This window comes from Syzygium oleosum, unplaced genomic scaffold (assembly GCF_021117445.2).
Source record: "Syzygium oleosum isolate NSW1041296 unplaced genomic scaffold, Sole_v2.1 Sole_v2.15, whole genome shotgun sequence".
Taxonomy (NCBI): Eukaryota; Viridiplantae; Streptophyta; class Magnoliopsida; order Myrtales; family Myrtaceae; genus Syzygium; species Syzygium oleosum.
Window position 1 is genome coordinate 2344232 of NW_026607499.1, and position 140473 is coordinate 2484704.

Consider the following 140473-nt stretch of genomic DNA (forward strand, 5'->3'; position numbering starts at 1 on the left):
GGCCTATTATGGAGAAAGAAGCCTAGAAATAGAACCGAAGGTGATACTTGACAGAGAACTGCATCCACAGAATTTTGCGTTTATAGGTCAAAAAGGGAACAATCGTGGGGGACGTATCTATGGTAGAGGTCGTCCATTTGACAATCGAGTTCGTAGTTATGGATATCAAGGAAGAAGCCCGAATTATAGACCATTTAATCTGAGCCAAGTTCAGGAGGTTCAATCTTTTAGTCCACGGACTAATTTCTCTGGTTCAAATCATGGCTTTCGACCTTTTGCTAGTTCATCACAGCGGTATCAAGACACTAAATCCTATCCATCTCCCAACTTAGTAGTTCACAAGAACTTGCAGGATGAAAAGGCCATAGATGGAGTTCGAGTAACTTGCCAAATCTGCAAACGTCCAGGGCATGATGCTCTTCGATGCTGGTATAGATTTGATAACTCTTATCAAGGTACATCTATTCCACAAGCTCTAACAGCAATGCATCTTGAGGATTCAACAGGCAATGAATGGTATCCTGATACAGGAGCCACAGCTCACATCACAGCCAATACGGGTATAATTCATAACCCCTCCAAGTACACTGGAACTGATTCTGTAATGATAGGAAATGGTTCATGTCTTCCTATTACTCATACTGGTGATGCATTGTTACTTACTGAAATTGATGCATTACCGCTCAATGATATATTGGTAGTACCTGAAATCAAGAAAAATCTTCTTTCAGTTTCAAAACTAACTGATGACTTTCCCTGCTCCTTTGTGTTTGATAAATATGGTGTCTATGTTAAGGACAATCGAACCAACTCCACAGTGCAGCTCGGGCTGAAAATTGGGGGACTTTATCGAGTGGATCAGATGGCAACAAAAGCTCTGTTTACACAACGACATAAAGCTGTTGGAGAGGACATATGGCATCAACGACTTGCTCATACTAACACAAAGATCTTGAAGTATCTTCAACAACAGCAGTGGATTAGCAATAATAAGAAAGCTTCCTCTGTATGTGGCAGTTGTCAACTTGTCAAGAGTACAAATTTACCATTTTCTTTGTCTCATTCTGTAACTGAACTTCCTCTAGAAAGGATACACTGTGACATTTGGGGTCCTTCACCAGTAACCTCTATTCAGGGCTTCCGATTTTATGTCATTTTTGTGGACAACTTCTCTCGCTACATGTTGACACCTAAATTTTAACTAGTCATTTAGGAAAAATTGCATAGAAAATTAGGGATTATATTTTAACCCCTAAACAAAAATATTAAAATTGCATAGCATATAGTTTAAGTTCATATAGGTTAGTTGCATTCCGCATTGGACCGGCGGTGGCGAGAAAGCTGAAAATTCATCGCGTAAACCGAGCTCGAGCACTCGGCTCAAGGGATTGGGGGCCAAAATTCACAAGTCTAAAAGGCTTTGGTTGTTTTAATTTGAGCTTAAATCAGCCCGAATTAATTTAGCCCATTTGGAATTAAAATAAAATTAAATGATAAAGCCTAAATCTAAGCCCATTAGGACTAGGAAGCCGGTTAATTAACCTAGGGTTGCGATATAAATATGTCGATATGCGTCATAATCAAGGGAGCTCTCATAATTTTCAAGAAGACAATCTTTGAGAGCACGAGAGACACACGTGAGATTGAAAGGGTGAGAGAGAGATTCCCGGCAAAAAAGAAGAGAAGTCCTCTACTCCCGCGGTGGTTCCTCCGGTGTTAGGCAATTATCTATCATCACCACCACCATCCTTCCACCATCATTCCTTCAAGTTCTTTACGCCACAATTGACAAAGCAGGAAGGTCAGATCTTCGATCAAAGGAAAAAGTCCAAGCGGTGGTCAAAGAGCTTTGGTGGAAATTTCGAAACAAGAAGAGAGGGACTGAAGCGGTGGTGATTTTTCTTCGGCAGTCGAAGGGAGAATTCAACTAGAATTTCTCTGTTCAACGCACATCGAGAGAAGGAGAATCTTTGGTCTATTCTCGCGGGATTTAGGGAACCATCGAAGAGAGTCCACCGACCCCAAAGTTTTGTTTTTGCCCGTGCTTTGCAGTCCACGTTGGTTCTTTCTTGCAGATTTACCGACATTCATCAAGCGGACCACAAATCTCAGGGTGTGGACTTCATAAAGGTGAGGTACCACGCCGTGGAGCCTAACTGCGAGTCATTCCCCTAGCCGCAAGCATCCATCCAACGACGAAGCAAACTGAACCAAGCCGAGACTCGTTCCACTTTTGACCGTGATCTACGCTCAACAATCAGTACCAGTCCGCCGCCATCGCCGCCACCTCTCATCGTCGCCGCCGCGTCTGCCGTCGATCACCCACCGTCGGTCACCGTCCCGAGTCCAATCCCGAGACGATTCAAATTTGGAAAGAAATTCGCAAATCAGGTAAAAATCTCTATCCGGTATATTTTCAAAATATTTAAATCCTTAATTTGAATATTTTGAATATTCCGTGAATATTACGTGATTGATTAGATACCTTAGGATAATGTTTGCTTTATCCGCAATATTCGAAAATACCCAAAATTAGGAATCATTCCTAATTTAGCAACGTATCTGGACGACTATCCGACCTTATCCCTAAGGTACGATACGCGGTGATACGGAAAATCGTTATCTTATCCATAATCACTTGGATACGATAATAGATTTTATTTGCTTTCCAAATTTAAACAATCAACTTTCTGTCGATATCTATAACCCTATAGATATGACCGTTAGTTTGATTTCTTTGCCTTATCTAAATTTGAAGAATCTTGCGGGTTGCGTAAATTGTTTGAATGTGATTGTTATCTTTGTTTGATTGCTTTCCTTTTAAATAAGGAAAATGCAAAAATTTGCTAGTTAGGATTTAAATTAGAAATTTCGCATGCTTAGGGGATCTTAAATATATCCAAAAGAATAAGATAATTATTTGATTTAAATTGGGATTTAGGGTAGCATATTTCCTAGTTTAAATTAGAAATTGTTTTAATCTTTGTGGATTATTTAGGATATTTAGATTTCGAATTTTCGTGAAAATCCCAAAAAAAAATGAGCCACTTTAGGACAGATTAAGATAGATTGCATGTTAATTTAGACATTTTTTTTATTTCGAATTTCATTGGAAAAATACCAAAAATAAATCATTTGCCCGTCATTAGAATTAGGTCACGTCGTCGCATGACATATAATTTGCATGTTAGGCTGCATTAATCGCATGTTAATTTTTGCACGTCATTACATATAGGTTAGGTTTCATTTAAATAAGTGAAAATCCTAAAAAATATTGAGTGAACTGCTTGTTAATTAGAAATCATATGAGGATTGTTGATGTGATTTTTTAGCTAACAATGCAGATGCTTACGTTGCTTCGAGATAAGTAATTCTCCCAATCTTGCAATTTATTTAATGTTTTGATTATTGTGTGTTACTTTGATGGTTTTCGCACCCGCATGATCACCTCACATGCTAGTGACTAAGTTAAAATGGATCCAGACTGCATGCATAAATATTTTTGAAAAGAAAAGGTACCGAAAGGGCGTTAGACTAGATCTAGCGTAACCAAGTCCCCGAGCTTAGAATCTCTGGTTCGTAGGAATAAAACATATCTCCCTATGTTTTATTTAGGTTTCTAATCGACCTACCATAAATAGATTAGTGGCGACTCCAAGCATGAAAACTTTTGCATGTTAAAAACTTAAACCCTAAGTTGCGAATTAGTAGGGCTCGGGTGGGCCCGAGTTAGGCTTAGTCTTAATAATCCATTAGCCTGAGAGAAATTTTAGGTCGCGACACTACAGTTGGATTTATCCAATGAAATACAAATCTGAGTTCTATAATATTTTCATTATGTTTCAGCAATATGTACAGACTCAGTTTGACCGCAAAATCAAAGTCTTCCAATGTGATGGTGGTGGTGAATTCACTAGTACAAGGTTTCAGGCTCATCTAGACACTTGTGGTATTAAACAATATATTTCCTGTCCTTATACTCCCGAACAGAGTGGGATTTCTGAAAGGAAGCATCGTCATGTAGTCGAATTGGGTCTCACTATGCTATATCATGCTCGAACACCATTACACTACTGGGTTGATTCATTCTTAACTGCCAATTATATTATTAATCTGCTTCTAAACTCCTAAGCTGCAGATGGACTCACCTCACAGCAAACTTTTTCAACAAGTGCCCAAGTATGATCATCTCAGGGTCTTTGGCTGTGCTTGTTATCCTTGTCTCAGACCATATGCTAAACATAAATTTGACCCTCGATCTCTCACTTGTGTATTCTTGGGGTATAGTGAGAAATATAAAGGGTATCACTGTCTGGTACCTACTGATGGTAGAGTGTATATCAGTCGACATGTGACATTTGATGAAAATTTCTTCCCATTTGCCAAGCAATTATCTGCAGATTATCCTCACTATACATCTCTGTACCGAAAGTGGGTTGATGAGGTTGCTTTTCTGGATTCTACCAGGGCAAATACAGTTAGACAACCTAACACTTTTCACACTGGCCATCTACAAGACAGTGCTGTTCTGGAGGTAGGCCAAATTTCTATACCATACAATTCTTCACAAGCTGTTGCTATTCCTGGACCATCAGCTTCTTCTGTTTCGCCTACTGCAATAACCAATATGCCTGTTCAAGAACATCAGTCTTCTGTTGTTGCTTCTGAACATCAGTCTTCCTCTTCTCCACATTGTGATATTTCTGTTCATCCTATGCAAACTCGACTTAAGTCTGGCATAGTGAAACCAAATCCTAAATATGTCTGCTTAGCTGAATCTACTATCCCTTCTGAACCAAAATCAATTAAGTCAGCCTTAGCTCATGAAGGCTGGACTCGTGCAATGCAAGAAGAAATGGCTGCCTTGTATGAAAATCAAACTTGGGTATTAGTTCCACGCACCGCTCAGATGAATGTTATAGGCTGTAAATGGGTGTTTAAGACCAAGTTAGCATCTTATGGGAGTCTTGAAAGGTTAAAGGCTCGTCTGGTGGCTAAAGGTTTTCATCAAGAAGAAGGAGTAGACTATCTTGAAACTTTTAGCCCTGTTGTCAAACAAGCAACCATACGTATTGTCTTGTCAGTAGCTATGGTGCAGCATTGGCCTATTCACCAACTCGACGTCAAAAATGCATTCTTACATGGCACATTGACTGAATCTGTTTATATGGAGCAGCCTCCTGGTTTCATTGATCCTACATTACCTCATCATGTTTGTTTCCTACAAAAGTCTTTATATGGACTTCGACAGGCTCCGTGTGCATGGTTTGAGAAATTCAACAATTTTTTACTTGAATCAGGCTTCTTCTGCAGCACCACAGATCCCTCTCTCTTTGTGTACCACAGAGGTACAGACACAATTGTCTTGCTACTTTATGTTGATGATATTGTCCTGACTGGCAATTCCTCTCAGCTTCTTGCTGACTTAATCAAGTCTCTGAGTCTTACTTTTCACATGAAAGACCTGGGTTCTCTTCATTACTTTCTAGGTATTGAAGCCACACGTAGTTCTGCTGACCTTTTTCTCTGCCAGACTAAATATGCTTTTGACCTTCTTACACGAGCTCACATGCAAGATTGCAAGCCCATCTCCACTCCTCTATGTGTCAAGTCTCTTCCTACGTCAAATGACACCATTCCTTTTGACAATCCCCTTGAATATAGAAGTCTGGTAGAAGGTCTTCAATATCTCACTATTACTAGACCTGATCTTGCATATGCCACTAATCTTTTATGTTAGAAAATGCAGCATCCTACCATTGCTGATTTTCTTAAACTAAAGTGAGTACTTCGGTATGTAAAGGGCACACTTCATCTGGGTATCTTTCTTCACTCGAACAGTACTCTAAACTTGTATGGCTTCTCAGATGCTGACTGGGCAGGATGTCTTGATACTAGACGCTCTACTACTGGTTTTTGCCTATTTCTTGGTTCCAATCTCATTTCCTGGACAGCCAAGAAACAATCCACTGTTTCTCGATCCTCCACTGAAGCAGAGTATCGTGCACTTGCTTCTGCTACTGCTGATCTTACTTGGATCAGCTTTGTTCTGCGTGATATTGGCATTTCTTTAACATCACCTACAGTCCTTTTTTGCGATAATCAGTCTGCCATTTCACTTACTGCAAATCCTATTTTACATGCTCGAACCAAACATATCGAAGTTGATTTTCATTTTGTCAGAGAAAATGTTTCCTTGGGATCATTATCTGTCCAGTATGTTCCTAGTCATCGCCAGCTTGCTGACATTTTCACCAAGGCCTTGTCACGACTTGATCACTCCACTCTCAGAACCAAACTGGGCTTGGGGTTTAAACCTGCACCCAGTTTGCGAGGGGATGTTGAGACTATAGGAAAGAACGAAGGTGAAGTGGAAAGATGAAGAAAGATCAAGACTTCTATACATATCAAGTATTGGTTAATGTTCTGTAACTGATTCTGTTCCTTCAGCTAAGAGAAAAACAGAGTAGTTAACATTCTGTTAGTTCAGTTGCATAAGTTTGTTTCTTCTGGTAGTTCAGTTGTATAGAAGCAGTTTCTGGTATATGAGTTGTGCGTGATATAAAGCAGTAAGAAATACAAGAGAGAAAGTATGCTCTCAGATGGAATTCAGTGTGTAGTTCTGAGTTCTTCAATTGTGAATTTCCTTTCTTCTTCTTCAAGTTCTTCACAAGCTTGAGATGTTGGTAAGAAAACATATAAAAATTGATATTTTATGAACTATGGAAAAAGTTGGTAATTTCATAAAAACATGGATAAGTTGCAGACGAATGACTAGGATATCAAGTCATCGGCGACTTTTTTATTAATAGCATAGTTTTTTTTTAACGGAACAGGGGAACGGTTCTGGCATAGAATGGAACACTACTTAACCAAAGATAACTACAACACAGATAATTACAAAGTTGTGATCCAAATGACGGCAACGATTAGGCAGAGCAATCACTGCCACAGGCTGATTTGGGCAAAATGCTCGACAGTCACCATTGCTTAGGTGCGCTGCTTGAACAGCAGTAGTGGCTCACGACAGGTAAAATGATTCAGCTTAGCCTTTGCGCATGCTCTCGACATCCTTCGAATGCGTAAAAAGGATAGGACATTGTTGAACAACTCCAGATCGCACGACCCGTCGAAGATAGGATGTGAAAGGGTTTCTTCTTATCGTATTCTATGCAAAACCCCGAGCAGCCAAAGCCAGCCTAAGTAGGTACCTCGTTTGATGAGTCCAAGTGAATAGGAAGATTATGCAGAGAGTTGGCAATGGCATAATCTATGTTCATCGCATACCTTCAGAAAACACACAGAAAAGGTTTCCATTGTCAACAAGATGGTTGGAATGAACGTGACACAAAAACACACAAAAGAACATGTTGCAAGATAGGAAAGAATGCAGATCGAAAGAGAGGGAGACCCTGTCAACTTCTTTATGTGACAGTCATGAAGAACATCAACAAGATACACTGCTACGGGAACAGGAGGAAAATTCGTAATCAACTATACAAGTAACCTGCTTGGTTTTGTTTATATCGAACGATCTTCGTCTACATAATCCTATAAGAGAAGCCATACTTAGGACCAACTTTCAGCTCCTTCGGGTCCTCCTTGCCGCGTCCACTCATCCTGAACCTCTTCCACATTTTCTTCCTCACGATTTCTCGCCAGGACGAAACTTTACACGCCTTGTTTGTGTCCTCGGCACAAGATACTGATGTGACACGAGCACAGTTGTTTTGCCAATTCGATTTTCTGTTACAAGGGAAAACCAAGAGATGCCTCTCTATGACATGACTGAGTGACACCAATTCAAAGGCATCATACAAAGGGCTTCCACGGTCCCATACTTCCAATGCATCCCCATCTTCGACTTCAGCTTCTTCTGTTTTTGCTCTTATCATCTCTTTGCCTTCCATGAAAAATTGCTACAAGCTTTTGCATCACAAAGAAGTGGATTTCATGCTATCATGAGACATGTAGTGGAACAAGTTTCTCTGCCCTTCACGATGGGGCCAGGTAAGTGTCTCAGAGTTGTTGAAGAAAACGACAGATCCGCTCGCTAAAATTAGTAGCCCACTATCCTTGTCATTGGGTTCTAGACAGGCTTACCAACATTAAACAATTGACTAAATGACAACATAGAGTCCATTAATTCACATCACTTAGAACATGAACTCACCCTTGCTCATGTGAAGAGTTGGGCTAATGTATTGTGAATATGTTATTAAGCTGATATGAGAGCTTCCAGAACCGAAAGCTTGTACTCTATCATGAAATTTTTTTCCTTGAGAATTTAAATTGTGTGAATAGAGAGATTGGGATCTGCAGATCAGGATTACTAATGATAGGATATATTACACTTCGCCATTGTGTAACATTGTAGAGCATAGCAAGCTTCCGAAGCAAAGAAACAGAATTGGGATTGGCAATTTCATGGACAGCGCCGCACGCACTTCTAATACTAAGAAAGGGATCAGATGAATGACCTTAGACTTGAGAGGACTTAAAAGTAGTCACGGTTAATTCTAAGACATTGAAGAGAAGACTAAAAAAGTCAAAAGAGGGACAAACGCAGAATCGTTGGTTTTGGACTTGTTCATTTGTTTTCGGCATGAAAATGAGTAACGCAGTGATGGACAATTTCAACTAGGTGTCTGTTCCATGCCGAACCATAAAAAAAAACCAATTATTATGCAATGTACTGCACTTTGAAAAATTAATATGCATTCAATATGATTAGAACTTGCATTTGGGAAGGAGAATCAAATCACATTTTATGCCATATACGAGTCCGATTAATCCAGAAACAAAATATGAAATCAAATCTTAAGGATTTTACTTAATTAAAAAGCAGAACTAAAGTAGCTCTTGATGACATTTTCAGACAAGATCCGCAAGACAGCATCGTTTGAAGGCCCTACACATCTTGGGGTTTTGAATTGGCTGACAGCAGCTCCTAGTCCTAAGTAATGGTCCAGGATCTTTTGGAAGGTCCCTCTCCTTAGGACTCTCAGCTCAAGCGGCGCTATCGTGTTGACCTTGCGTGAACTCACATAGCCCGCGTCGACAAATGACCGGTCCAAGCAATTGCAACATTCCTTTAAGGTGTCGTCACTTGCTTCTCCATTAATTTCCCAGAATATCACATAGTGGCCAGGTTCCTTTGATAGATCCACATGGCTGGTGAAATCCACGACTTCGCGTTTATCTTCTGCCAGCAGATTGGCCGCTGCTTCAACCGCGAGCTGCAAGTCCTTCTCTGTGTTCTTGTCGATGTTGATGGTGAGCAAGAGATTTCTCCTGCATATGAATTGGAGTTCCGGGGTCGAGTTGTGAAAGCCCACCACCTTCACCATATCTCCGAGCCTATATCTGTAAAATCCTGCATGCATCAAATTAAAAAAACAGAAGATTTAACTTATTGAACTTCAGGACAGAAACAAACGCCAAGCATTGGTTGCAAGTGCATATGAATGAACTGAAAGGGCAGTTCTTTGAAGCAGCTTCTTCACAACTTAAAACCATATCGAGTGACAGACAACATGCCTGTTGCGGATGTGTATTACAGCATGAGAAGCACATCTTAGCTACAACTTTTCATATTTAGCAACGAAGAGGCGGTTCATAACTAAAGGCTTCCACTTATATCTACCGCACATTTAAAAAAAACGTAGTAGCAGGGAAAAGTAAAGTAGAAGGAAACAATTAAGAACTTTAAGTACCTGCAGAATTGGTAACGAGTATCTCATACTCTTGACCAACCTTCACTTCAGTTAGACCCACTGGCTTCGGCTCGAGCGTATTGATACACTCTTTTAAGGGGATAAATTCGAAATATCCAATATTAGGGAGTACAGCGAAAGTAGCCAATTCAGGAGGCAACTTTGGATTAACATTTGCTCCGACCCACCCTTCAGATGCACCATAGTCAGCACTTAACAGAGGTAGTTCCCCTGCATAGTGCCTCAACTTTTTCAAGTAAGGCTGCATTGATCCCGTCATGATCCCATAAATGTACTTAGCATTTGGGAAAAGCTCCTGTATCAATCCATACCAGTTAATCAATCCTGAGCACTTCTCTTGTATCAGATCAGCCAAGGCGGGGTCCGGCTTGAGCAGCTTCGACATAGCTGCCCGGATGCACGGACCAGTAATTCTGCTGGTGAGCACCCCGTAACGTATATCGGTGCATAGTTCCTCCCAGACTTGTTCAAATGTTCGAAAAGCATGGACAATGCTATGAGCAAACGTGGACGACACAGATTGTACCTCATCGCGATAAAGAAGCCCGCACAAGAGATGGCAGTACAGGGATTGCTGGAAATCGGGACCAAATATCACTTCATCAGGGCTGCAACAATGTGATTGCATTGCCTTCATCGTACTTTTGTATTGCGAGCTACGGAACAGGTTGGTGGTAGCAGTGCCCGCGGCAAGACCACCTTTTGTTTTGAATTGCTTGCTGCCATATATGAACTGTAAGACCTTCCCACCTTCGATTGGGTAGTCCCTGCGGCAAAGACATCTTTAAGGTAATGCAACTAAACCACGAGATTTATATGCGTTGTTGCCATAATGGATTCGAGCAAGGTTCCAAAACAGGATGATCGATGACAATAGTGGTGAATGAACAGTTTGAAGAATTAAACAATAAACCGAATGGTTCACTTAAAGAACTAAACAAGAGTTCAGCTTTAGTACATTTACTAAAAGAACATCTGCATTATTCTACAGACAAATACTAGCTTGGAAGGATATCCAAGGACTAATCAAACATAGTTGACGAGTCCTGTCCGAAAGTATACCTGTTTCTAAAGGCAAAAGAGGTCTGATAAATCTGCATGGTAGTATCGAACAACTCGTCATTGAAAGGGACGTATTTGGGCTTTCCTTGTGTAGTACCAGAACTGTAAAAGCATTACGTATAACTTCATCAGACCGCTATGGACTAATTATTTAACTAGACTTCAGGTGAGTTTAAGGAAAAGTGTTTTATTACCTTAATGAAATAGTGGTAATGGGTCTTCCTGTGAGTATAGGGGAAGAGTCACCATCAGCAATTCTCTGCATATAATGCTCCAAGTCCTTGTGAGTAACAATGGGAACACAAGCCCTGAAGCTCTCGAGGTCTGTTCTGCCATCAAGACCTAGATTCTGCAAATACTCAGAATTGCCGTTTTCGTCTAGGATCCTCTTCAAGGTTTCTTTCTGGACTCTCCCAGCATCTCTGGTCATCGCCTCAAATTCTTCTATTACTCTGTCGAGGTTGATTTCTTCCATCTTCTCCAACATGTTCACCGACCTTGGACTGTAACATGAAGCAGAACTTGAGAAACTTAATAAGAAAAGCCAATCTCTAATCTGGCACAACAATAATTGGGCTCATAGATTTAAAAAAGGAAAAAGACAAGCAGGTAAATGTATCGAAACCATTTTTTTCAAAACAAAAGTCAGAACAAGGAGTTGTTGCAGATTAATCATACAAAAGAAATTCAGAACTTCAAGTAGACAACAACAGCTGGTGACCCAGTTAAACAAAGCTTCACAGAAGAATGAGAAAACATGGGCATGGTTCGAGGGTGCTAAAAAGCTGGCATACTTGGACTTCTTGCTACTTCTCAAATTAAAGCAAACACAGAAAGAAACCAAACGATTAACATCAAAATCCTAACGACTTTTTCCCTGTTACTTAAGCTTTCCAGGCAAACAGATAACATCACAATCATCTTACATGTGTACCTGTACTACCTCTGCCTAAAAGTAGTACAGCGAAACAATGAATGTGGACGGATACCTTTCTTTTCGAAAAGTAGAAGGCGAAAGAGAGCTATAGAGGACAGGATGGATAGCAGACTGCAAGTAGAGGAACAAAGTGAAGAAGAAAGATCGAAAGAAATTCGAGTAAGATGATTGAACCAGCGTGCTTTGAGCCATAAGTAATCAGCTTTAAGTGTGAGGTTCTAGGAAGAAGGTTCGGGCGGTAGCCACGCTTTTGACGCTAGTCAACTAAGACGACTCCTCGAGAAGTTTCCAAGAAATGAAAAGCCATGACGACCCTGTCTCGTTTGAAGCAAATTTGAAGTTGAGAGCCAATTAAGAACAGCCATACTAGCGCGAGGTTTCAGGCAAATTGATTTGCCCAGAAATCACCTCGAGATTAGACTTGGGACGCTGAAATCAACGATGATAATGACAAGAGGGGCACAGTAAAAGACGACCAACGAACTTTCAAAGAAAGGCTTGGAAAAAGTCTTTGGGCAGGGATGATCAAGTCTCAATACACAGGCACGGACGCCAAATTAAAAACAAAAACGAATAAAAAAGAAAAGAGAGCCACGAAAGAGAAAAGCGTATCTGCGACACGACAGAAGAAATCAAGATCAAGAATTGCGGAGCGGCAGCGGAAAAAGTTGCGAACTTGAGACAAGCCCATCACACGAAATGGCTCCAAGACTCAAACAAGCAAAGCGGGGTGAGACTGAATCAGAGAGAGGGAGGGAGAGAGAGACAGTGGGAGAAGCACACACCTGCAAATGCGGTATCGCTTTGCACCGTGAGGCCGTGCTGGGGTGAGGAAGATGGAGGAGGGAGAGACGCTTTTTTTATAGAGGGAGGGAGAGACAGAGAGAGAGGGAAGTCCCAGAGTGGCAAGAGCGTTTCGTGTTGACCGCGAAAACACGGGGTTGTCTCTTTCCAACTCCTCCGAGTCAAGAAGGGAGGTGCAAGTAGTGGGCAGCCGTTACAGTCTCACCGACTTCTACGCTTTTCGTTCGTCTCTCTCCCTCGCTGTCTCCAGCCTCTGGCCACGAGGAAGCTCGAGCACTCTCTGTGACAAAAGCCACTTCATCTCATTTCGGAGAGAGAGAGAGAGAGAGCAGAGAGAGCCTGATCGCAAACCCAAAAGTAATTTCACACGTAATTCCATACCTTAAATCGGTACACCCGTGACAAATATAAACAAATTAATTTTGTGATCACTAAAAATCCTAAACCGATACGCATGTAACAAATTTATCCTAAACTAAGTTTTCGACCGTCAAAAACTCACAAACTAGTAGGTTTGTGACAAATTTACCATCAAATTGGATTAATACCACGAAAAGCCACAAACCGATATACATGTGATAAACGGAAGGTAAAACCCTAAATTGATACATCCGGTACCAGTTTGAGATTTTTAATAAAAAAATTAATTATGAATAAATTTATCACATGTGTACCAGTTTAAAATTTTTCGTAGTATTAATCCATCTTTCAATTAATAACTTTCACCAACTGCCGCCGACCCCCATCCCCCCCCCGCCTCATAATTTTCAAGGCATATCGTGACGTACAATGTCAAATGGGAGATAAGATTATAATAAACAATATTCACTAAACACACAGAATAATTTCCCCTCTCAAACTTCTCGTGTTTAGACTTGGTTTTCCTTTAATTTCAAAAGAGTTGAAGTGTTCAATGTTCCTAAAGAGACAGATATTTGAAACCAGCAAATTTTCGCGATTCCTAAATAGACAGGTTTGCCAATCGTTTGTCTTTTCCTTCTCGAAATATTTTAAGTCCATTTTTCCCTTTCATGGAACTGTTATGCATATACATAAGTGGGGCATCAACCTGCCATTAAAATAGACATTTCCTAAGTGCCCTGTAGTCGCTGTAAATGATACTGAAAAGTTGTACTAGACAGGCTCAATGTCAATCTAAACTCTACTACGGTATATTAGTTAGACCTCGTCAAGTAAGACTTTCGGCATTGTGGCTGGACTCAATTTCGCAAAACAACATGATTTTCATAGGATTATCATTAAAATTGACTCTAAAGACATCAATAATCTTCTTAGTGTAGAGCTTATGTATGATAATGCTGGCTCTGCTTTGCTTGAAGATATCAAAAGACTATTGAGTTCTCACTTGAGACTTTAACATTAGGTTCTTTTTATTGCCTCCTAGAAAGTTACTTCATGTTTTATTATGATGATAAAATAGGGATATTAAATTTACGACGTTAAACTTTCGTATTCAGCTTTAACCCTTTTTCATTAAAATAAAAAAAAAACCTCCTCTCTTTGTCAATTCATAACATTACCAATTTCCTTGCCCTGTAATTATTTAGATGATTTTTGTGATGAAATGCAATAATTTTCATAAGCGGCCTCGAGATCTTGAGGTGTGTGCACTGTTACAGTAATTAACTGACTCAATGCATGCACCTTGTGATCTCGAAACTGCTCGTGAAAATGAAAATTTTTCACTGCAATAAAAGACAAAGGATGATTTGACCTCGGTTTTGCTGCTACAAGGTCAGGGACAGCTCTAATAATGCTTTGTACAAAGGAATCCGCATTGGATTGCAACAACGGCGGAAGTGGAAAATGATGCTGCCAAGCCGGAATCACTTTGGGACCTCCATTGATGAAAAGGGGAAAAAGTATAAGTCGGAAGTGAATCGTACGTGTAAGTGGGCCGACACTCATTTTAATAATTTTAATATGAAATACTCGAATTTAGAAGAGTTGATACTATCGAGACTCTCAGGTTAGCACCCATATAAATCGTTTATCCTAAATCAAACTTATTCCGTCATCATTCATTTACTTTCAAACTAAATTTTCGTTTTACGGAAAATCCCAAAATGATATCACATGACCTAAGCCTAACCTCCGCGTCTGATCCCTAATTGCTAATGGAGGGTACATTTTTTTTTTTTTGGACATATGGAGGGTACATTTGAGTCAGCTACTAGTTGAAAATTTTTCGTGAGACGAAAATGAAATTGAGGTAAATGTGTCATAAGGTACTAGTCTGCGATTTTCTATGAGACGGGATTAGTTTGGGACAAATGTACCATAAGAGAATCCAGGTTGGGACTTTCAACAGTATTAACCCAATTTAAAGAAGTCATTACATAGAACAACACAAGTTTTTATTCATTTAACAAGTATCCAGAAAACCACACTCGAGTCTTTGACGAAATTCTTTTATCGTAATTATATATACCACCTAGATCAATGATTTCATGTTTTTTTTAATCCCGATCACGACAGCCAAAAAGAAAAGAGTCACAAAACAAAAAAAGATCTTTGCTCACCTAACTTGTTAGGTGTACACACCGGCAGCATACCTTTGATGTTATTTTCTTTCTTTTGCTATGCCTGATTTCGTCAAATTTTTCTTCTTCTTTTTTTTTTGTTTGCTAGGAAATAACTCTTCGTCGTCATATGATGTTGGGTCGTCAAGCATGTATCTGAAAACCTAACATCTCATTCGATTTTTGTGTGTAACGTGAATTCAACGTAACAAAACCACGAAGTGGGTATCCGACTAAGCAGAGATTGGCTGTGATGCATCTCTGCACGATCAACAAATTCGACGTCTTGGAATGTGTTGTCTCTTGTTTTCTTTCCAGAAGGAGCTGGTGCTCGGGAGCATATAAATATGCATAGAACCCAATGATGTCACGTACCTCGAGACCCTTTGTCGTATTGCATCGACAACGACGATTCAACTTAAGCTAATCTTAGTCACTAATCACATGGCTTCTCTTAAGACAGTTGGGTTACGTTACCAACTCCTTTTGAAAACGTAAAAAGTTTGAATATCGTGCAGTTGAGTCAAGCTTAGGGTTTTTAGGATCTCCACCCCAAAAATGCTTTGACCTAATGTTTGGGCATCATGTGACTGCGTTTTGTTAAAAAAAATTACCCAATCGATTATAAATACATTATACATATGCCAATCCAATTCCAACTTTATAATTTTGCTAATATAGTCCTAAACCTTTGTGTAAAATTTCAATATAATTATTCTGGTTAATTTTCCCTAAAAATCGCTGATGTGATGATACAGTCATCATCGACAATGAATTGGCATCGGTACAATAAGTTTATGGCTGATTAGATAATTTCCGCGTATTTTATTGGGTCATCTATATAGATATATAAATATACATAAAGATGCACTATTATTTATTAACAATGGCATGCGAGCTGGATTTGATAGATGCCGCAAATAATATTAGCAACATGCATGGTGGTGCTAAGGCATCATGCAACTTGGACGTACAATACTAATTACCTATTGCATGTGATTTTATGTCTATCCCATGTTCCCATCAAATAATTTTTTTTTGTAACCCACGCGGTAATTTTTATCTGTTGCGTTAGAACAAATGTAAATAATAAGGACGCAACATGCCACGTGGATTAAGACTGACATTACAAATTTGGGGTTAACCTGAGAGGAGTTGGATTGTTCATTTTTTGGCTAAAAAAAAGAGTTGTCATATCTCGGTAATGAGGTCTTTGTTGTAGATATATTATCTAAGAAAGAAACCAACGCAACCGTCCAAGTTCGAGATGATGCCAAATGATCATCAAACTAACATGAAAGTTAATATAGAATATCAATATATAAGGATGCAACGAGTGATCGTTTGGCATCATCTTGAACTGGGTCGGTTGCGTTGGTTTCTTTCTAAGATAATATATCTACACAGCAATCCAACTCCTCTTACGTTAACCCCAAATCTGTAATGCCAGTTTTAATCTTAGTCACTAATCACATGGCTTCTCTTAAGACAATTGTGTTATGCCACGTGGATTAAAACTGGCATCACATATTTGGGGTTAACCTAAGAGGAGTTGGATTGTTGTGTACACATATTAACTTAGAAAGAAACCAATACAACTGTCCAAGTTCAAAATGATGCCAAATGATCATTCAAACTAACACGAAAAATATCAAATATAATAGTATTGTTTATAACTACCCTATTGCTTGAGCCAGCCAATATGGTCATATACATGTAATCACGTACTTTCTTGAGAACATGGTATTTAATTGATCGATGGTCATATCATTTCTGGGGGGTTATCTTCCAATTCCATGCGCAGATGGGCAAAACGTTGATGCTGAGCAAGATGCTGCTTACACAGATCTTTGCTTGTAGGAACCGCAAAGAGACAAAGACAACTGATACGTTCCACCTGTCTTTCTACATGTTCCATCCTAATTTTATATCCTCTCCCTTTTCGCATATTCATTTGTCGTGTCGGGTCGAGAAGAGTAGGGACAACACCTTGTGTATTTGCCTTTTTCGAGTCTGATCGAGGGTCACTGTACTTTTTGATCCGAGCCAGATGTTTGTCTCCTTCACGCTAATTAGAGTTGGTAGAGTAAGAATTACTAGCTTTTCTTGTTTATGGGTGTCATATAGGTTCAAGAATAGTGATTAACCTAAAAAATTAGAGCATGCGGCGTAAGCATTCAGAAAAATTTAACACATGCAATTTCATCCGCCCCATGAATTACCCTTTATGAAAACACGGTTTCTACTCGAGATTCTACTCTCTATCTGCTTTTTACGTGACCACGTGAGTGGTAACCTGTGATTTGCCTTCAGAAAAATTGTCCAAAAAATTTTAAACCTATTGCAATTTTGTCAATTCAGTCATAAACCTTTCAATTTTGCCAATTGAGTCATAAACCCTTTGCCAATTTACCAATTTAGTCTGTCCGGTCAATTTTGATCGGAATTCTCTGACGTGGATGCCGGCCGTCCTATGTGATATGGCTGATACTGGCGTGGATAATATTTTAATAATTTTTGAATTTTTTTATTAATTTTTTCGTTTTTTTTCCTTTTCTTCTCTTTTTCTTCCTTTTCTCTTATTTTATTTTTTTTCTTTTCCTTTTCTTTTCGTTTTTCCCTTCTTCCTTCCGCCGGCCACCGTCAGGCCCTATCTCGCCAGCCTCGAGCGAGTGTTGACTACGCTCACTTGGCCGAGCAAGGGCAGTCCAGAGCGCTGCCCTCACCTAAGGCTAGCGAATTGACAAGGCTTAGCGGTAGGTGGTGGAGGGAAGTAAGGAAAAAGCAAAAGAAAAGAAGAGAAAAGGGAAAAAGAAGGAAAAAGAGTATAAAAGAAAAAAAAAACGGTAAAAAATAAAAAAATCGAAAAAATATTAATACGTTATTATAAATTATCCACATTAGTGCCAACTATGCTATGTAGGATGGCCAGCGTCCATTTCAGTGAATTCTGGTCAAAATTGGCCGAATAAGCTCAATTGGCAAAACGAGAAAAGGTTTATAACTCAATTAGCAAAATGGGAAAAAGTTTATGATTCAATTGGCAAAATTGAAAGGTTTATGACTAAATTGACAAAAGTGTAATAGGTTTAAGACTTTTTGAGCAATTTTACCTTTGCCTTCTTCAAGAAGCCAAAATTGCAATTTTTTAAAACGTGATATCTGCTCAAAGTTTGTACTCTCTACTTATTTTTCACGTGACTGTGTGAGTGACAACCTATACTTAAAACATGATATCTATTCGAGATTCTAGTCTCTACTTGCTTTTCACGTGACCGCTTGAGTGACAACATATTATTTGCCTCCTTCATGAAAGTCAAAATTACAAATTTTTAGTTTTTACAAGTCCTTACTTCTTGTTTCTTTTGTCCTCTCCTCATATGTATTTTTCATAGTCTGAGTCAATGCACGAGAAACCGAGTACGCACTTTATTTTATGGAAGGACCACAAGGGTGCGGGAAGAAGATTTGGCAGAGTCCTATCGTTCCGTGCTAAAAAATATTGATTTTTTTTCTTTATGTTGGCATATTTTAACAAGTGTTTGAAAAATATTCATGAAAAAATTATCGATGACTTTTTTCTAAAAACTTATTGGTAACCTACCGATATTTTTATGAAATCAAGACCTTTGGTGGTTGGCAAATTAGCAATTTTCGAGTGACTTTCGAACTTATAATTACATAACTTGCCAACACTTTAAATTTACTAAATTTTTATATAAAATTACTAACCTAAATGAGAGTGATTTACCAACTTAAGTCATGCTAGATTACTGATTAGTTTTTTAATTATCAACTAATTTACCAACGTTTTAATTTTTTAAAAATTTACCAACTTTTCTATTGAGTCCAATTTTTGTTTGCCTTGGTTGGCAACCTCTTACATTTTCAGAGATTATGAATCAAAATTAGCGTGACTCACTAACTTTGTCATTAAATACCACCAAATAGCGTTACCAACTTCCATTCGACTTACTTACCGACATTATTTGGCTTTTCCTAATTTGCCAACTTTTTCGTATTGTTTCCAAGATTTTATTCTTATCAACTTTTTTTAGAAATTACCAACCTCAATTAGATTGACTATCAATTTTTCTCTGATCAAATTACCAATTATTCAGGTACTCTCCAAGTTTATTTTTCTTCAACTACTCGTTCCTTATCTTTTACCAACTTTTATATACCTTTCTTCATCACGTCTTAAATTTACCACATATAAATCTCCGATTAAGTTATCAACCTAGTTATGGGTTGCTAACTCTTGTTTGAGTTAGTTGCCAACGTTTATTTGGTTCATCTTAATTCATCAACTTTTCTATTGGGTAACACAATAGAGAACAGAATTTGTAAGTCACCAAATAAAGATAACATAAACTTAATCAAGATTGAGTTCTTTTCCAAACCTTGACTAAGCGAAGGGTTTTTATGACACAGAGATGCGTTTGGCTCGTGAGTCAGACATGACTCGAAAGACTGACGCTCATCATAGTCGTTGATGATCAAGACACTCGTACTAATGTTGCTCCAATTAACATTATTAGACCAGAAAAGGTGGGACTCTAGTAACATCAAGAAAGCTGAAGAGTGAGGAAATTTTTTAATTATCATATGGTCTTCATTCTACTTTAAAAGGTCTATATAATTGCGGCCATCATCATGATGTGAAATTACCCAGTAATAACGACGGACCCGCCACTTGACCAGACATTTGATAAGAGCGGAAAGAAAAAAGTGAAGAATCTATCTATAGTAACGCTGAGTGGAGAGGGGCAATGGAATATATTTATTCTGGTTAATCAATTCTTCCCGTCGAGCCATTTTTATGTCCCATCAATATTACAATAAAACGTTAAAAAATACTTACTGTTATAGAGATCCCATGCCGTTCGTTTACAAAACATATATGCTTTTTAATAGACATATAGTTTCAGTCTATTTTGTTAATGAAAGTTTTTTGAGTTGAACTTTCTAATCTATTTTGCATATGCGCCTTCCTATTCGTGAAATTGCACCAAATCTATTATGATAATAAAATGGAAAATAATGAGAATTACATATTCATGACAAGAATCACTGCATATGTGCATAAAAAAGATTAAAAAAATCTGCTAAGTTTGTTCTTTCTAGCACAGAAAAAGAAATTTCGTAGGAACACTAACATTTATAATTCCGTGAATGATAGAATCTCAGCGGCATTAGAAGAAACACATAGAAGTGGTCGGTCCACTGAAAAGTCCCCATCGTGAAAATTTGACGGATGAATGTCGGTAGAGCGGAATATCTTTGAGGCTCCTTTTTCATTCTTGTTTTGTCAATATCATTGGTACCTTTTTGAAAAGCCAATATCTTGAATATTCACATCCAAAGAGTCATTTCCCAAAAATTATATTTTGCAAATTTGAAGAAATAAAGAGAATTAAACTAATTTAAATAGCAAAATAATATTCAATAATCTCATGTTAAACGATGATGGGCTCATGATCAAGCCAACCATACTATTTCAAATTTTAGAATGCTAATAGTTGAGAAACATGGCCGTGTTCTAGAGACGCGTGGAAGTAAAATTAGAAATAATTGCCCTCCTTGGTAGTTTTATTTGTAAACAAATATAAATATTTATCCCAGACTAAACGTACATATCTTTATGGTACTTAGCCCCACCAAGAAGCAATGTCTACATGATGTGCATGGCATGAAAACTTAGTCAACTATAGTAGACATGTGCTCCAAAAGGGAGGGGCCAAGTCCAATTAATCAACTCACTGCGTGCGCTCATTTCAGAGTTTTCGGCTCTAAAAGGCACGTACTTTGGCCATATCTATTGTATTGCGAGTAGAGGTGAGCAAAAGAAACGGATATAATTGGCCGATCTAGACGGTTCTTAAAATTTGAAACCGGTGATAATCGGTCCGATTTCTAGTTCCATGGTGGACCAAATCACCCGGACCAAATCACCCGGACCTAATTGATATTTTTTTTTTAATTCTTATTATTGCAAAACTAAAAAATCCTAATTAGTAATTGCCCATTTTTCACTCTCTATCATGTTAAGAACCCTAGTTGCCCATTCTTCACTCTCGGTCACGATCACGCCTCTTGCTCACGACGCTCACTCTCGGTCCCTCTCACTCAACGCCTCTCTCTTGTTGTTACCAAAACGTATAGTAGGGAAAATACGTAATACTATTTGTTGTAACCAGAAATGATAACTCTAAGAAAGCGATAACAACTTTAATAATGACCAAGTCAATGAGTAAAAGAGAATACAATTACAAACCAAATTTGAACTTGCATGGTTGCTATGAAATTATAATAGAATTAAATAGGAGGTGGGGAACGACAAATCGAATCTCCTTAAGGTGATTAGTTCCTGTCAACAGTGCTGAGTAGCTTCATAAACTATACCTCCCGAGATATAATATCTCGAACCCATTTGTATTAGTACTATACAAACATGACTCTGTCGAACACTTCTTAAAATCGACACACCTAGAGGACTGACCCTATATGAACTAAAGAGACGTATTTTTAAATACAATGAAAACTCCTATAATGAAAGGGCATGAACTAAATAGCCATGTCGGTTATGCTCACATTTATTGACCAATTAACCCATAATAACAACAATATTAAAGACAGAACATGAATAGAAGAGTCATAAGTTTAAAGACACTTATGTTGAGCCATTAACTCATAATTACAACAATCCCCCACATTAGTGGATCAACAAAACATTTTTCACTCGAAGAATTATAAGTGTGCCTGTGGAGGTACACTGCATCAAGATAGGTAGCTTTCATTTTGAACTTTCTTTAGTGAAAGCCTATCAAACTTAGTTAACTAGTCGATGGACTAAATCTTGAATTGCCAGTCGTCTGTGTAAGCCTAGATAATAGACCTCGCACAGAAAATCTTTGAATCAAGATTGGTTCTTGGTTGTGTTCATTCTTCGGCCCTAAACCTCTCGGGATTCATGCATGCTTTAGAAAATCCACCCTTTAAAGATTTCATAGAATTGGTCATCTCCACAAATACAGGTGTATTTCTATCAAAGGTATCCTACCATACCTTACTAGGATGTTGAATTCCAAGTTATAGGAATCATTAAACACATAGCATACCCTTAAAATGTTATAGGAAGCACTATTGCATCATAGGAATGAAAGACATTTTTCACACTAGAGTTTCCAAAATTTGCATTATCCTATTGAACCTAGTCCATGGGATCTCCAATCGCTAGGTTAGGTTTCCACCTTGGAACCTCTTTATCAAGTTAAGGCTTTTAACTCATTCCCCTTGATTTGGAATTTACCCAATCTCTCGACAAACTTTTTGTTAGCGGATCCGCAATGTCTTCCTTTGACTTCAAAAAGTCCAAAGAAATTATTCCATTCGAGAGCAACTATCTGACGGAGTTATGTCTACGACGGATGTGTCTAGACTTACCATTATATCACATTATGTGCCTTTGCAATCGCTGCTTGATTATCACCATGACTGCATACGCAGACACAGATTTCGGCCACAGTGGAACATCCTCTAAAAATTGTCAAAGTCACTATGCTTCTTCAGCAGCTTTATCTAAAGCACCAAACTCTATTTCCATCATGGAACATGCTATTAAAGTTTTCTTTGAGGATTTCTACAATACTGCAGCACCTCCTAAGTGTGAGCACATATCCGCTAATTGATTTCGATTCATTAGAATGCAAAATCCAATTGACATCACTATAGCCTTCCAAAACAGTAGGATATTTGCCATATTGTAGGAACACAGTATTTGGTTCTATGCAAATAACCTAACAATCTTAACAGAACAGTCCAATACTCGTAACTAGGATTACTTGTATATCTGTTCAATTTTCTTATTGAGTATGCAATATCCGGTCTAGTGCATTTCCTTAGTGACTATTATTTGAGAGTACTCCAACCGTTTACTATTTCTGGTATTCTTTTTTAAAGTTAGGTGTGGAAGAAAAGGATTATCTATATCTTCAATGCCAAATTTTTTAAACCTCTCAATTACCTTTGCAATGTAATGAGATTGTGTTAAACCTAGACCATCAAAATCTCTTAGAATTGTGATGATGAGTATAACATTCGCAACACCTAAGTCTTTCCTCTCGAAGTTCTTCTTGAGAACATTCTAAGGAATTACATGGAAACAATTACTATAAAATTATAACAAAATTACTTAGGAGGTGAGCTACGGCTAACCTAATCTTCTTAAGGCGATTAGTTTCTGCTAACGGTGTTAAGCTGCTTTACGAACTATGCTTCCCAAGATACAATACCTCGAACCCGTTTGACTTTGTTGAACACTTTTCGAAACCGGCACACCTCAAGGACTGTCCTATATGAACTAAAGAGACACATCATTTTAAAGACAGAGAAAATTATTTCAGAAAATTGAAAGGACATGAACTAAATAGTCATGCAAGTTAGGCTCCCATTTGTTGAGCCGTTAACCCATAATTACAATAATATTAAAGACAAAGGAAACTGCAACAGAAAACTGAAAGGACATGAACGAAAGAGTGATAAGTTTAAAGACACTTATGTTGAGCCATTAACTCATAATTACAACATCTCTCGCTCACTCTTAGTCCTTCCCTCTCGCTCGAAGTGAATTATCGTCTCTCCGTCCAATCTATGTCAATGAGAACTCTCTTACCTCCTTCTCTACAAGTGTATGAATCCGATGCGAGTGAGGGGACGAATTGAGGAGTCCAAAAAACAGGAGAGATACCACCGGTTCCCGAACAAGTAGGCCAATTCCTTATTCCACTATTTGGGAACCGACCCTTCTGATTCAGTTCCTAGTTTCAAGGTTCTAGGGTGGGAACCAACCCATCCTGAAACCGATCACCCCTAACTTAGGGGCCCGCTTCAAATTTATCTTTTTAATTAAACTACTTTAGTAGTCTCCATCTTCTGTTCTATTCATATTAATATGTTCTCGCAGCTAGATCAACCTTTTCAATATCATGAAATAATCTAATATTAAACAATGATGAGCTCATGATTAAGCCAACCATACTACTTCAAATTTTAGAATGCTAATAATTGAGAAACATGGCCGTGTTCTAGAGACGTGTGAAATAGAAATAATTTCCCTCCTTTGTAGTTTATTGATAAAAAAAAATATAAATTATTTATCCTAGAGTAAATGTACATAACTTTTTGCCACTTAGGCCCACCTAGAAGCAATGTCTAAGTAAATGAAATTCAATCACATGATTTGCATGGCATAGAAACTTAGTCAATTATAATTGACATGCGCTCCAAAAAGGGAGGGGCCTAGTCCAATTAATTAACTCAATGCGTGAATTAATTCTAGAGTTTCCAGCTCCAAAAGGCACGTACAATGGGCCATACCTATCGTAACTTGGGGGTCCGCTTCAAATTGATCTTTGTTAATTAAACTACTTTGGTTGTCTCCATCTTGTATTCTCTTATATTGAGATGTTCTCGAAGCTAAACCAACCTTTTTAAATGCCATGACATGATCTCGACAAAAATGTCAATTGGGGTTATCTCAATCAATTAATTTAGCTACCGGGAAAGACAATAAGATCGAGACCTCCATCTTATTTGCCATGCGATAAAAGCCGATATTTAGTAGTGCGTTTGTTTTGTGGAAAATGAGTGATTCGGATAACATTTTCTTAAAATGAATTATTTCATCATCCACAAAAATGTTTAGACATACAATTTTGTCAATAATGAAAAAAATTTCATTGACTAATTATTCAAGCGATATAAACGATAATTTTTAGGAATATATATATTCAAAATCATTCATTTGCCATGAAATAAACGGGACCTAAGAGCTGCTTTACTCGGCATTGTATTACACACTGAATTGGTTCATTGAACCACGTGTACGCGTGCTACATAGAGACATTGAGTCTGAGTGCATAGAGCCTCATTCTAGTCGGCTGTTGACTCGACGAGCAGATATGCACGGTATCTCTTGAAAGCTCCTATTCTTGTGCCACTTTTTCCGATATGCGGTTGGAAATTCTGACCTAATTTGCTCCTCAATCGACCAAAAACTAAAAAGAACATATGTCTAGCCAGCATGTAAGAATGTTTCGGCGATAATACAGTAACCCCAGACCACGGCTCTTGATTTCGACCCATCATCCAATTTCGACTTTCGTGCTAGTCGATTATGAATTGCGGCCAATCGTATTCATGCTCGGTGCAAATCAGAGGACCACCAGAGCATTAGAGGAGGTCGTAGTCATCATGCAATCGAAAAGACCTAAACGATGTTTGGTTTTCAAATATTTAGATTGTCCAACCCACTTTTGGCCTGAAATAGTGAACCATGCATGTTAGAACGCTACCACGGGGTTGCTTCTTATCCCGTCACGTGGGAATATGCGAGCCATTTTTTTATGAATTGTTCCCACTAAGCCTGTTCGTGCAATAGAAAGAGTGCAATGTCATGTGACCATGCATTGTCTAATCGGGCCATCCTCAATCATCTGTCAGCAAGAAAAGGGGGAGATACGAATAATTAACCATTTTGCGGTTGTGTGGGCACGAGCCAGCTAACACTTCGCTCGAGAGGTCGGCATCACGCTATAAGACGAAAGCTAAGAAAGGAAATCAAGAATCAAGGAATTTCAAAATCACAGCATATCGCGAGAGAGAGAGAGAGAGAGAGAGAGAGAGAGGCTGCGCTCTATTGCTGCTTTATTTCCATCTTGGTCCCATTCTTTTTGAATCTATAAGATATCGACAAATTCTTACATAGGACTGAATCTGCGAAGCATGCATCAGAGATCTCAAACAAGAATAAGGTATCGCAAGAGCTAATGAAAAACCTGTCCATCAATGATGTCTAGATACATTCTTCCAAGTCAAGTGAATCGCATATGAATAGAATTTCACCGAGTCCACATCCGGAGAAGGTAAAATAGTCTGCATCCTTTCTAGCTCATTACTTCCCTATTGGTCACGCCTAACTATGTAGACAACTTAAGGATGAATTCATGTAATGTTGATTTTGATGTCAATTAAATATTATTGGGATCTTTTCAATCTAGGGTGAAATTTGATTTAATCAATTTTCTCTCTTAGGAGGTCCCCACATCAATAGAACCAAAATATTTTATTTATTTTAGTGATTCGAATCCCTCAATTTTATCCGCCAGCATCCAAACAAAACCCTGACTACCCTCTCTCTCTCTCTCTCTCTCTCTCTCTCTCTCTCTCTCTCTCTCTCTCTCTCTCTCTCTCTCTCTCTCTCTCTCTCTCTCTCTCTCTCTCAGCTTTCAAGATCCACATCTACAAGATAATATGCTAAACAAAAACGTGGGAAATACAACCCCAATTGGTAAGCATCGCGACACTGACATTTTCCCACTATTATAACACTTTCCATAGTCCTTTCCTATGCATGCGGTGTTGTCTCAATGGATGGCCCTACTACAAATGTTCACGAGGAAAACATAATCGCACATCGCCTTCGCTTTGCAAATTAACTTTGGTTTTTGGTTTAAATGGATGTCGATAGAGCTGGTGCATGGGCTCTCTAAAAGGACATTGTCCATATTTAAGTGGAAAACGACGAGCTTTCATGGCCTTGGCCACTCGTCGTGGAGTTGGGTTTTTCCTTTTCCAAAGTCGGGATGCGATGTCGTATTATCAGGTCACTATTCTTTCTTTTCTCTCTTTTGCCCACCTCGATGTCGATAACTGGTGTGGCAGGCACATCGTTTGGTTCTTACTGGTGCAATTCCCTTTTTGGCCACTACCTTTGTGCCCACTTAGAAGAAAAAGAAGGTCATTCGATTTTATCGAAATCTCTCATGGTGGATATAATGCTCGGTAGCTTTCGTCGACATGGTGGATATAATGCTCGGTAGCTTCTAAAGAGAAAATGTTAGAGTGGTTTTATAATAACACATCAACTGACTGTGGCAAGTATTTATGTACTCAGATTCAATTGCAAATTGATGCATATACATGATGTGGAATAAAATAAATAAAAAAATCTGCCAAGACCATTCACCTTTCTCTCTCTCTTCCTCCTTCTCCATCCGCAACCATCTATGAACCCGACCTCCGCGCCTCCCCCTACCGTTACCTCTGGCGGAGTCGCCAACACCGCGTCCAGGCCGACACCACTACTTGTCCAAGTTGAGCCACCCCTTCTGTTGTCATGTGGTTGACTTTGTCTTCCTCTATATTTCTTTTTACTATTGAACTTGAATATATTGCGGCTCATCCATGGCTGTCGGTCAGTATCTGGACTTCGCCATCAAGGCTTGTGCCTGGGATGAGTCGCGGTCGCCAAGGCTCCAGATCTGGAAGTTTGGTTAGGCCAGATTGATGCACCTAGGGGACCAGCAGACCTGTTATACGACTAGACGAAACGACGAGCTCGAAGTCAACCATCTCGGATTGAGCTCAAATTTGGTCTGCTGAAGCGAAACGGCGTGTTGATCAATACTCACTGCTGTTAGCTATGACTAACGATGGATTTTTGCGATTCGGGGTCGTTTAGATGAGTTTTTCTATTATTTTAGTATTTTTATGAGTTAATTTAGTAAATGGCAGTTTCCTAATTTTGCATTTTGATGTTTATTAATCCTAGTAGGGTTAGGTTTGGGGATATATAAGCTTATTTTAGGGTTTCGTTGAAGGAGACTTTAGATATTTTGATTGTTAATTGATTGAGAGAACAGTTTGTTCCTCGTTATCGTTTCGATTCTTCTGTTTAGCCTAATTTCTTTCGCGCTTCGGCATCAATTGGTATCAGAGCATAGGTTACCTGAATCAATGGCTGAACAGAATCGAGGTGGTCGAAGACAGCATGCTCGTGGAGGCCGGGGGCGTGGAGTCGTTCCTGATGCAGAAGAACAGCCGCGTCTGAGAGACCTGCGAGATATAGAAATTCAGGAACAGAGAAAGCGAATCCAGGATTTGGAGCGACGTCTTGCGGAGGCAGGGCTTGACGCTCAATCCGAAGAAGAAGCAGAATTTGAGGATCCATCCGATGATGAAGAGGAGGATGTAAACCCTTTCGGGGTTCTGAACCAGGGGCGAAATCGAGGAGTACGACCTGGAAATCAACGCTCTTCTCAAAATTTCGGGATGAAGATCGAGATTCCCGAGTTTAATGGTAAGGCTCATCCTGATAAGTTCATTGATTGGTTACATACGGTAGAACGGATTTTTTATCTTAAAGACCTAATTGAGGGGCAAAAAGTGAAGTTAGTGGCTATTAGGTTGCGAAAACATGCTTCGATTTGGTGGGAACACGTAAAAAAGCAACGCGCTAGAGAGAGGAAGCCGAAGGTGGATCACTTGGAGAAGATGAAAAAGTTGTTGCAAAAAAAATTTTTGCCTACCCATTATAGGCAAGAGGCGTTTATCGAGTATCATAACGTCAAGCAAGGTGATAAAACAGTTGATGAATTTACAGAGGAATTTGATCGCTTGCGGATGCATTGTGATGTGGCGGAGGAAGATGAGCAGACGATTGCTCGATATCTGGTAGGGCTGCGATATGAGATCTCTGATGTTGTCCAATTACAGCAGTATTGGACATATGAGGATGTGTGTAGACTAGCCCTAAAGGTGGAGGGGCAGTTTAAAAGAAAGAGCAGTAAGTCCAAGTGGTCTAGCAGTGGTTCCAAGTGGTCAGGCAGCAGTTCCAAGTGGTCAGATAAAGAGTCCCGAGGGAAAGCAGGGAGTTCTTCAGCCCCGGCGGCAGTTAAGGACTCTGGTTCAAAATCTGCAACAAAAGGAGAGCAGGGTAGTGCTGGATCTAGCAGGGGAGGAGCTGCAGGCAAGCGATGTTTCAAGTGTCAAGGACTCGGGCATTTTGCTGCTGATTGTTCGAACCGACAGTTTGTGACACTTGTAGATAATCCAACTTTTGATGAAGACCCAACTTATAATGAATCTGATGGAGAGCAAGAAGATGCGGATCCAGATCAGGAGGACATTGTCTATGTCGATTCTGGTGAGTCTTTAGTTGTGTGTCGGGTTTTAAATATTGCTGAGGTAGATGATGAATCGTGGCTCAGGCATAATATCTTTCATACTAAGTGCACTAGTGGGGGAAAGGTGCGTAGTATGATAATTGACGGGGGAAGTTGCAAGAATGTGATATTTACCACTATGGTAGAAAAGTTGGGGTTGATAACTGTCGAACATCCTCAACCATATAAACTGTCATGGCTTAGGAAGGGGAATGAGGTAAAAGTGAGCAAGAGGTGTTTAGTGCAATTCTCGATTGGGAAGAAATATATTGATGAAGTGTAGGGTGACGTAGTTCCAATGGATGCTTGTCATATTCTGTTAGGAAGACCTTGGCAATTTGACAGGAAAACACAGCATGACAGATTCAAAAATACGTACACCTTCAAGAAGGATGGTCGGACCATTACTCTGGGTCCTTCAGATTTGAGAAAAGAAGGGAAAAGTAATCTGCTTTCCAAATCAGAGTTCCAAGAGGAGGCGGTGAATGCCCCAGAGCTTTTTGCTGTTGTAGTCATGGAGCAGAATCTTGATAGTCCAGAAATTTCAACTCAAGTTCTGCCTATACTTGAGGAGTTTGCTGATGTCGTACCAGAGGAATTGCCACCTGGATTGCCACCCATGAGGGACATTCAGCATTGTATAGATCTCATTTCAGGAGCTGCTATTCCTAATAAGGCAGCTTACAGAATGAATCATAAGGAGCATGAAGAGATGCAGAGGCAAGTGCAGGAACTATTAGAAAAGCGTGCAATTCGGGAGAGCATGAGCCCTTGTGCAGTGCCAGCTTTGTTGGTTCCTAAGAAAGACGGGTAGTGGAGAATGTGCGTGGATAGCAGAGCTGTCAACAAGATCACGATCAGGTATCGCTTTCCTATCCCGAGATTTGATGATTTAATTAATCAGCTGTATGGAGCGACTATCTTTTCAAAGATAGACTTGAGGAGTGGATATCATCAGATTAGGGTGTGTCTTGGAGATAAGTGGAAGACCGCTTTTAAAACTCGAGATGGTCTGTATGAGTGGATGGTGATGCCTTTCGGGTTATCTAACGCACCGAGCACCTTTATGAGACTGATGAATCAGGTGTTTCGTCCTTTTATTGGCCAGTTTGTCGTCGTATATTTCAATGATATTTTGGTTTATAGTGCATCGACTGATCAACACTTGCAGCATTTGAGAAGGGTGTTCGAGACACTGAGGGAGCAGAAATTATATGCTAATACCAAGAAGTGTCACTTTCTGACTGATCGTGTGACCTTTTTGGGATATATAGTAACCAAGGAGGGCATTCAGATGGACCCAGCTAAGGTTGAGGCTATTACAAATTGGGAGATTCCGAAAAATATTCATGAGATACGTAGTTTTCATGGGCTTGCGTCTTTTTATCGGAGATTTGTTCGGGATTTCAGTACTATTATTGCACCTCTGACGGATTGTCTGAAAGAAAGTGAATTTATGTGGACTAAGGAGGCAGAAGCTGCCTTTCAATTATTAAAGAAGAAGGTGACTGAAGCACCTGTTCTCGTGCTTCCTGACTTTAATGAGATTTTTGAGGTGCATTGTGATGCTTCAGGTGTTGGTATTGGGGGTGTCCTGAGTCAAAAATATAAACCTGTAGCATTCTTTAGTGAAAAGTTGAATGAGGCGAAAAGGAAGTATTCAACTTATGATAAAGAATTTTATATTATTGTGAGGAGTTTAGAGCATTGGAGGCACTATCTTATTTTGAAAGAGTTTATCTTATTTTTTGATCATGAAGCCTTGAAATACATCAATCGGCAACACAAATTGAACGCAAGGCATGCGAAGTGGGTAGAGTTCCTTTAAGTTTTCAGTTTTTCCATCAAGCATAAAGCGGGAGTGCTAAATAGTGTGGCAGATGGATTGAGCAGAAAACACTCTTTGCTGTCTACAATGCAGGTAAAAGTTCTAGGCTTTGATACTTTTAAAGATTTATATGTTGATGATCCTCATTTTGGGGATATCTGGAGGAAGAGCAAAACAGAGCCTTTTCAGAAATTTCATATCGTGGAGGGTTACCTATTTAAAGGTAACAGATTGTGCGTTCCTCAATGTTCTTTGAGGGAATCTATTATTATTAAGAGACATGCAGGCGATTTAGCTGGGCACTTTGGCGTGGATAAGACGAAGGCCTTATTGAGTGAACATTTTTATTGGCCTCGGATGGATTATGACGTGACGCGTTTTATAGAGAGGTGCAAGGTATGTCATGTGGCAAAGATCAAGAGTACTAATGTTGGACTGTATATGCCTCTACCTGTTCCAGTTGCACCGTGGGAGGATGTCAGTCTTGACTTTGTCTTGGGTTTGCCAAGAACGCAGCGGAGTAAAGATTCAATAATGGTGGTTGTCGATAGGTTCTCGAAGATGGTCCACTTTGTCCCGTGTAACAAGTCCTATGATGCTTCACAGGTTGCTCGATTGTTTCTGCAATAGATTGTTAAGCTGCATGGAATTCCTAAGTCCACAACCTCAAATCGTGATGTGAAGTTTGTGAGTCACTTCTGGCGCACTCTTTAGAGGTACATGGGCACAAGTTTGAAGTTTAGTTCCTCTCATCATCGTCAGACTGATGGTCAGATAGAAGTTGTCAATCGAAGCTTAGGAAATTTGCTGCGGAGTTTGATTGGAGATAATCCGCGACAGTGGGACTTGGCATTGCCTCAGGCAGAATTTGCATATAACAGATCTGAGAACCGAACTACAGGCAAGACTCCTTTTGAGGTGGTTTATGGGCGTAATCCAATTACTCCATTGGATCTCACATCGATACCAGTTCTCAAGCAATTTAGTTCGGAAGCTGAAGAACATGCAAAGCATATCAAAGAGCTGCATTCCCAGGTCCATAATCAGATCAACAGGCAGAACATGAAGTATAAGCAGCACGTGGATATACGCAGGAAAAGTGTCGTCTTCAAGGAAGGTGACCTAGTTTGGATTCACCTTAGGAAAGAACGATTTCCAGCGGGTAGGTTTGGCAAGCTTCAACCTAGAGCTGATGGACCCTTCAGAGTTTTGGAGCGAATTAGTGACAATGCTTACAAGATCGATTTACCGGGTAAGTATAATGTATCCGGAACTTTTAATGTAGCAGATTTGTCACCTTACTACGCTAAAGAGAAAGAAGATCCTGAAGAGATTGACGACAATGAAGACGAAGCAGATTCGAGGATGAATCTTTCTCTAGCAGGGGAGGATGATGCACCTAGGGGACTAGTGGACCCGTTATGCGACTAGACGAAACGACGGGCTCGAAGTCAACGATATGGGATTGAGCTCAAATTTGGTCGGCTGAAGCGAAACAGCGTGCTGATCAATACTCACTGCTGTTGGCTGTGACTAACGATGGATTTTCGCGATTTGAGATCGTTTAGATGGGTTTTTCTATTATTTTAGTATTTTTTATGGGTTAATTTAGTAAAGGGCAGTTTCGTAATTTTGTGTTTTGATGTTTATTAATCCTAGTAGGGTTAGGTTTGGGGATATATAAGCTTGTTTTAGGGTTTCGTTGGAGGAGACTTTGGATATTTTGATTGTTAATCGATTGAGAGAACAGTTTGTTCCTCGTTATCGTTTCGATTCTTTTGTTTAGCATAATTTCTTTCGCGCTTCGACATCACAAATTAGGAGGCATTTCTTCGGATTTGGACTAGCAATGTCACTGGCAATGGACAAGCAAGGCTTGCAAATGTGGATGAGCTGCTTTGTCGGTTATGCTCCAGCGACATCATTGGCCATGGTTTAGCGACCTCGCGAGCCGGATCTAGTTGGCTTCATCCTCCCATTGTCAATATGGCTCCAGATATGGTAGACTAGATCAAAATGAAGATGGAGGGAGGGCTGTTAGACTCGATGGTCATAGCGAGGTAGTGGGCTCGAGGATGGAGGTTGTTTGACTTGGCTAGTGGAGTGGCCGAGCAAGATTTTGAAGTCAATAGATGGCCCAACTATTATGGCTAGTGTATGACTTAGAGGAGGATGAATAGGTCATAAAATGAAACTTAATAGACTTTCACGAAATAAGTAAAATCAAGTTGATATATGCAGCATCCATTTGATATATGCAAGAATAAGCTCCTAATATCAGGTGCGATGCTTCTATCAAATAGTATAAAAATAAATAGAGAGATAAAAGATTGTGCACGCAGATCTTTATAGTGGTTCAACTTAGATTAAACCTAAGTTCACTCTCCCAGGCTAACAACCACCAAAAGCTGGATTTCACCAGTAATCCTTAAGTAGATACAAGAGTAGCCTACTTTTACTTCTACTCGAAACTTGGTAGATCACACCACGGATCTTAAGCACTACTACAACACTTGTACTCTTCTTAAAAGTGATTACAATCAATCTAATCAATTTCTGTAACTTTCTCACAATATGTATCACAAGATAAAGATTTTTTTATTTCGTAGTTGTTATATCTTCTTTGTTGTAGGTTGATCTTCTTATATAGTCTTCAATCTCCATATTAGCCATTGGATAATCTTTAAAAAGATCAATTTAGCCATTGAAGAGAAGCAATTAAATCGCTGTAGATCCGGTTGCCCATAAAATCAAATCTTTCAGTAATATTGTAGCTTCCATATTTAGAGTCGCATAAATTATGAAATAATTCGTCATCAAATGATTGATAATTGATTGAATTATTCCTTGAATAATCTTATGGATTTCCAAACCTGTGACTAGCTGTCAAATCTTTTGACCTTTAAATTAAGTCAAAGAAATATCTAGATCTTCTTATCCAAATCACATAAACACGTTATAAACATGTTCTTCGTAGGTGATAGAAGCAGCTCCACTTCTATTATCAATAGAAGCAGCCACTTCTATTAGCAATCTTTGAGTATCCAAGTTGCTCGCTTCTACTGAACTTACGAACTGCCATCCATTGGTCTTCCTTAGCATCTTAATGATCCAAAACTATATAAATTGTTGACCTTATTTGGTACCTTCAAGTCTCTACGACCTTCATATTCTTATTTGTTGGAGAAACATCTCCAATTGAATTTTGATGATACCCAAATTATCCTTGATATAATATCTACATTGTCTAAAAGAGCAGATATATTTAAAGGACTAAATGATACTCATAATGTTATTCATTGAAGAAAAGATCACAATATTGTCCTTGAAGGATCAGATAAATAACACTATCGATCTCAAAGATCAGCTAAATGACGATGTCTTAATTCAAGCTGAAGAGATCTAGTAATTGATAATGTTTACGTAACGGTTCATTTAATATGACTCGTTATGTTACTATTGTAGCCGTTGGGATTGGACAAGCACAACAGAAGACCCGGCTAAAAGGAGAACAGTTAGTCTGACATGTAGTCAGAATCGCAGCTACAATGCAACAGTAGAAGCTATTTCAGGAAAATCTGCAGAAGTTCAAGAATAGGCTGTATGGGCGATCAGTTTCGAGGACAGCAGCACCAACGACTCTAGTGGCTATTTTTGCCTCTCCAGGACATCAGCAATGACTATTTTGAAGATGCCTATAAAAGAGAAGGTTTTTGAAACCAACAAGTTAGAGAGAGATAGAGATGTGCTTATAATATTCTCGAAATCTCTTACTTGCTGTGTACTGAGCAAAAAGCTCATGCTTGTCGATAACACTCGTTGTATTGTAATTGTGTTGAAATTTCAAGTGTATCAAATGATAGCAGCATCTACCTCCCGGTAGTATGATCTACAAACTGATAGGAGTGGTGCTTGCTGAGTGTAACTTGATCAGCAAATTACTAGTGCAATCCAGCCAACCTTATGGCTGTTAGTGGTGAGAGTGGACGTAGGCTTGGAATCAAAGCCGAACTACTATATATCCTTGTGTGCAGTTGCTTATTCTTCTATTTATTATCACTAGCATACAAGTGATACATTATCTCTCATACAACTGGTGAATTGTGATATTTCTTTGTTACACACTATTTTCCGCAAAAGTTTTAAAATCTTCCAAAGCAACCTATTCACCCCCTTTAAGTTATATAGTTAGTTCCAACATTTATGACTAGTTCGCATCTATAAAGGTACATCCAGTCATCATCAATCTTACTTTATACTTCGGATACCTTCAATATTGCCAAAGGATATCAACTGCACTCGAGCTTCTATCTTCTAGTCCTTAATCATGGCTCTACCTCCAAGCTTCACCGAAGTCCCTGTTTTAGGCTGTTCACCTTCTACTTGAGTACCTTCAGCTTGTAGACACATCTACGCCTAATGTCCTGTCACCATGATAAAGAAATCATAACCTTTAGACATCCTGTGAGGCCATCATCTGCCTAACGGCCTGTGCATCTTTCATCTAGTTTACTCAATCATTAAACATATTAGTAGCCTTTGATTATTTTATCATCTTCAAAATATCATTAGAGATTTTCCCAATACCTACTATGGATGGGGGAGGAAGAGAGAGAGAAATCAACTTTGTAATTCCAAGTCAATATTCATGTGTCAAGCTGTAATTGGATATGAGTAAATAAACACTTGTCAAATCAGTTGCTGACTTGGTATTATAATGCACCGAATATTTTCCCGCTTCAAACGAAGCTTGTCTTAGTGTCATCAAACCTATCTAAGCTAAAACTCTTGTCCTACAAAAAATTTAATCTTTGAGACTTTGGGTTTGGGATGTGAATGAGTCCAGTTATGCACAAGTTATTCATACTCACTCTTAAACTCCTCAAGCTGGATTCTTTTCTTTTTAATTGTTAAAAGATTCTTTTAGATGTTATGAAGATTTCACCGATACATTATTCATTCTTCAAATTATCTAGGTATTTAGCATATTATGTGTCTCTTATACACGGTCAGATTTGTATCTAGATTTGTGGTGTGGTATTTTAGACTGGATTTTTTTCTAATTTGGTTTGAGGCCTATAAAATAGGCCATGGTTTGTAATATCAAAGTTAAGCAATTCAATCTTTTCACTAGCTTTCTCATCTTCTATGTTAGTAACAGAGCTGGTTGATCTTGGAAAAATTTGAGTGCACCAAGTATACATCACACCTGGTGCACACCTAAGTTACTCATGCCAGCTCAAAACACCCATTCACAACCATGCATCTTTCATAAGTTCTCTCTACCACATCACTTTTCCCAAGCACCAACACGGGAACTTCCAAATGAGTTCACCGTGTCCTTTATTAACCTTGTCGTGTTGGCCCCAACACAACCAACCGTGCGCCCTTATCATGCAATTATCGTCATAAGATGCCTTTCATTACATGCGTTTCAAACAGTATTTCACAATTTCGAACCGTCTACTCAAGGCTAATGCAAACTGTGCTCGCTTTCAAACAGAAAAGTACCAAAAAAAAAGTCCTAAACTTATTTCTTTAGTTTCAATTTACTCATAAATCTTTCAATTGGACAAATTTAGTCTTAAACATTTTCACATTTGTACCAATTGAGTGCATCGGACCACTTTAGTTCGGAAATTACTGACGCGAACACCGGTTGTCTTACGTGACACGACAAGTGCTGACATAAACATTTTTTTTATTTTTAAATACTTTTTAATCATTTTTTTCCTTTTCTTCTTTTTTCCTTCTTTTCTTTTTTTCTTATTTCCATTTGCCAGTCGTAGCCTCCATGATGGCCGGCGGAGGTGGCCGGCTGCCAGAGAGGGCGAGGGTCGGAATGCCCTCCCAGGCTACAAGCGAGGTCAGCCCTCGCTGGCCTTTAGCAAGGGCTGGGCGAAAGCCGCCCCTCGCCAGATCCGGCAAGGGGACCCTCCCCCAGTCCTCGCTAGAGGCCAAGGAGGGCCAGGGATGCCATCGCTAGCCTCTAGCGAGGGCTAGGGACGCCATCGCCAGCCTCTCGCGAGGGGACCCTCACTAGAGGCTAGCAAGGGGTGGCCACACCCAGATGGCAAGAGGAAGCCACATCCAGCCCTTCCCGGTTCTCGCCGACAGCCAGCAACCTCTATCGGCCATCACAGAGGTTGGTGACCTGTGGAGGGAAATAAGGAAAAAAGAAAAAAGAGAAAGGAAAGAAAAAAAAGGAAGGACAAGAGAAAAAAAAAGAAATTAAAAAGAAAATAAAAGGTTAATAAAAAATCGAAAAAATATTTAAAAATTTAAAAATATTCACGTCAGTACCAGCCATGCCACATAAGACGGTCAACATCCACGTCAGCAATTTACTGCTTAAATTGGCCGGATGGACACCATTGATACCACTAACATAAAAAATTTTAGGACTAAATTGGTCTTATTGAAATATTTAGGACTGAATCGGTACCAATGGAATAGATTTAGAACTTTTTTGGTACTTTTCCCCTCTTTCAGGCAATGTAGTCATCTTTTAGCACAGTCTACTCAAAGGCAAAATTTACATGCGCCAACTTTCAAATTGTGTTAATTATCACATATTTGCATGCTCATTTAGATAGTAATTGCTTTTCAAATGGTTTTTAATGTTGACAGCACCAATTTTCAAACGGGTTCGTGGCAATGATTTCGTGAAAGTATTGTGAATTTGGGTGTTTCTTTAATGTTAGTTACAAACTCAGGTTAATCTACACTAACAACTTGAGTTAACTTGAGATTAAGGAGACGTGTTAAAAGATACTTCTATATAATAGATGTATCGCCAATACATCATCTATTCTGCAAATAATTCAAATTAGCATATAATGTGTATCTTGTACGTGGTTAAACTTGTGTCTAGATTCGTGATATAGTTTATTAGATCGAATTTTCTCTGGTTCAATTTCGGCCTCATATATTAACCATATTTGTAACATCAAAATTAAGCAAATCCAATCGTACCATCATTCCAGTCTCTTTCTCAGTTTAATAGCAAAAGCAAAGGATCTACTTTTCTTTTCATTAAGATCGAGGTGGTTTCGGACTGCGATAGTGCTTGACGAGTATTAATAATGAACACGACTTAGTACTTTTTCAGGGGCGACTTGCAAGCTTAATGAAGTGAATGAATCATTACATTGCTAAATCATAACACAACTCGAGCTCAAGTCCATACGAGTTCAAAAGTTACAAATTTCGCCTTTGAAAGCTAGCATAGTCGACCTTAATATAAAGCTATAAAATTGATTGTCGAGTTGGCATTTTTGAAATACTCAATAAGTTCCGATATTCGAGCTCGACAAAATATTGCATACTCGGTGAAAAAGTGGATCCCACTTGGACACATGGCAGTCGACTAATAGACTAGAGTATGGTCTACGTGGCACAACTAGAGTATGCAATATTTTCTCGTCGGCTAGTAAATTGGCAAACAATTTGGCCCAAACCTAATGTGATCGGATCTCAGGTCTATTCAGCCAATCGCTTCGGCCCCATTTCCCTTTACAAAACCAACCCGCTGAGCAAGTCATTTGGGCTAAGACCCATTTGACTATTCGGACCGGAAATGTTCAACGCATTTGGATGGCGAACTGTTGCACGACAACCTTGTGCGCCATCACAAAATTGTCACGTGCATGCATAGGCGCACACACGACTATCAGATCTTGGAGTTGCGATGGCAACGCTGTTCATGGTCCAACCGTTCCATCTATCAGATTTTGGCACGGTTGTATCGAATTTTGTCCAACAGAATTGCGGATCGATAAAAAAAGGATTAGGACTAATTCGATTGATTGAAAGAGAGAGATATCGATTAGATTTCTATCCTGGGGCTAGCGGCCCTGCCGGCTCTGTGAAGAAAAAATAAAAAATAAAATAAAATAAAAATCTTTACAAAAATTCAAAAATTATTCACTTTAGCGCCAGCAGCGTCACGTAGGATGACTGATACTTACTAGATCGCCATGTCAGCGATTTTCGGCCAAAATTAATTGGAATGACTACATTGACAATTCATTAAAAGGTTCAGAATTAAATTGACAAATCCTTAAAAGATTTAGGACTAAATAGGTTTAGGACTGAATTGACAAGTTGTCAATAGGTTTAGGATTAAATTGTCACAAATAAAAGGTTTATGAATGAATTGACTGCCACATAATAGATTTATGACTTTTTGGACAATTTTCCCATATGTGCACCACTCATTATAATTCACAACACATCATTTTGTTTTATGCTAGGACACAACAACAATAAAGACAAACAAAATAGGCTATGTGACCATTTGTCCGTGGGATGAAACGAAGGACGTCTCTTATGGACCAATGGCATCACCAGTCATATTCGGTTGGCTTCGTCTTCTTGCTATTGTCATAGCTCTAGATCTGGTCTGCGAGATTTGAACGAAGGCAGAGGAAAGGAACTCACGGTTGGCTGCTGCAGCCATGGTGGGGCAGTGGGCTCGAGGATAGAGGTTGTGATTACTTGGGCTACGGAGACAACCAAGCTAGATTCTCGAGTCAATGGATGGCCGGATGGGGCGATAGTTGTGAAAGGAGGAGGAGGAAGAGAGAAAAGCCAAAATTTTAATTTCTTTCATTCCAAGTCAATATCCATAAACCAAGTTGTAATGCAACACGAGTAAAGAAGCACTTGTCACATTAGCTTCTGACGTGGTACTATGAAACATGAGATATTTTCGCACTTCGGAAAGGGTTGCCTTAATATCATCAAACCTATTTAAGCTGAGGAGAATCGGTTATTATATTCATAAATCATAGCACTACTTGTGCTCGAAGTTAATATGTGTTTGAGAAGTACAGATTTTTCATTTGAAATCTAGTAGAGTCGAGCTGAATATGAACCTACAAAATGAATCGTGAAGATAGACAAGGACAACGACCGATGTGTGCCGAACTTAATGTGATCGGATCGGGTCGATTCAGCAACATTCGGCCCCATTTCCCTTACAAAAGCAGCCTGCTGGGCAAGTCATTCGGGCTAGACCCATTTGACTATTCGGACCGGAAATCTTCAACGCAATTTGCTGTCTCATCATTGGTACTCGGCTAGCCCATCATTACTTTAGTCGAAAATTGACTGGCAAACTATTGTACGACAACTTTGACCCAAAAAAAAAGGAAAAATATCAAAAAAACCTCAAACTATGTCACTTGTGACAAATTTGCCATAAATTTTTTTTTGTGACACGAAAAAATTCAAACTATGCCACTTGTGACACATTTACCCTATAATACTTTGCCCATGGGTATTTTCGTCATTTTCCTTTTTCTTTTTTTTTCTTTTCTTCTCCAGCGAGGGCAGCCCTCGCTGGCGAGGGTCGCCCTCGCCTAAGTTAGACGAAGTCACCCGACGTCGGATCTAGCGAGGGAGACCCTCGCTGGCGTCGGGCGAGGGCTGCCCTCGCCCGCCCTCACCGGCGTCGAGCGAGGGTCGCCCTCGCCTGGGCGGGCGAGGGCAGCCTTGACCGACGCCGGCGAGAGTCGCCCTCGCCAGATCCCACGAGAGCAGCCCTCGCGCGACGCCGGCGAGGGTCGCCCTTGCCAGATCCGGCGTCGGGCGACTTCGCCGGCGTCGGGAGAAGGCTACCCTCGCCGGAGAAGAAAAGAAAAGAAAAAACAAAAAAAGGAAAAAAGACGAAAATGTCCATAGGCCAAAGTATTGTGGGGTAAATGTGTCACAACTGGCATAGTTTAGGATTTTTCGTGTCACAAAAAAAAGTTCAGGGTAAATTTGTCACAGGTGGCATAGTTTGAGATTTTTCGTGTCACAAAAAAAATTTCAGGGTAAATTTGTCACAAGTGACATAGTTTGGAGTTTTTTGTGGTATTTTCCCAAAAAAAAAATACATATTGCACAACGACCACGCGTGCCATCACAAACTATCACGTGCATACATAGGTACACACATACGTTTTTACGAATACACAAATTGGTTTGTAAGGTATGTGTCCGCTCGCGGCCTTAGGGCTCCATCTATTAGATTTTGCCATATTTGTATCGAATTTTGTACAATAGAATCGCAGCTTGATTAGAAAAAGCGTGATTGTAACTTGATTGGCTAAAAGAGAGAGATATCAATTAGATTTCTATGTGATTATCAAAATCTAGATACTTATGAGTATATCATGAAATAGTACCATCCGAATAATGTCCATGGCATATGTAAATAGATGGGAACGTGCACGATTCATGTACGCAAATGATGTACCCTACATATGTGGATGCCGGGCGTTCCATGTGGCATAGTCAGTGGACAGTTGGCACTGACGTAGAAATTTTTAATAAAATTTTTATAATTTTTTAATACTTTTTTCCAAAAATTTTCTTTTTTTCCTTTCTTTTTCGTACTTCTCTTTCCTTTGGCATGTAGCCAGTACTCGGCCATGGCTGGCAAGGGCCGTGACGCCCTCGCCTATGCCTGGTTGATGGCCATGGCCGAGTACCGGTCACAAGCCAAAGGAAACGTAGGGGGAAAAAAAAGAAGGGAAAATTAAAAAATATATTAAAAAATTCAAAATATTATTAAAATTTTTCCTATCCACGCCGGTCGTGTCACACATAATGGCCGGTGTCTACATCAGCAATTTCTGACCTAAATTGGCCGAATGGACTAAACCGGTACCAACGTGAAAAGTTCTATGATAAAATTGGTCAAATCGAAAGTAGATGACCGATTTGATACTAATGCAATAGGTTTATGATTTTTTTTAATACTTTTCGCCCTTAGCAACATTCAGTCCAAGAGTTTCGACCCAAAAAAAAAAAATACATTAGGTCGAAGAGTTAGAAAAGGAAAGGGACGAATTAACAAAGTATATGTGCAACCACCACTCATTATAATTCACAAACACGTCCTTTTCTTCTTTGCTAGAACACGACCAACGCTAGAGACGCGCAAAACGGACTACGCAACCATTTGTCCGACGGACGAAACGAAGGGACGCCGCATGATGCATCCGCCCCCGTAGACATGCTCGTTAAGCCAAAGCAAAATGATTAAACTACTTGTAATAATGTACTGTTTCCTTCGTGCGTGCGTGGCTGCTGTTCTTTTTCGCTTATTGTAATGTCTTTGGTGCAGTCCAATGAGGTCTTACGCAAGGCCAACTTGTGGAGCTCGTGTTAGTAAAAGGAAGAAATATCAAAGAAGAGCAGGAAAGGCTCGCAATCTTTTGTTAATTCTGCGATTGGGGAGTGCATGTTCTTCGTCAGCGATGACTGCGGGATGCACGAGATTCGAAATTGGGCCTTTGAGTTCGAGCTTTTGAAGTTGGATAGAGGTGGTGGTGGACTTGTCATTGTCCATGTTATGGCCCATGATGGCCAATATATAATTTGTTTGAAGGGTCGTTTTCCAACTTGCCCATCTAGGAATTTTGGCATCTTTGGTCTTGGGTGGGGGGACTGGCCCCCTCTTCTTTTCTTGAGTTCATATCTTCTATTGGCTGCAATAAGATCTCCAAGCAAACATAGCCCCAGCAAAACTCATTTGCTAGTAGCCTGTGGACAATTTTGTTATACGAGCGTGCTTGAACTAGGGTTTCTCGCGATATGTATGATTGGCGCTATGGAAATCTTCGAACTTGACATTCTTAACCGTGATATTCCACGTGAACATGTATGTATTGCCTATTGAATGGCTCGATTTAGAGAGAGAGAGAGAGAGTATTTATGATCTCGATGAAAAGATGACTTTTGTGACAAATCGAAATGACGATCAAACTCCTCCGCTACATTTCTTTTCGGGATAAGTGAACTCCTTTGCTATCATTGAAAAGTGAAGGCTCGTTTAAAGCATTGACAAGAACGGTAATCATCAACGCAGATTGTATGGTTTTGATAAGAAGACGGCGTTGAGCGGGCAAATCACTCCGGAATCTCTCCAACATTTGATATGACGCCGTGGCTTTTTCTTCTTAAATGCAGGTGCCGGAGATGAAATGCAGAAGAACTAGAGTGCCAAGTTCGGGAACACATAGTACGAAGTAGATTCTTTCTTCTTTTTTTTTGGGGTCAAAATAGTACGAGGTAGATTTTGAGCGAAGGAAAAGACTTTTGAACAGTAGCAGCAAAGATGAGGCAAAAGCAAGGGCACACTTGGCACTTGGCAAAGTGCAGTGGTGGACCCTACCTCAACTCACCTCACCTCACCTCACCTCACCGAGCGATGAATGCCCCGTGGGACCCACCGTCCCCCATTGAATAATCAGCGGGGGGCTCCGACAGCGACAGCGACACCTGCGGGACGCCGTTTAGGTGGGTTGGGGGGGTGTGGAGCTTCTAGGTTTCCGTCTGTCCCGTTCCTTCCGTTCCGATCATCCCGGCGGCGACCAGCTGTCGCCGTTCCACGTAACGTAAGACCGCGGCTTCCTTCCCGCTTTGTTTGAGACACGCCCCCCACCAAGTTGTCGTCCCCGAGAAGGGCAGCAGAGGACCTTCCCCGTAATTTCACGTAACCAATAGAGAAAATTTTGCTTGGATAGAGAAAAGAACAGCGGGGCGCTTTATTCTAATTATTGGGTACATGCCCACAATGATAAATATGAAATTCGTAAATTTTTGTTTTGAATATGTTGTGGCTCGAAGGCTTATTGTGTTTTTCTCATTATCTATTTCACGAATCCTATATCGAGTAAAAAGAAAACGGTTGTCATATAAAATGAATGCCGTGATTTTCAGAGAAAACCGATCATTACCCCTATTTAAGTTGACCCGAAACTTTTGTTTTCCTATTCCCCCAAGAAAAGAATGGAAAGAAACACCTGAAGCACTCGTGTCCGCAAATCACATAATTTTTTGTTTTCTTTTAGAAAAAAAATTATAAAAAAGAAAACAAAAAATTTAGGGAAAAAACTACCAAAAACTCCAAACTTTGCCATCTGTGATACATTTACCCCGAACTTTTTTTGTGACACCAAAAACCCCGAACTTTGCTTTTTGTGACACATTTACCCCAATGTATTTAGTCCATGGGCATTTTCGTCTTTTTTGTTTTTTTTTTCCTTTCCGGCGAGGGGGGCCCTCGCCGGCGTCGAGCGAGGGCGGCCCTTGCCAGATCCGGCGAGGGCGGCCCTCGCCGGCGTCGGGCGAGGTTCGCCCTCGCCCGGGCGAGCGAGGGCGGCCCTCGCCCGACTCGAGCGAGGTCGACCCTCGCCCGACGCCGGCTAGGGTCGACCTCGCCGGGCGAGCGAGGGCGGCGTCGGCGAGGGTCGACCTCGCTGAGTCGGGCGAGGGCCGCCCTCGCTCGCCCGGCGAGGGCGAACCTCGCCAAAGCCGGCGAGGCCCCCTCGCCCGACGCCGGCGAGGCCCCCCCTCGCCGGAAAGGAAAAAAAAGAAAAAGCAAAAAAGACGAAAATGCCCATGGACTAAAAACATTGGGGTAAATGTGTCACAAAAAGCAAAGTTCGAGGTTTTTGGTGTCACAAAAAAAAGTTTGGGGTAAATGTGTCACAAATGAAAAAGTTTGGGGTTTTTGGTGGTTTTTTCCCAAAAATTTATGTAATTTCGTAGCGAAGCTTTCTCTGTACTTCCCTTTCAATTATAGGGGATTCTTTGTCAAAAACCGCAACTTAGACTCAGAAAAGTGGTCCCTCTAATATTCGATACCTCTCTTCAAGCTACATTTTCCACGTGGCAGAAAGGGTCGCACGAGTTAGGGGTGAGCGGTTTCCGATCCGATCCGGTTCAACCCAAGAATCGAGAACCGGATCAGGAGGACCGGTTTCCAATTTCTAGGACCGGGGACCGGATCGGACCGATGGTCTGGTCCGGTCCGATTCCAACGGGATCAATATTAAATATTATTTGTGAACCGAGAACCGATTGTTCCGTTCTTTCCTTTGTAGTTCTGATTTGATCCCATAAGACCTTGGAAAAAATTGAAAAAATATATATAATATATGAAAAAATTGAACGATCGGTTCTAATGAAACCAATATTAAATATTATATATACATTAAATATTATATATATGAAAAAATTAGAAAAATATATATTTAAATGTCCGGTCCGGTCTGGTTCCCACCCTAAAATCGGGAACCGGATCGCCTGGAAACCGGTTCCATTTTTAGGAACCGGAAACTTGACCGATATCCCTGAGAACCGGACCAAACCGATAGGTCCGGTTCGGTCTAATCCTAATTTGGGCAGTCCATCTTGCTTACTCCTAGCGCGGGTACCGGTCCCCTCGGTCCCACTCGCGCGAGTATGCAACACGCTAATTATTCGCTAGCGGAAAGGGAGAAAAAGTCATCTCCTCTCTCTCTTGTATCCTCGATAAAAAGCTAACGGCGTCAACACACTCCCAGTCTCGCGCGCACACACCGAGCTCGAAGGGCTGTTGTTGTTGAGACCTCGCTTTCCGCCTCCTCCTCCGCCGCCGCCGCCGCCGCCTGCAACGTCAGCGACTCCTCCGGGGGGTGCGGGCGCGCCGCTAGCTCTCGGTGACCGCCCGGAGATCCGATCCAGATCGTCGTTAGTCCCCGATCGCCCGCCCCGGAACCGCCGCGACCAAGACCCGTTTCTTTTGTGCGTTTTTTTTTTTTTTGTTTTGCCCCTGTTCGGTAGGGTTCTCTAGAGCATTCTTTTTCTTGGTCCGCGGTTTCTGGTAAAATCTCCAATGGCTTCCGAGGACGTGAAGGCGAGCGAGAAGGCGGTGTCGACGATCGTGAACCTCGCGGAGGAGGCGAAGCTGGCCAGGGAAGGCGTGAAGGGCCCCAGCTACGCCGTCCTCAGCATCTGCAAGTCGCTGGTCGCCGGTGGTGTCGCCGGGGGAGTGTAAGCTCCGCGTGTCCCTTTCGAAAAATGCGAATCGCGGATGAGGGAGATTAGAGTTGCGGATTTCCCATTTCTTTCCCTCGAGTTGTTCGAGGAGTGACTGCCTTTTACATAGGAATGCTTAGCGTGCTCACCCAGTGTGTGACATTGTTCTGGCAAATTGGAATGGCAAGCGTGTGTTAATTTTTGCGCATTGGGCGTTAGAAACTAGGCGATTTGTGCGGAATGCAATGCTTCCAGTCTTTCGGAGGTGGAAGTTGTGAATTACCCCCTTAATTTGCCTCTTTTGCTTGTCTTGGTGGAAGTGGGTAATTTGAAACTTGCGGGGCATAGTGGGTTTACCCTTTTCTTCTCGTGCTTATTTCTAGTTTCATTTCTTTGATAATATTTTAGTGTCTGAGGACATGAAAGGATTAGAATTGAAATTACATGATAATTTTTTCATGGAGAAAGGGTAGCTGAGAAAAGTTGTGCAGTACAATTTATATGGGATAGAAGTTAATTAAGTAGCCATGTTAAGTTTAGGTTTTCAGGGGGAAAGCTGAGCTAGAGTCATGTGACCTTAAGTTTTAACTTTCCCTGGTCAGCCTTTCACTGGCCATTTGGCAAACTGAAGTTCTGATCATTCTACTGAGAATTGCTTATCTGCGTCACCATTCACATCACTCTCTATTTCGTCTGTTATCCCGCTAGTAATCATCATTTTGATTAACTCTTTACTCTAGAACCTTGTAAAACTCTAAACTTAGACTCTTGATTGATCCCCGATTTCTTGTATTGTGATTTGTCTCTACTGTCACTCACTGGGTCACTGTAGAAGTTTTAGCAAGTTTGTCTTGTACATCCTCCGCCAACTTTTCTTGGAAATAGACCTGCTGTTGTGTGATAGCATTGTTTTCTACGTTCATGCGATAAAGGTGGAACAACTGTCTGTGCTATGAAAATGGCTTTGCTTGGCATAAACTAGTAGGAAAAAAGAAAATAACAAATCTTTATTTATTCTGAGACGTATGAACTAAGTGTGGTCTAATATACATTACCCAAAAAAAAACTAAGTGTGGTCTAATATTGGTCTAGTTGCTGCTATCCTTGAGTTGTTTAGAACCTCTTGTGGAGGTTTGATGCCACCTTGCTGCCCTTCAGTACTCAATTTGTATTACCTTTGTTCATTTTCATTGACCACAATGTAGTTTGTGGTAATTGCGGCTGACCTAGAGCCTATGCATGGTTGTATAGGTCACGCACTGCTGTTGCTCCATTGGAACGGTTGAAGATATTGCTGCAGGTTAGTCATCCAGCTTTCCGCAACTGTCTTTCACGATCGTACAGATCCTTGCAGCCATGGTGATGCAGGGATCACTTGACATGCAGGTCCAAAATCCCCATAGCATAAAGTACAATGGTACAGTTCAAGGATTAAAATATATATGGAGAACTGAGGGCTTCCGTGGACTGTTCAAAGGCAATGGTACCAATTGTGCTCGTATTGTTCCGAACTCAGCAGTCAAGTTCTTCAGCTATGAGCAAGCTTCCAAGTATGACTCTGGAAAAATTGTAGCAACTATTAACTTTGATTTCTGGTGTCAAGTTGTCATTGCTATTATCATTTCTTGCTGGGTTTTCATGTTATAATTGCATAGGATGTATATCTATAGGCAAAGACATGTTTTCTCCAAATTCCTGCCCAATCTAACTCTAATGGCTTTTAGATGGCTTCTCTTGTCATTGGCTTCTTGTTTACTATTTCCACCATTTCAGTGCCTCTTCATTTGCTTAAATACCAGTAAAATTTGCCCCTTTATTTCTTCTGCTGATTTTTCCTCCTCTTCCTTATCATCAGGGGAATATTGTTGTTGTATCAGCAGCGGACTGGTAATGGTATGTCCATCCTCGTTGCCTTATTGTTGATTTTGAATATTTGTGTTGCTTGATTAAATACTTGTGATGCTTGCGTGCTAGCAATTTTATTCTCTTGTATGCGATTTACCATTTTGCTGGTTACACATTTGCTTTACTTTGAAACATTATTGCTTGCTGAATCAGATGACTAGGGCAAATATTACTGTTGAACATAAACCAACAACTTAATAATTGTTAAGGCGCCTAAGGCCAAGCGCTTCCCTCTTAAGCAATGGGGTGTCGTGGAGAGAGGTTTCATTTTACTCGTGGTGCATTGGGCGCGCATTGTTGATGGCCATCCATGGCCGCTCTGCTGCCCTGGTTGTTGCTGTCAGAGCGAGGGGTTTTCCCCTACATTTATCTTCTCTATCTCTCTCTCTCTCTCTCTCGAAAAGTTTACGGAAAGATGTTCTAATAATCATCGAAAGAAACATCCTGCAGTGCTCTCCGTGTTTTTGGTACACAGTCCTAAGAATCTGTTGGTATTCTTGTATGTTGATTGTTGAATATCCTTGGAAATATTTGAGAGTGACCTACTGATCCAGAAATCTGGACTATATCAAAGAACATTGCTTAAGTTGCACCACTTATTTGACTGATTCATTCATCTTTAAAATGTTTTTTTTTTGAAGTCGGGATACCTTAAAAAGCTAGTTTTCTACTTTTTATAATCTGTAATTATGAAAAGCTCCATCTGTTTGCAATATTCTCCCATTTTACATTGACATAACTATAGGATTTTCGGGCATAATTATCCAATATGATTTTGAATTTTTTATGGCAAACTCTAAGAAAGCGATTGATTCATAGTGTCACAAAAACTCTATATAGTAACATTTTGGAGATGCAATGGAAATGTTGTGCACGACTGTCTCAGTCTCTCTTTTATTGTTTGTTTCCCACAGAAGATGCGCAACTCACTCCTCTTCTACGTCTTGGAGCTGGGGCATGTGCTGGAATTATTGCAATGTCTGCTACTTACCCCATGGACATGGTACGAGGCAGATTAACTGTACAGGTACATTTCTTATTCTTTTCAGGCTGATTTCTAGCATTGTTCTGATATCTTCTGGGAGGCACGGTCAACCAAGTTGGGGAAATTTTTCTGCCAATAAGAGTTTAATCAGAATAGCTACTGTAAACAATCTAAAGGAGATTATCTGCTTTCTGCCTTTTCGACTATTTTTGTGCTTTTGGCATTTAGACATTTTCCCCCTCATACCTGCAGACAGAGAAGTCCCCTTATCGGTATAGAGGAATGTTTCATGCATTGTCAACTGTGCTTCGTGAAGAAGGTCCACGGGCCTTATACAAGGGGTGGCTTCCTTCTGTCATTGGAGTGGTAAGTGACTCTCTTTTCTGTTTGCTTTTTGTGATAGGTATCACAGCTTCTCTGCTAGTCAGAGAATGTGCACATGCGTGTGCTTTCCACTTGTCCTGACCCTCCATGTTGAAATTTTGCATTTCCACAATGCGTTTGTCAAATAAACCTTCCTTGCCCCTGCTTCCTCCAGTCGATTGTGACATTCTTGCATTCAACGTATACTGATTGATGATGTGTTTTTTTTCATGTGAGATCCTACATGCTTAAAGTCCTTCAAAATGTGTATGTCCTAAAAGGCATCCTCAGGTGGCTATAGCATCTCTGCTTCCCTATGTTCTCTGAGTTTGTAAGTGACTTGTACGAAAGGAAGCAGCATCATGCATATCCCAAGTGCTTGAGCGCATGCGAGACTCATAAAATTTTGTCAGGACTATCCAAGAGCTTTTCTTTCCTTTTCTAGTGGGCAATATTGCTTGCATACATGTGTTGTTCCCTTTCTTGCTTTGAAGAAATAATAATAATTCTCTTCTTTTCTGCAGGTTCCTTATGTAGGTCTCAACTTTGCTGTATATGAATCTCTGAAGGACTGGTTAATAAAGACCAGACCATTTGGACTAGTGGAGGACTCTGAGTTGAGTGTTACAACAAGGCTTGCCTGTGGAGCTGCTGCAGGAACTATTGGTCAAACTGTGGCTTACCCTCTGGATGTGATACGTAGAAGAATGCAAATGGTGGGGTGGAATAATGCTTCTTCCATAGTCACAGGTGATGGAAGAGCTAAGGCTGCCCTTGAATACAATGGCATGGTTGATGCATTCAGGAAAACTGTGAAGTATGAGGGTTTTGGAGCATTGTACAAGGGTTTGGTTCCAAATTCTGTCAAGGTCAGTTTTATCTTAGTTAAAACTTGCCCTTTCATAGGTTTTAGTAGTGTAAGGCCTAAGGAGCATTGTTAACTTAGCTGTAGACAATTTTGTCAATGCTCTTGCTAGTTCTTCAATATACACTTTGTTTTACGTTTCTGAAAACTGCTGCTTTCATCCTCAGGTAGTTCCATCCATAGCCATCGCGTTTGTGACCTACGAGGTGGTGAAGGATATATTAGGAGTTGAAATCAGAATATCAGATTGAACTTTGGAGCATCCTCTGTTGTCCGTCAAAAGTGTGGTATTTTTGTAGGCCAGGGTTAGATAAAATGGGTAAAGTGGGGATGCTCTTTTCCTCTCTCTAAGAGTAAGTCTAGCAACATGTAATCCAGCTCTGATAATGGCTCCCCCCTTGTTCTCGTATCAATATCTTCTTGTGAACGTGCTGTAGCTGTTGGTCTCATTCATGTGCTGTGTCAATAAGTATGTAGGAGGAATAAGGCAAGAAATACACTTCAATGGCTTTTGATGCTGTGAGAAAACATTCTTTTTTCTGAGATTATACTGGAGGGCTGGTCAGTGCTCTATCATGTTTTAATAACTCACTGGATGCAGTTTAGTGCAAGAAGAAAGAGTCGAATCACAGTTGCAGTATATTTACTTGCAAATTTAGATCTTATATATAGATTATACTGGCTAGGTGATGGATACTTTTTGCACCTGTGTTTTTAGACCACGAATCGGGATAGCTTTTGAGCAGTGTGGAATATCCTTGGACACTTGCAACAATGATTTTCACTTTATGTGAATTCGATTGAACTAAACAGTGGAGACAGGACTCCTTCGGATGGGAATCCAATCATCACATCAAACATTCCAATCACTTCATGGTGAAAAAGCTGCTTTAATTTACCATGCTGAGTTAAAACACTTTGAAAGGCTTGTTGTACAGATGAATTTGTAGTTCCCAGTCGGTAAAGTGCTTAGAGCAGGCGACTTGGTTTGAGAATAAGGCTTATTGAGAAGCTCTCAATCTGATGAGTTACCGGACGATGACCTCTTCATCTTTGGACTCATCTGCAGTAGCTGGCTCTCTGACATCATTCTAATGCTTCGCCCAGTTGGAGTTATCTGTGGAGGTCGTAGCGACCGCCCTCTTGGTGTCCCTGCAATGTGGATAGAGATTCATATATAATTTATTCAGTAAGGGAGAGAGCTGAAATTTTTCCTGTGCTACCATGTGTTCTCATTAAAAGCACAAGGAAACCCTAATGAAAGGTTGCTAGCTAGCTTAATATGGCGATGGTAGGAGTCAAATGAGCATAGCTAAACGGAAATGATCGTTCCGCTACTGGAAGATGCACCTGACCTGTATGTAGGAGATGGTCCATAACAGTAATTACTTGATTCACTTTCTTTTTAGAAATGAGAAGAGTGAGACAGGAACATCGTTGTAGGGTGACAGTTGAGAGATATTCTATGATTCTATGGTGGAACTGGTAACTGAAAAGTGAATATACAGAGAGCGTAGAATGTATGATGATCCTTTGCCCTGATAAACTTCTTGATGCGTTAAGATTTAGACACTGGCAGCCATCCCACAAACAGTATCTACCAACATGTTAATTTTCTGGTTTTGTAATTTGGAACCAGAGAAATGAGCGTTAATCTTAAAATGAAGTACTGCCAAGTAGATTCCCCAAACAAGAAGAAAATCTCACCAGGTTGTTTGTTTTGTTTGACATCTGTTAGTCTTTTCAACGATGTCAAGTTCCTGCTCGAACTTTCAGGGGAGAGCGGTAATTTCGTCTCAGGTGCCAGCGGGAGAGGATCATCCAAACTGATTGTGCCTTCATCCCCGCAGATGGAGGCTCCCTCGCTACCCGATTCAGAGTTCTCTTTGAGACAAGCACTCGATTTCTCCCTCTCCACTACTCTGTAAACGAACATCTGAAATGGTACATCCGATACCGGCAACGGGTTGGGGGACTCCCAGGATGGAAATTTCTTCAGTAGCCTCAACTCGATATCATGGTAGTCCACAGGTGGCATTGGCAGGTCTGGCTGGCTACTGCAATCAGGATTCATCGCGAGAAAGCGCTTCACGTAGCGAAGGATCCTACAAATGGAAGAGAAGCTTGGCCGTTGATTCAGATCGATATGCCAACATCTCTTTGTCAAGTTGGTCAAGTACTTCGGCGAATGGAATGGGAACAAGGGCCTCTCTCCTGCCCTGATGTTCCGGCTCATTTTGTCCCCTTGAAGATGCGCATCCTCAAAGGGTACTTTTCCAGTTAGAAGTTCAAAGCAAATCATCCCGAAACTGTAGACATCGGACTTCTCGGTGTACTTCGTGTCTCTGGTACTTCCTGTCTCTTCTTGCTCGGCTAGAACTTCGGGAGAGCGCCAAATGATTCCATCTTGATTTAAAGATGTCTTTTGGGAAGAGTTTCTACAGGAAGACAGGCCGAATCCTGAGACTTTGGCTTGCAAGTATCCTTCTCCTCCTGAACTACCCCTTGCCCTCACCAGAATGTTAGAAGGATTGAGATCTCCATGGTAGATCTTCTTAGAGTGGAGATACCCCATCCCTCTAGCAATCTGAAGCATCAAGTCGATGGCGACAGGCAGAGAGAAAGGAATTCGTTTTCGGGGACCGCAGATTTCCTTGATGTAGCTGCCTAGGTCTCTGTTCATCAGCTCCGTAACCACGAAACACTCTTTCTTTTCCTCGTCGATGAAGCTACAAAGAAAGTGCAGTATATTGGGGTGGGAGAGAGAATGTATCAACGAAATCTCGGGAACTAGGGTCTCGGTATTTCCGAAAAGATGTCTCAAAGCAAAGGATTCACCCAACCAAAGTATCTCCTTGTATTGGCTTCCATTACCTAGCCGCCGCCTTACCTGGTAGTCCTTCGACCCAACTAAGATCGAACATGGCAAGAGTTTCCAATTGGAAGGCTCCCACAAATCCAAGTTCCTTAATAGCAGATCGTTAAGTCGCTGCTCATACTTTGTTGCTGAGCCCGAAATACTCTTTTCCCGGATTTTATTCATAAGAAGCCATCTATCTTCTTTCCACACTTGCTCTAACCGGTTGCAGAAATCTTGAGTCACGAGATATTGTTTGCCGAATTTCCATTGGAAGAGCTTCGGGTCCTTCCATTCTTTTTGGTACTTTTTCGAGTATACCAATCTCCTCTTCTGCATCTCATCATGATCCCAACCGGTAATTTCTCCTGCGATCTCAATCGCTTCGATGACGACCGGCATGCAACTTAACAGGTTGTGGATGTGAAAGTCAATGCAATCTGTGTTCTGATATAGGATCATGGTTTTCGCCCACCAGTCCTTATTGTCCAAGCAGAGTCTGACATAGATCTCTCCTTCCTTGAATACCCTGAGGAGATCTTTCAACGGCTGTTCCAGGATCCTCCATTTCGCATGTTTCTCTTCGAATCGCAGGTTCTGTCTCATCTCGTCTGCCACGACTTCGTAAGCGTAGGTCAACATGTCCAGCAACAGACAACATTGACGCCCGTTGATCTGTATATTGCCGCGGAACACCATCAAGGCCTTTAGGCTTCCTAATACTTCTCCTATCTGCCGAAACTGTTCCATCCTCAGATTGCACACCCAGTAACCATCCAACACACGGTAGATTCGTGTGTTCAATCAGACGTAGCGGGTGCCGATCCTAGAAAGCCAATAGACCCTTCTCAGAGAAGATTGCAGAGAACTTTAAGCATGGACGGGCCTACAACACCTTGTTCCAATGGGGTAAGATCTCTACATTTCATCCATTTCCACCAGATTCTTCCAATGAATCTAATGGAAACGCAAACAATCACCTGGAGCCAGTCAACCCGCAACCAAGAAACGCATAGAATTGTGAACAGACAAAAGAAATGGCAAGCATGGAAGAAGAGAGGTTAAACAAAGTTGGAAGCCCCTGAAATTTCTCTCACCTCCACCTCCAGGTACCTCAACATAGATACGTTCAATGGAAAAAGAAAAAGGAAAAAAAATTGATAAATGCACCTATATAAAATCTATCTTGAAAAATATGATCTTTTTTGGAGGGGAAAAAACATGTTCATGACTTATTTTTAGTCCTGTCAAGGGTCAACTTCGTTATGGGTGGATGGCCAATTTTATGAGCCGTGAATTTAGGTGACTTAGCTTTGAATGAAGAAACAATTTCATTCCATAAGAGGGAAAGTCACAGATTGGAACTGTGAGATCGTGAGTGAGAAGTTTGACCATTAGCTGATTCTGTTGATTTTACTTTATTATTATTATTATTTTGGAGTCAAATGTGTTACGACGTGGTTTGAATTCGTGATCTGAGTCCTTAACTAGCTTGACCATTGGATGAAAGTTAATAGAAGTGTACGCTATAGTTGAGTGGATTGAATAAATCAAACCATAACATCACTTTTTTTTTAATACTATTAGCAGTGTTTCATTTTACAATATTTTTGAAATATATCTTAGTCTATATTCATCTTCTCAAAGTTTTCTAGTGAAAGCGTAGCTTGCGCATGCGGTGCATGGCTTTTGTATGCATATAAAATCACAATATAACAAGAAGCCTTAATAATTGTATTTTTAGAGTAATGCTAGGCTTACCAAGTTTTCAAAATTTATTTATTTATTAAGTGATGTGTCAGACTATGAATGAATTTAAACAGTGCGCCATATTCAAGAACTAATAATAGCCCGACATATCACTTAATAAAATCACTTTTAAAAATTAGTCCTAACAAATCTAGCATTTTTTGTGATTTTAATTAGGTCCACCGTTGTTTGCGCATTCACCATTGGATGATTGATAAATGGAAGATTTCAATTACAAAATTAACATCGAACGGATAGGTCACCCATCCAACAATAGGTGTATTCACTATTTTTTTTTATATTAGTATAATAAATTAGTATATTTTTTAGGCAAAATTTTTTGTTAGTACGAGTTTTACTAGTTAACATGATATAGAGCATTAAATTGAAAGTGACCCCTCTTTCTAATTTGTGTGCTAATATTATAGCGAGTGAACTTTTTCATGGTGGTTAGTTATTTTTCATGTTAGAGAAGATAGTATTTATCTCTTAGAAAATACTAATATTTCACGTGATAATCAAGTTCCAATAGGACAGTTAAGTTTCGATCTGTTGGCCACTAGTAATATTATGTTGCATTTCTTGATTATTGATGATAGAAAATTAGAGAAATTTGAATTTAGAAGCGAATGTGGATAGATTTTCTATAATTTCTCAACTGTAGATTAATCTTTTGGGATGTGACACTAAAATCAACTACTCCCTATGATTATAATATGCTATCATGCTTAGTTTTGTTTTCTGTGCGAATACAATTTTCAATAGAATATGTACAAACATTTAAAATTTCATAGTTTCGAAATAAAAGAAAATCGAGTGAACTCAGGTTGCAATTCAATAGAGAAATTTTAAGGATTTCAAGAATCAATTTTATTCCATAAAAGGGAAAGTCACAGATCGGAACTGTTTATTTTACAATATTCTTAAAGGTTTTATTGTCACAAATTAACAAGAATATATTTTTTCCATTCTTTTTGTCTCTGTCTAACTTTAGTTGGCACAATATAAAAAGTAAAATCAAAGAATATATCTTAATCTATATGCTATAATACTCGTATAAAAATTTCTGTCTTTATGTGCTGTATAAAATACCACAAGGACCACACGCTACCCATGTAAATCTCATTCTCCCACCTGTCCTCTTCTTTTTCTTTCCTTGATCAAATTTCTCTCTTCCTTTTCACCTTTACGAAGAATAGCCTCTAACCATCTCCTCGCCATCTCCTTCCCCATCGGCGACAGTCGACACTTGCTATCGGTGTCCCTATTTGCGGTTAGCGGTGCCATGCCGCCAGCAGCTTCTTCTGCAACTTGTGCCGGAGTTATGTGTCGGTGGCGAGGCAGAAGAAGCTGCTGGCAGCACGGGGCCGCCTATCGCTCGGTGGCTCCTCCTCAACCACGATCCGTTTCTGCCCTTCTTCCCCTCTTTTCCTTTTGTCCTTTCTTTTATATTCACTTCTTGGTATGTTCCTTATTTTTGCTGTTCGGAGTAGTCTTTCATCTTTCACGCATGGATATATCAATGATTTCGAAGGCCTCGGATCATTACTGTGAATATCCATGGTGTTGACAATGGGTTGTTTTTTCATTATTTCGCAGGATTTCATTTATAAAAGAAGAATACCGATGAATGGCTTTGAACAGATTACCAGACGTGCCATGCATGAGCGGAAGATTATGTGGTTATTGCTTTCAAGTTCATTGGGTCCTGTTCCTTCTTTGACCGGGTAATGAAAATAATTTTCGTTTCAGCGAAGATCTTCTTCTTCTTTAGCAACGATGGCGACGGTTTCTTCCCTTGTCATTTATAGGCTTTATTTTCTCTTTTCTCTGTTTCTTTCTGGATATCATTGAAGGTGAAGGCCGCCTCTGACATTAGGTTAAACTGTTTATGTTCTTTCGACCTAGGTGTATGTTTGTGTTCTTTCGCCTCTGATACGCTCTTCTTTTTACGATATTTTTTCGGATTTCATATTCATATCGATGAAGGCCAGTTTCATATTCATGTCTCGGTGAAGTACTTCGTGTACTCTCACCCCTATTCTTTGTCATATTACCTCCTTGTTGTCTAATTGATTGGTTATAAACATTCTCGATGGTAAATTGATGGTTGGGGAGTTATGAAAGTTCTCCTTGGTTCAGGAACAACATGGTAGAGGCCTAAATCAATCCAAGTAAATTTTTGTCAAAGGAAGATTGTGTAATTGTGAGGCCCGCAAGTTTGAGCCGTTCGCCAAGCACTTTCCGAAAAATTGCACAGCTATATTTGTTATTGAAAGTTGCACCCACAGGTTCTAAGAGAACAATACTACAATAGAACATTAATAATTAATATGTCAAGGCTGAACTTTTGGAGAATTGACACCGAACGGATAGAATCGTTTTTACATAAGCAAGATATTTTTTTTATTTCAGGTGCCAAATTCGTAATTTAGTCTCTCTTATCAAAGATAATTCAATCTTTCGAAAATTCCAAAAATAGATATATATCTTAAATTTCATATTCATATAACATGTTTTGGGGTCTTGAAAACCGAGAGCTTTCTTTTAGGTTCGTACATATTTTTTCACACAGTGGACTTTGTTAGCACAAAGATAAACACTGCCCTACTTTTTGCGCGACGGCAAAAAGTGTTACTTGGTTATTTGTGTCTTGCGTATCTAATTTTCTTGATTTGCATGAGTAAACAATCCGTTGACCATTCTTATCAAGGGAGTGTTCACGTCCAATAGATTATTTGTGTGTTGGATATCTAACTCTTTTTTATTTATGGATTCTCAGATATCATATCTTTTAAATTCGGATTGCTATCCGCCGTCTAAAATTAGCTGTTAGTTCCCATGATTTTCTTTTTCTTGAATATCATTTTATTTGTTTCTTTAAATATTACATATAAAGTAAGATGCTTTGGTCTTGTACATGTTCCAAATTCATATTTAAATCTCTCTTATTGAAGCTAATTCAAACTTTCGAACATTCCAACAATATATATGTTTCATTCCATGTTCACATCGCACATGTAAAATGCACAAATTTTTGTTTTTTTGGAGGGAGTTCTTGGAAAAAAGAGATTTCTTTAAGATGAAACCATGATATTTGAATTTATAGATAATGACTACATCATATCCCATCCAATCAAATCCGAGTTCACATTGAACTTCTTTTACCGCTCTTATACGGAGTCCTACTCCTCTTAGGATTGGCCGGGCCTGGCCTTACCATCGTCCCTATAAATAGAAGAAACCCTAAAAAGTTGGCTGTTTCGGCCGAAGCACCAATCCTTGGACGTACGTGATATTTGCACTCAAATTGCTCAATTCATCAGCACTTGTTCAATTAATATAACACTTCGCATGTCACTTTAGACTTGAGGCATGATTCTTTTCTCGAATCTTGTGGTGCTCGAGTCTATTTGTGGGCGCACATGTTTACTGACTTGATCGACGCCAATGTTCGTGATTTTTACGTTGTTAATCCTGACACAAGAGAGAACTTATATTCTTTTTATATTTGACACTTAAATGTGATTAAGATAGTCAAACCCTTATAGAAAAATGTAGTATAATGTTGTTGGCTCACGCATTAATTATTATTATTATTATTTTGTTCCTTCGAAACCCCAATTAATTTCTATTTTTAATGCAACAGACATGTATTAAAATACATTTCCAAGGGAAAAGCGAATGGGAGAGATGGCTTCGTCAGTCCATTAACAGTGATAGTGACGGTTTCGACACTGACAGACCAGTTTGGTTCAGCATTTGAAAGCTGCTTTGGGGATCTAAAGTCCTTTGAGCAAATGCAAAGTTGTTTGGCAAGCTTTGAGAATATGCAATTGCATCTTCAAAGCTTTTCAAGGGCCTTTGGCTGAATGGAGTCCATGAGGAGCCTTGAGAAGTTGCATTTTCGGAATGCAATCGAGTACTGTTCATCGCCACTGTTCATCCTCTTCCCAAGCAGCTGGTCCGGCGCCCCGGTGACCATCGCCAAGGGGCCGCGCGACCTTGGCGACGCCTGAGGTCCGACGACCCCAGGTGGCATCGCCGGAGTCGCGCGACCCCCAGGCGACCGCCGCCTAAGTTCGCGCGACCCCATGCGGTGGTTGCCGAACCTCAAGCGTCGCCTGGGTCGCGCGACCCCCAGGCGACGGCCGCTTGAGGTCGCGCGACCTCAGGCCGCCTCGCTTGAGGTCAGGCGAGGCTGGCCGACGATGGTGGCCGGCGGTGGTGGTCGGTTGGCCAGCTTTTTTTTTTTTTTTTTTTTTAAATATCAACAAAAATCTTTTACAAATAATTTTTACCAAACGGTATTTATGTCAAAGTTGCTTTCAAATGTGATTTAAAAATACACATTACCAAACACTACTTACATTTTGAAAAATCTTTTTAGCTCAAAGGCCTTTGCATTTGCCAAATGCATTCCTCAAAAGCCGAACCAAACAGGCCTTAGAAGCCTTCACATTCTCATTTGGGAAAAGCGAAGGTGACCGTTCCATCACTCTCAGCAAAGCGACGCACCATCTTACACCACGAGTTTGTTTAATAAACTAGATGATTTTCTAATCCGGTTTATAAGAAATCAAGAAAAGTGAATCTAAATACGGAAATAAAGTTTTTGACATTTTTTTATAGTACGGTTATCGTATTCTTTGCAGAAAAAGCTAATATCATAATTTTGCCTAAATTACCTTGACCATTAATAATAATAGAGATGAAATTCATCAGACAAGCTATAATGAATTAGGTGGATTTTTTTTGTTGCCAACATCATGGATCCCGAGTTTACAAATTAAAAAAATTTGTAGCTAATGTTCACTGATCATCAAATTGGTGAATTGCATTATTGTATTATTGTAGTATCATAATTAATGTCTAACCCAAATGCGAAACCGCAATTTAAAAATCCAAAAACGACATGTTATTAAATATATTACGTTACATAGTATGTTTAAGAAATTGACTCCAAGTTGAACACGCGAGAACAATTTTAAACATACATATATTGAATATATTAAAAATTAAGAAAAAATATTATATATTGGGTCAAAATTCAAGGACTACATGGCTAATTAACTATTCGTATATAAGTACAGGCCATGCCACAAATTTCTCTCCCTCATTCTCATCTTTCCCAAAGTGCTCAGTACCTTTTCGCCCACAAATTTCTGTGTGAAGATGTCTCCGGAGAGCTCGACTGAGCAGTGCCCCGACTTGCGGCCAGCGGCACCATGCCATCCCGCCGGGAGGGGCAACGCCCCCGGCCCCACCACTGCCGGCCACTATTTCTAGAACAATTGCCGGAAATCTGTGCCGGTGAGGACGCTTGAGCAGTTTATTGCTCATTGCGTCCAATGCCGCCGCCAACGCGGGCGACAACGGCAGGTGACTCCACCTTCTCCACCAAGGTACTTTCTGCTTCCATCTTTCCCCTTTTCTCTGCTTTTTCCTTTCCTTTCTTTCCTTTCTTGACTGTTTCTTGCGTTTCATGCAGAAGATGAGTTGCCTATATATAAATATAAATACATACGCATATAGAAGTAGCTTCTTTGACGATGAACCAGTACGCCCTACTGAATGTGGCCGGTATTATGAAGGGAGCTTGGATGGCTTCTCCAAAGTCATTCGGCAGGTTAGTTTGCTCTATGGTTGTGGGGCGGATACGAGTCAAAAGAACTAAAGCTAAAATCACATACTTCCGGCGATTTTGTTTAGATCTTTGATGAAAATGTTGCTTGCTTACGCCACGCACGATTGCTCAATTTTCTGCAAGACAATTGAAACAGGTATTCCATGATATATTTTCGTACAGAGCTTGAAAAACCAAAATGCTGCCAAACTCTGTTGCTTCATAATGTATTTGCTCATATTCGGTTCGGTTATGCTCTTTATTGTTTTAGCTTTAATCAATTTACATTTTTTATTCATGCATATTAATCTTTTTTCCATACATATACTGAACCTCGAATGCAAGTCTGGTATTGGAACTTGGCATTGTCAACCCTCTCGATGTCCAAGGTATCGAATTTCACTCGTCTTCACAAAATATAAAAACTATTTCATTTTCTTCGCTCGTCATCCATTTTTTCATCGTCTTCCCCGCTTTCTCAAACAAAGCATAACTGTTAGCGACTACAAATGTAACGCCTTACACAATATATAGAGCATAAAAAGTGATGGCCGTATTTTAATCAATCAAAAGTTAACATGTGTAGTGTGTAGGAAGCACCACATATCATATGATTATCTCCATCGAAAGTGCTGCTGAGTATAGGCTTGACATTTGTGCAATTCTCAAAATTACCTCTCTCTTTTTTTGCCAGCCTCAAAATTACCTCTTTCGCTTCTGTTTTATTCTCTATTTTTGTTTATTGTTCATGTATTCCTTCCTTTTTAGAAAGAAAACAACTTGTGGAATCCATATTATGAAAAACCCGACCGATATGATTGTGAGAAATTGTCCAAAAAATCCTAAACCTATTACACTTTGGCTAATTCAATCTTAAATCTTTCAATTTTATCAATTAAGTCCTAAATCTTTTAATAATTTGCCAATTGAGTCCATTTGGTCAATTTTGACTGGAAATTGCAGACAAAGAAGCCGGCCGTCTTATGTGGCACGGCTGGCGTTGATGTGGACATTTATAATAATATTTTGATTTTTTTTCTTTTTTTCCCTTTTATTTATTGTTCTTTTGTTGTTTTGAGGGATGGCTGGCGACCCTCGCCAATCGACCCTTAAAATCCAAAATTTATTAAAATATTATTTAAAAATGTCAACGTCAGCGTCGGTTGTGTCATGTAGGACGGCCGGTGTCCATGTCAACAATTTCCGATCAAAATTGGCTGGATAGACTTAATTGGCAAAACGTGAAAAAGTTTAGGACTGAATTTACAAAATTAAAAAGTTTATGACTAAATTGGTAAAAATGCTTTAGGACTTCGTGGATAATTTTTCCATATGATTGTTAATAATGTTTCAGCTGAAGAGACTAAAAATACACCAATATTAAGGGCAGACATGGGACCACTTCAACAATTGATGGACCAACCGACCCAAAAAAAAAACACCAATGATGGACCAAGGGGTGACTGGTGGGACCGTCGTTCCCCCCACTACATGGTGCTCAGTGTAAAATTTTATAAATTATATGTTATAATTAATGAAATTGCTTGTAAAATTTATATATCCTGCCTCCTGAGTTCAGCATAACACTGAAAACACCTTCAAGATAGCTAGAGGTGTCAAAATGGGTCTTAAATCCATATATGACCCATTTAAAAATAAATGGGTCATATATGAGTCACTTTAATTTTAAAGAGTCAACCTTAAATGGGTTTTAAATTTTAAAGTTTAAAGATAAATGGGTCTAAATGGGTTGAGTTTGGAACCCATGTCCAACCCACCCACTAGACCCATCCACACACTCTCTCCCTCTTTATAAAGATGTTTAAAAAAAATCGAAATTTAATTATTTTTATTTTTTCTCTTTTTCTTTTATTTTTTCTTTTCTCTTCTTTCTTTTTCTTTTTTTTTATTCCGACCGGTGGTCGGCCACCGGGGCGGGACGACCTCGCCGATCTGGCGAGCCTCGAGCTCGCCCGATTCCGGCGACCTCGAGGCTCGCCCGATCCCGGCGAGCTCGAGTCTCGCCAGGTCGGCGAGGCTGGAGCCTCGCCTGAGGCCGGCGAGGCCTCGGCCTCGCCAGATCGGCGAGAACGAGCTTCGCCAGCCTCCGGCGAGCTCGTCCTCACCTGGCCGGCGACCGGCGATCGGCCAAAAATAAAGGAAAAAGAAAAAAAGAAAAAAATAATAATTAAAAATTCGATTTAAAAAATAAAAAATATTAATTTTTTTTATTTTCTTAGATAATGACTTTATGGAAAATATTTTCTAGAAATGCCGCATTTTTCGTAAAACAAACAGAACCTCAATTTTAAAAAAAATTATAAAATTTTTTCACTAGCTTTGTATTGCATAAAATGTTTTAGCAGTATAATTTAAAAAAAAAATCATAAGAAACAAGTATTCCTAGATTATGTTAAATATAAAAGTGTTTTAGCAATATGGGTCGGGTCGGGTATGGGTTGGGTATGGGTCGGGTCGGGTATGGGTCGAGATATTTACACTATGAATAAATGGGTCATAAACGGGTTAATGGGTCAATTTGGGTTGGATCATTTATGACCCGACCCACCCGTTTAACAGGTCTAAAGATAGCAGAGGGTGAGATACGAAAGCTACGTAGAATGTTCACTTGCGAAGTAGGATAACGAACATCAATGCAGGTCGAACTTAGGTTCGTCACTCGAAAAGGTCGAACAAACAACTGGAAAGTACCAAGTTAGTGAATAGATCGATGATCAATGGCAATCTAGTTTGGTTGATAAGAATTCCACTATTCAAGGAAAGTGAGTTAATTGGGTGCATTTAAGAGGTAATGCTCTGAAATTTCATGATAGTTTTTTTCTGGGGACAAAAAGAGCAGAAGACTTCTGCACAACGCTTACTTGAGTACCATAACTTTTTTTCACTATATTAAGTGCCACAAATTTAAAAAATCGATCACTCCCATTAGCGATTTGTCTTGCCAAAAAATCTGACATAGCATGCCATCAAGTTAAACTCAGCAATTGAGATGCTAAACATAGTCGCTTACTCATCTAATTAAAGAACCCTAGCCTTACTTCAATAAATTGGGGCAAATCCAATTTTCATCTTCAAAACTCTAACCCCAACCAAATCCGAAACTCAATTCTTCAAATTGGGGCAAATCATCTCATCTAATTCGCAATGGGGAGCAGAAGCATGAGAAGCAGCTCATTTGACAGAGATCGCTCGAGAAGCCCTAATTTCTTAGAAAGAGAGCTCGATTTGGGGTTTTTCAAAGACGAGCTCACTCGAGAATCCCTAAATTCTTAAAGAAAGAGCTCAATTTGCTTCAAAGACGAAGTGTTGAGGAAGATAGAGAAGCCCTAATTTGCGATTACAAAGAGAGCTCGATTTGGGATTTTGGGTGTACGTGATTCAGAGACGAACTTTTGAGGAAGTGATAGCAAGTGAAACGGCGTCGTCTTTGAGGAAGAGAGACGGCCTGCAAATGCCGTCATTTCTGTTGGCCCAAAGGCACCTAGCCCTCGAATCTGTTGGCCAAACACACCTAGCCCCATAAGACCTCAATCAGCCCAAACACACCAAAGGTCTCCTATACTTTCTATCCTTAATTTTTTTTCTCACTTATTTCTCACTCATCTCTTTTATGTACAAGTATGTGCGTTGCTCACAAGAATCATACCCCGGACCTGGTACTCTTTGGCCCCAACCCCAATCCCTTTACCAGCAATGCTATAGCCTGTTGGCTACTTTTCACCCTTGAAGTATCATAAAAATCACCAAACTCGTTTCAGTGTTGAACTTATAACCCCCTGAAAAAGAAAAAAAAGAAAGTTCGAGTATATATTGACACTTTCCCTAACAATACATAAAAAAAAGTTCATTGTTCCTCTAATAGAATTGTCGAATGATGTCATCATGATTTTATAAGAAAAAATTAACAAGAAAGTCCTAAACATATTACACTTATACCAATTCAGTACCACATCTTTCAATTTGGTCAATTTAGTCCTAAACCTTTTGACGATTTACTAATGTAGTTCATCCGACCAATTTTACTGGAAATCACTGATGTGGACGTTGGTCGTCTTACATGGCACAACTGTCGTTGACGTAGATAATTTTTAAATAATTTTTTTCTTTTTTGCTATTCCTTTTCGTTTTGCCAGTTGTTATTTGTCGGCCACCTGCCACGGGCTATAGCCAACGAGGGCTGGCCTCGCCAGCAAAGGCCAAGGTTAGCCTCTCTTGACCGAGGTCAGCCTCTCTTGGGCGAGGCTCCCCTCACAAGATCTAGCGAGCCTTACCCTCGTCCAGGCGACGCCTACCAAGGTGCCCTCTTGGCCTAGGTGAGGGACCCCATCGCCCAGGCCAAGGTGGCCTCGCGGGGCATCGCCTGGGTGAGGGGGTCCTTGTCGATGCTCACCCTCGTGCAGGCTAGGCCAACCCTTGCTTGTGGCCAGTGGCCAGCTTTGGCCACTGTCAAAAGGAAAAGGGAAAAATGAGACAAAAGAAAAAGATAAAAAAAATATTAAAAGATTATCCGTGTCAGCATCGACCATGCCACATAGGACAGTCAGCGTCCACGTTAGCAATTTTGGGAAAAATTGGTCAGATGGACTATATTAGCAAATCGTCAAAAGGTTTACGACTTAATTGGTCAAATTAAAAGGTTTATGATTGAATTAGCACAATTACAATATGTTTAGGACTGAATTGATAATTTTCCCGATTTTATAATAATGGTATTATATCCATGATATACGTATATTTTATAGTAGGACTGATGGGTTTGTTGATTTTGAGTATGTTAGCATTTGTAATCTTTATTTAATATTCATTGGACGATGATCTGAAGATGGGACTAAACCATATTGGCGAGTATCCCAAGGGGCCGAATATCATGATACTTTTATTTTATTTTATTTTATTTTTCTTTCATTTTATTTTGTAAAATATCGACGATTAATTGTTACCTAAATGTGTTGGCCAAACAAAAAGCAGTTACCTAAATGGAAAAATGCGATAAAGGAATTCAATTTTCCGTTGATAAAAAGATTAGGTCACGTGGAAAATCCATTTATCAAATGTGACCCGTGGTACTGCAGTAGAATGTGACTCCATGCACAGGCTCAAACTAATCCATTTAACTTTTCTTGATAGCTTCAGTCACATAAGTTTCCTAGCCCAAGTCAAACTCGCATTTAAGATGATTTAAAATTTTGCAAGAAAAGATTATTAGTTATAAAGAGAAATTTCAGTGAGTGATCTTAAAGAAGTAATGGGTGATCGGCGGAAAAGGGGATTTCCTAGCCCAATTACTCCGAGTCCTAGTAGGATAGCCCTATGAATTGGGTGAGTTAGCTTGAACTTCGAATTTTTATAAACTCTATCCGAAATGGAAAGGGCATTTATTTTATAAGGGATTTGAATATGATTTTAAGAACAAGATCAGAAGTAAATTGGGTTCCTCCATTATCGTGGATCGAAGGAAATCTTGGGGTTCTACTATATTTGGAGATTCGTGTAGGTAAGGTAATTTTTTTTCTGTTTTAGTCTTCGTTTTGGGTTTATGCATAGCATAGCATACATATCATAATTAGAAGCAACGGGTGTTTCCTCTTCATGTCTCTTACGTTTGTGTCTCAGCCAAAAGCGACGGCGAAGAGGAAGACGATCGAGAGGGACCAACTCAAGCCCGGGGGATCACATCTCCTTTTGGCGACTCTCTTACCTCTACGACCACCGCGACCCGTTTCCTTACTCGCGCTTTTTCCAGTTCAATCTTATTCGTGACGGCGACGGCAACAAGTTCGCCCTGATTCCATCTCCTTCATTGCTCATAATTTGCTTAACATCTAGGAGCTTTGCATCTAGGATCTTTCTGTCCATCCCCTAGCTTAACATCTAGGAGCTTTGCCCCTTAGGGTCTGTGAGAGAGGCCCTTTTTCCATCTATTGGTGGATTTTCTATCCTGTTGTTACAACTTCTGCTAAGACAGATTGTGGCGACGTTGCTTACTCTTTCTATGAAAGCAGATGTTTTATGATGAGTAGTTGGTTTTTTTGGGTATTCATGTTCAATGTGGCAGAGAAATCTAATCGCCTAAGACCCTTTTGGAACTTTGCCTCCCCTTCGTCCGTCTTTACTAAGTTCATGCTCTCTTTACTATTCCTGTATTTTTAGTTATTCTGTCAACAGAAGGTAAACCTGTTAAATGAGTGGGTCGGGTCAGGATTAGATCGGATCATAAATGGTCCAATCCAAATTAACACATTAACCCGTTTATAACCCGTTTATAACCCATTTATTTGTAATGTAAATATTCTGACTCATACCCGACTCGACCCATATTACTAAAAAACTTCAATATTTAACTCACTATAGGAAAACTTGTTTCTTATGATTTTTTAAAAAAATTATACTACTAAAACATTTTCATACAATACAAAGCTAGTAAATAATTTTTATAATTTTTTTTAAAATTGAGGTTCTGTTTGTTTCGTGAAAAATGCAACATTTTTATAAAATATTTTCCATGAAGTCATTTTCCAAGAAAATAAAAAAATTTCCAGTGTTTGGCCGAAACCTAAAAATAAGCTAGAAAATATTTTCCAACATTTGGTATATAAAATCTGATTTGATTTTACTTCATGCAATCATTTTAATGTTTTTTTTAAATCAAAATTTTAATTATTTTTCTTTTTCTTTTTCTTTTTTTTTTCTTTTTTTTTCTCTTTCTCTTTTTCGGCCGATGACCGGCCACAGCGACGGCTTGCCACTGGCCACCGACAAGGTCGTCCTCGCCTGTGGCCGACCACCAACCGAAAAAGAGAAAGAGAAAAAATAAAAGAAAAAGAAAAGAAAAACGAAAAATAAAAGAAAAGGAGAAAGAAATAAAAATAATTTCGATTTCTTTAAAAAAAAAGGGGGAAGTGTGTGTGGGCTTAATGGGTGGGTTGGAAATGGGTTCCACACTCAACCCATTAAGATACTTTTATAGTAGGCTTAAAACTTTAAAACTCATTTAAGACAGGCTCTTCAAAGTTGTATTGACCCGTTTATTTTTTAAATGAATCGTATATGAGTTTTAAGACCTATTTAATAGGTCTAACTGAAGGAGATCATAATCTTTTCTCTCTTTTGATAGTCCGGATTTGGAAAACCCCACTTGGACTAACGGAGAAAAGAATCGCATTGCGTGTCCTAGGGTTAGACTGGTTGGCTTTAGGCCATATGAGAGAAGATTGTGGTTAAATTTGAGTATTTGCAGATTGTAGTTAAATTTTTGTTGCTGTATTTTTTTGTTTTTGCAGAAGAAAGGATGAAAATTGGGGGACAAACGCACAAAGGTATCCAAAAGGTACATAGAAGGCATGCAAGCCTAGCAAATTCCAAACAACTGCGGAACAAAGCATGTACTAGAATGCAAATAACAAAGCATAGTCTGCGGCTAAAAGCACATTCTCATCCCTCAAGAATAAATCTGCTATCGTAAACGTTTGGCAGCTGATCACCAGATTCAGTGATGAGCACACGCCGAGATCCCCCACTTCATTTGCAACGGCTTGCGGTGCGTGTCTAAGTTCAAGGTCCTCATCACCATCGCCGTGTGGAGACACCAACACCAATATGTTGAAAGAACACATATCAAATACCTGTAAGGAACTCCCAGATCTAAACCTAAATCTAAATTGAGAGAGTAAAATCCCAAATCTAGACCTAAATCAAAATAAGGAGAAAAGAGTAGCCTAATTTCAGAGAGGTTGTGGAGCCACGTCACGAACATCTTCCTCGATGGTTGTCGACTAGGCGAATGGCCGAACTGGACTCCACGTTCACCCAAAATCAACTGTAGAAATTTATTCACACATAATCTCCCAAAACATATCAGGAGAGAAAAGAAAAGATTCTCAATCTAAAGAAAAGAAAATCAAAGGCGAAGTAAGCTCTCAGCTTCAGAAATGGAGCTGAGAGCCTGTATGAGAGTTTCAAAAGAGGGAAGAGTTTTAGGAAGATGAAAGGGTTTGCCTTGGGAGATGAAGGGGTTTGCCTTGGGAGATCTGGCCTGATTTATGGGTAAGATCCGATAGAGTCTCATAAAACAGAATTAGAAACCAAACCATCACATAAACAAAAGAATCATGCAAGTCCTTATGAATGTCGATCTGTGTATTTAGCGGTGTAAACTAAAAGGCACTGTATCCTCTCAATTGCACAAAAGATTTCCAAGGACAGATATAGAAACTATATGCTTAAGGCAAGAATGAATGAATAAATCACTACCCATGTTGTTGTATTCTAGTATGTGCCAACGGCTCGAAATGTAGATAGGTGGATTCAATAAGAATTCGTAATCTAAATCTAATTGGTAGCTTAATCGGGAAATTGAGGTTGGTAAATATCATATAAGAGTCAGTAAATTTTAACGTTAGTAAGTTAAAATAAAAGTTGGTAATTATTGAAAGAAATTGGTAATTTTCCAAAGAAACAAACAAACATTAGTGGAAACTGGTAAGTAGATCACATCAGGATTGATCACTTAAATTGGCCAATCACTTAAACGAAGAAAAGAAGGTAGGTAACTGGAATATATATTACAACATTGATGAGTTGCGCTTATGTTGGCAATTGATTGAAACGTTAGGTGATTTTCCTACAAACAAATAATAATTGGTAAGTGCATTGAATAAGGTTAGTAAATTAAAACTAGTAACAGAAAAAAAAAGTTTGTAACTAATTCATTGAGAAATTCGTGGCATTCAATTTACCGTCGAAAAGGCATATTTTGAAGCCTGCCGGATTGATTCTTGCATTTTATTTTTTCCTTAATCTAAATTTCGCAGTTCACGCAATATGACCTATTTTCAATGCCAAACTCTCGATACTTTCACAGTGCTTAATCGTTGACACATAAGTTCAATTATGATTTTTTTCATGGTTTACCAGAAATCTCTTCAGTGAAAACGAATAGGACACACACTTCACTTGTGCCTTCGTGACACGTGTAGTAATGCCATGCATTGATCAATCACACATATATCGCCACATGGAAAAATCATGTAAGCTATCCATTTTTTTCTCTCACTATAAATATCTCAATATCATTCATTTGGGAGAGAGAATTCCCAATGCAGAAATATAGCATATATTCCCTAACATTTAAGCACCTTACATTGCCTTTTCTCTCTTGTTCTCTGTTTGCCCCTTCAAATTCAATTCTACATTAATTATACCACTTTGCTATATATTTATCCTATTTTATTGCCATGCATCCTCATTCATGTGCATGGAGCTACCTTACATAATCCAATTCCGCTGGACACCAAAAAGTCGAGTCCAACACTCCAAAAATTTCCCCTTCTAGAAACTCTCCACCTATTTCCAATAAAAAAAAAATTCTCCCACTCTTCCCGTCAAATGTGAGCTTTCATGTAAATGAAGAATCTAAAATGCATTGCATGTCTTCAATACGAATAAGGAAAAAACTGGAAAACACACACTTCACATGTCCTCGAGACATGGATCTAAATGTCATGCATTTATCGAAATGCTTAAAAGTTCGGTTACATGGTTTAGGATTGGTATGCCTATAGTTGATGGCCATCTTCACTTATACAAATAATTTCATTGAATACCTTCAATCTCATGAATTTGTGTGAGCCTGTGCACGGAGTCACATTCTACCACGGGTCACATTTTGATAAGTGGCCTAATCTTTTTATTACCAGAAATCGAATTCCTTTCTCACATTTTTCCTTTTTGGTAACAAATTTCTGTTTGACAATTAATCGCCGATATATTACAAAATAAAAAATAAATAAAATAAAAGTATCATGATATTTGGCCCTTTGCCAATACATCGCCACTATGGTTTAGTCCCATCTTCAGTCCACCATCCAATGAAAATAAAATAAAGATTACAAATGCTAAACTCACTCAAATTCAAGAAACCCATATTATATTGAGGTGACTGCATTGATCAATTCAAATTGGGAGAAACCTTGTACTATAAACAGTCCTATCATAAAACATTCGATGTTCATTATTATAAAATCATGACCACATCATTTTACGATTCTATCGAAGCACTGTCGAACTTTTTTTTGATGTATTCTTAACGAAAATGTCGATATACAATCAAACCGTATAGTCTTCATCCCGTACAAGAGAAGTAGAAGAAGATCTACCTAGGTCAAAAAAGGAATAGAACCCAATAATCTTGAAAGCAATATTTGTGTATCCGGTCAGAGACCTTATTGACATCTTGTCCTCCGAAATCATGAAAAAAGAAACCCTTGCCAACACTTAATCAAAAGGAAAGAAATACATCATGAGATCCTAGGTGAAAGTAACTCAATTACATACTTAAGTCCAATTGATGAAAATGATTTCAAGCAGAACGTGAAGTAATTATTTCCCTATTTCTTTGGCGGCAGGATTGCAGTCTTAGGTGTTCCTCCGCAACATTGGCAGTGAGTTTGGAACTCACTGTGCGTCTTCACCTTTGGGAGATTCCTCCCACATCTCTTGCAGTGATAAGGGCACTTCAGACTTCCTGACATTGTTGAAGAAGATTGATTCGCCTTGTGTGGGTTTCTTCTTGACTTTCTTCCTTTCCCATGTGTTGAAAGAGCAAAATCAAAAGCAAAATCAAAAACTCAATGTGGGTTGTGTGTTTCGTGGAGAATGAAAGTAAAATTTAAAAATAAGAGAATGCAAGTGAGAGTGCGTCGTGGACTTGAGAGAAGGAAGTAAGAGATGAGTAAACACTGTGAAATTGTCTTATATATAGGGGAAAATCTCACGGATCCAAGAAAATGGCTTTCTTGAATTCGTAAAAGTTTGTTTTATGAGCAGTTGCCAGTTTCATTTCCCACAATTTAGAGAGTTTACTAAAGAATTGTGCAAAAGTAACTTACGTACTAACGTTTATCTATTTTTAATATATTAGAATACTTTGCAATGCTACTTAAATATAAAATTACTATAGAATTTGATGTTACAAATATTGTCCTTCGAGTAAATCGTTTTGAAAAAATGAATTGGGGTTCACATTTTTTAATCCCTCGTCAAGAAAAACTCAAACTCATGACCTTTTTTTTACAAATGCATTTACTTAGATTTAGCCATTGGGATCTCAGGTTGGAGAATTAGATACCCCGACACTTGGTGCTAGTAGAGCCGGCAAACAGGTCGGGATGGCCTAGGCATGGTACAGCTTGACTCGCTAACGGCCATGTTGACCCAGCATTTTCGCGAAGGTCGCCCTTTTGGAATTTTCACCTTTTTTGGGCCCACAAATTGGCCAACACCTGCTTTTTTGGGCCCTCGGTGGGTGTTGTGAACGCCCAAGCTTGGCAATCAGGGCTCGACATTGTAGCGGGTCATGGGCATGACTTGAGCAGTGGCCGGTCTCGCCGGCCATCGTCGAGGACCCGGAGACCCCCGTCGGCCCTTCCGAGAAGACAAATAGTGAAAAATATTTTTAAAAAAATCAAATTAGTAAAAAATTATGAAAATGTTAGAATGAATTGCAAAAATTGTCCACATCAGCGTCGGCCATCCGGTCGTCCATGCAAGACGGCGGCAATCGGCGGTAGTCACATCATCGATTTTAAGGACTACATTGGAAAATCGTCAAAAAGCTTATGATTAAATTGGTCAAATTAAAAAGGTTGGGAGTGAATTGGCCTCTATACGATTGGTTTAGGAATTTTTAGACAATTTTCCTGATAATTTACTAAAGAACGTATCTCTGTCGAACTGGTCTACAATTAGATAATGTCCGATGTTGATCTAGGCTGCTTGGTTTAGCTTTTACACAAGCCTTTGCTTTGGGGCTTTTCTTTAAAAGAATAAAAGCTAAAAGCTAGAAGATGCAATTTACCTAAATTTTACAAGAACCTTGCTAGGAGGACTGTATAGTAATTTTCAATAAAGAACGGCGCAATTGTGACCACAAGGAACTTTTTCAAACAATGGGCAAGCGGTTGGATATTATAGAATGGGACTGTTATGGTACTAAAGAATCTTTTATTTTTGTTCTATGGCATTTTTAGTGTGCGTATGGTAACTTTTATGTTCCCAAAAATTATTTCTGTTTAGGAATAGTTATTTCTATTTCTATTATCCATACGAGCTTATAAGCAGAAGAATATATTTGGTAATTGTATAAAATTTCTATTTCCAATATAGAAAAAGTACATAAATACATTCAGTACGACCCTAAAAATTTATATTTCCATTTTTTGTCGTTTAATGGTAAAAATATCTGTGGAGACTTAACAAATGGATAAAATTAGACTTTTGTAAGGACTTAACTGATCAAGATATTTTGAGATGGCCTCACAAAAAAAATCCAACACAATAGTTAGTCAAATATGGATGGTTGAAAATGGCAATATAGAGTTATATTGGTTTATAACTCCTAATATGAAGAGGTTGGTAGTAAATCTTTTCGGTATTACAATAATTAGGTGCATAGACCTTTTAAGCTTTAGGGTATAGGGTGTAGAGTTTAGGGTGTAGGATATAGGGTTTAGGATCTAGGATGTAGGGTTTAGGATGTAAGGTTCGGGTGTAGGATTTCGGGTTTAGGGTTTAGGTTACGATGAACTTGTTCTTCTAAATTGACATTATTTCTCTTTTTGTTCTCAAGAACAAAAAAGTAGATTTTTGTTATTTCTTGTTTCTGTTCCAGTTCCAAATTTATTTCCTGACCACTGATACATGAAAATCAATGGAGCCTCATATAATTAAACATGTTATATTTTCTATGTATTAAAAAATGTCATGACATATGTAATTATAAGACATGGCATTTTTACAACGTTTTGCACTTGCTTATGGCGAAAGCACCATAAGTCTTTGTAAAATATTGCGGAACACATAAAAGAATCACATTTGCACTTGATTACAACTAAATATTGCGACATTGTAAAAGGCAAAAATTCTTTTAACATGTTTTGCTTTTAGATTCGACGGGCGAATGTCGTAACTTAAAACTTTGGGCTTTAGGACTTTTGGACTTGAATATGATTAAATGTAATACAAATTTGTACTATGTAAGAAAGTTAAAAATCCTTATTTTACAACATTATAGCCTTTTAATAAATAATATCAAAAATTCATGTTTGACGTCTTGCACTCGATTACTATATGAGGTCGGCAAGATTTTGACATGCGCAAACACAATTAACCATTCTAAATGAGATGATGAGCTATCGACACTCAAATGTGAAGTAATTTGAAAATGGTGAATGTCCAACCTTTCTAAGGTATTGTAATATTATTTATTGACTCACGAATTAATAATGTTTACTTTGATAAAAAAAACTAATTATGTTTTCTTTGTTCGCTGTTTGAACCCCTCTCAATTTACTTTTTGTTTTTTTTCCTAAGTGAAAATTCATATTGCACATTTCGATATATAGCAAAATTCATCACCCGGTTTCTGGAGAAAATGACTCTATCCCTTTAGTAAAAGCGCTAGAGCCTAGGGGTGTGCAAAACGGACTGCCCAAATTGGGACCCGCCCGCACTGGCCTGGATTGGACCAGCTGGTATGGTCCGATTCCTGGGAATATCGATCTGTTTCCTGATTCCTAAATAAAACGAAACTCGAACGGTCGAGAAACAGTTCCTAAATACCGAAACTCGAACAATCGAGAAACATGCCCAAGAATATCTACAAATGATAATGAAATAGGTATATTACACAATGAACATACCTTGTTTCCAAATATTTTCAATTGCAAGCACGAGAGTTCCTCGTTGGATCATGTGTTAGGAAAGAGAGCGGATCGTTGTTTTCTTATCTGTTTTCTTAAAAACAGACACTACTACAGATTACGATCTTTTCCCTTTTGTTTTTTTTTCTTTTTTGGAACAGCTAAGGGCAGTTACACGATTTGCAAATAACCGCCAGAGCAATTACTTGATATTGGCCCTCATAATGGGTCATGGGCTGGATTAACCCATCATAGGTGAGTGGGAAATAATAGATTATGGGTTTATGAATTGGGCTAACCCAGCCCATCATGAGGGCCTAGCATTTGCAGATATTTTTGGGCATGTTTTTCAATAATTCGAGTTTCGATATTTAGGAACTGTTTCTCGACCGTTCAAATTTCGTTTTATTTAGGAATTCATTTCCTTTCAATTAACGAGGAAAATTGTGCAGTGAGCGTCGCCCGGCGAAGACGACAAAAAACAGCAGTCATAAACCATCCCTCGAGCGCACGGAAGTTGAACCTTTTCCATAGAGGATGGATTCCAAAGGCAACATTCCTCGGAGTCGCAATACTCCAACACTATCCATTCCGGAGAAGTAGGACACGTCCGTTGATTGAGCATATCGGGAATTATCCTGGTGTAATAGCGGTCTTCTAATATGTTAGAGAAAGTTTGTCTGTGCCCTACAGATCCATGGAGGATCAGAAGCCAAGGACAAGCATGAGAATTATCAGATGGTGGTCGAGAATAGCCACTCTGCTTTTGTCCCCCAATTTTCCTCCTTTCTTCTGCAAAAGCAAAAAGATTAGTATGAATTCAGCAGCCAAATTTAACTACAATCTGCAAAAACTCGAATTTAGGTCTGGCATTTATGCAAGTTTGTAAATATTTCATTCGAAAATGTTACTAAGTCGGCATATATCACTGGTTGGATATGTATGTGATGGTGCAACGGCCTCTCAAGAGAAAAACTGAAATATGTCGATTTAATTCCTAAGATCCAGCCCACATAGCTAAGAGACATCTTCGATACATATAAATCTTGAAACTTTATATGGTAATATTCAAATCCCAATGCTTATAATTTTGAAGATTTAAGCAAAATGAAGAAGAAGAACTTTAACCTTCAAACTGATCAAAATCTAATTCTAAAATATTTGAATACTAAATTCGCTTCTCTCATATGGCCTAAAAGCCAATCGGTCTCAACCCTTGTCAAGACCTTCCCAGAGGTGAACTGCCCAAGGAAAAGCTCATGGACTACTAAATAACAAGGAAGGTTCCTCTCTCGAGGCAATCGCTCACGTTTAACACGGGCTCTCCCAAAACCTACCAATCATAACTTGTATTTGGTTTAACACGCAATTTTCTTACCTTTTAGAGCTGCTACTAATCGGTTAGGGTCGATTAAACACTTTTGCAAACCAGAGATTTAATAGATTCAAGATTTGATTACGTTAGATAAATATCTAGCGCCATTTCAGTTTATTTTCTCTTTATTTTCAAAAATATTTTGCAAGCAATTTTGGTTGATTTGAAGTGATCATGCATATACGCAATCTATAATTTAACACTCAATAAACCAAAGCAATAAATAAATTGTTATTCCAAACCTATTTCCGGCAACAGCCGACGGCAAGGGGTGGCAGCCAGAAGCAGTGGGTGGCGGGAGACGAGGGCGAGCGATGAGAAAAGTTTTTATTTCTCTTTTTTCCAGAAACAAAAAAGTAAAAAAAAAATTACTTCTTATTTCTATTCCAAACCTATTTATGAACTAAAAATTTGTTCCAAAAATAGAAAAATGAAATTGCGTTGCCAAATGAATTTATGTTCCAAACTTGTTCCAGAAATAGAAAAATAGAAAAAAAAATAAACAGAATAGTCATCATATGCATCCTAGATCTCTCTACCATATTGAACATGAAAACCCAAAAAACCAACTTCTCATCATTAAACATCAACTTACATGGAAAGAATAAGCAACGTGGCCACAATCTGTCCTAAGCAAAAGTTGTAAAATAAATTTGAAAAGATTTTAGAATATTATTAAAAATGTTCACGTCAACTCTAGCGCGTCACGCAGGATGACCGGCGTTTACATCAATAATTTCCAATCAAATTTGACCGGATTAACTCAATTGGCAAAACATAAGAAGATTTAGAACTCAATGGCACAATTAAATCTTTTTGTACAATTTTCCCCTGTATTTTAGGCTATATCTATGTCAAATTAAATTACAATTCGATAATATATGATGTTGATCCAGGCTGCTTGGTTTATCTTTTACACTAGCCTTTGCTTCGGGCTATTTATAAAAGAATAGAAGCTAAAAGCAAGAAGATTCAATTTACCTAAACTTTATAATTTTGGATAATCCAAAAAAAATAAAATTCAATTCTCGTACCACAATTTGCCATATGCCATGAAGCATTGAGCGTGTTTCGACATTAATGACCAAAATGAATTATTAGATGCACCAGGTGCTTGGACATATATATCCCCGGGTGACGAATCGACGAAGCAAAATGAGCAATTTTGCATGTGCGCTGACAATCGATTCCGCTTTTGTATCATGTTCATATTCCTCTTCGCATTGTCAGATGCAGTGTCAATCTTAGATCGATGGCTGAGGTCGAACTCGACTGGTCTAGGGATGAACGATAAAAGGACCTGCAAGAGTACCTATCCCCTTCCACCATCTTTAATGTGTCTGTGATGTAAACAATACTTGACGACTTCATAGAAAGACACGACTATTCCAACCGATGGACCGGCGCGACCAACTCGAGGTCCTACTCCGGCAAACAGTCCTTTCATTCCACCATCCCTGTTCCAAGCAAAAAACAGCCGAGTCCATTAATGAGCCCGCAGACAAATAGAACCATCACAGCAGACAATTGATTTCCATGCAACAGAATCCGAATTCGCAAATGAGCGACACCTACACGCAACTTTTAATATGATTTATATCTCGGGCAGGATCAGAAGGAAAAACTATTGCCCTGAAGATTTGTGATTTGTTGAAAGTGCCAATCCTTTATTCAGGAGGAAGATTCTTCATAGATGCCATCAAAACAATGAATCCTTCCGAGCACGAATTGACCCATGATCACCAGATTCCTTTTCTGTATTCTCTCTTAAATACAGGATTGCTAAACCTAAATGTAGTACCCAATACCCATCAATTGCATGATTGTGTATTTGTCTTATGTTAAATGTACATGTGGTCGAAAACAAAAATCTCGTCCCCACATTGATCTGGGGACCAACTTAATTGAGGAATCTGCATGTGTTTGAAGAAATTGTTCACCTGTTGAGGCCGATATCCACTTAATGACAGGGCTCTTTGTTTTTGGAGTGATGTGAGTTTATCAAGTGATATTCATTGTAATTCGTTAAAAAACTAAAAACGATGCCTTTTCCCTATCTTCACAACGTGGAAAGTAAATTACAACTTACGAGTAGGCATACATCACATCAACATATATATGCTTGCCATGTGCTAGCATAAGAACATAGTACATACCTCCATATTTCAGCTAAAGTTTGTCTTGTCGTCATGTTTAATGCCCTTGTGGGATCCTTCTGTAAGGCCGCAAACAGTAAGTGACAACGAATGATCATCCCAGTTCAACGAGGCTTCTAGTAACAACCTAATTCAAAACCTATCTACTAAATGAATTCCAATCTGTCAGTCTCTCAAATGGATATCTCCCGATCAAAATACCCTAAGATGGAACGTGGACGAGCATGCTTATGATTTGATATATAAATTTGAAGCTCAACATCAAAACTACCTCAATCTGCCGCCTTGTCTTTGCCACATCCAACGGACAAGTCGCAGCAGCTGCAATCGTTCCGGCCACTAAACCAGCGGAAAAATTTGCACCAAGGACAATGGCTGCACTAGATTCCTCTGCAACCATTTCAAAGATTTTCTGCCTGGTCTGTACAAAAAGGCAAGGACATTGATCTACGGATAAAATGCAAAACTATCCAAGCAAAGACCAATTTTTTATTAAGAGTAAAAACAGGAGGCCAAAACTTGCCGGCTCGAGAATTGACCAGCAAATTGCAGAAAAAGGAACATCACGTGCGAGTTGTGCTCCAAGACCAGTCCACAGAAGGCGGTAGGTTTGTACTGTACCATGATATTCATCATTATAATATGCTTATATAAGTAAAATGATGATGAAATAATGAGTTTCCACCAGCAATAGAGAGAGAGTTGCAAAAGCCAAAACCATACTCACAATTTTGAAGGCTGTTTGTGCTTCGGATAGGTTTAATGACCTCAAGCAATGTCTTCAAAACTCCTGGAGGTTTTGGACCATTTTTCATTTCTTTGAATGCCTATCAGTCAATAAAAGTGTTTATTGCTGTTACAACTTCAGTTGCCTCTGGTTGCCAATGAAACTAGCTTGACTTAGGAACACACTTGAAGAGAAGAAGATATCAGTCCTTCCTTCTTCTTTCCTTTCACTAGCTTAGGAGAAATTTTGTTTATGAAAACAAACTAAGGGCATTCAAAGGAAGTCATCAATAATGGATTGTTACTCTCCAGCCAAAGAAGAATTCAATGAAATAAGAGCGTTGACTCCTGAAGAAGCTGTCGAGACAAGATAAAAACTGAACCTGCATTCGCGTTCTTGCCAATTCCACGGGATAACAAGAAATACAGGCTAATGATCTAGCAGCTGAGCCTGCAAGCAATGGAACATATGGTGTCAAGCTTGGCATGTATTCTGTTGTATAACCTTCCATCGCATTGCGCAAGATATCATAGCACGGCAAATAGATTCCCACCTGATTAACAACAATAAGGAATTTCCATCAGCAAGTATGTCTCAAGAAAGATTTCGCATGATTCTTCATGTATAGGAGTCTTACAGTTGGCACCGCCAAAGCCAAGCTTGCATTTGTGCCTCTCCAGAGCCTTGCAAATCCCTCCTTTAGCCCAAGAAAAGAAAAACATGACAACACCCAATTGTGAAAAACGAAGCAAACTGCGAAATGTAGAGTACACTGAATTATATGGTTTTTGCCATGATGGCAATTGTTCACAAATAATTTTTTTATGGGTGAGATAACACTGGAAAGCAACAAAATTGCTAGCTCAGTTGTTATAGATAGGCAGAGCCTTGATCTTTTCTGCTGGATCCTAACAAGAATGAGGCTGAAGTCGCAAATGCCCCAGTTCAGTTTCCAATACTAAATCTCCTCAAGCACCTTTTTATCGATAAGAATCCCAGATCAGTCCATTATCTACCAACTATGCATCCAGTCGTGGTGAATTGAGCGGTCCAAAAGTGGTGGGTTTACAGCAACAAATTCTTGGAGCAATTTGTCTCTGTAATTAGTTCTTTTCAAAGCTACATGCAATCCAAAATTCATAGCTGAGAAACTAAAAGTGGGAACTCTAGAACTTGGCAGTACCCAGAAGGCTGATTGCGCAAATGCATTATGAAGCTACAGAATTTGGCACCATTTGATGTTCAATCTCTGTAGCAAAACATATTACGCAATACATGCTTTCAATTGTCTTGCCAGAAAATCAAGAAAATTATGTAAGGCATAAGCAAGTAGTATTATCATCCAAAGATTTATACAAAATCCTTGGTCAGAATCAAACAGTGAAGCGCCGTAAGTACGTGCTTTTTGCCTTAGTTCTTCTGCCTCATATAATGCTTCTAATAAATGCTCCACAACCGTAAAGCAAACTAACCTGGCGTATGACTTTGTAGAAGACATCCAGAGTCCCTTTATACCGGCCACATTCGGGTGGGCACACTGGTTCATTGTCAAATACGGAACGTGTGCATGACGTATAACTTCTTAAGTCTGGAAGCATCTAAATCGAAACGCAATATACATTCATGGTTAATATCCCCTCACACCTGGGAGAAATCAGAATGCCAATGAAATTATCTGATGAGGCTACAGGAAAAATTTAATAGACAGACACATACCACATTCGAATCGAATGAGGACATGTGACACAGCCCCTTAGAAGGGACTCCAGCAGCCTGAGCTTGCAACCTTGTCTGCAATTTTACATAATCGATAAGTCAAATATTGAGTATCCACAGAAACAGAGTCTCGCATCTTTTAGCATATGAGTTTAAGACACGACAACAATATCGGTACGATCCAATTCTTCACTATCATATAGCTCCATTACAAAGAAATATATAGCAGTAGTATGAATGGCCTGATAATGGCCAATGATCAAAGAAATAACCCTGAAAAATTGACAAGCTCCGTAATTGGTATCTCAACAAGATACGATCAGTCGGCTAAAACAGCAGCGAAAATCAAGAGTCTCGAGATGAGAACAAAAGGGTAAATAAAGGCTCAGCTCACAGGAATTGAATGGCTGTAAACACGCCCAGAAATTGAATAAAGCTTGCGGAACGATTCAAGCGAAATTCGATACCTTGGCGACATCGAGAGGGTTGACAATGATCGCGGAGATGATGGCAGCGCCAGCCGCAGAGAAAGCCCTCTCTCCAAAACCCAACTCCATGTTTGAAACGCATTTTTTCTCTGAGAAGTTCTCCTTGCCGTCTCCGACCATCTTCTCCGCAACAGAGGACGCTTTACCGTCAAAATCAACTCTCGTTGTCACGGCGCCTATCCATGAAGACGACGAAGAAGGCACGCCTTGTCTTGATCCGACCATAATGCCCACCTCATAACCGTAACCTCCTCTCTCTCTCTCTCTCTCTCTCTCTCTCTCTCTCTCTCTCTCAATTCATTCCAACCCTACTTCCAATAAAACAGGGGAGAATTTGCTGTCCGGAAGAGAATATACCCAAGTAAAGTCTCGATTTTTATCGAAAAGAAAGGGGTTAGGCCGACTTCGTCCGCCCAAGGCAACTCAATGGAAGCTGAGAAGGAAAATTCTGGACAGATAACGGCTTGGGTGATTGACTCGTACGTCTGTTGCGGTTTGCCAAATTCAACTTGGGCAAAGAGGTTTCCGAGGGCCTTTTCAAGGTATCAGCTTGATGTTTCTGCAAGGGCAAGAAGAGGGAGGAGATTCTGATTCGTGGCGTGAAGCAGAGAAGCGCCAAACAATTCGTAAATTGGAATAGGAACAGGAATACGAACCGGGGATTGGCGATGGGAGAGAATTGCGTGGTGGGTTGTGGGTCATTTCGCTCGGCAGGTGGCCTCCTTTCTAGCTTCCCAGCTCAGCAGCACTCTGCCCAGCAGGGGAGCCCCAGACAGACACAGAGGTTGGTCTTTGGGAGCCGTCTTTTTCTCCAAATTTTCTGGTGCAGACATGTTCTGGGCCTTTCGGAGAGCGGGGAGGTTGCGTGGCGACGAGGGCAGGCTGACACGTGGCGCGTAACCAAAGGAGATGGCGTGGCTGACTCGGACTCGATGGCTGAGAAAAAGTTGCGGAGAGAAACAGAGCAGCTTGACTTTTGCCTCTCTGTTGATGGGCTGGGATTGGGTCGAGTCAGTTTTGCAAAAAATGATCGTATGCTAACCACCGAAAGCTGTTTGATCTTACTTGTGGACAGGCCTGATAATGAGCTTAAGCACAGCATAGTGGTGGTAACATCCGGTAGAACGTTTTGAGGTATGTTAGGATTTTGCGCACGATCACAAGAAAATAAAGAGTAAAAGCGAAAAAAAAAAATCTAGAGATAAGATTTTTATCTTGGTTCACTCTTAAATTAGGACTCATTTAGTAAAGGATTCCACTATAATTATCCATCGCACATCTCTGTTACATCTCTCAATTACAAAAGAAAGATATTATATATAAGCAACACAACGGCTCTTCATGGACCCAAGCCCAAACTACCTATAAAATACGAGCACAAACTATAAAAAGCTATCTAGTTTCGTGGGGGTGTTGTCCCCTACAACCCTGCGGGGCAGCCCCAAGATCGCCGTCCGCTCACCGAGAACAAGACTCTTGTGCCTTTCTATCGATAGGAAGTATGAATCACATCCCGACAAGTCCATAGTCTCATTCTCTCGATAAGTTCATAGAAACCAAATCATCACATAAAAAGAAGAAAAGCAACATAACACGTTTTCTCATGTGGATCCTTCTGAAAGTAGATGGTCTTATATTGCTTTGTCGGGCTCATTTTGGACTTGATGGCTTGTGTGGGCTTGTATTGTTTGTTGGGCTCGTGTTGGACCTTGATGGGCTTGTATGAGATTTAATCCACCCATTTCTCTGGTTTTGAGGAAATGAAGTGACTTACTTATCAGGGAAAAGAATCTGTTAATTAAGAAAGGTCTGAGAATTTGTTAATCTTCTTGTTCCAGTGTCTCATACAACACAGTATCAGTATTAGATCACACCATGCATCGTTGAAAACTACAAAAGATTTTTGCAAGGACAAAAATAGAAACTATAAGCTTGATGCATTCGATGAATGAATGGATTAGTAGCCATGCAGTTATCCCCTGCCACTTAAAACATGTAGAGGCCTCTTCGAAATGCCTACCAAGCTGCCACTTTTCCCCCCTTCTGTTGGGTCCGTCAGTGACACAAATCCCTTCCTGGAACTCCGTTTCTGCTTCTTGCAACTTATGAATGACACTGTCGACGAAATGCTCGCGGAGACAACGGCTAGTTTCACAGCAATGCCGACGGCCTCGTGCCATTTCAATGGACTGAGCAGTATCTTCAAGCAACAGACCATGAAGCCTAGTCCCGGCCTTTTCTGACGCTTAAGGTCAGCCGGATCATTGCTTCTTTTCGCCATTTGATCTCTTGATTTTATCTTGTTGAACACCATTTTTCCATTGCCGAAACATGCATTTAATTCTCGCACCACATCGAGAGGCCTTCCTTGATATTGGCTCACATTTTCAATGAGGACGGATCTGCTATCTTCCAACCGAGCAAGCGCCGCATGTCTATCTAAGTGCTGCCAGCTCCGCAGCCTCTGCAAGAAATTGCTCTCTGTTGTGAACTTTCTCAAGCTATACATGGTTGTGTAGGTAACATAGAAATTTTAAGAGCAGAAGGATTAAATCGATTAACCAGAAACTCTTTCTTGGAATAAATTTTGGGACTGTGATTCCAGCTTCAGTTTCATGTTCTATTCCAACAGAAATTGCCTCGAGCCCATGATAGTAAATCTTTAACTGCTTACGAAAAACTTTTATGCTGTCGTATGATTAGAGGCAAATTGAAGAAGGACGAATATATGCAGCTTAATCATGCAACATCAATAGCCAATTTACACAGATCTTCCGTGACTGCAAGAGTTCATGTCCTCTGCAATCTCACACATGCTCCACCAATAAATCTAAGATGCCTGGTAAGTCACCACAGCTATATGAACATGAACTTAAACAAAATTAATTCCTTCAATTGATCAAAGGTGGAAGAATGAAGAGTAGGACCGAACCGAACCGAACCACACCTGTAAGTATATGAGCATGGACTCCACATCCTTCAATGAATCTCTTATGGCAGAGAGCCTCTCTCTCTCCTTATATGCTGTCCCCGCAATGTCACAGTTATGACCATGTCGCGAGCAGAAGTTGCAATACCAGAAACTGTTGTTGATTTCACCATCAATGGTGTCTTTCAGTGCCCAAGCCCTCTCAATGAGACCCTGCAGGTCTCCATTCAACTCCATCAAAATCAAAAGCACTCAATGCCCAGCTCAACCCACCAGCTTTATTTCCCTTCTCCCTTTCTGCCGCAAATGACATCTTCCACAATATTCGAGAACGAAGGAGTCCTCTTTTTCAGATTTTGTCAGGCCTTTGTTTTTGCCCTTTTCCTTTCTTCTCTTCACTTGCTGCGGTGGAAGCGTGAGACACTATGGAATGTAAGGTAGACATCATTCCGCTTTGGCAGTGGTTCATTGATGTCGGCGTGTGCTACCAACTTGTCAGTTGTCACCACCTTTTTGTTTCGTTATGCGTGCGTTATGTGGGTTTGCTTTGAAGGGAAGTTTTGCTCCCCCAGCTGAAAGGCTTAGCTGTTTCATGCCCCCACCCAAACCCTCGCCTTCACACGGAATCATGATCGCCGAGCGCATTAGCCCGTCATGACCCGCTTATCTGGAAAGGACGCAGTGTATTCGAGGACCGTCACGTGAGGTTTATAAACATGAGTAGCATTTGACGCCGCACGACCAATCCTTGAACTCAGTGACTTGATAATACAAAATAGTGGCCAGTGTGCTTTCGAGCGTCAGAGCCACAATCGTGCCATCCACTTCGTCATGTACTGACTACTAACATGGTCGTGAGCTTTCATGGGGAATAAAAAGGGAGGTAAACTATAGACCTGAGCATTTAACATAAATTGTTGAGCTTTAAAGACGAGGATTCTGCTGAATACATTCTGTATCTCGACGTGGTTGCTCGCATGGAGGCTGACGGTATGGAAAAAGACTTGATGCGCGCAATCCTACTGAGGAAAGGACAATGGGCGGCGAGTTTTAGGGACGGTCGGTTGAAGAAGTCCCTAAAACTCAGTTCCATTGACAGGCTCGGTGCCATTGAGTTTCCATATTTAAGGCCCATCCTAAGCATGCAAATTCATTCATTCTTGAGTTTTCCCGGTCCTAAAAGCCCACAAACACGTATTGATCAGCCCACATCTCTCTCTCTCTCTCTCTCTCTCTCTCTCTCTCTCTCTCTGGGTCGAGGTCGAGGTCGTCATCCTTGGATGAGGCGCTCGACACCCATATTTACTAGGAAATTTACAACAAAAGAGTGAAAGAAAGCGTGTGAAATCGAATTTGAGATATCTAACTAGGATGCCCAAGGACCATCATGAAATTCCAGAGCATTACATCTTGAATGCACACAATTAACATACTTCAATTGATTATTGGAATTTTCATTGAACAAACTATATTGCCACTGATCACTATTCTACTCACTGAATTGGAGTCTTCATTAAACAAACTAGAAGTGTTGAGAAAATGGGACTACCTCCATTTTAGGAGATACAATTTGAATTTTAGTGTGCACGCCTCTCCTACTATTGTTATGATGTTCAACATCCTTTATTTTGTCGGTTAACATCCAGTAGATACGTAATCATCCATACCCGATCGGTCAATTTGACAAATCCTATTAAAAGCACGAAAGGCACTCTAAATCTAATTGTATTTGACAAATTTGAGGTTGAATTGTACGAGAATTCGGTTAAGTTGCACTTTTTCAATGGAAATGTACGTTTTTTCATTGTCATAAACTTATAACTTATCGGTGAAATGCAATTCACGCATCATATAAGCTTCGTACAGTGAAGATGGCCTAAAGAATTGGCCCAATAATTGGAGCTACAATTGCAATTGTGGGCCTGGTATCATATATGCTCTGAGTAAGTTCATCAGAAGATGATCGGCTGAGTTTCAGATTGTATTTTGAGTTTGCATACGAATACTAATAAACTGAAGCGTGATACTTAGGAAGCACCTATTGGAATTAGCAAATCGATGGATGCACCCTAAGTTGGTTGATTCTTACAAAACTATCTTACTTAGGAAATGCAAAAGGTAATTTCTGCAAATATCTAATTCTTTTCCATGATGGTTGTTCTTCAGTTGCTTTGAACTGTTTGAAAACATCAAGAACCATAATACACCTCACGAGTATAGTGAAGATTCACTTTCCAGAAAGCCTCTTCTCGCAGTGCTAACAAAAGGGTAGAACAAGAAGGCAAAGCCAGACAAGTGGAACACATGCAAAACTTCTGTTGAATATCTGCTCCTCGATTCTCACCACCCGAGCCAGCCCCACCAATCAAAAACAATTCTTTTATTGTTTTTCTTTTGTTCGAGGCATTGTCAAATTTTCTGGGCATGAAATGGGCATAACGAAAGTTAAAGAAAGCGAGGGAAAGCAGAAGATTTGGCTCTTCGTTTCACGAACAAGCTAAGAAACATGTAGGACCAAAACCTTAGCAGTCCCGAGACGCGGCGAATGGAGAGAATCGGAACGAAATCTACGTCAGGGTGCTTCTTTTCTTTCCTTTTCTTCTCTTTTCTCATCTTTTTCTTGCCTTGCGATATTCTGGGTAAGATCTCGTGGCCCGTAATGGGTGCAACTAGCCTGATTTAGGCTGAAGATCCCACTCATTTACACCCCCAAATGGTAAGAGAATAGGATCTGTGTCCTTGTCTTTATTCTGATCTAATTTGAGGAGATTTTCTCTTTTTGCCTTTTTGGTTCGTTCAACACATCTTCTTGTGAACAAACAGTGACTCCTGCTCTGCTTTAGGACTGCTTTGAGTGGACAAGGAGAATTTTGGAGCGGGGCATGAGCAGTAGCAGCCGACACAGGTCAGACAAAATTAGGCGGCTACACATTATTGTTCTTGCTCCTTAATCATCATCCACTAACGGAACGGGAATTCCCCTACTCACCCCTACAGGAATCTAGGGTTGCTAAGTGTTCTTCATACTCATATGTAGGGATTCAAGATCATGGCTCCTTTTTGTTCTGGCCATGATAGGGTTCAAGACCTCCCAAGCTCCATGACCATGGGGAGTTAATCTCACACAAAGTAGTTGAAAAGTCAATGAATCCTTGATTTTCAATTGGTTTTTTATAGGGAAATGACACAAATGGTCATTGAACTTTGACCTAATATGTAATGTGATTTTTGAACTTTTAATTTGTTCAATGTGGTTCATGAACTTTAGCCTAATGTGCAATGTCATCCTTGAACTTTCAATTTGTTTAATGCAGTCCCTAAACTTTTGATACGTGTTCAATCTAGTCCTTGAACTATATAAAAATGTTTAATGTTGTCCCTGAACTTGAATTAATGAAAAAATAACATTGAACATTTTCAAATAGTCTAGGGACTAACTTGAACATGATCACATTAAACAAATTGAAAGTTCAGAGACGACATTACACATTATGTTAAAGTTTAGGGATCATATTACACATTGAATCAAAATTTAGGGACTATATGTGTCATTATCCCTTTTTAAAAAGGTTTGAGAAGTCAAGCCTTTGTTTTATTGGCTTCATGTATTCCAAGAACTGTGAGATTTTCTTTATGTGTAGAGGTGCGGTGGTATCTTGTGAGATGTGCTGGTTTTGGTATGTTGGACTAAGTCTACCTTTTTGGTTTGATCAGAGGAAGGTAATCCACGTCAAGCTTAGGAGATTCACAAGAAACTACTTTATTGTAGTTTGACCCAAAATGGTTGTGCCAAGTAGGAATCGAACTTGAGAATCCGGTTGTTTACCACTCATCCAACATCTCGGGGCTAAGAAATACTGAATCCGAAAGTGAAGTAGAGGGCCCTTTTCCTCATGGTAATCCTTCATCTATTTCAGTATATGTCAAAGAAGGCCTTTGCAACTTGCATGTCTTAGGCAGCAGAAGCAATGTTTTCGTATTGAGGTGTCACTCAAAAAGTATCTCTTCGCATGGTAGAGGTGGGGACCAAAGAAATCTGAGGATGAAAATGGGTCTGTGTATATATGCATTGGCAATGGAGCCTGACTTCTGAGCACTTGGGATCTCCTGACAGAGAAGCATTAAAATCGGGTCAAGGACTCGATAGATTTTCCCCTAACGAATCCACCTGCTAGATTTCAAGAACACAGTCAATCCACCCCATTTACCAAGCCCAGTTGCGCTCAGTCACGATCCACAGTTTCAGACCAGGAGACAAGAAGCACACGCGACACCAGCAATCTCTGATTGCTCCGACCCTCGAAAGAATGCATGAATCGGACCCTGAAAAGCGACTGCACAGCATACTTGGGTGTGTTCCTAGGACAGGCGGCCTGACCAAAGAAGCCTAGGACAGGGGCTCCTAGGGATGAGTCCTTGACAGCGGTCCTTTCCTAGAAATGCCTGCCTGACCTCCCTACACGCTCTTTCTTGGTGGTTTCCTAAGACTTGGACTGAGAAACGACATAGCCTCCCCTTGATTCATACGTTACGGGGTCCTACTCAAAGGGTCTTGTGCTCTCTAGTCAATGTCCCTTGGAACGGCCGATTCCCCACGACTCTTGTATGTCTTTTTCTCGTTCTAACCTTCTATTGGTGCGATCGTTTTTTAATGAGCCAAATGAAGCATGCGTCCAAATCACGATTTCATCCGTCCCTAATGGTGTTGCTTCAGGGAAAATTACCACACAAAAAAAGTCTTAAACCTATTATATTTATGTCAATTCAATTGAGTCATAAAACATTTTAACAATTTGCCAATATACTTCATCCTAGCAATTTTTACTGTCGTTAACGTAGACGTCGGCTATCTTACGTGGCATCGCCTGTGCTTTTATGGATAATTTTTGTAATTTTTTTAAATTTTATTTTTCTTTTCGTTTCTTTTTCTCTTTTCTTTTTTCTCTTTGTGGCCGGCGAGGACCGCCTCACCCAGGCCCTCACCGACCATCGTCCGTGACCGGTCTCCAGCCATCACCTAACCTAAGACCGCCCACCGGAGAAAAGGAAAGACAAAAATAGAAAAAGGAAAAAAATCAAAAAAATTTAAAAAATTGTCCACGTCAGCGCCGGCTACACCACATAGGATGACTAGTGCTGATTGGATTGCCACGTCAGTGTTTTCTGATGAAAATTGACCGGAAAAACTATCTTGGCAAATCATCAAAATGTTTATTACTGAATTAGTACAATTGAACTGTTTAAGGCTAAATTGGCATAAGTCCGCTTGGTTTATGACTTTATTGACGATTTCCCCTTCAATGGGGTGTCAGCAAATATTCCCTTCTTCCATTAAAAATGTAGAGGGTAGATCAACTTCACACGATATGCCTTAAATACTGTCGTTGCATGAACTTTTATATCGTCACATAACCTTTATTTCAGTGGTCTTAAAAGGCTAGTTTCTTGACTACACGATACTATGCATCTTAAGCTAACACACACATCAAATCAAATTGGAAACGTAAAAACAACAGTAAATCAGATCATGGATGGCACGGATCGTAACTCTCCAAGTGTATAATGCCCCAAAGTGGCAATAAATTAACGTCTTACTGTTTTTAAAGCATAAACTGTCGGTTGCTACATGACCGATTCCTTGTATTTTTCTAAAGTACATTTAATGAGACTTATATGCACATAGTTAATTTTCAATATTTATTACCCTCATGGAGATTTGAATGGTGATACACCAGCTCTTTTCACTAGATCCTTCCATTTTCAGTGAGATCCATACTAGATCTTTCTCAAGAAACAAATGAACTCAACTAGTTCATTTCCTTTTGTGACAAGATCGATCCATTCGGCCACATCGATTTAAATTAATATCCCCTCCATTTTCGAGTGAGATCAAGTGAAGTACAAATCCGACATGAATGAGCCTACCCTCCTCTTTCACCTACTTCTAGATGTGTGCATTATATGATTGTAAACAGTTCTCCATGTTATGATTCGCCTTGTGTATTAACATAATCCATTCGCGCTGCTGAGTGCAGAGGCGGAATTATACTAGAATCCCTATATCTTCAACCCCCATTCAAGAACGAAAGAACTAGGAAAAAACATCGATGACCCCACAGGGAGAAAAGAACTAAGAACCATATCCTACATAAGGTAGGATTATGAAATTATGTAGCAAGTTCTAGGAAGTTCATTGACATCTAATTAATTGCTTTTTATTACTTCGTGCCCAAATTTTTATTGAAATAATAAACCGTTATACAACCATATGATGCGTGAATCAGAAGGCAACCATGTAGTGAGGGTTCTAGGGTTCGAGTTTCATGGGTCAGTTTGAACCATCTTACCCGCTAAACCCCATAGAGGCTCCAAGAAGTCCTCTCTCTTTTTCCTTTTGCAAAAGAAGAGAAAAAAGTACCAACAACTAACGCAAAGAAAGGAGAACAAAGTAGAGACAACAGGGGAATTGAATTGGTCAGATCAGATCCAACAATGGGTGGGAGAGAGCTTATGGCTGTCAAGTGTCCAGTGTGGCCAACCGTTGAACATGGGGGTCAACTTTTTATAACAAGTTGGGCACTGGGCAGCCTTTGATATGTCCCACTGAACATCCCATCTTGAGTTAAAAACACAAATATCTTCCCTCTCCCCATCCATTATAATTGACCCACTTGAATATATTTTCATTATATATAGAGACAGAGAGACAAGAAGCATAGAAAAGGATATTATAGGCTCACTAAAAAAAAATGAAACTGAAGAATTTGCAAAGGGCAAGAGAAAAAGAAAGAGGCTAAGAAATGAAACTGCACACATTTTGCATTCTTAGGATTAGAGAATTCATGCACATTTACACTCTTGCAACAGGATGAAACACGAATGGAGTCTGTCATGAATGTGTACACAAAACTGCAGTCGGGACTTCAGCATCATACATCTGCACCGCAGAAGGACCAAAAACGCATGAAAAAACATTTGCAAGACTTCCATGGACATGTAGGATTAGTGTTTGTACAAGGGGGAGGACCTTGATCGATTCAGTTTCTTCACAGCCGCGACCGGAATTTCATCGGTCGCTCTTCGTCACTGGTTACAACGAACGAATCGATGAAATCCCACTCTGGAATTTGGCCATTAGTTATCAGTGAAGCACCAAGGGATCTTGAAAATAATTATCCACATCCCATTTACACGACCCGAGATCTTCTTCCAAGAACTCGAAGCACACTTGATCGAAGTCGTCCTTGGAAATCGCATCGGCCCCGCTCATCTCTTCCAAGAAAACGGGGCCGGGACTTTCCGGGTCGAAAAAGCCCCGCAAGAAAACCGGATCCAACAGACACCCTTCGTCCTCGGGAACCTGCTGAGCCAGTGGCCAGTCGCGATGGTCGCCCACCTTGGACTCAGGCTCGGCTTCCTCGCTCGTCTGGAACCTCAACACCGACGTGGGAGAGGAAAGGCTCTGGTTCCGAACAACTTTACCGCTGCCCTCCGCCGAGTCGGGCACCGCCGCCGCGTCGATGTCGATAACTGGCCTCGCAAAGTTGGTCTGAGCATCTGGGCCCTTGATCCGTATCGCGGCTCGATCGTAGACGAGGGCGGCTTCCTCCGCCGTGTCGTAGGTGCCGAGCCAGATCCTCGTCCGCTTCACGGGGTCTCTGATCTCCGCCGCCCACCTCCCCCACGGCCTCTGCCTCACCCCTCTGTACCTCCTCCCGCCCGCCGGCGCCGCCTGCTGCTGCTGCTTCACTTTAGGCCTCGCCTTCCCGTTGCCGACTCTCCTCTCGCCGCTGGCCGCTCTGCTCCCGGGCCGCGAGACAGAGTCGTCCTCGATTCGGATCTCGCTCACGTACTTCTTGACCCGGCAGCGCGAGGCCGGCCCTCGCCCTTCTTCCTCGTCGCTCGACGAGTCGGTCGCGTCCTCGTCGGCGAACGAGATCCTCACGGTCCTAGACATGGACGCCGACGCCGACGACGCCGTCGACCACGACTCTCCGGCGAGCTTGCTGCTGACGGTGCGGTGCTCGGAGTACTTGATCGAAGCAGAGCAAGAACAAGAAAAGGAAGACGGCGGACAAGGACACGGACACAGAAACGGTCGGTCCATGAGTCAGGGGAGCAGAGAGGTGTTTCTAGAGAAAGCAAGAGCGAAGAACGAAAACGGGGGAGGGGGGGACGGTTCGAATTCAACAACAGTCGAGAGGGAGAAGCATTAAAGTCGGGGGAAGACGGGTCTGTACGTTTCTTTTCTCTTTTTAACGGAGACGGTCTTGAATGGGGGGGGGGGGGGGGGGGGATGGTAACCGAAGAAAGAGATGGAACTAAGGAGACACCAAGAGCAAGAAACAGCAAGAGGAGGAATCATCAACCGACGTCACGGGCCGCCGGCGGGATCGAGAGGAGAAGGAAGCGAGCCTTCGAACGGAGAATGGAACAGCACAGAGGGAGGAGGAGGAGGAGGAAGAGGGGATTTTGCAGAGGGAATCAAGAACAGAGTGAGAAGAGTCAAAGCGCGGAGAATCCCTTTTTTATAGGAGGATCCTTAAAAAAAAAAAATGAAAATGACTTCTTGATTTTCTCTTTAAAAAAAAAATCGAATTTAAGGAAATTGAACGGGATTTTTTCCCCATATTTGAAGCGCGAACGGGGTAACCGACCGGGGGGGCGGGGGGAGGGGGGAAGATTCCGGTCGCGACGGGGATCCCAGACGACTCGCCGCATCGCCTGACGGGGGGCTCCCGATGGCCGACACGTGTGCACCGCTGGCCCGGTAAAACCGTCTGGTCCCTCCGATTGACCTTGCCCTTCAAGTAACCGAACAACGTCGTATCCGCATGCCAAGTCGCGCGCCCCCCCGCCTCGCGTAACTGTACGGTCAACGGGGAGGTTTGTGTTTGTGTGTGTGTGCGCGTGCGTGTCCCTCCGCCTCTCTACTTTTGCCCGTCCGTTCCGTCACCGACGTGTGAGCCTAGCCTACCCTTCCCCACTGTGGAGAAGATCAGCGGGCCCTCCTTTTTGTTTTTCTCTGATTAGATTAAAAAAAAAAATTTACAGAATGATCTGATGATATTGTTAATCGTCGATTTATTTGCTTTGCTCGTTACGCATGTCGTTTGAGCCAAAAATAGAAAAAAAAAAATCAAACTTTAGCCCTCCACTTATCACCTAATTCTCCGTTAATTAAGGAAAAAAAATAAGAACGAAAACCAAAAATTCTGCCAAGTGACTCCAATAACCCTAAAATCTCTTTATTTTGCGTTATCAAAACCCCCACACTTATACATGGTGGGACAAAAGTGCCCTCCATTCGTCTACCCCCAAACTTGTAAATTCTCTGATAATATTGTTAATGGTCGATTTATTTGCTTGCTCATTAAGCATCTTATTTGAGCCAAAAAAATAGAACAATCAAACGTTAGCCCTCTACTTATCACCTAATTCTCCATTAATTAAGAAGAAAAATATCGATGAAAACCCTAAACTCTACCCCGTGACTCAATAACCCTAAAATCTCTTCATTCGTATTATCAAAACTTCGAAACTTAATACCAACGAAACCCTAAACTCCGCCCCGTGATTCTAATAACCCAAAAATATCTTTATTTGTATTATCAAAGCTTCCAAACTTGTACACGGTAGGATAAAAATACCCTCCCTTCATTTACCACCAAAAACCTTCAACTTTACCTACTATGATACCAATACCAAAATAAAAATGTGTCATCAATACCCTAAACTTGTGCAATTGATAAAAAAAAATCGGATATTGGTGTTGCAATGGACAAAAATTAAAAATTTAGGATTTTAATTTTTGTCCCACCGTCTACAAGTTTGGGGGTTTTGATAACACGTAAAAAAAAGTTTGTGGCAGTAGTAAGCATACTTTTAGGATTTTTTGTGACATTAATAAAAATATTTTTTTTCTTTGTGTCGTATAATGAATAAAAAACGTATTTTTTTTAGTAATTCATGGAAATGATTTTGATAAGCATGAGTAGGGTGATGACCAACCACACTCGAAAAATGATTCGGCTCCGAGGATGAATAGACACACTCATGTTCCTCCGAATGCAGTGCTGTTCCATCGCGATGCGCGGTCGTTTCAGAGGCCCAGCATGTTGGCACACACAGTATTAATGATGTTTATAAATTGTATTATTATATTATCCCGGGCTTAATTAGTTGTTCTTTTTTTAAACTTTTCGGTTCGCACATGAAATATTAAATATTTCTTAAGGGCTGAGGAGAGGGAGGGAGAGAGAGAGAGAGTTCCGTGTGGCGGTGTATTGCTGTCGTATGTTCAGTGCATGGCAAAAAATAATAACAAATTATTATTATAATTATAATTATTACTATAATTATTGTAAAGAGAGATACGGGTTGACTTGGACAAAGCGGCTCCACTAACCCGGATTAAGAAAATAATTAAGATAATAGCGAAAAAGACCGTGTCGAAAACGACAGGTAGTCTCGTTTTAGGCAGGCGTGGGCCCCGGACATCGTTTTGGGAAAAAGAGGAAAAAAAAAAAAAAGGAGGCGAAAATAAAAAATAAGAATAAGATCCTCGAAGGAAGACAGAGCTTGGGGACCAAGCAACGGGCGGTACATTTGATTTGGTCGAGACGACCGCGCACGTGTCGGGTTTCCGCACGTGCTTTGACTTTTTCGAGGTTTTGGGGGAAAAAATTTTGAGATCACGGATTTGACCTTTCTGGTGGAAAGTTCCGTCGGAAATTCACCTAATTTTTGGCTTTTCCCCAAATGAATACTATTTTTTTTTATAACCAAAAATCGGAAACTCTGGATTGCTCAACTTTAATTTGCATCGTGACGTGTCAACAGCCGGTTATTATCACGCGGTAAATAATTATGAAGAGAAATTGCCCCATCATATATGTTTTGACTATAATTTCTTGATTTTTAAGTGCTTCTTAAAATCTCCATTGTATCTTATCGAAGGCTTCCTTCGATCTTTAGTGTTAACCAAGAACGGGTGTTTCCACCTGAGCTGGCTATAATGCCTTTGCTTAACGACCCGATCGATCGACCTGCTCACCCATGTCCCTCCTAGATTTTTTTTTCTCTACCAGTGGGAGATTTGAAATACCTTCTTATTTAGACATTCCGAAGTCGAGATGAACCCTTTTGAGAGCACGCTCATGTCCACTGCACTATATATGTATTGACTATAATTTCTTCATTTTTAAGTGCTTCTTGAATTAACGAACCACTTTCGACTATTCGATATTTTTCGAACCTAGTTAAGAACGACCATGCTTGAGCACAAATGAGGGGATTATCTGCTTTCTAATGAATGGAAGATACATGGGTAGGTACTTACGAATCTTATTCTGCTTGCTCAAATATTGAATGATTACGATAAGAGTCCTTAAACTTATCACGATAATACATTTGAGTTTCCAAACTTTCATTTCGTGCATTTATGACCTAAAACTTGTTACGGACATCATTTTAGTCATTTCGTTAGCTCCATTAAGTTTTAGTGGATGTAATACCTACGAATCATTTTTTTTTTATTAAACAGCTATGAAAATTGAACAAATAACAAAAATGGCCATATCGTTCTACTTGAAATTGCGCGAGTTTTCAGAAGGACTCGAGAACATTGGAATTGCAAGTTTTTATAGCTTAAATGCATAAAGTAAAAGTTTTAGAGCTCAAATGTATTATCACAACAAATTTTAAGACCTGCGCCATGATGGTCTACTTCAATGTCTAATTGCTCAATAACATTTCGACAACCGACACCTATCTCTTCCATATGCATAGCGAAAAGATATTCTTCGCGGCCTTAGTAAAGATGTACAACACACAGATATTAGGTCTAATTCCAGAAAAAAAGCACTAACTTTAGATAAAGTGATAATTTTGGCTCAAACTTTCACTCAAATCCCAAATCTAACATCCGTTGGCTTGGAACCGTTAATTGTCCAAAGTAATTATTCCACCTCAGTAATAAATCCACGTCTCTTGCTAACTCAATTTAAAGCACTATTCATTGTCTTCTTCTCCGAGCCACAGCTTGAAGAATAATAGTGAAGTTGTTCATGGTCTCCTTCACTTCACCGACAAGTCAAAAAGATCTTCAAATTGAATCTCTCTGACCAACCTCCGCCATTTTGTCATAATTTGAAGCAATGGATCATCACCCATCGAGAGACGCCACAGACAAGATCTACCAAAGCTCACGACCAGAACCATTTTTCTTAAACAAGCCCAAGCCCTCCCTTGAAACTTCAAAGTCTACATTGAACGGACATTAATCAACTGATCTAATTCGATATATCGGACTCTAGTTATGGTCATTAATAAATTGATTTTGTTGGAAAGTATAGTGAATGAGATTCTAAAGCTATTACCTAGCCAAAGTGCTTGTAACAATCTACAATATCTCAAGCCTCGATTCACTTGAGGACTTTCTACGGAAGATAGCATCGGTTCATGGTAAGCTCAAAAAGGGTGGCAGGGTGCATGTTGAAGCCATTGCCAGAATTGTTCTGCATGACTGGAATGAAGGCAAAATCCCTTGTTCGAAGCTTCAAGGGACGAGGGCTTGTTCTAGAAAAAGGTTGTGGTCGAAAGGGAAAAGGAGAGCTTCGACTCGATTCTTGCATCCGATCTCCAATCGCGTTCCCTCCTCTATCACCTAACCTGCTCAAGAAGCCTTCGCCGTCGTAATTGACACTTACGCCGCCATGCCAGAGGTTGCTCTGTTCTGCCTTGTTTTACTATTAAGAGTGCCCGGAACGCTTTGTGCTCGTTCAATCTTCTTTTGCCAGCGACGACGCCTCCAGTATCTCAGCTCTCTAGTTTGATCACCATTTGCGGCCAACGACTGCACCTTCAAAGGTAGTTCACTTTCGTACTCTGTTTTGATAAGTTTGAGGCCGAGAAATTTAGTTGCGGTTCGTGTGAAAATAGTCTCCAACTGAGAATTTGTTAGTAATTTGAGCTTGCTTGAAATTGAAGCTGAGGCTCGATTTCTTCGGTAAGGTTATCGTTCACACAAAGCATTCTCAAATGCACAACTCAGTACACTAGACTCTGCAATCTGAAATGCGAATTCCTCTTTTTCTTTCTTTCCACCCCAATTTCCCCTTCACAATGTAAAACCAGACTTTTGCATCTCCATCACCTTGACTGACAAAACCCCCAAATCAAATCCACATAGTTGAAAAGCTGGTCTAGCTGGAGACCTTTGCCGAGACCACAAATAATGATCCTACACAGAACCTTCAACCAAAAGATGAGGATATGCCGAAAAGGAATCAAGCCCTAGCAAGAGTGTGAATTAGGAAAGCATCACCTTATTGCTAGAATCGCAACAGGAAGATTAGCTGAGGAGGAAGATGTGCCCTAACTTGCTGACATGGATCTATTAATGATGTGGAAACGCCACGTTGGACGAGTAAGGGTGACTTCCAATGGAGGGTCAACGGGAGCAAAATTTGGGACTCGAGTAAAAGTTAGTGATTTTTATTGAGACAAAAAAGAAATTCGGGCTAGAATTATCACTCGACCTAAAGTTAGTGCTTTTTTTTTCGGAATTAGGCCCAAATATTACAAGAATGTTATCGATCAGAACCTGCATCAACAGATAAGTCTAATTCGAGGGCCCTCGAGTTTATAGCAAGTTATCGGATTCATGCAGAGCAAATAGATCTACAGGACAGCCAAATTATATGATCAATGTAAATCCGCTCTACTCAACCAAAGAAAACAGCATCAACTTTACAACATTCAACCATAGTTTTTGGTGGTTCAGACAGGCCAGGAAACATACAGTGTCTTCATTTGCACGACAGACCAAACTAGACACATATATATCGCTTGCCAGTCGAGATAAATCGCAGGTCTCACCTTTAACTTATACAGCGAAAGATAACGACAGACTCCTCGGTAATAAGTTGCAGCAAGTCCCCCTTAGCCCATGGCATACTTCTGGGTCCAGCTCCTCGCAGTCGCCTCGTACTTGGCCCGGTCAGTCTTGTACATATGAGCGATTTCTGGCACCAGGGGATCATCTGGGTTCGGGTCCGTCAAGAGCGAACAGATAGAAAGCAAGACCTGAAAGATAAGACAAGAACCTTTCCCACCGTCTTAAGACACGGGTCTTCTTTTAACTTTGCAACCATGCAATGCGTTAATGGCAGCAAACTGAGAACCCAAAGCCATTTCAAGGATCCTCGGCCAAGAAGAGATCAATCATGACAGCGGGATGTGAAAGTTCCAAAAACTAACCCGTTTTCGACTCATCTTATTTCACCTCTAAGATGTCAACTGCTAATTTATTTAATCTAGAAATAACAGAAGAAATGCATCGCCTGAATTCGAGGGGCAAAAAAGGATTCCGCACATCAAACCACCATATCAAAACATAATTATTCAACTAACACAAATGCTCTACAAAGACTGTCAGCATAGTTAGCTACACCAAAAACTGTGTGTTCCATACAAAGTTCATTTAAAAAAAAAAGATTGTCCTTTGGGATAAAACCACGAAAAGTTCATCATAAAGGTTCGCAAAATTTACTGCCCTCAGGGTCAGGTGATAGTTTCCCTCTCAAGAGTTGAGACGAACCAGTTGACGCTCGACAGCAGAGCTCTATGGCACATTAGCAAGAAGACTAAGACCAAACAATGCATTAGCAATAGTACATAATGCATGGTGGATCTGCAATGATCAATGACATTAACTGTAAGCATACAGTATGGCACTCAGCTGTTTTCTAACATCCATTTCTGAAAACCATGAGAAGACTAATGTGTGAAAAAGCAAGACCATTTGTTTTCTGATGTGCATTGCCTAAGGATAACCTTGCCTCAACTGTAACTCTTCAACAGTATTAACACATCAAGAGCAATGAGCACACAAATCAAGTGGGTTTGAAAGTCATTATCTTTTCAGTAGCATATGTACAATCAAGAGAGCAGGACCTTGGAAATGGTTAAGGCAGGACTCCATTGCTCCTTTAGAATGTCAAGACAAATGCTGCCGTTGCTGTTAATATTTGGATGGAAGACTTTGGTCCTAAACGCTACCTGCAAAACAGGGGTGCACACATTATCATTAGCGTCCATTTCTCAGTAGCCAAAAACTATGACGCTGAGGGTTAACTTTCTGGCCGTACTAAAATTAACTTTCTTGCTGAGTGATTACTGATCTGCATATGAAGTAAACTGATCATACAAACATTCTATATAATCTAGCCAATAATGGATGGAAAATCATGTATAAATCGCTCATGGGCTATGACAATGATCACAACTTAGAAATCTAATCCCCAAGGATAGAAAGCAATATCCCATTACTTAGTTGGCCTACCTGTCCATCATTAGTTATTCCAAAATGAGAAGTTTTCTATGCACAGACAGAAAGGTTAGCAAATGTGTTTGGAAAGGCAAAAGCGGAAAACAATCCACAACCTAAGTGAAGGCATCTTTTACCACAACTTAATTTTGAAGAAGAAGAAGAAGAATACACCCGATGGTCTTACAATGCTCCATTTATCATATGACGGGGAAATAAAAAAAGAGTTCATGATGTCATTCATCTCTTGAGAGGACGACGAGAAGTATAGATCCCATACCTTAGGGGGTTTAAATGGGTAATCTGGAGGGAAATGGATAGTTACTAGAAATACTCCGCCTGCATAAGGACTATCTGACGGACCCATTATTGTTGCTTGCCAGTGGAACATGTCCTCTCCTACAGGGCCTGCCAATAATTTTAAAACAACAAGACACATAATTCACATTTCAGCACCATAGCTACTCTGTCTCACATGAGGAACAAAAGTATGAAACATATTTTCCAGCACATGACATTTGTCTTGAGTCACCAATAGGCAATTGACAGAGAACCCAAAATGTGATCAGTATATTACAACGTTCAACTGAGTTTAATTTGCTTCTGATTTTCCCACCTGATGAGTTTTCAGGTATCTGCAGTCTAGGTTAGCTTAGCGAGATCTTTCAAATTCAGGACATCCGCTAGTAATAACATGAACTGCCCCAGTCTCTTGGCAATAAAACCAATTTGATGATCAAGGCACTGAAAATAAAAAAGAACCAGCATACCCCCATCTACACATTTGGTCCAAGACTTGTGCACAATGGAAAGAACAAAATTATGCTCCTTACTGCCTTCAGTTTCACTTGTCACCAAGCAACTATCGTTCCCAGATGGGCCAATCCAACATGCTTTAAGGTATATAGGCAAGACAAAAACTGCTTTAAGATACAAAAGTAGAAGCTAAAAGAATTGTACAGCTCCAAAACCAGGTCAAACCATTAGTAAATTGAATCTTCATTATCCAAATCTCAGTAAGCCACCTCATTCATTACATCAGCCTTCAATATGGAGTGATAAAGAAAATTAGTGGGGAAAGTTTTGACCTTCAACCTCCACCAGATACAAAAACCTGAAAAGCTCATGAAGAAATTTCTTCTCCTAATCGAGGAACATCTTGAAGAGATACTTCAATGGTCTTCTTTGCCAATCACACCCATCATCCATGTAGATGGAGATGCACAAGTAGCACCAGACCAAGCAAGTTAGTGATAATCTTCGCAACCACTATATTGTCAAAGACATACCAAGACTTGCATGCCTGTCCACTAGTGTATTCTATTTGCTCTTCCCAGAAACCAATTCATTGCAAATGGAAAGATTCTAGCAACAACTCTTCAAACACCATTCATGTGTATGATCCTAGCAATCAGCCTCCATATCAACAAAAAGAATCTGCTTTACTGTCTTTAGCAGGCACTTCAAAGCCAATACATCATATGCAAGCATATTATAAACTCAACCGCCAACAGTAACAAAAAAGCAAGCACAAGAAGAAAACCCTGCAACAAAAACTACAGAACCCGAAGCTCATGAGTGGATCAATCTTAAAACAGTAAAAGATCTAACAGAAGAATTACTAAAAATTACTAAAAAAAAGCAAAAAATTTGTGAGAACAGAAGAAGAAGAAGAAGAATGAGGTACCAGCGCTGCAGGAGGTAGGAGGGTCTTTCTGGAGATCTTTGAGCTCCTTCAGGATCCGCTTCGAAGCCATCGACGCAGCTCCGATCCAAAAGAGAGAGAGAGAGAGAGAATTTCAGGGAGAAGGAGGAAGCTTGACGAAATCAACAAAGGAAAAAGAAAACAATGGCGACAAGTTCACGGAGTCTTGATGGATAAAAAAAAAGGAACCCAACAAAAAAAAAAGAAAAGGGAAAAGAATCTGGTGCTCTAACACGGAGAGAATTTGGAACCCCTGTCGTGGCTTGCGCTTTGGTTCTTGTAATAAATTTTCATTTTTTTTATCGTCTTGTCAGACAGTAAAGTAAAAGGAGCGACCTTTGCGATCAACTTCAAATCTCCTTTGCTTGCTTTTTGGAAATGTAAATGGGGCGGCTATGGAGCTTCGGCCAATTGGTTCGTGGTTCGTGTCCGCTGGGGGCCCTGTTGCCACGCTTGTCCATTTTCCTTTCTAAAGCATTGGAACTGAAGTTTCAGTTTAGTCCAAAATGTTGAAACCTTTTGCAAAAACAGTTCTACAGTTTCACAATTCAACCACTCTTCTTTGACATGTACTCTACTTGGTACTTGATAGATGATATTTCATCCTTTTCTTTTTTCTGTTGGTAATTGGATGATGCATGTTTCAGACATCGATCTCAAAGATCAGTCCTCGCCCCCGTGCCTCGGCATGAGCCTAGCGTCCCACTATCTTAGTTTCTAACTAAATTGTGTTGTCGAATTGTATGTGACTTCAAACTTTGTGACTCGAAATGCCGGTTTGATTCCGTCATTCCAGTTGGTGGCGGTATCCATCGAGAAGGCCACATAGTTTAGACCATTTTTTTACTAAATTGGCTAAATCAAATCAATGTCACGTCAAGAAAACAACAGACCACATCGTTCTTTTCCTCAGCGTGAGAGAGTGAGTACCAGTCTAATAGGATGAACACACCGAGGGTGTCCAGCTTCTTCTTGTTGGATAGCACAACAGACCTGTCGCTGATTGAAAGGCGTCCCTCAATCATTTTGGACCTTTCCTTTCCACACGTGAACTTCGTTTGCTTCCGTCTCCGCTGTTCAAAGTTTGCTTCGCTTACCTCGTTCTGCTTGGCAACATCTGCCATTAATCGCCAGTTACCGCTTCTGTCACTTTACGTGGCAAGAACCTAGATCTGTGTATTTTTACATCTTCTAACAGATTATGATCGCTCCGCTCTGTCACTGGACATGTGTGGCCTCCGCTAATCATGCGTTACAAGATAAGGCCCTTTTATAAGTTGTCTCTGTTACTTCACCTTTGGTTTCTGAAAAGCAATCGCTTCTCTCCATTTTGAGCGACCAAGAGTTCAACTTATTATTGAGGCATTGCTTTTGTAGGAGCAAAAGTGAGAAATGGGTGTGCGGATCTTGAAAGCATTGGCCATTTTAAGGCGTTTCTTGGTGGTGTTGTTGCTAGTGATGGGAATGCTGAGCTTTTCATGCTACTCCAAGTGCGAGTTCAAGGCAATATTCAACTTTGGCGACTCAAACACCGACACAGGCGGGTTCTACGCAGCTTTCCCGGCGCAAACTGGGCCCTTTGGGATGACCTACTTTAAGCGGCCATCGGGGCGGGCATCGGACGGAAGGCTCATCGTCGACTTCTTGGGTAATGTTGGATGAGATTCATTCAGATGTTCTAATGGGTGTCTTAAATAGTTTTGACTTGGAATTCCTTTAACTACATGGTTATGCTTTACAGTCCATCAACACAGTATGTCAGTCTCTTCTTTATTTGCCTGAGAGATGCAAATGCAATGCAGTTGTTTAGCGGATGCGAATGTAATTAAAAAGGGGATCACAATTTAACCGCCCTTCCAGAATCCACCGGCCTAGTTTTTCTTTCTACAGTAAATAACCGGTAATTTCGATATAGTTCAAAGAAGATGCATAGCAAAAATTGAGGGTTGTTTAGCGTATGCAAATACACAGCATTTGTCCACATTCTGTCAACAAGTCTTGTACAAGCTTCTCACAGTGCATTAATTACTTTCCAAGATGAGAAAATGGCCAGCCTAGCAATTGCTGGGTCATCATCGATGACAGATTTTGCAGAAGATTAAATTTTGTTTTGGCCGAGTTTCCTTATTTACTTCTTTTTTTCCTTGTCTTTTGGTTGCATGAGATTGTCAAGGATTCTCTGCATTGTCCCTGGAAATAGATCTCTATAGATAAACTTTGCCTAACGTAGAGACATTTAATAAGTCAAATCAATCGCAGTGCATGAAATGGTGAGATGGGATGCATATTGACACCATCAACCATGAGCTCTGCGTGTTTTTGGTACTATAATGTTTTGCTTACAACCTTGATGCGGAAACGAATCTCTTGAATATTTTTTTTTTGGTGAGTGAATCTCTTGAATATTTTCTGCCAGTTAAATCACGGAAAAAGTGAAACTAATGAACTAAAGTGAGGTAAAATCTTTCATTGGATGTGGCAGCACAAGCTCTAGGACTGCCATTTCTGAGTCCATATCTGCAATCAATTAGGTCTGACTACAGACATGGGGCCAACTACGCGACGCTGGCATCAACCGTGCTCCTGCCAAACACGTCCTTATTTGTATCTGGGCTCAGTCCTTTTGCTCTTCCCATTCAGCTCAACCAAATGAAGGCATTCAAGGCCAGAGTTGATGAATTTCACTCCTCCGGCCAGAAGGGTATTTTATAAACTGGCAAAAATTAGTTAGTTGATGATAACAGACACCACAAGTGAGCAATGAAAGATTTTCTGACATGATGTGTTAGTTTCTGTAACATTGATTTTCAGGATCAGATCTACCTTCACCAGATATATTTGGGAAGTCCATTTACACCTTTTACATTGGTCAGAATGACTTCACATCCAATTTAGCATCTGCTGGTATCGGTGGAGTGCAGCAGTATCTTCCTCAAGTTGTGGCCCAGATTGCTGCAACTGTCAAGGTGAGCGCTCTGTTTGGCCTAAGAACTTTCTTCTTGTTTTTCCCACTTTCAACACGTATGATTGTCAACTTATGTAAGCTCAACATGACTGACAAACACCGATATAACTGAAAAACAAAAACCAGACTGGAGCTTATAGAAAGATCGAGCTGTTTCAATCTATCAAATCATGTGTCGAGGGGCTACTGATTAATGTCTATATGATTGCCTGCAGCAAAATGATCTGCAAGTGGGTCCAGATCAAGATGAGGCCCTGGAAGGGACCTTATCTAGAATTGCGAAATTAAGCTCTATTGATCCAGAGTCTAATGAATTAGATGGCCCATACTTGCAAGATTTGTACAGACAGCTTATTCAGTTGTTCCTTGTCTAGGTCCATGCACAGTAATAAGAATAAGCACAACAGTACACTAGCAAAATGTGGTACACTCTCTGTCAATCTACCTTGTCTAGGTCCAAGGTGATAAGATTTCACTCACCAAACTTCCAACTGTCGCAGAGTCGACCAATTACATTTAAATATCGCATGGGTTCAGTTTACTTCACAACCTGCATATAAGTGTATCGATTTGAACAATACGTGGTCATGCTTAACTGGATCTTCTATGTCAGTTATAAAATAGTTTACCGAGTAAATGCTTTCAAATTAATATAAACGTCGTCTTTTTTGCAAATATCTCGCTTTTGTAGGAGCTATATACCTTGGGAGGGCGTACGTTTTTTGTGTTAAACCTCGCTCCAATCGGCTGTTATCCAGCCTTTCTGGTGGAGCTCCCTCACGGCAGTTCCGATCTCGACATGTATGGATGCATGATTTCTTACAACAACGCGGTCGTTGAGTACAACAAATTGTTGAAAGACACACTGGCTCAAACCAGAGCTTCTCTTCCTAATGCCAACCTCATTTATGTCGACACACACTCGGTTTTGCTAGAGCTATTTCGACATCCCAAGTATCATGGTAAGCTTCTGTGATCCTGTCACTTCTTGATGAACTTTGACCTTTGGGAAAAATTGAGATATGATTTCATAATCTCATCATCAAGTTGAATTAATTTTTGCTAGCAAGCACCAGAGAAGCAACCTCCTACTGCTAAGTGCTAGATTAATCAATAGAGGACATAAATTATGAACTATTACAGAATCGAGAAAGGGACCTCTTACTTAACTCTGCATTGGCTTGCAGACATCAAAGTGTACTAACAAGCTAACAACCAATATTTATAACACCATTTCATGAATACAGCCAACATTTTCCAATTGCTTATTTGATGGACTTGGTCTTGTTGAATCATGGGTATCTATATCTTTTCCCCTTAAAATCTACAGGTTTTGAATAATTTGGGATATATATATATTTTTTATATGGTTTGGATCGATTCAGGACTCAAATATGGTACCAGGGCGTGCTGCGGATATGGGGGCGGCAAGTACAACTTCGATCCTCGAGTCTTCTGCGGCAGTAGCAAAGAGATAAATGGCAGCTTGCTAACTGCTTCGGCTTGCAATGACCCCTCCAACTATGTAAGCTGGGATGGAATACATGCCACCGAAGCTGCTAACAAGCTAATTACCTGGGCCATCATAAATGGATCTTACTTCGATCCGCGGTTTTCGCTCAACCAGCATTGCGATCTCCAACCCATAGGTTGACATTTAGTAATCTACAGTCGTGGATGCTGCTGCTCTTACAGCGATGACCCGTCAACTGTATTAAAACTTCAATTTTTCCTTTGAAGTTTTAAATAACAAGGTTTGGCCCTTTCTCTAAACTCCTAGAAATTTTTTATGGACGACGTGAATAATAGCTAAATGCCTTAACAAATATTATGTGGGGTTATTAGGCAATATCCGCTCGCAAGACCGTGCTACTACTTAGACCGAACACTATGCTCACAGCACAATGAACTGGTCGATGACCACACGCAATTTACCAAATGTGGGATCAAAATTTTTCTTCAATTACAGCTGAAAACTATAACTTAATACATGCACCTAAGAGTTTCATGTTACAGGATAGCTCAGCGATCACACATATATCTAGAAATTGTTGCAGTGAGGTCGAAGGACGCCGGCGATATAAAACAAGAAAAAAGCGTGAATACAATGCACGTCCCCTGAAACCCTGCTAGTTCACTGAGTGGTCCTCCACGTTCGCCTCACCTTGTGGTTTAGATGGAAGCAGTATCATGCCATGGAAACTTACCAGCAGAAGTGCCAAAAATTTGCCGGCAGCCAATACCTTACTTTGAGTCATACATTCTCCTACCACGTGTCTGACAATGAAACAAACGCAAAGTCACACCATGCTTGTAAAATATTTTTAATCTCGTTAATTAGTCTCCTTCACAAGAATAATCACAAGTCAAATGAATCCACCAATCTAGAGGTGTAAACGACGTACCAAAACCCTTTTTTAAAAAAGCAAAACCAATCTGTCAATTTCATTTCCTTTCTTCCCCTGGTGGCAACATCCCAGAGTCTTCCTAGGAAATTTCCTGAGGTATCGTTCACATTGAGAAGTTCTGTACAGGGGCGTTTTCTTTTTCCTTGCACATGTTGAGAAGAGCAGAGAAAGGACTAATTATGGAAACAATCCAATTGATGAATCAATCTGCAGAGTCACGGCACATGTTCGTTAGCCTCAAGAATCGGCTGGGTTCTGATCATCGATGCTGAAGGCATTTTACTAGTCTCTATCCAGATCGTATCAAAAGAGACGCCCTTCTCAGACTCTTTCTCCATTTCCTTGATCCTCTGCCTCACCACTACCTTGTACGTCCCCAACACAATCAAGCTCGCACAAAATAACACGATGAACCCACCTACGAACCCTACAACCCACCATTTCCAAAACCTTGCTTCTGTCTTCTTCTGTTGTGGGGCCGGAGCCGGAGCCGGAGCCCGAATTACAAGGGCAAAATGACCTTGACGCCGTGCAACACATCCATTCAATGAAGTCATGTTGCTAAAACCAACCAACCCATTAGGCCTGAACTCGACGCATTGCACGGACTGATTTGATGTCCGCAGCTCTAACTCAGCTGGAGAGAAACTCACCAAAATGGGATTGCCTTTAATGCTCAAATTGAGCTTCTGGTTGCCAACTCCACTTGAATTGGAAGCAGCAAACACCATGAACCCCACAACAGGACTGACCAGCCTATACCCAGGGACTTCATAGTAATTAGAAGACAAATTCTTGAGGTTCTCACACAGTATGGCAAGCCTCTTCGCATAAGGCATGGGAACGATCCTTGGTGGGATGTCGAAAGACGTCAGGTTTGACCCTCTGACCCAAAAGCTCGAGCTCCTGAGCCTGACGATTGAGGCTTCAATCCCAGAGAAGTTGGCAGGGAGGGAGATGTTGTAAACAACTCCTGTTCTTGGTTGTTGCAGTGTTTTGTTGGCATATTCGTGAATGACTGCATCTAAGAACTCCGGGTCATAGCCTCTTGAAGCTTGCACGAGCGTGGATAAGAATGACCACAACAAGAAAGCCACCCAGATGACAAAACCAAAGCCTCTTCGCATCTTTCATTTCATAAGGACCAGAACAAAAGAAAAAAAAAAGAGAGAGGTTCTTGATCATGAATGAATGACTACTCGTCTATAACAATACAACTGACATTCAAGAAATCAACTTTCGAGGGAAATGGTTTTTACCTGAAGCTTTCTTTCTGTTCTCATAAAAGAAAAATGCCATCAAACTCGGAGTCCGATTCAATTTCTTCTTCAAGGACGGATCCTCCTCCTTCCCCTCAAAAGGTCTCAATCTCGAACCCCAACAACAAGCTGCATCAGAGCCAGAATCGACGTCCCCTCAGATGCAGGCTTGGGACATGGAGATGAAGGAGGATTCAAAAAGCTCCGAGCTCATCAAACTCCTCCTATATCCGTCGCCATGTCCTTGGAATGGCCTAAAAGAACAGGAGGATTGAGCTGTATTATTATGGTCAGAGAGAGAATACGTAACCAAATGACTATATGGGGTTAGTGAGATGGATCTGATGATTCATCACGCGATAACCGGAGCCACGCTGGACCGGCACCACGAGGAAAAACTTGAAAGGCGAGAGAGTCAACGGAAGTTTCGCCTTTTCGGATGTCCTTTTCTATATCACTTTGTTGGAAGACTTTAGGACGTAGATGTTTTTCACGTTGGAATCATAGTTTTTCGCGGGTGCATGTTGGGTTCAGGGAACAAGAATGGGGTTGGTTGTGTGACAGACGGTTCCAACGAGGCACAGATAGCCACGGCCCCCACGAGAGAGGACGAAACCAAACCGGTGTGCTCCCTCCCAAAAACAGTCATGGCTTAATTTGGCCTCTTAGGCATGTCTTTAGGAGGAATACGTCTTTTGCCTAACGCAGCATGGGCGGTTAGTGAATATCTGCGAACGCACGAGTATATTCGGCTAGTAAGAAGATGTATATATAAAATTAGAGTGAATTAGATAATTAATATGCGGGACGGGACAAGTTCGGCATGTGAGATCGAGACGCTTTCCGTGATCCGATGATAACCCTCGACGAACGATTCGAGCATCATGAATTTCTTGCATCTGGTTTCATGAGAACTATTACGTACACCCATATTGGAGAAAAAGCTATAATGTACACATTTAATCTAAGGTAATTGAGTAGGTTATATCTATCTCTTTCTTCAACGTGTATAACTCAACTTCCGTACTATTTACAATATCTAAAAGCCGACCAATAGCTGTCACGCACCAGATAGAACAACGATGGGATTATCAGGGTATGCTCTACCACTGAGCTAACAGCCCGTCGGGCGGCAATCCCGCCGAGGCATGCCAAGTCGAAAGCGAGAGAAATCCCATCCCCCTTTCCTCTTCCCCATGTTATTAGGTGGGAGGGGCATGGAGACATTAAAAAGCGGATTCCATCAATTTGTTCTGACCTAGGATTCTCATGAGCTCGGTGTCACTTCACCGTCTAGCAACGAAACAGGACTTCTATCTCCGAGTTGAACTCAGGCGTGGCTTTAGAAGGAAAATGCCAATGCAAAGGAGGTTAAGGCTAGAAAAAAAAAGGAGTAGATTAGGGTTTTAGGCTCATGCAAGAGTGGTCCATTGCTCCAAAAAAGCCTTGTCAAACGGCCAATACTAAGGCGGAGACTAAGGGATGTCCGCATTCGAGTAGGTATGCCAATGTCTTGTCTTTGACAAGGGGCATTGAGAAAACACGTGGGTGTTGCATCACATGAATAACAATATTGTTAGGGCTAATGACTGCATTATAAAATCATAACCCCCGTTATTGTTTCACTTAGCAGTTCCCAAAATGAAACAGTTCAACGACCGCACTCACTGAGGTCTTTCTACTTTAATCAGGCCGACCCCGTTGGTTTCGGTAGGTTTAGAATATGATTCACGGTAAAGTCTTTAAGTATAGAACATATTCCCCACGTCGTATGTCCCAATTAGATATGAGATTCGTCAAAATTAGATTGCACAGTGCGATTGCGACGTCACTTGGGTCTCCGTCTCGGGACATCGTGATTGATTTGCTATGCATTATTATCAATTTAACTAGTACACAAATTAGTTTCTTGTGAACTCACGGACCCATGAAAACCCATAATCCCACGTACGTGTAATTTCAAGATGATGTAGATGTGATTGTCTAGTCAGTGGCCAAATTGGAATTCTGAGTTCAAGCTGATGTGGATGTACGGATTATGAGCTGGGCTTGGGCTGAATCCTTGGGCCTTAGCCAGTTCAAGTAGTCATAATTAACCCTCCGCGTCGCATACTTTTTGTTTATTGAAAAAGGGGAAAAAACCACCAAAAACCCCAAACTTTGTCATCTGTGACATTTTTACCCCGAATTTTTTTTTGTGACACCAAAAACCCCGAACTTTATTTTTTGTGACACATTTACCCCAATGTATTTAGTCCATGGGCATTTTCGTCTTTTTTGCTTTTTTTTTTTTTTTTTTTCCTTTCCGGCGAGGGGGGCCTCGCCGGGGTCGAGCGAGGGCGGCCCTCGCCAGATCCGGCAAGGGGGGCCCTCGCCAGATCCGGCAAGGGGGGCCCTCACCGGCATCGGGCGAGGTTCGCCCTCGCCTGGGCGAGCGAGGGCGGCCCTCGCCCGATTCAGGCGAGGTCGACCCTCGCCCGACGCCAACGAGGGTCGACCTCGCTCGAGTCGGGCGAGGGCCGCCCTCGCTCACCCGAGCGGGGCGAACCTCGCCCGACGCCGGCGAGGGCCGCCCTCGCTCGGCGCCGGCGAGGGCCCCCTCGCCGGATCCGCGATGGGCGGCCCTCGCCTACTACGCGGCGAGGGCCCCCTCACGGAAAGGAAAAAAAAAAGAAAAAGCAAAAAGACGAAAATGCCCATGGACTAAATACATTGGGGTAAATGTGTCACAAAAAGCAAAGTTCGGGATTTTTGGTGTCACAAAAAAGTTTGGGATAAATGTGTCACAGATGGCAAAGTTTGGGGTTTTTTGTGATTTTTTCCCTTGAAAAAATGACACAAATGATTTATAAATTTTGATTTAATGTACGATGACATTCATGAATTTTTAATTTGTTCGATATTATTTTAGAACTATTGGTAAATTTTCAATGTAATTCTTAGACTTTTATTTTATTCAATGTGGTCTGTGAATTATTAGAAAATATTTAATTTAATTCTCGAACTATATGAAAATAGTTAATGTCGTCTTTCTGTTAATTCAAGTTAATAGAATTTGTTGATTTGACTTCCCAATCCGATAAGTTTGAATGATGAACAAAAAAAATTCACACGTACATTATCTACGGGAGAAATTCATCTCAAATTATGAAAAGAAATCACCACGCGAGATATTTGAAATCCCCAATTTGTATTTTAACTTTTCTAAAGTAAATGGATAAAATGATGAACGTGCTGATCCATCTAATCCATGTCATAAAATATTATATGATTCGTCTTTTGAACAAACGGAATGATTATATAAAATATTTACCAATAGTTCAAAGACCATATTGAACAAATTCAAAATTCAAAAACTATATTAAACATGTATTAATAATGTAGAGACCACATCAAATAAATTAAAAGTTTAAAGGCGACATTACAAATAAAATAAAAGTTCATGAAATATTTACTGACAAAAAAAAAGAGTTTATGAATTATTTATGTTATTTGCCCTAATTTATTTTAGGCAAATAAAGCAAGCAAACGAGTGAGTGAAGGAGGGTGTGTGCTTCTTCAGTTCTTCCCGCTCTAGAGAGAGAGAGAGAGAGAGAGAGGGAGGCGGAAAAGCAAACGTGGATTTTGTAGATAGGCAGCCGACCAATCAGAGAGCTCCGTCGATCCACGTGTCGATCGAGGAGATCCGTGTCCGAACGGAGGCGTGGTCTTGAAAAATCCCAGTGGATAATACGCAGAGCTGCTTAACGAAGGATACACAGAAAGCAAGAGTGAGAGAGAGAGAGAGAGAGAGAGGAGATAGACGAAGAGAGGCGCACCACACCACTGCTGAGAGGCCACAGTTTGCGTCAGCAGCTCACCGAATGGCAGCAGCATCCACCTCCATGGCGGCCACCGCCGCGCTGTTGCCGCCCCGGGCGGCCAGGACGTCCTTCGCCGCCGCCCGGGTCTCCTCCTTGCCTCACCTCCCGCCATGGCGCTTCTCTTCCCGTCCCGCCAAACTCTGCTCAGGTACATTTGTTTTCGGTTGAGCGAATTTGAACTGTTCGGTTAAGGAAGGTGCGCGTGTGTGGATGCGGAAATGCGTGGAGTGTGAGTGGATGACTCCATCTTGTACTTTACAAAATCGAAGTTGAATTCCAGACACTAGGAAATGTGTCGTGAATACTGGTAATTCTTTAGCAATCGTTGAATGAAGCACCCGGCTTTTGTAGGATGAACAGTAGGCAATGGATTGGGGGCATGGAGGTAATATCTGGTTGCTAGTTCTGTAGAAAGATTTATGAGGGTACAAGGATATGTTTGCAAGACTGTCAAAGCTGGCTGTAACTGATGAAAGTGCAATGCGGCGATTCGTTTCAAGAAGACTGAAATGCGTTTCGGGGGGTGTGGCGTTGCGGCGCGGCGAGAGAGTGAGAGAGCAAATTGGGTGTGATGCACATTTTCCTCTTTCATTTTGCAAATCCGCACAACGCCTATTTATTCACAAGTCACGAGGAAGATGGGCGATATGAAAGTGCTGAATTCAAGTTAACTTTACGGCCATTATGAGAAAAGGAGCATACCTAATGGCAATGACTCGGGTAGTTTTCTGAGTTCCTGTGCCTCTTGTGGACCTGCTTACGCGGACTATATAATAAGCACACAATTTTACATGTAAGGCTGTTCATTAGGGAGGCAACTTGGGGAGGAGCAGTTTGGAACAACATAATAGCTTTGCTGGGGGGTGAAGTAGGTGCCCATAATTGGTTCGATCAAAGCAACCTATTTTGTTGACAAACAAGTAGGCTGATAGCTGACTGAATTTGTGAACCTTTAAAGAATTGCCTTGTCGTCATTATCTATTTTAGTTTGAGGTGGATGACGACCATGTCGTCTTATCTTCTTATGTTACCAGAGCCGCGGAGATTATCACTGGTCCAGATTAGAGCCTCTTCAGACGATTCGCCCGCTCCAGTTGATGCCGGGGAACTTTTCTCAGACCTCAAGGAGAAGGTGAGAGACTTCACTAAGCCACGATTGCTACTGAAGCAAGCCAGGTATTCCTTCTCTCGTTTTGTGCAGAGCTAATGTCGATTAATCCTCTTGTGTCTCTCTTTCAGTGGGACGGCCTGGAAAATAAGTCAACGGTTATTCTCTATGGAGGTGGGGCTATTGTGGCTGTCTGGTTATCGTCCGTTGTGGTTGGAGCTATCAACTCTGTTCCTTTGGTATGTTGTTTTGTTAGATTAGAATACAGATGCTTTTGTCTTATAGTACTTTGCTCTTCCATAAATGTGGTACTTTGTTCGGCCAATGGCTTAAATACTCTCCTGGGGACATCGTTCAGTGCCATGAATTTTCTAACAAGTATGTTTTCTGTGACCAGCTTCCAAAGATCATGGAGTTGGTAGGGCTTGGATACACCGGATGGTTCGTCTACAGATACCTTCTATTCAAGGTAAAGTAACTAAGCAGTTCATTTTTGTGGAGTCTTATCTGTGTTCGCAGCATGACCCTGAAGTTTCCAATGTGTTTAAGTTGAGGATTATCAAACGAGGAACTCTAACTTCGGTGTCTACTAACTGGCTTTCACTTCTGCATGAATCTAGTATACACACTATGCTTTTGATATTACATCTATCTTGGGCATTAATCTTCTTCAATAGACGACTGGCCGGTAAACCACGCGTACCTAACAAGTGACATGATTTGTTTCCTCAGTCGAGCAGGAAGGAACTAGCCGAAGATATCGAAGGTCTGAAGAAGAAGATTGCTGGAACCGAATAGGTCCACGCGATCGGTCGCGTGTTCGTTCTTTGTACTCCTATGGTAGAGAGGCACCTGCATTTATATTTCGACATGGCTCCTCTGTGAATTTCTGTGACTCTTGCATTTCCCTAGCCCCTCCCACCTCGCCTTGTTCCTTGATTTCATGAGAATCAGAGTCAATGCAAGGGTCACGTGTGCTTAATGTGATTTACTATATAGAATGCTGCTACATGTTATGCATCAATAATAGTGGTATCTATGAACAATGCTTCACTTTTGATTCATGTGGGAGAGCAGTAACTTTCAAGCCACAGGATTTTCTTTGCCCCCAAATGATCAAAAAGCAAATGGGGGCTGCCAAAGACTTCTGCAGTGGATCCTTTATGCAAATTGCAATACATGCAATAGTGGTCTCTAAGCCAATTGGACCAAAGAGGTTGGGACCATTAAAACAATTTAACTCGATAAGTTTTTCATTGTGAGAAATTGTAATTGGGTGTTGGACAAATAGTTGGCATTCAAGCAACCTGCTAATCGATTTCCGTTTGTTTGAAAGAAAACTGTTTTCGAGAAATCGCATTCCGACTTTTCGGCGTTTGGAAGACGGAAAACTAATCGATTTACAGAAAATTTTTTCCATGGATTGAAAATAACAAGTTTAGATCGAAGGAAAACGATTTTTTCTTCTAGTGAGGAGGAAATCACTTTTCCTACACCACCAAATAAATGGTAACAGATTATTTTTCCTTCGAAATGATTCGCATGAAAAATATTTTTCTTTATCATGAAGTTTTCAGTAAAATAAATGCACCGTTTTCCCCTAATCTAAACTTGTTGTTTGCAGTCCACGGAAAACTTTTTTTTGCGTAAATCTATTAGTTTTCCGTCGTCCAAACGCCGGAAAGTCTGAAAATAATTTTTCTGAAATAACTTTATTTTTCAAACAGATGGACCTAAAGCTGAGCAAATCTTGAAATGGGCTTACGAATAGGCCCAAAGGCGAAGGTTTCGCTCCTGCTCCTCCTCCTCCTTCTTGCTCTTCTTCCTCCGCTTCGAATCGATTATCGACCCAGCAAGCAAGCTAGCATTTTTCGCACGCGGACACCTCTGTCGGATCCGCCATAGCCGCCAAGCTCGAAGCTTTGAGCTGCAGTGTAATCGACAACACCTTCCCTACATCCTCAGCTGTCTGTTCTCTCTCTCTCTCCGACAAATCCCAAGTTGCCTTCTTCTTCTTTTCTCGGGAAAATGTTACGGCTGGCGAGACCGAAACCTCTGACGACGTCGTCGTCACCTTCTTCTTCCTCACTCGATTCGATGGCCCACCAGCTGCTCCAACGGTGCTCCGTCAGCGGGACCGCCAAGGGAAAGACCAAGCTCAAAGCGGGCCAAACCCTCAAGCGCTCCAGGCTCACCACCAAGAAATCCCCCGGGCCGTCCGACTCCGCCCCCAAGGGGGGCGGCGGCGGCGGCGGCAAGCGCGGTCCCTCCGACGCCGAGGCCCTCGTCGAGGCGTGCCTCAACGCGCCCACCCCGCTCCGCTACTTGACCGAGAAGCAGCGGGCCCGCGAGGCCGAGCGCGAGAAGATGGGGCTGATCAGCAAGGGACCGGCAGCGAGAGATCGACATGCTGAAGAAAGGGAAGTCGAAACTGGGCGTCTCCGAGAAGCCGGAGATAATCGGGACCCCGGGCTTGGATTTGATCTCGTTGGGACTGGTCGATGCCGATAAGATTCCGAAGTATGGGCTCACGGTCGAGGATGGAAGGCGGCTCGCGAAGGAGTATTCTAGGGTTTTGATGAGGAGGCATAGGGCGAGGCAGGCTGCGGAGAGTAATTTGTTGCGGATGAAGAAGGAGGCGATTGAGGCGCTGCCGGAGAAGCTGCGAGAGGCGGCGCTGGTGCCAGATTTGACACCTTTCCCTGCAAACCGCTTCATGGCGACACTCACGCCGCCAATTGAAGGGTACATTGAGAAGGTCAAGGAGGCTGCGAGGAAGAGCTCGGCCAAGGAGAAGCTTAGATGATTTTGGATGAAGGCCGTGATTAAAGGTTAGAGCTTTCTGTTGTTTTAGGTGCATTGGTTTCTGTATGAAGTTATGAACTATGTTTAGCTGAAGTGTTCCATGTGCTGTTTTGAGGTCAGAAGGGAAGACATTCGTCATAGGTTGTAGCTGATTCTTTGTTGAATATTCATGTAATGCCTGAAGAATGAGCCATAGATGTGGTTCAGGGATGTTGAAATCTTCTCGGTTGATTCGACTCTGTAATTTAGGTGTAGAGATTGGCAGAATGCAGATCATTCTGTACAGTTTAGAGTTTGAGCCATGGTCATTAGCTTCTCTGGGTATGTGATTGTTCGTCCAATCTTGATACAATGTGCTTTGACATCCAGTTATATGCTCAAGAGCGGCAGAAAGAACAAAAATCTCCGTCCTTTTTTCTTCTTATTTAAGCAAGGGATGGTTTTAGTCTTCTGTGATCCCGTTGCCTAGCAAAACGTCTTTTTTTATCTCATTGTCGCTAGTCATGGTTTATGGCCATTGTTTTCCTCCTATGATGTGAGTGTGTATTAAATAGGGAAGAAATCCTTTAAGGGTCTTTTCGGTCTGAGGTTTAAGCAAAATCCTTTTCCTTCTTTGAATGATAAATAAGGTTTCATTAAAAAGGTAACAGGGGGTACTGCCTTTACACAAAACGGCTTCAGGTAGAAGCCACCTATATACAAAATTATGCACAAAAGACTTTCTAATATTTCCAACAAACTACGAGAGTGATTCAACTCAATCCCGATAAGAGCGCTTGATCAACCAAATACATAAATTTCCTAGTCCATCTTTGAGTACCTGATACTGATAGGGTGTTTGAACTCTCACGGCACTTAGTTCTTTGAAATGAGTGAAGTTTTTTATACAGGTATTCAGTTAGTTTTCCTGCATGCTTTTCAATTATAGTGAAGTTTCATATATATACTGATCTTTGTTAATCCATAAAGCTTATCTGGAGCTATACAACAGGTACATATAGTGCGTGTCGTAGTTTATTCCAAGTTTAATCTGTGTTGATTCTCCCTGTATCTTCTGGTCCTAATCTGGACATCCAGATCACCCTATAGATTTTGTGGATGTTGTTATTGTTACTTTCTATAGTCAAATTTTTTTTTTTTGGTCGTGTTCTATAGTCATTTGGACTCGTTAATTTGTCTATGGCTAACCAAGGTAGTAGTGGAATAAGGGTTGGCTATTTGTTTTGCGAGCTTTGCCTGTTGCTTCTAACTTCTTACCGCTGTTCCACGACTGTTTGCTACCATGCACTCAATTAATCTAAAATAAGAAGACTTGGTTGTGTTTCAATAGATAACTGATTTGCTGGTATTTTGTGATGGCTTGGGAATTGCAGGATACTCTCTTAGCTTCAGGTTTGCCATGTGTGCTCCTAAAAAAACTGAATGCCCAGTGACTCATGTTTGACATCATTTGCTTTGCTCTCATGTAATGTCTCTTCGGGAAATTGAATAGTCTAAAGTTGCTGTAATTGGTGTGTTATTCGCGTTCCTCTGCTGTTGAATTTAGAGTAATGTCAGTTTTTTATTTTTTTTATCAATTTTGAGCAGGTAAGATGTGCAAAGCGAGGGACCGTTGGAAACAATGTTAGAGCAACTGAAGCTAGAAAGCTTTTCTTGATTTGAGGAAGCATTTTTCGAAGAGGAGACTGGCGAATTGGGGTGCTAGTACTCTTAGTCTCTCGTTAGGTCTTGCGCTTTCTCTTGTTAGGCTTGTGAATGACAGAAAAATTCTAATAAATTTGCCATCTTTGGCTGTTGGGACTTTACAAATGCTTGGATCTGCCATCTGCTGCTTAAAAGTACCATAAATCTGTTTATTTTGCACATGCGAATCTCAAGTTTATCATTACCTTTCTTTTTCCCTTAATTATTTGCTGAAGTTTTGGAGAATGGTCTGAGTTCAATTACCAACTCAACTTAGTTAATCTTCCCCCTGTTGACTATTCTTGGAGAATTCAGTAGAAACGAAATGCGAGCAGAAGCAAAAAATTTCCCACACAAAGCCCTCATAGCATCTAAAGTAACAGGAAAATGAGATAATAGGAATCACATAGTCTAAGCCCTTACCGTATAATTATATTTTCCTTCTCTGATCTATCTGATCGAGTTTTATCTTCTCCATAAACGAAGCTTATTATCCCAGCATTGCAATCTAGGATGGCAGAAGCATACCTGCTGGGGATCATGTGCGAAAGGCTTAAAATACTAAACCTTCATAAGATTTGGTGGTCATCCGTTCACAACTCAACTTTCAACTACTGTTTCTTGCATTAGATTTCAAGAACACAAGGAACCAAATTCGACAAACCCTGCCAAGGCATGTTTCTTAGAAACAAAGTGATACGCCTCCAAGATGTATTTCGACTCGGCATTAAATACAGACATATTTGTGAAGCTGAGAAGACAAATCTTCACAAATGTAGATAGCTACTTAAGCCAGTTAACATCGGGCCAACATTCTTGGGAAAAAGGACTTCTCCACAAGAAAATTTTCTCCTCATTCGTATAATTTAAAATTTATGCAAATTGCAATAACAGTATCCTCTATGCAAATTGCAGTAGCAGTATCATCGCAATTGCCTCTACTTCTCGGAGAGGGAGAGACTTGCAGCTAAAGAAAATGGTCAGGGCTAGTTAGAAACCAACCACGTTAATATGACAACTGGACTAGAGGAGAGTAGTCAGTTCCTGATGGTAAGCTCGGCTCTTAGATGAAGGATACCGTTGATGAAGTAGTGGCTGTCGTCGGCCATGAAGCTAGTCCACGGTATAGCAAAAAGATTACGGTAACCAACAGCTTTTCCACCAGTAAATGTGTAGTTACCCTTGTATTTACTACTGTACTCCTCCGTGGGTTTCGATCTGGCCGCAAATTCATAATCCACAGCAAAAGTCACAGATCCCTTCTCTTGCATGCCAAGAAATAGCCCAAAGCAATGGAATGAGCTTTGCTGGTCCATGTTGCAATGAGCCGAGAGAAAGAATCCTTGTCCACCCAAGTGGAATGCTTGAGAGTAAACTCGTCCGGACGGAAAAAGATTTGCGCATTCTTCCCTCTTCAAATCCAGATAAACCACACACTGCTGCCTAGGAAGTTCAAACTCAACAACCTTAACAGGTCGATATTTATAGGCCCTCTCCACGAAACGGCGGTTTGATGTTGTGCATTCTTCAGCGGCTAGGGTTCGTTGCCGGTGCGGGGCCTCTGCTTTGAAGAAGAGGGCCTCGAGTACGAGCTTTGATGCAACTTCATGGTCAAAGTCATTACACGATAAAACCTTCTTAAGCTTTCTACAGGACATATAAGGAAAGCGTATGTAGCGTGCGAGGCGTGATCCTAGAACATCACGTCGCTCCTCCAGTACTGGATATTGGCCTCTAGCCCATCTCAAGATAAAGTCATACACTGCGTCTTCCGATGCAACCTGTAGATCGTCACAAGACAGAATGGCCTCGATCCCAGCAAGAGGCAGGCTCATCACTTCTTCTTGATACCTATTTAAAAATGGAAAACATTTATGGTTGAAGCCAAGTTTTTCTATCCAAAACTGTTTACAATTCACTAGCCTAAATCGATCTAATTTGGGAGTCATAAGAGTAGAAAGACAGGAGATAAAAGAAAAGACATTCATCAGATGAATAAAGGAATAGTAACCTGTTTATGTCCTTGTAACGTGCAGCCAGATACTGCTTTGCTGCATCAGTCAAGGGCTGGACAGCTTCGCCCATTAGAACGCTGGATGGGAGCTCTAAATAAAGTAGTGCAGACTCAGGCGTCATGGGCAAATTTCGAAGCAATCGACTGCAATACCTCATGCAGGATGCCACTTCAAATTTGTCAGCAGCCATTAGCACATCAAGTAAAGCAGGAGCTGTATTTGCAGACAGGGTATTGCTGTACATGAAATTCAGAAGTTCCATGAGGGCTGCTTCCTCTGTGTCAAGCAATAAGAAGGAAAGTCAAGTTCTACAGCCAACATGGACAAGCACAATTAAAAGTTCTACGTGCAATGGCATCCTATTTGAAATAATAATCATAGCACATGTATGCTTAAAACTTAGAATTCCTGAAAATAAAAGCGACAACCTAGTTTGAAAGATATTGATAACAGTTTGTATCACATGGGATGCAGCAATCTTATCGCAGCACCAAAAACGAAATGAGGAAAAACAAAATGTTGGTAAAGCATTAGCATATGAAATCAAAAAAATAACAGAGAAGACTTTATACCAGATGCATTGATGCGCAGAGTTACATGCCGTTGTTCGGACTCCCTCATACCATTTGAGAAGAGCTACAAGAAAGATATCAATGCAAAGCGTGAATAATAAATGCTCAAATATAATTAATATTTGAAGTTATCATATTATGAAAAAAGTCACCTTGTAAAAGAACGGACTTTTTGCAGCTAAGATAGGACTGCTGATGTGCAGTGTCCTAATTTTCAAAACTGTGGAAGAGTCCATGCTCCAGCCCGAGTCGTTGCTACTTGCCGCTTCATCGCCTAACAGATTACCAAGACAGGTTTAGTGTCATATGACAAAAGATGGACTGCAAATTTTCTTTGAATACATCCCATGTCTTTGCAGTCACTGGACTGCATGACACAACCACGATTCCGCACCTAATATAATGCTGGATCCTGAACCCAGTTTACTATATTACAACGATCTCCTGATTTTCTTTCTCCAACCATCTAATATATTCTTTTAAATCTTTGATCTCCGTGAAGGGAAACCATTGAAAGAGGAAAACTAACAAGGACACGCACATACAAGAAACATTTAGTACCTGACGGTGATTCTTCAACCATTGCAACTGCATCATCCTGATTTTCATCACAGTCATCCATATCAGGCTCGTTAAGAATCTGCTCCTCAGGGCATACGGTGATATCTAGAGCTGGAAATAGATGAAACAGGTGAATATTTAGCACCGGCCAATGACGCCTAGGTAAACAGGCACCAAAAATGCACATAACATGTAAAAGGTGAGAAAACACAGGAAACTGCAAATAGTGAACGCTTCTAAACATCACAAGTGCTGTAAACAGATAGAAACCGATCAAGGTGCAGCTGGGCCAGCAAATATATCAAGACTCGGCCATTGGAGTACAGTAAGACTGCACACATAGGACTAGTTCATAATGTTGATGTTCGTGAAACAACGAAAGAATAGGTGTGAACCAACTTAGATAGATGATGCAAGTTGCTACCCAGTACACACGCACCCCTTCGCTAGTTCCATGAAACTGGAAAATGTCATGAACATGTACCCTTTAATCCCGATAGTTCTCCATCTGTCTTTATCCTGATGAGTAGGCTGGGGATTTCCGACTCACCAATGTTAAAAGGGCAGGTGAAGGTGCAGAAACTAACCGAAACAAGACAACTACAACAACAGATACTAGTGTACGAAGTCACAAAGCAGAATCTCAACGATAATTTTAAAGCTAGCAAGGAATTTTGTTTTTGAAAAAAGGAAATGTGGGTTTAGATATTGAAATGTATATGACAATGTAATTCCAGTAAAATGGTCTAGTTAAACAAGCAAGCACATCTAGCACGTCAAAGTTTACGAGCTGTGTCACACTCAATACTACATCAAGAACTTAAAAAGCTCCTAATGAGCATTTTACGAAATACTTTTACTGAAATTTTTTGCAGACACTCGAAGTCTGGATTGTAGAGCGAGAAATGAAAGTGATAACTTAAGCACGTCTTACAATTTCACATGTTCAGATGCTTTCCATTCTTAAATATCTTTCAAGGGAAGTCGTGGAAAAAATAGACATGCGTATAGATCTTTTTGCTTGTCCATTTGTGGAAATAGTCAAGGCATTCACCTTCTCTCCTTGACACGACAGAGTCAACCTAAACAATTTTTCAGAAACCAAATCAAGAGCCTCTAGTTTTGAAATATCATCATCACCCTTTTCTTCCACACGTTTTTCCAGGCAAACTCACAGACTAAACAAGAAAGAACCAGACAAGAGATAAGCCACCATCCATGGAGCTTCAAACCGGCATCTAACCACCCAAATCATCACACATACATGCACAAGGAAACCGGAATCAAGACAAAAGCTCAAAACCATCATTTCTCGCCTTGTTCCCACAAGTACCAGCGCTCATCCGTCAAGATAAAGAAAAAAAAGAAAAAAAATGAAAACTTTCGAAAGGGCAAAATGAAAGGAGCGGAAAGAAAGGAATCTGATTACCCGTCTCCTTCCTACCATCTTCTCTCCTCCTCTTCCTGAGACGGGCCCAATCGGCGATGCTGGTGCAGCAGCCCCCCTCCCCGTCCGATCTGCACTCCGACGGCCCCCCGACGACCTCGATCCGGAGCACCCGGTCGGAGAAGTTGCTGTCGTTGAACGCGAACCCGAAGTCCCCGTCGGACGACGACTGCGAGAACTGCGGCTCCATCTCCGACCTCGGGTCAAACAGATCCGTTCCCCCCATCTCACGCATCCCCCGTTGCGAGCACGAACCCACCACCCAAAAACGCAAACCCAAACCGAGACACACAGACAGAGAGAGAGAACACGACGGAGGCGGAGGCGGAGGCGGAGGCGGAGGCGGAGACGAAGCCCTCGAAGGAGGGGGATCTTGGGCGTGAGCTGGCGTTATCTAAGGACACGGGAGGCAAAAGGGTGGGGTGGAGGAAGGCGGACGCTTTTTGGGGGCAGCAGATCTCGATCTCGGGAACTACGTCCCAAAGTTCCGATTTTTGTAGTGGGTTGGTTCGGTTCGGGGTCAAAGCCTCTCGCCGTTGTGCGCGGTGCCGCTGTCATGTGACCAAAGGAAGGAAATTGCAGACCGCCGTGGTTGAATTATCATCATCGCTGCTGCCACACGGGATTAGCGGACGCTGACGTGGAGGGGGGGCCCCCACCGCCCGACCCCTTCTTTCGGGTCAAAAGCTTGACGACTCCGCTGCCGCTGCGTGTTTGTCCGAGGGAGCACGCTCTATAAAAACCGTGCCGGTCGTACGAGGAGAAAAAAAATGGTCGAGAATTACCAGGTCGACATGGAAACAGAGGAACATGGTCATCCTTCTTTAAGCTCTTTATGATCCTGTTCAAGTGTTGAACGCAGACGAAGAGCCTATCTCTTTCCCTTTCTAGATGGAGGTTATCGTGCGGCCCTGCTGGTAAAGGGATCGTGGGACAGGACCGGAGATTATTAGGTCTGGGATTCGATCCCTTAAGATCAAAATGAGGCTTATCTTTTTATTGCCCAGAATCAAGATATGCGCAACAAGCAAAAAAAAAAAAAAAACCGGACATGTATGTGGAAACATGTATGTGGATTAGGAGCGATAGAAAAAAACTACTGAGTAAGATAACAAGACGTGCTTTAATCAATCAAATGAATATTGAGGGGAGATTTAATAGGAGTCCCTGTCATTTGTGGTCCAAAATAGACTCCATATTACATTCATTTGCACAGCGTTCAATCAGAAGTTGACAATGATGCTCCAACAAAAATGTCGACGATTTATTCACATGTTGACAATCTCTAAACCAGCGTTCTATATACGCGCTTCTCTTCGGGGAAGCTTTTGACTCTTTCAAAAGCCCCATCCTTTTGTTCCTTGATGTTCCAGGAAACATGCCATGTATCCCAAGTCGCACATCTTCCTGAAAAAGGTCCAAACGAACGTAAAATGTACACGTACGATCTGAATAGGATAAGCCTCGGGTGCGGGCATGAAGATTTGACTAGCTGAAGACTCGTGAAACACCTTGCAAGGAAGCCCTAACATGAACGGAAAATCCCCAACCAACTGCCAACCCTTGATGTTAAACGTGCGCCCCGTCTAATTTGGTCCTGAAACATGTATTATGTTCTTGTCGTGAAACTGTTTAACAGATATATGTATCTACATGCATGGACACGCAGATTATAGCATGAAAGAAAGGATAAACATATGTGAAAATAAACGATCAGTTTTATGTTGCGGACGAAAAGTGACGATTGTGCGTGCGGGCGTGGGCGTGTGCGGGCAAATCAGAACTCCCTTCACTCCAAACCGAAACGACGAGGGCAATCTCATCTCCAAGCTCATGCAAACCCTAGGGATGCCTCTGGAAATGCGCAGTTCAGTCTCCTCTTGGTTATAAGACAGCCATGGGGTATCCATGAACTAGCAGCTGCAATCCGCCATCAACTCCTTTCAGATTTGGTGTGAAAGGGAGCTCTGATCTGTACATATATGTAATTACACGGATAGCACAAAATGAAAACCCTAATTACTCCCAGGGAGAGAACTTACGAATGAACCTTTGAGCAAAGAAGGCGTTGCCTAGAGTATGTTCCTTATATAGGAGCTTTAGATGGGAATGTGGCTCGTTCCTGCAAAAGCAGCACTTATTGTGAAGAAATCCAAGGAGATCTGGAAATAAAGGAAAGGTAGGTCATGCCTTCCATTGCTTGGCAAAATCTAGGATTGCAAAATCAATGAGTATAATCCTCTTTATTAACTTTCCATTTAAGGGTCATTATTGATTGCGATTTCTTGTAAAATCAGATTTTGGGTCGTGCATTGAAGGCAATCTCAGCCTCACAGGCTTTGTTGGGACTTTTTGTCCAAATCAAATCTCTCTAAAAAAAAACTAATTCCCATAATAGATCGCTCCTAAAGCTATTTCCCAAAACTGACAAATCATCCATAAAATTGCCTGGTCACCCTCTTTATTTTTTCGGTGGCCTAATGCCTTAAAAAACCTTTAACTTTACATTTTGTCCCAATTTTACCTTTTGGCTCATAAAAAATCTCCAACTTTAGGTTATGTCCTAATTTTACCATAAACTTTTTTTGTCCGATAAAAAACCCTCAACTTTAGGTATTGTCCTAATTCTACCCTAAACTTTTTTTTATCTTATGAAAAACCTCCAACTTTAAGTCATGTCTCAATTTTACCGTCCAATCCCAATTTTACCCTAACATTTTTACAGTCTCATAAAAAATCACAAACTTTTATTAGAGTCACAAATCTACTCCCATTAACCCTTTGTCCAAAATTTCTTGTTGACAACCGAGAGATGGCAAATTCCCAAGCACGAGTTGTTCGAGCGTTCTGAACGCGAGCTCTCCGACTGCGAGAGATGGAACATTCCCAAGCATGAGAAATTGAAAACCGAGCGCAAAATCATAAAAAGAAGATTTGGATCTCGAGTAAAATTTAGTGATCTTTTATGAGAAAAAAAAATTAGAGAGAAATTGAAATTGGACCTACAGCTGTGATTTTTCTATGAGACAAAAAAAGTTTATGGTAGAATTGATATTGGACCTAAAATTGAGGATTTTTATAAGACAAAAAAAGTTTATGGTAGAATTAGGACTAGACCTAAAGTTGTGGATCTTTTATGGGACAAAAAAATGTTTAGTGTATAATTGGAACATGACCTAAAGTTTGAAGTTTTTTATGAGACAAAAGTTAAAATTGGGACAAGAGTTAAAGTTTGAGGTTTTTTAGGGTATTAAGCGTTTTTTTTTTGTCGAATAGTCACCCTCTTCATCGTAGTTATTTGTACTTCTCTCTTGAATTGATAAAATAATTTTCTAAAATTATGCCAATCTTCATTGTATTAGCATTAATCTATTACAAATAATTAAAATCTAAACATAAGTTGCATGCGATCGACAACTAGGATATCTTTTATTGGTTCGGCTAACTCGTATCATCCGGGACAAAAATGATTTTGTAAGTTAGGTATAAGTCGCCATGTGGGCTAAGCTAACAAATATGATAATAGACCCATAAATTTTTACTAGTCAATGACAGCAGCTGAAAGCTGATTTTGGGTCGTGTATTGAAGGGTGATTGTTGATTGTCATTTCATTTATAATCCTCGAAATTTTGGGACGTGTGTTGAAGACGATCTCAGCCTCACAGGCTTTGCCAGGACTTTTTGTCCAAATCAAATGTCTCTAGAAAACTAATTTCCGTAGTAGATCGCTCCTAAAACTATTTCCCAAATCAGGCTTCTCACTGACAAATCATCCTTAAAATTGCCAAGTCACCCTCTTCATACTAGTCATTTTTAGCATTCATCTATCACAAATAATTAAAATATAAACATAAGTTGCATGCGATCAACAATAGGGTTTTCTTTTCTTAGTTCTACTAACTCGTATTATCCGCGAAAAAAATATTTTGTAAGTTTGGCAGAAGTCGCCATGTGGGGGCTAAGCTAACTAATATGATAATAATCCCTTGAATTTTTACTAATCAATGACAGCAGCTGAAAGCTGATCGGTTTGATTGATGGGATTAAAGCTTGATTTGAGGCTGGATTGCCCAAAACTCGTTGCTATCGCCTAAGTCGACGCAAATTCATCCGGAAAATCTACGTAGCAATTCCAAACACGAAGGTTTGCATGGGCTATCTTGCACTGTTGTCCTCTCCATATGTGAATCATTTCCACTAGTTGCTAATTTGCTTGCGGAATGAACTTGGGCAGATGTAACTTAGCTTGAAGGCAAGTGGGAAAGATGTTTCTCCGGCCAACACCATGAATGGCGATCCTGGCTCCGTACTTTCCGGGAGGACTTTGGCCATGGATAATGAATCAATAATGACGGTTTCAAAGACCCCGACATTTCTCCAGAGCAAATGTCGGTCGGTTGGTCGGTCGTTGAATTGTCCACCGACACCCAAGAATGCAAGAACCAGAGAAGGGAAAATTATTGCAGAAGAGGGTCGGTGGTCGCCATGGTGGCTTTGAGTAGTCTTGTTTGGCATGCATTCAAATATTCTTGTTATCTTCTGTTTGCTTAGTCATTTCTTCGTGTCGCTTGAACCAGGGGAATGAATTTTTTCGTACGTTTCTCCGTGCTCTTTTTACTGGCGTCCGGTGCAGCCTGTATGTCACTACGGGCATAATTTTGCGCGTATAATATTTCGTATATTTCGATGTTTATTGGTACTTCTACGAAAGAAGAAGGGTGACAGAGGAGGAGGACGCAATATACCCTTCCCCTTGTTGCATCCAATTACGTGTGGATCTTGCACATACCAAATGAACTCTCAAATGCATTCGATAGAAAAATCACGCCACTGTAAGTAAGCAAGACATCTTATTTGCACAAAAACCGGGACGGTATCATGCTGCTCTGACTTACAAGCTCGTGTTGAATTCCAGTTTTTGACAGACAACTGCAGACAAAGCAAGGAGCTATTGTAGCAGACAATTGCTAATCTCTCAATCTATACATCTCGCTCAATCATACTAATGAAGGATTCCGTATCTAGAGACGATAAATAACCGTTCATGTAACCCGATCATTCTGAGTGTAAGCCATAGATGGGAGACAGTGGTGTGCCATGCTCGCTTCACCAGCAGAGTTGGAAGAGCAACTCCTTTCAAGCACTGCGTAGCCCGAAGAAGCTCCATATTCCAATCACCAATATAGGCCGTCACACTCCAAACTGGACACAGGAGAGCCGAAGATCACATGGTCTCGAGATTCATCTGGCATGTCATGCAACACACAAATGTTTGGAAATGGATTAGGAGAAAGTTATGAGATGTGTTGGGATATATCAAACGAAAAGATAGATATCCTTACTGTTGTCGCATTCATCTATAGCGATCACACACATGCAAATAAATGCTCAGTAGTCATCCAAAGACATGCAGATGATGAACGTATATGCTGCTTTCTTCGTCCTTTAGCTAATTAAGATGATGAAAGTTCAGAGAAGGCGAAAGAGAAGATGAGGAAAGCAGACGGGTTAGAGCATACGAGGAGCTCCCTTCAGAGCTACCTTTAGACATGGATACCTGAGGAGCTCCCTTCACTCCAATACAAAAAGGATCAAGGTAACCTCATCTCCAAGTTCATGCAAACCCTTAGACACAATGATCGAAAGAACCCCCAACACAGATTTGTTCCCATGTCTAAAGGTATCCATGAACTAGCAGCTGTGTTTTACCCTTCATCTCCCTTCAGAGATGGAGTGTAGAGAGCCCCTTTAGGACACCTACGTCCTTGTCCCCCCCACCCAAAAATAGATGAAAGTTATTGAATTGGTTGATGATGTCCTATATATGTTACCTTATTGGTCCTTATATAGGCCTTCGTGCTGCCTCTAGATTCGATCTCGACCGTTCGTTTTGCTATAGATAAAGTGCCTCCAAGGTTCCCGCTACGATTAAGCAAGTAACTTTAGGAAACTCTATTGAGCAAGCAATGTAAGTAAAATATTAAAAGAAAACGTAACTTTTTCAAGCATGATTTTTTAAAGAGTTTTGCTGACGAGTGCTCTCAATTTTTAGTTTTACTATTTTTCTTCGATGCTTTTAAAATCGAAACGTTTTCCTAGATACTCATCAACAAGTACCTTCTTTAAAATCACTAAATATTTTCTAATTTCCACTATGAAGATAAATAAAGAAAGGGATTATACCTCGAATAATTCCGGACTGTGGCTCAATATGCAATTTGTCCCTAAACTTTTAATTTGCCCAATGTCGTCCATAAACATTAATCCAATATACATTGTCGTCCCTAAACTTTTATTTTGTTTAATATATTTCCTGAACTTTTGGTAAATATTCAATCTAGTCTTTAAACTGTATGAAATATCCAATCTTACCCTTCTATTAAAGTTAACGGAATTTGCTAATTTGGTTTCTAATCCGGTAGTTGGAAAGTGGATATAAAAATAACGTTACACGTGGTTTATTCACGTAAGATATTTAACTCAAATCAAGATATAATCATCTATGTCATCAAATAGCATAGATGATAATTTTTTTCAAATTAAACAAATCAAAAGGATTATTATATCCCGATTTGAGTCGAATATCTTACGTGAATAATCAACATGTAACGTTAACATACCATATTGGAAGCCAAATCAGCAAATTACATTAAATTGAATTAATGGAAAGACAACATCAAATATTTTCATATTGTCCGAGGTCCAAATTAAACACGTACCAAGAGTTCAGGGACTATATTGAATAAATTAAAAGTTCAGGGATAGCATTGCATATTGAGCTAAAGTTCATGAACCACATTGAACAAATTAAAAGTTTGGGGACGACATTGCACATTGGGCTAATTAAGTTTATTGAACATTTATGTCATTTTCTTAAAAAGAAATGAATGCGTTACAACTTTCAGACACCCGTTAAGAAGATTCTTATGTGATTTTTACTTGTCCAAGAACAATAAAATACAAGAGAGGCTCCAAAGAAAAGGTGAATTAGTGGCGATAAGTATCTCTTTCCTTTGCTTTCCCAATCATGGGTTATCATTGGTTCAAGCAATATAATAACTTGCTTGAGCTGCTAAAGTGGGCATTTCGGTTGGAACGATCTGGGCCTTTGCAATTTGGGGGACCCCATTTAGTGTTTCCCTGATAAGGATGCTTTAGAGCTCAACCATCTGATTGGCATTGAAAGGAGCCGACCCATGATCTGAGTGGGAAAATTTGATGTCATCTGATTACAACTCATCATCCCGAACTTTAGTTTTAATTGGAGGAGGGAAAGAAAGGTTCCGTTTCAAAACTTGATGCTTGGGATGGCGAGTCAAAAGTTTGGAATTTGAAAGTTTCTGCATCTTTCGAAAAGCTTCTGCATCTGGCAAAATCAAAATAAGGGTCTACTTCTTTTGGTACATACATCATATATTCGGCCTAGTATTCAGGTTGTCTGCCATTAAAATTTATTAATCGCCTAGTGTCGATCATCTCTCATGCGTGGAGATTCAACGCTTGCGCCTTAAAGAAGCTTTGAGTCTCGAGGTCGGTTTGAGTTCAGCACGATCGGTTGGAGACGGGGGCCATGGAGAAGTAATTCTTTACGAATCTCCCGGGCCTGACCGTTCATCTGGGCGTAGCTTCACTAGCACGATGCGAGAGATTCGTATGCAATGAGGACACTATGTCGGAGAGGTGTTTGATGAATGTGCATCTCTGTAGATGATCATGACTGGACTGCTTTAACTGCATGATTGGCTTTTTTATGCAAAGAGAGTCCGCAAGTGGTAAGTCCTACCTAATTCTTTATCAGTGCCTTGTTCAAATTCGCATGAAGAAGGCAATCAATTGCTCCATGAATGCTTAACCTAAAGTAGTTATTGCATCAACCCGAAGCATTCATGCCACGATAAACAGAAAATGTCCAACTAGACGAAAGATGAGATAGTGAGCTATAGACAATATAGGAGTTGACGCGCCGTGGTGGTGGGTCCTGCGCTAGCGTCACCCCAGGTTTACCCCTCCGGCTGTCGGCCGTACGGGGGGTTCCTGGGTCAAAAAAAAAAAAAAGACGATATAGGAGTTGACTATCATTAGTCCAAGAAAAGATTTCCCACGATACTATATTGCACCGTGCAATTTCTTTTATTTTACATTCTTGGTAATTGGTTAGGTAAGACCTATAGTTTTGTGTTTTATAACATTTTATGTTTAATTGTAACGAAACATGTTGACATGGTTGGCTGTAACTTGTAACCAGAAAGGTTATTAGCATTAGAGTACTTGTAAGGGGAAAAACCGTCAAAAACTCTAAATTATGCACCATGTGTCACATTTATCCTAAATTTTTATTGTGACACCAAAACTCCCAAATGTGTATACATTTGCCTTCCATCAAAATTTCGTCAATAAGCATTGTTAAAACCTACCTACATGGACGACGAAAGGCAAACGGTATTAATATAAATAGAAAAATGACGTCGTTTTGACTGTAATATCATCTAATGGAGCCTTAATGAAGGATAAATGTGTCACACGGGTACAACTTTTAGATTTTTGGTGCTATAAGAAAAAGTTTAATGTATATGTGTCATAAGAAAAAGTTCAAGGTAAATGTGTCTTAGTTGACATAATTTGAAATTTTTTGTGGCTTTTTCCCTCGTATTAAACCATGCATGCATTTAACAGCTTAAACTTTTAAGGGATATATCCACTAGAAGTCCTAAAACTTGTTACGAAAGTGCAATTGAGTCCTAAAATTTACCACAAGTGCAATCAAGTCCTAAAACTTGTCAAGTTGGTTCAATCGAGTCCTAAAATGCTGACATGTCTTATTTTAAAACTTGTCAAGTTGGTCCAACTAGACCAACAGAAAATACTGACTTGTCTTATTTTATTATTTTTCTTGAGACACGTAGCAATGATGTGGCGTCCAACCAGCGCCACGTCAAAAAATATATAAATTAAATTAGATTAAAAAAAAGCTAAAACACACACACACACACACACAACCAGCAGCTGTGGCCAAGCCCTCGTCGGTTGCTACCACCACAGCTGGAAAAAAAGGGCCAGCAAAGGTCGCCTAGGCCTTTGCGAAGCCCGGCAGGGCCTCACCCACCCTAGGTGAGGGTCATGCCCTCCCCCAAATTGAGGTCTCATCCAAGGCCGGCGAGGGTTGTCGAGCTTCGGGAAGGCCCAGGCGACCTCTGCTGGCCCTTCCCGGCGGCCACCAACGAGGGCTTAGTCACAACCGCTGAGTGTATGTGTGGGTTTTTTTTTGAATTATTTAGTTTATTTTCTAATTAAATTTGGGCCAAAATGAGTCGTTTTAATTTTATGTTTCATGATTTAGCCACGTCATCGCTACGTAGGAGAGAGAAATTATTAAAACAAGCCACGTCAGTATTTTTCATTAGTAAGTTAGATAGTGTTAACTTTAGGACTCGATTAAATCAACTTGACAAATTTTAGGACTTGATTGTACTTTTTATAAGTTTTACGATTCAATTGTATTTTCGTGACAAGTTTAAGACTTTCAGTGCACATATTCCAACTTTTAAAATAGTTGGTAGCAAATTTCCAAGATTTTATATGGTATGGAAGTAAGACATCCTAAGCTCCAATCTTTCTAGGCCCTTCATTTGTCTCTCATATTATATAGTCCCGCACTTAGTCATGGGTCATAGCCCAGCATACGCGGGTGAGTGTTAAAATATTTAAGTATCAGATCACGATTTCATCTCACAGGTTAAGTTTTTAGAGTAATTGCCAATAATTCCAGAAAATTTCATAATTAGATATTATAGTAACTTCGAAAGTTAGCGGAACTATGCAGTCTAACCGCCATAAAGCAAATGATTATTTTAACTCTCTGATCTCATATGCAGTAATTGGAATCACAAGAACAGAGTCCACATCACCGGTGAGCTGAGTATATTCTCAACCTGCCAAATAAGTAAACCTAGAAGTGGCTCTAGCATAATCTTTGATAGATGTTTTTGGTATCGATAGCAGAAACCGACGGATTCTCTTCCTTTCCTGTAAATTAATCAAGGAAAGCATCTGATTGTTTATTTCCTCATGTTCACCGCCATACAATCGCAGAATCAAAGCATAAAGACCCTCTAATTGAAGCGCTCCTGTAGCCGATCATGCCGGTGCAAGATGTTTCATTACTCCGTTTTGCAGTTGATACAAATTCAGTCCAGCTATTGCTCTATAAGCTTTAAGCTTTCTATGCCATTGTAAATTATCCAGACGAAAACTCTAGGAAGAAAGTAGATTCAACATTGATGACAATACCATATTCTCTAGACTATGAAGCCTGTCACTTGTAAGTACAATTCACAAGTACCACCAACCTAAGCAGTATCTCTGTGAGCCTTCGAACGGGAATGCTGACCCTCTATCCGTGCTTCGAGCAGTTTTGCCATCAATGTGTTCTCCTTCAACCCTTTCGGCCATCTTAAAGAAGACGTGATCTTGCCAGGCTCTGGCAAAGGCACTTTTGATGGCCACTTTTGCACTGGACTCATCTGACCTGGGTACCCAGGCAAACCACGATGTTCGTCCCGTGAGTTGCTGGCAGGACGAGTCCTAGCGCTTTTCAAACACAATGAGTGGCTTCTAATCATATGATCAAAAGAACCATTTACATTTGATCCACGGTGTTCTCCATGCTGGCAGTCTCCAGCATTCGTGCCCATCTCATACGTCTCCATATTATTTGGTCCTGATCGGTTTTCCTCTCCTGTCTTTTCGTTTTCCCCAGTTCCACCGTTGTTGCATGCTTCTGGCAGAGTGGATGGATTGCAGGACTTCGTGATTTCACAACGCCTCATGTCTTTGTCTGAGGACCTCGATCTAACTGGATCAGCGAGATGGCCATGTGATGCGTTAGCACAAGTTCGTTTACAGCTGTCTTTACTTTCTTTAGCATCCACATTATTACTCTGTTCAAAACATTGCAGATCGCTATCAAATGAACGGTCATCATCATGAGCCACCGGAGGTGCACTTCCAGCCTCTTTTATAGCAAATGATTCCAAAGAATGCCGGCGAAAGCACCTTTCTTTCGTGTCATTCAAGGAGGCTTCACCATTTTTACTTGATTCAGCCGATCGTTTGGTTTGAAGAAAACTTTCTATATCAGAACTTAATTTGTCCACAACAGTGTCCTTTCCAGTGACATCATCGTGAGATTCTGCCAGCTTCATTTGCATACGCTCGTCAAGCCACGCTTCTGAGATGTGGAGAATGAGGCGATCGAGGCTTTCCCTAACAACGCTTTCTTTTATGGGCCCGTGCTTTAGAGACCTTACCACCTGTTCATAATCTCGTATTCCTTTAGCAAACTCGTCACAAAGATTTTCCAGTAAAATCCTTGCTTTCTTCTCTCTTTCGACCTCTCTCAGAGCACTAGCGTAAGCAGACTTCAGTTCAGAAAGCTCTTTGGCCAGCTTCCTGTGCAGGCTTTCCGAACGCTTTCTCAGCTTTCTCTCTTTCTCTGTCTCTTCCCTTAGCAATTCAGCTTCAGCTTCGATTCTCTCTTGTGCCCTTTGCTTCCTACCGTATTTGTCCTCTGCAAGTTCCTTCATCAAATCATCCATTATTCGCCCATCCTTTTGCTTCTCCCGCAACAACTCTTTAATTCTAGAGTGAGATTGATGCAGTTCTGATTTCAGAGCTTTTAACATTGATTTGTCGGACACATGCTGCTCTTCAAGACTCCAGATCCGATTGAGCACCTTCAGTAATTCTGCCGATGTCTGAAGGCTATAACCTGACCCACCTATTCTTCCTTTTCCATCAAACGAACCTCTAGGAGGAGGCTTATACGGTGCCACCTGTTAAACAGGAAACAACAGCATTAAGTGAAACTCAATTAACAATGACGCAGCATCAGGAGAATGGCTCTCGAGATGAAAATTTTTCAAATAGCAAAAGTAACAAAAACTGGCAAGTTCTGTAGTTCCACGTGGGTACACTAGCAATATCTGCTAGATCATTCATATTTTTCCAGGTGCTGGTTCTCCAAAAAACAGTAACGTTTCCTTAAAAATGGTCGAAGTTCCTTTCTCTATGGAACAAAGACGGGTGAAAACATCCAGTTCTTCCAACTCGCAACATATGACAGTAACGATAACCTCATTCTATTGATCGAAATTCCAAAATCAGTATCACAAGCAGAAGAATATTGAGAGATGATGACCTCCATCGACCCACTACAAGTTTCTGGAGTGGCAGACTCGAAAGCATGTTCATTCCCGCCAAAGTTATGTCGTTGCATGGACGATGCTGCAATTTGCCCTGTGGGACAGCCTGCAATCGCTGGCTGCGATGGAAGATGAGGAAAGACAGGTCAGCAGAAAAGGCATTGGATAAGAAATCAAACAAACCATACTTCCAGAACCTATCAATTACGTCTCTCACTGTAAGATGACACATGAGGTGCTATGATACCAGTAGCCAGTAGGTTTCCACAACTGAGCACAAGGCCTTGTACTTACACTTTCTTTACCAATGCTGAGTGTGATAAACCGACCAAAACAAACCAATCTCCACGAGTCAAACTAATAACTTTAAGTCTGCAACTCATTAGATTGAAGCAATTGAAGAAGGGCAACGAGCTCACAGGCGGATGGAACAGGCTTGTAAACTTTAGTGCAATCAATACAAGATCTTAATACCAGTCTGGAAGAGCAGATTGTCTCTGAAAAAACAGGGTGACAAGATAGATGACATGATCTTTACAAACAAGAAGCTCCAGGACAGAAACCATAGGCTAACATGGCCAATTCTCATGAAGACATTGGCACACCAGGGGGGCTGATGGTGGCCACCACCCAACCGGCCACTAGAAATTTTATCGAAATTTATCTTGTGAAAGATTTTCGTATACATTTTTATTAGGAAATTTAAAGCATACTTTTTCATCCCGCATCATCAACATACCGGACACTCATGGACCTAAATCCTACGCGTGTTATTGCATGTAGAAACAACTAACACTAACTAAATAGCACTCAGCAGGTGCACAGAATGGTAGAGGAAGATCAATTCCAAGACCATCAAAAGCCAGTATCAGAGAGCATATTAGGTACATCTCTCGTTTCCCAGATGGTTTGGGCTTTTTATCCTTTAACCACTTTGCAAGCTGCTCGTTTTAGCATGGACATCTGGACGTATGAACTGTTCGTGTGCTATAAGAGGGAATTTCTGAGACAGCCTAGTAGCCTAGCCACTTATAATAAGGAAAATCCGGCAATAGAGAATGTATAATGGAGAAAATCACAGAATTGGCCGAATATTACAGCTTAGCTTCTGAACTGGGGATCCGAAACAAGAAACTCATAAGCTTGAAGGTCAAAACAGCATACAAAATCTGAGCACCCAAAAAACATGGCACAAAAACAGAAATACTCAGGGCAAGCAGAACCCACAGTAAAGCTATCAACAGAGACCTCCATAATGTGACGAATCACATGGCCAGAGCCGAGAAATTCAAGCACCAATGACAAGAAAGAGAGAGAGAAAACAAAAATACCTCTTCAGGTTCTGCAGTACTAGGAGGGACTAAGCCCTCGAAGCCCAGGTCATTGTGGTGCTTATGTTGACGATGCCTGCTTTTGCTTTTGCTCATCATTCTAGCAAAATGGAAGGTCTGGTGGGGCTCAATTTCCCAGAGACAAGCACACAGCTTCCTAGCAGAGAGTGCTGATGAGTCTGGAGGGTGTGTGAGGAATTCTTGGATGGAGCGAGTCTGAGGTTGAGAGGGAGAGAGCTCAAGCCTCCATGTGGGCGGTGGCGTGCTAGGGCCTCTTCTTTTTCCCAAGGCGACACCTTGTTTCCACTTTTTCACCACCAGCCCCTGCTCTTTTCCCTCTCTCTCCACGCTTTTCGCTCTGCTTTCCATCTCAAAGCTGCTTTCTTTACCTCCCTCCCTCCCTCCCTTCCCTCTCTCTCTCTCTCAAATTTGTAATTCGAAGGGATCATTTCTTGAACCCATCTCTGCTCTTTTCTTGGAAGCTCTCAGCTCACATGTTGAAACGCCCACTGCTCTTCAAGAATCAGAAGGATCGGTTCTCTCTGTCTCTCTGTCTCTCTGTCTCTCTCCTCTTTGATGAGTCAACGACAAAGACGGGTGTTTTTTTTCTTCTTCTCATGTGGCTTTGCCTTGCTGCTGCAGTTACCCCATTAGCCAAAAATAAAGTTCCCTTGTTCCCAGAGACAAAATTGAGATTTGGATGACTGTATCTAGTCCACGTGTATCCCACACTATTAACATTTGTTTAGCCATTAGAACAATCAGAGCTGACCCCAACCGTTCCACTGAACCGAGTTTTCATGTTCTTTAGCATCTCTTCAAAAGAGCTCTCAGCACAAGTCACAAAGTCACAACTATCAGGCAAAATCCAATCTCCCAGCTGATATCCACTTCCCCCCTGTAAAAGTAAAGGGTAAGGACAACCTTTGTTAGTATCATATTAGCAAAAGCTAAATCAAAGTACTAGCGAAACAATTCGGTGGTGTAAGGCATCAAATCAGCGGTCCAATATGGACAGACTTTCTTGATTCTTGCATGCTATTACTAGGCCTCCTACATGGTAGGCTGACAGCTAACTCCAGTGACATTCAAAGTTACAGTTCCCTCTGCAATGATTACTCCAATATCTTTTTCACTTGGGGGCGACTGAAAAGCAGCATCTAGCTTTAACCTGGACTGACATTTAGTGTCTAAGTTCAATAAGCATCTGAGCAAAGCTTATAATCCTTTGAGAAAATTACCAAAGTCCTGTATCCTTCATAGACATGGAAACTTTAGCAACATGCACGTGAGAACGGATCGTATATGCTGTCGATGAGGGCCGACTGCATCCGATAAAAGAAGCAATACGAAGGAGCAACACAGAAAAGAAACTGGGCGGAGCTGATGGGGTTAAGGTTCATATAGCCTCTGTCCAAGGTTGTCTCACTCTCACCCGGTGGCCAGTCACAGAATCATGGAACCCACTAAAGTACTGTCGAGGCTCGTGAGGAAGCAGCACGAACATGCTTTTTTCAGGACCACCGAAGGAATCAATCTCGGAGACGCCGAGCTCATGGGCGCTGTGGTCCTAGGATTACACTTTGTTAGTGATTTTGGGCGCATCCTCTGCTCTCCATTCTGTCCAGCCCAATGATTAAACTAACTTCTATAAATAGAAGATAAGAGAAGACAACACTAGCGCAGATGGCGATGACGACAACAACTTTTCTATTTTTTGGTTCATTATTAGTATTAGATAAGCCCAAAATTTTCTTTTCAATTTGGAAGTAATTTGATGTTATATTCCCCGTATTCATACTCCTTTACTACCTTGGATTATTGAGAAAATTTCGCCTAATACCTCGCACAATCTCCATGATATCATATTAGGAAAGAATGTAAATAGGTCCGTCGTCTGCTTCTCAGGGAAAAGTTATCAAAACGAACTCTTATCCTATTTATCGACGGGAAATTTTATTTTTTTTTCACTCGTGTTTCCTTGTAATAGAAGACGTTCGCGAAATTAATCTAGCCAGATTAAAATTAGAATTATAGATACATCACTGATTGGATCCCACATATGGGAATATATTGGGAAAATAACACAAATGGTCCATGAACTTTGGTCCAATATACAATGTGGTCCCTGAACTGTAGCCGGATGTGCAATGTGAACAACATTGAACATTTTCATATAATTCATGGACTAAGTTGAATATGTACCAAAAGTCTAGAAACCACATTGAACAAATTGAAAGTTCAAAAATCATATTATACATTGGGCAAAAATTCAGAAACGACATTCAATAAATTAAAAGTCCAAGGATCACATTGCACATTGGGCCAAAGTTCATGGACAATATATGTTATTATCCCAAATATATTTTTGGACAGCCTTTCGATCGGACCATTTATAAGTTGGATTGGATTGAGCTTGGAGTGCAAAATGTCGAGGGCCCATGATTGGGGCATCCTTAATTAGGCCCATGCAAGAAAGGAATAATTCAACAGTCCAGGTGAGTCAGCAGAAAATTTAGACTTCCACTGTAGTAGCAGCAGTGGCCGAGCAAGATCGACTGAACTATGGAGTATGGAATCAAGCGAAGGACGAAGTTACTTTACTAATGAAGTACACCAAAAAGAGCAAGTCGAGTTTGATTTTGCTGCCGATTGACAATATTATCGGCTCGTCACGTGATAATGTACGGTGTCACGATTTGCAGCATAGGAGAAGCAATGGCAACGTCGACTCCGGAAAACATTGTGTGTGCCGTCGACAACGGTGACGGGGCAATGGAGTTGAAGCATGTCATTGTTGAGCCATCTTCATGACCCAACTGTCTTTTTTGTCTCCATTATTCAATTCTGCTTCAGCTGACCGATGTTTCCTAAAGTAAAAGCCTGTGTCAGGAGCAAACAGCTTGAATATACTTCCCCTGTTCTGTAAGTCACCTTGCCTGCTTCCTAGTGGTCCTCAAAAGAAGATCAAACACAACACTCTTGAGAATCTACACCCCGAGAGAGAGAGAGAGAGTATGTGATGTAGCTAGCAAGGATCACCTAGAGGGGGGGTGAATAGGTGATCTTAAACAATTTTTATAATTTATGCGGAAACAAAATAAATCACAGAAGAGTCTGAATAAAATTCAGATTCAAGACAGATTATATAGACGGTGCTCTTGATATGCAGAATGTAAAGTAAGAGATAAGGGATAGAGAATCTGGACACAAGTTTATAGTGGTTCGGCTTTATAGCAAGCCTACGTCCACTCTCCCACGCTTACAGCCTCTACCGGCTGGATTTCACTATGTAATCAAGAGGAATTACAACTTCTGAGTGTTAACACTCTTGTGTATGATAGGACTCTCTATCTCACACAATCACTCTTACAAAGTGTCCCTCAAGATCTTAATGTTTTGCTCAGAACGACGAGAGAAATGATTGGAGTATGCTCAGACTTTGGACTTGTTGATTCTTGATTCTGATCTCCCTTCTGCTGCTCGTTGATCTCCTTAAATACTCCTCTACTTCCAAACTAGCCGTTTGGACAGCTTTCAGAGGATCATCTTCCAATCTTCACCTTGGACAGATTTGTATAGAAAGGATTGAGTAGCCGTTGGATAACAGATTCTGAATCCCGCTGATTCTGGTCGCCCATACAATCAGAATCTTGGTTTCCATAAGTAGAGCTATGTCCGTTGTAATGCATTCCTGTCGTGATGTTTGATTGTCAATCAATTTGATTGAGATTGAGACAATCAGAACATTCCTTCTGTGAAATCCATGCCAGATCACTAGCTGTTGTGTTACGTTCTTAATTCTGCGTCTGAAGAAATTCTGCGTCTGCATCTGAAGAACTTCTGCGTCTGCGTCTGAAGAATTTCTGCGTCTTATTAATTTCTTCGTCTGCATCTGCATCTGAATAACTTCTGCTTCTGCATCTGCATCTGAATAACTTTTGCTTCTGAATCTCAGAACTTAGATTATGTGGGTCTTCAAAAACATACTTGACAGTTTGTAAAGTCTGAATAACTTTCTTCTGAGTTTCCAGAATATACAGACCTGGAATAAATTAGTTCAGAATAAGTATCAGATTTACAATAACATAGAAGGTTTTGTCAACTTCAAAATCAATAGGAGTTTTCCTCAACAATCTCCCCCTTTTTTATGGTGACAAAACTTTCTTGCAATTTGAATTAATTTGAAAATGAATAAACATATTAAGCTCATGAAACACAGATTGAAAGAGCAAACTCTGTTGATATCTGTGTCTTTCCTTCCTTTGAATATAACCTGCAAATCTGCACATAATTTCTCCCCCTTTTTGTCATCAGCAAAAAGATAATAATATAGAGAATAAGGCACTGAGATTAACTAATCAACCAGTCTAACAATAAGTACGAGATATATTACAGACCAATTGAACAAAAAAATGGAGAGAAATATTGAAAAACAGGCTATTTTTTAGGAGTACGAATCAGTTGAAAATTTTCCAATATTGAGACAGCCTCCTCAATCTTCGAACTGCATTGACTGATGGTCTTATCCATGTTGGATGAGCACATAGTAATGGCTTCCTCTAATGCTGCTTTGTCTGCTGATGCCTAAAGTTGTTGAGCCTTGGTGTTTTCCTCAACAATATTCTGTAGATTCTGCATATGTTGTTCTAGAGCAGCTTGCTTGTCTTTAATCTCAAGCAGAATAGAAAGGATGTTCTGATTTTCGGATGGCTGACCTTGGACATTAGCTTCCTCAGACTGATTGTACCCTGTGGCTTATTCTGGTGGAATCTCCCCCTGAACAGGTGATGGATCTTCAGAAACATGTTCTGCATGAATGGATTCTGAAACTTTGGGATCTGGTTCAGGAACATATTCTGAGCCTCCTGTTTCAAAGTGTTCAGCTTCTGCTTCATCATTTTCATCTTGCAGAAGAATTTTACGCTTTTTGCTGTACACTTTTATTGGGGTAGGAGAATCAGGCTGCTTGCTGGCTGAACTTGTTCTTTTCCTTTGCTCCTTTTCTTTCTAAACTTTCTTGCCAACAGATTTTGCCTCTGACTTTTCAGCCTCTTTTCCTTTTACTCTTTCCCTTACACCTTCAAAGATCTTCATTTTGGAGAGCATTCGTTCTCCAACAAACATAACAGGTAGCATGGTTTCACGCAGCTCATCAGGAATAGATATATTGAGAAACATGAAGATACGAGTGATTAAAGCTCCATATGGCAGATGACCCTTATCCTTCTGTAATGCTCTGTACATATGGAATATGATGAGGTGAGAGAGAGAAAAGGATTGACCTGTCAAGATAGCCCAAATGAGCTTTATCTCTGATTTTGATAGGTTAGTTTTTGAGGTATCTTTTGGCTTCAAACAGTTGATGATGATCTTATGCAAGATCACAGATCGTCTGGATAAGTCAGAATAGGAGAGATGACGCTTTGATCCTTGAGCAAAGTGTGGTTTTTCAGAAGCCACCTGAGATGCTTCTTCAAGATTCACTGCCAATGGAGTAAAATTAGAGTGTGTGGCTTCAATTATTCTTGCCAACTCATGTGCCTTTAAATCAACCTTCTTGTCACCAACAGTAAACTGTATCCAATTTGGTGACAGAATTGAAAGATTTGAATAGAAATAGGCAATTAATTCAGCATAAGTATTGGTAGATTGAAGGCAAAATTCATAAATCCCTAATTTCTCAAACAGGTGCTGTACAGAAATGCCAGCCTTCTCCAGGTATTTGAAATCCACAGTTCTATTGTTCATTACTCCTCTAGCAAGTAACACCTTGTAGCACATATGATGCGCAGTGCTTCTAAACAAACTTCCTGTTCCAGGCAAACCAGATGCTATTCCCACCTTTATCTCAAAAGTCTCAAAAAATCGTGCATCATCATCAGGAACAACAAATTTTGAAGCACTAGAAGACTTAGGGCTTACATGAACCGATTTCTTTTCAGAAGGAGTTGAAGCTTCTCCAACCTTTTCTTTGCCCTTGCTGGAGGAAGTCTTTTGTGGGGTAGAACGGGTTGGAACTTGTACAGATTTAGTGCAGTAAT

The 140473-nt window shown here is 40.5% G+C and overlaps 12 protein-coding genes, 2 long non-coding RNA genes and 2 pseudogenes across 23 annotated transcripts; 5 read left to right on the forward strand and 11 right to left on the reverse strand.

The window, feature by feature from the left end:
* Positions 1 to 7541: 7541 nt before the first annotated feature.
* Positions 7542 to 7895, reverse strand: LOC115665815 (uncharacterized). Its single transcript, XM_030587642.1, has one exon. It carries the CDS (start codon positions 7893 to 7895, stop codon positions 7542 to 7544), a length of 354 nt encoding a protein of 117 aa, XP_030443502.1.
* Positions 7896 to 8701: 806 nt separating this feature from the next.
* LOC115665816 (jasmonoyl--L-amino acid synthetase JAR4-like) lies at positions 8702 to 12680 on the reverse strand. 4 transcript variants are annotated; one of them, XM_030587645.2, is made up of 5 exons: positions 12522 to 12680; positions 10994 to 11302; positions 10800 to 10901; positions 9717 to 10504; positions 8702 to 9376 (listed from the first exon to the last, which is right to left on the reverse strand). In XM_030587645.2, exons 2-5 carry the CDS (start codon positions 11284 to 11286, stop codon positions 8838 to 8840), a joined length of 1722 nt encoding a protein of 573 aa, XP_030443505.1. In that variant the 5' UTR covers positions 11287 to 11302; positions 12522 to 12680; the 3' UTR covers positions 8702 to 8837. The 4 variants fall into 4 exon arrangements, with proteins under 4 accessions (XP_030443505.1, XP_030443503.1, XP_030443504.1 ...); XM_030587643.2 differs by lacking the exon at positions 12522 to 12680 and adding an exon at positions 11789 to 12432; XM_030587644.2 differs by lacking the exon at positions 12522 to 12680 and adding an exon at positions 11734 to 11863.
* A 32555-nt stretch (positions 12681 to 45235) lies between these two features.
* Positions 45236 to 50421, forward strand: LOC115678097 (mitochondrial adenine nucleotide transporter ADNT1). Its single transcript, XM_030601401.2, has 8 exons — positions 45236 to 45731; positions 46968 to 47016; positions 47103 to 47266; positions 47572 to 47609; positions 48536 to 48648; positions 48859 to 48972; positions 49494 to 49838; positions 50002 to 50421. The coding sequence occupies exons 1-8, from the start codon at positions 45574 to 45576 to the stop codon at positions 50083 to 50085; spliced, it is 1065 nt and encodes a 354-aa protein (XP_030457261.1). The 5' UTR covers positions 45236 to 45573; the 3' UTR covers positions 50086 to 50421.
* Positions 50422 to 50704: 283 nt separating this feature from the next.
* Positions 50705 to 54110, reverse strand: LOC115678217 (uncharacterized). Its single transcript, XM_056318349.1, has one exon. It carries the CDS (start codon positions 53439 to 53441, stop codon positions 51432 to 51434), a length of 2010 nt encoding a protein of 669 aa, XP_056174324.1. The 5' UTR covers positions 53442 to 54110; the 3' UTR covers positions 50705 to 51431.
* Positions 54111 to 54988: 878 nt separating this feature from the next.
* Positions 54989 to 56445, forward strand: LOC130140044 (uncharacterized). Its single transcript, XR_008818054.1, has 2 exons — positions 54989 to 55902; positions 56040 to 56445. It is a non-coding gene; the product is annotated as an uncharacterized LOC130140044 (long non-coding RNA).
* Positions 56446 to 76135: 19690 nt separating this feature from the next.
* Positions 76136 to 80981, reverse strand: LOC115678204 (mitochondrial carrier protein MTM1-like). Of its 3 annotated transcripts, none has more exons than XM_030601544.2 (11): positions 80903 to 80981; positions 80226 to 80805; positions 79759 to 79833; positions 79515 to 79640; positions 78680 to 78739; positions 78425 to 78595; positions 78043 to 78142; positions 77839 to 77930; positions 77587 to 77736; positions 77316 to 77374; positions 76136 to 76616 (listed from the first exon to the last, which is right to left on the reverse strand). In XM_030601544.2, the coding sequence occupies exons 2-11, from the start codon at positions 80469 to 80471 to the stop codon at positions 76472 to 76474; spliced, it is 1224 nt and encodes a 407-aa protein (XP_030457404.1). In that variant the 5' UTR covers positions 80472 to 80805; positions 80903 to 80981; the 3' UTR covers positions 76136 to 76471. The 3 variants fall into 3 exon arrangements, 2 of the variants coding, with proteins under 2 accessions (XP_030457404.1, XP_056174492.1); XR_008818085.1 differs by having other exon boundaries at positions 76594 to 76616; positions 77316 to 77458; XM_056318517.1 differs by lacking the exon at positions 76136 to 76616 and having other exon boundaries at positions 77335 to 77461.
* Positions 80982 to 82160: 1179 nt separating this feature from the next.
* On the reverse strand, positions 82161 to 83629 carry LOC115678019 (uncharacterized). The gene is made up of 2 exons (XM_030601291.2): positions 83194 to 83629; positions 82161 to 82710 (listed from the first exon to the last, which is right to left on the reverse strand). Exons 1-2 carry the CDS (start codon positions 83410 to 83412, stop codon positions 82219 to 82221), a joined length of 711 nt encoding a protein of 236 aa, XP_030457151.1. The 5' UTR covers positions 83413 to 83629; the 3' UTR covers positions 82161 to 82218.
* Positions 83630 to 85307: 1678 nt separating this feature from the next.
* Positions 85308 to 85940, reverse strand: LOC130140004 (uncharacterized). Its single transcript, XR_008818006.1, has 2 exons — positions 85697 to 85940; positions 85308 to 85593 (listed from the first exon to the last, which is right to left on the reverse strand). It is a non-coding gene; the product is annotated as an uncharacterized LOC130140004 (long non-coding RNA).
* Positions 85941 to 89969: 4029 nt separating this feature from the next.
* LOC115678121 (ethylene-responsive transcription factor CRF4-like) lies at positions 89970 to 91673 on the reverse strand (annotated as a pseudogene).
* Positions 91674 to 96874: 5201 nt separating this feature from the next.
* On the reverse strand, positions 96875 to 100476 carry LOC115678125 (ubiquitin-conjugating enzyme E2 28). 2 transcript variants are annotated; one of them, XM_030601437.2, is made up of 4 exons: positions 100194 to 100476; positions 98787 to 98914; positions 98134 to 98238; positions 96875 to 97283 (listed from the first exon to the last, which is right to left on the reverse strand). In XM_030601437.2, the coding sequence occupies exons 1-4, from the start codon at positions 100261 to 100263 to the stop codon at positions 97236 to 97238; spliced, it is 351 nt and encodes a 116-aa protein (XP_030457297.1). In that variant the 5' UTR covers positions 100264 to 100476; the 3' UTR covers positions 96875 to 97235. The 2 variants fall into 2 exon arrangements, with proteins under 2 accessions (XP_030457297.1, XP_030457295.1); XM_030601435.2 differs by having other exon boundaries at positions 96875 to 97263; positions 100194 to 100466.
* A 725-nt stretch (positions 100477 to 101201) lies between these two features.
* LOC115678120 (GDSL esterase/lipase At4g01130) lies at positions 101202 to 105025 on the forward strand. Its single transcript, XM_030601426.2, has 5 exons — positions 101202 to 101859; positions 102694 to 102912; positions 103023 to 103177; positions 103868 to 104138; positions 104562 to 105025. Exons 1-5 carry the CDS (start codon positions 101604 to 101606, stop codon positions 104828 to 104830), a joined length of 1170 nt encoding a protein of 389 aa, XP_030457286.1. The 5' UTR covers positions 101202 to 101603; the 3' UTR covers positions 104831 to 105025.
* Positions 105026 to 105290: 265 nt separating this feature from the next.
* On the reverse strand, positions 105291 to 107600 carry LOC115678122 (uncharacterized). 2 transcript variants are annotated; one of them, XM_056318278.1, is made up of 3 exons: positions 107154 to 107600; positions 106844 to 106972; positions 105291 to 106711 (listed from the first exon to the last, which is right to left on the reverse strand). In XM_056318278.1, the coding sequence occupies exons 2-3, from the start codon at positions 106865 to 106867 to the stop codon at positions 105800 to 105802; spliced, it is 936 nt and encodes a 311-aa protein (XP_056174253.1). In that variant the 5' UTR covers positions 106868 to 106972; positions 107154 to 107600; the 3' UTR covers positions 105291 to 105799. The 2 variants fall into 2 exon arrangements, with proteins under 2 accessions (XP_056174253.1, XP_030457292.1); XM_030601432.2 differs by having other exon boundaries at positions 106844 to 107600.
* Positions 107601 to 110591: 2991 nt separating this feature from the next.
* On the forward strand, positions 110592 to 112878 carry LOC115678124 (protein CURVATURE THYLAKOID 1A, chloroplastic). Its single transcript, XM_030601434.2, has 5 exons — positions 110592 to 110854; positions 111741 to 111838; positions 111946 to 112053; positions 112212 to 112283; positions 112547 to 112878. Exons 1-5 carry the CDS (start codon positions 110707 to 110709, stop codon positions 112610 to 112612), a joined length of 492 nt encoding a protein of 163 aa, XP_030457294.1. The 5' UTR covers positions 110592 to 110706; the 3' UTR covers positions 112613 to 112878.
* Positions 112879 to 113647: 769 nt separating this feature from the next.
* On the forward strand, positions 113648 to 116525 carry LOC115678123 (uncharacterized; annotated as a pseudogene).
* Positions 116526 to 116894: 369 nt separating this feature from the next.
* On the reverse strand, positions 116895 to 121186 carry LOC115678118 (BTB/POZ domain-containing protein POB1-like). Of its 2 annotated transcripts, none has more exons than XM_030601425.2 (6): positions 120895 to 121186; positions 119451 to 119561; positions 119042 to 119163; positions 118890 to 118953; positions 118314 to 118593; positions 116895 to 118153 (listed from the first exon to the last, which is right to left on the reverse strand). In XM_030601425.2, the coding sequence occupies exons 1-6, from the start codon at positions 121130 to 121132 to the stop codon at positions 117340 to 117342; spliced, it is 1629 nt and encodes a 542-aa protein (XP_030457285.1). In that variant the 5' UTR covers positions 121133 to 121186; the 3' UTR covers positions 116895 to 117339. The 2 variants fall into 2 exon arrangements, with proteins under 2 accessions (XP_030457285.1, XP_030457284.1); XM_030601424.2 differs by having other exon boundaries at positions 120880 to 121185.
* A 9839-nt stretch (positions 121187 to 131025) lies between these two features.
* Positions 131026 to 135192, reverse strand: LOC115678143 (uncharacterized protein At5g41620-like). Of its 2 annotated transcripts, XM_030601458.2 has the most exons (3): positions 134430 to 135189; positions 133095 to 133217; positions 131026 to 132729 (listed from the first exon to the last, which is right to left on the reverse strand). In XM_030601458.2, exons 1-3 carry the CDS (start codon positions 134796 to 134798, stop codon positions 131245 to 131247), a joined length of 1977 nt encoding a protein of 658 aa, XP_030457318.1. In that variant the 5' UTR covers positions 134799 to 135189; the 3' UTR covers positions 131026 to 131244. The 2 variants fall into 2 exon arrangements, with proteins under 2 accessions (XP_030457318.1, XP_056174252.1); XM_056318277.1 differs by lacking the exon at positions 133095 to 133217 and having other exon boundaries at positions 134430 to 135192.
* Between the last annotated feature and the right edge of the window lie 5281 nt (positions 135193 to 140473).

Coding starts and splice junctions, on each gene's coding strand:
- LOC115665815 (XM_030587642.1), bottom strand. CDS start 7,895: ATGATAAGAGCAAAAACAGAAGAAGCTGAAGTCGAAGATGGGGATGCA.
- LOC115665816 (XM_030587643.2), bottom strand. CDS start 11,928: ATGGCTCAAAGCACGCTGGTTCAATCATCTTACTCGAATTTCTTTCGA. Junction 10,902..10,993: donor ATTACCACTATTTCATTAAG/GTAATAAAACAC, acceptor ATGCTTTTACAG/TTCTGGTACTACACAAGGAA. Junction 10,505..10,799: donor TCTTTTGCCTTTAGAAACAG/GTATACTTTCGG, acceptor TCTTTGCCGCAG/GGACTACCCAATCGAAGGTG.
- LOC115678097 (XM_030601401.2), top strand. CDS start 45,574: ATGGCTTCCGAGGACGTGAAGGCGAGCGAGAAGGCGGTGTCGACGATC. Junction 47,017..47,102: donor GGTTGAAGATATTGCTGCAG/GTTAGTCATCCA, acceptor CTTGACATGCAG/GTCCAAAATCCCCATAGCAT. Junction 47,610..48,535: donor TCAGCAGCGGACTGGTAATG/GTATGTCCATCC, acceptor TGTTTCCCACAG/AAGATGCGCAACTCACTCCT.
- LOC115678217 (XM_056318349.1), bottom strand. CDS start 53,441: ATGGAACAGTTTCGGCAGATAGGAGAAGTATTAGGAAGCCTAAAGGCC.
- LOC115678204 (XM_030601544.2), bottom strand. CDS start 80,471: ATGGTCGGATCAAGACAAGGCGTGCCTTCTTCGTCGTCTTCATGGATA. Junction 77,737..77,838: donor GCTGGTCAATTCTCGAGCCG/GCAAGTTTTGGC, acceptor CTTTTTGTACAG/ACCAGGCAGAAAATCTTTGA. Junction 76,617..77,315: donor ACTTTAGCTGAAATATGGAG/GTATGTACTATG, acceptor TGCTTGGAACAG/GGATGGTGGAATGAAAGGAC.
- LOC115678019 (XM_030601291.2), bottom strand. CDS start 83,412: ATGGAGTTGAATGGAGACCTGCAGGGTCTCATTGAGAGGGCTTGGGCA. Junction 82,711..83,193: donor CCATGCTCATATACTTACAG/GTGTGGTTCGGT, acceptor AATTTCTTGCAG/AGGCTGCGGAGCTGGCAGCA.
- LOC115678125 (XM_030601435.2), bottom strand. CDS start 100,263: ATGGCTTCGAAGCGGATCCTGAAGGAGCTCAAAGATCTCCAGAAAGAC. Junction 98,915..100,193: donor TCCTACCTCCTGCAGCGCTG/GTACCTCATTCT, acceptor AATTATTGGCAG/GCCCTGTAGGAGAGGACATG. Junction 97,264..98,133: donor CTGCCTTAACCATTTCCAAG/GTCCTGCTCTCT, acceptor CTTATCTTTCAG/GTCTTGCTTTCTATCTGTTC.
- LOC115678120 (XM_030601426.2), top strand. CDS start 101,604: ATGGGTGTGCGGATCTTGAAAGCATTGGCCATTTTAAGGCGTTTCTTG. Junction 103,178..103,867: donor AGATTGCTGCAACTGTCAAG/GTGAGCGCTCTG, acceptor TCGCTTTTGTAG/GAGCTATATACCTTGGGAGG. Junction 104,139..104,561: donor TCGACATCCCAAGTATCATG/GTAAGCTTCTGT, acceptor GGATCGATTCAG/GACTCAAATATGGTACCAGG.
- LOC115678122 (XM_056318278.1), bottom strand. CDS start 106,867: ATGAGAACAGAAAGAAAGCTTCAG. Junction 106,712..106,843: donor GAACAGAAAGAAAGCTTCAG/GTAAAAACCATT, acceptor ATGAAATGAAAG/ATGCGAAGAGGCTTTGGTTT.
- LOC115678124 (XM_030601434.2), top strand. CDS start 110,707: ATGGCAGCAGCATCCACCTCCATGGCGGCCACCGCCGCGCTGTTGCCG. Junction 111,839..111,945: donor TCTCAGACCTCAAGGAGAAG/GTGAGAGACTTC, acceptor TCTCTCTTTCAG/TGGGACGGCCTGGAAAATAA. Junction 112,284..112,546: donor ACAGATACCTTCTATTCAAG/GTAAAGTAACTA, acceptor TTGTTTCCTCAG/TCGAGCAGGAAGGAACTAGC.
- LOC115678118 (XM_030601424.2), bottom strand. CDS start 121,132: ATGCGTGAGATGGGGGGAACGGATCTGTTTGACCCGAGGTCGGAGATG. Junction 119,562..120,879: donor AGATGGTAGGAAGGAGACGG/GTAATCAGATTC, acceptor ATCTATTTCCAG/CTCTAGATATCACCGTATGC. Junction 118,154..118,313: donor CGTTACAAGGACATAAACAG/GTTACTATTCCT, acceptor ATTTTTAAATAG/GTATCAAGAAGAAGTGATGA.
- LOC115678143 (XM_030601458.2), bottom strand. CDS start 134,798: ATGGAAAGCAGAGCGAAAAGCGTGGAGAGAGAGGGAAAAGAGCAGGGG. Junction 133,218..134,429: donor GTACTGCAGAACCTGAAGAG/GTATTTTTGTTT, acceptor CTTCCATCGCAG/CCAGCGATTGCAGGCTGTCC. Junction 132,730..133,094: donor CTTGTAGTGGGTCGATGGAG/GTCATCATCTCT, acceptor CCTGTTTAACAG/GTGGCACCGTATAAGCCTCC.